The following is a 105,000-nucleotide window of genomic DNA, read 5'->3' on the forward strand; positions in this document are numbered from 1 at the left end:
CAAACATAAACATATATTTATATATAAATATGGATAAATGCTTGTGTATGTGTGTATACAGTATATATACACAACATGCATCTTAAGTGTGTAAATTATTAGTACGGTGAACAAAACATGTAAAGAATGTATACAGTATAAATACAGATTAAATATATATATATAGTATATATATATATATATTATTGCTGTTATGTCAATTAATAGCCATATATATATATATATATATATATATATATATATATATATATATATAATATGTATACGCACATGTATAAACAAAAATATTGTTTGATGTGATTAATCCAGATTCATCTATTTGACTGCACAAATGTATAAATATATATATATATATATGCCTTTACTATCACACTTATATTTATATATATTTATGTTTGCAATATAAAAACAAAGATCTTTGTCATGAAAAATAGCTTGTTAATAGAAATGCTGAGATACTGTCAACTTGCTGAAAAATATAGTTAGTTATGTTGCTGCTGTTAGTCAGTTACTCCCCTCCTCTAAAATCAATAACCAGTAGATGGAAAAGTGTGTGTCCCTAAACAGTCCTACAGAAGAGATTTCAGACTGCGTGTCTGCGCTTTCCATTAGCGTGCACGAACCCATAACAAAGTGCATTTTAAAGTGCATGTGTTTTGCATGGGTGGTTGCACATGAGGGTGATTTATCTCAGTCTATCTCCAGCCTGGAGAGAATGGAAGAGGAGCTCAAAGAAAGAAAGGCTCTTCAAAGAGAGTTCCTGATCAAAGCTGCAGCTTCCCTCCTCCCGGGCCGTATTATTCTTCGGCCCTGACAGTCCACGGATCCGTCGAAGAGACGGGAATAGATCGGCACATAGCAGCAGTGCTGTGATTTTTCTCCTCGGAGGAATGTGTGTGTGTGTATGGTGGAGAGAAAGACGGGGATGTCCCTTGCTTCCGTCTGCCAGGGCGCTATTGAACTTGGTAATGCGAGCTTTGGCCTGACAAGCGGGACAATGTGGCCTGTTGTTTGCTCGAGGTTAATCCTTTTGACTGGGGCAGGACTTGACACAGCTCAGGTGTATATTAAAGAAACTCAAAGAAGAAAGCCTTGGGTGTGGGGCTTTTCCTAATGCACTAAGCTTAAAGGGATAGTTCACCCCCAAAAAATGAAAATTCATCATTAGACGCGTTTCCACTGTCAGAGCAAATGCGGGTGTGTGCCAGTGCCAGTCGCGTTTCTACTGTCACTTCCATCAAATATTGATGCTGGAGTCTGTTAAGTGTGTCATGTTCATTTTGCGATCTTGCTAGTATTTTTTTAGTCACCTAGTTTCCCAATGCTGGTGAAATGGTGAGGTTGTGTGACGTTTATTCCAGAGAGGCGTGTTTTAGGATAGCGCTCCGGGGATAATGGGCCGACAGTGGAAACGTAGCTTGATTTTGGCCTTGAACGCACGCTTTTTTTCACGTTTTTTCCGGCACGCTGTTAGCCCTGGCTCACACTGGCCCGATAGTGGAAAAGCAACTGTCCCAAAGAAAATCTGAGATGTTTTTTTTTTTTCATGCAATGAAAGCATATTTTGACCAGTACACAAAAAAACACAAAGTGCCTAAATTTAAATAATTTTTCACTTCTGCTTTGCTGTACCTCTCAAATCTCACTTGCACTACTGCATATTCAGAGATATCGTATGCCATTCTTCTTCACTGAAAATATTTCTCTTCGCCATAGTTGTCAAATCTCAAACATGCATGAGTTACGAGAAACAATGGCGTTTGCTTTTTCACTGACGACAGAATGATGGAAATGAGATTTGAGAGCTGCAGCTGAGGGGAGTAATGACTTCGTTTTCAGTCATTTTCCCACACAAAAGTGTAATTTGGCTTCAGAAGTATGGGATTATAGCACACAAGTCAAATGCTTCACATTTACAGTACATTTATGTTGTTTTTATGTAATTTTTGGAGCTCCCATTCACTGTCATTGAATCGGCTAAGCATGATAATTTTTCAGAATTTCTCCTTTTTATTGTTTTTAAGCCATATGGGTTGTAGTACGACATTTAGGGTGAATAAATGATGACAGAATTTTAATTTTTGGGTGACCTATTCTAAATATTATCATGCAGGTTGCAGTACGATTAATCAACATTGGAGAAACGTGAACATGTGTTAAAAGCACATTGAATATTTAGGTCAAAAAGTTTCCCTGATATCATTTTCATAAATTGTCATTGTTTAAAAATGTTTTCTCATGCAATGTTAAAAATGCATATGTAGAAATTAATATTAACCTATATTAATAAATGCCAGGGTTTTTTTTTTCATGCAATTCAATGCATTAACTAATGTTAACGAATTGAACCGTATTGTGAATTGTTACCTAACCACTATTAATATTAAAGGAACCCGTTGAGTGAATGATAAAAAGCGAGGAAAATGAGAGTGCAAAACCAGTTCCGCAGCTTTTTTTTCACCTTCAGTCATGTTTTTGAAGGTTGTGTGATGGGATGGCTTCTCTTGATGCTATCTGTAGGTTGGCGGAGGTGTGGAGTTACACCCCGGCACAAAGACTGATTTCTCTCAGGCTGGTAATCGAAACCACACGGAATGTGTGCGGGAGACTTTTCTTCTACCCTCTTCCCTCTGCAACTGATAAGACAGAAATCTAATTAAAAGCGAGGCAGGCTGGCACACTTTGAAGGGCACGGGAACGCTCCGCTGGCACGCATGCTCCTATCCTCTTGCTGTGCTAAATGCCTCCTCTCTTTTTTCAGGGGTGCTTATAAAAATAAATAAAAAACAGGGAAGAAAAGGGGGAAAAAATTATGCATGCCTTTTCCAGTCCTGGAAGTTTATGGTGGGACTTGAGCAAGTTTGAATTTGCACTTCGAATTAATGCTGTAAATGCTGTCTATGGTGTTATAAACTCCCATTTTCATTAGAAATTGTAAAAACAATTGTTAAAACTAAGATGCAAAGGGATATGTTTTGAAATAGTAATTTGTGATGTCACTATCATATGACCGCCCACATTTACATATTCAACGTTTCACCCTGATGATGAACAACATGAATTGCACCAGTTAACTGAGAATCTTAAAGGTACAGTATCAAAAACAGCCTGTTTATGTCTATCAGAAAAAACAGGAAATGGCCAAAAAATGCTACATTTACGTTTTTGCAGCAATAAACCTTGATTAACATTAGAAATCAATTCCAAGAAAAAAATAAAATGCAAAAATATGTCCCTTTTAAAGCTTTTTATAAACTTGAATTGCACCATTTACCTGAGAATCTTAAAGGTACTGTAGAAAAAAAGCCAATATACAGATAAGAAAGGGTGGAAAATGGCTATAAAAAGCTACATTCGGGGATATAAACCTTGACTAACATTATAAATCAACAAAAAAAAAGTCCCGTTTAATACTTTTTAGGATAAGATCTGTATTATAATATATATGCATTTTCAAAACTAAACCTGTCAGCCATCTGGATTTATACTGTGCTTTTTCTATTGTTTAAACCCCTGTATTTCATACAACCTGTTTGATCTGCTAGGTATTGAACATGTGAAAGGATTCAGAGTGTATCTGGAGGACAAGAATCCAGAGGGAAAACAGTGCCAGCACATGATCCTAAAGGATCCACGCCAGCTTAATTTCTCTTACAAAACCATTGTAAGTATATGGGGTTGTGTTCAATGAAACTGAATATATAGTAATATGGTTTATATCAGATGAATAATTTTCTGGAAAATGAAATTTTATGCTCATATTCATCTGTTTGGCACCCTTTTGCATTTTTCCAACAGAGGATGAGCTCACAGCCCTTCGCCGGTCTGGCTTTCGAGGCCGACTACATGGTCAGAATCGTGCCGTTTCCCACGTTCCTGAACGACAGCTTCTTTCCACCGGCTTTTCTGCGCACTAACAGTGAGTGTTAGGCCTAAAACATAACATGCATACTCACCTTATTCTGTCCTACTTTTGAAACCATATTTAATTTGATCAATTTAAAATATTCTGGTACACAAAATGGCATTTACTATCAGTTATAGTGTCATATTCTAACTTAATGGATGTTTAAAATGACTTAACTGGTATGGAAAAGTTTAGTAAATTCAAAACATGAAGTAATTTCTCTTCCTTGTTCCTTGCGTTCTCACAGCTTGTGAAGTGCTTCTTGGCCCGGATAACCTCGTCTGCAAACCATGTGAGTTCTTTAGAGAGAGAGAGAGAGAGAGAAAAAAAAGATATCAAATCCAATTCATCTGTTTTTGTTAACCAAGCTGTGAAACGGCCTAAACAGAGATCTTAAATAAAACCGAAACACTTCTTTCTCTTTCCCTGACAGTTTGGAAGCCCAAGATGCTGAATGTTTCTCAACTGGGATCTAATTTGCATGTTGTGTTTGACCACGCCCCTTCCACATTCGGCTTCTCCATCTACTACCTGTATTACAAGCTCAGACAGGAGGGGCCCTTCAGACTGAAGCGCTGCAAACCTGTGAGCATTTTCACTTTGCATTTTTGTCTTATAGTTGCATTGAAGAGTTCTGGCACAAATACATAGCATTTGCCTTCAGGTGATTTTTGAGATGCAAATGTTGTTGAAGGAATAGTTCACCAGCCCAAAATGCGTAATCTCATGTCGTTCAGACCAGTTTATGACGGGAGATAATCTGTTAGGCTTGCTGTAAAACAGGACTTTACAGCTGTCTGTGGTGTTTCACGATGCTGTATCACACTTTTAAAACTCACATTTTCATTGGAAAATGTAATCAATCTTATTAAAAATAATATGCAAAGGAGGATGTTTTGAAATAGCCATAATTTTATTTTCACAACTTTGAGGTCATTATTAAATGACTGCCCATATTTACATATTCAACGCTTCACCCTGATGAGGAACAACATGAATTGCACCAGTTAACTGAGAATCTTAAAGGTACAGTAGCAAAAAAAAAAAAGTTTATTCAGATTAGAAAAGGTGGAAAATTGCCATAAAAACTACATTTACATTTTTAGGGCAATAAACATTGACTAAAATTAGAAATCAAATCCTTAATTTGTCCCTTTAAATGCCTTTTAGGATGTGATCTATTTTGTAAACTTGAATTGCACCAGTTAACTGACCATCTTAAATGTACAATAGCAAAAACAGCCATAAAAAGCTTCTTTTTACATTATTGTGGCAATGAACCTTGACAAACATTATAGATAAAATCCAAGATGAAACAATATACAGCAATTTGTTCCTTTTAATGCTTTTTAAAATGTGATATAAGCTTGAATTTCACCAGTTAACTGAGTCTTAAAGGTACAGTAGCAAAAAAAAGCCTGTTTATTCGGATCAGAAAGAATCGAAAATATCCATAAAAAGTTGTGTGTTGTTATTTTTTCAGTAAAGAGGAGTGTTTCCTAATGGTTTGCATGTTATCATCATTGGATAACTGTAATTGTTTGCATACTCTATTAGCGCTGAAGCTTTGCACACACACACACACACACACACACACACACACACACACACACACACACACACACACATGGAGTTCCTCTGGCTGGAAGTGAGATGTTCAGGGTTAACGCTCCCAGCAGCGTGTAATGTTCTTCCCAGACTGCTGGAATAATATATAGTCTTGTCTGTTGAATCGTGCAGACCTGAACCTCACGCCACACGAGAGACGTACGTGTTCTGCTGCTTTCCACGCTTTGGTTGTGATTGAAACGGAAATGCTTTCACCGCAGCACTTTGTCGCATTGAAACTGTGCTGGGAGTTAGAAGACGCTATCTGTCTTTCTTTTTGGCTGAAGACGCGTGTTTTTATGTATTCAGGAATAAATCTCTTAAAGGGAGAGTTCAGCCAATAAGGGCTCATCCTCATGTAATTTCAAACGCGTTTGACTTTCTTCTGTGAAACACAACAGGAGAAGTATGTTCATGCGGCTCTTCTCCATGCAGAGAAATTGAATCGAATGTATGAATTATGCAGTTAGAAAAAAACGTAAAGACTATCCGTTTGACTATGACAGGAATTTAAAATGGTGATAATAATAATAGTAATAATAATAATAATAATAATTTTTATTATTAAATACATAATATGCAATAAGTACTACTACTACTACTAATATAATATAATATTGATAATTAATAATAATTATTAATATGATTAAATAATAAGCAATAAATGTCACTACTAATATTAATGATAATAATTATTATTATATCTATTATTAGTAGTAGTATTTATTAATTATTTCAAATTTTATTATTAATAACAACAACAATAATTGTTATTATTATTAATTATGATATATATTATTAGTAATAGTATTTATTTATTTATTAATTATTTAGTATTTTTTATTAATAATAACAACAGCAATAAATTTTATTATTAATTATTATATATATTATTATTAGTAGTAATAGTGGTGGTAGTAGTAGTATTTATTACTTATTATTTAATAATATTCATTTTAGTAGTCATTTATTACTTATTATGTATTATTAAAAATAATAATCATCATTATTAAATATTTATTAAATAGTATTTATTATCATTCATTATTATTTATTAATTATTTAGTGTTTTATTATTAATAATAACAATACTTGTTATTATTCATAATTATATCTAGTATTACTAGTGGTAGAAGTGGTATTTATTTTATTACTATGCTGCATTTTATTTGTAACGAGCTTTGCTCAAACTCAAAGTGATATAAGCACATTAAACACAATGAAAGTTCACGTAAAAAACAACAAATGCAAGTTAATTAACCACAGAAAGAAAAATGAAGCGAACGAGTCCCAGGACACGCTGTCCCCCCCTGTACACCTGTAACTGATGCACTCCTGAAATCACAATGCTGGGCTTTTATTATTTCAGCATTAACATGAGGTGTTTCATGTCTGTCATTCTGGAACATGACCTGGTTCTTTTTGAAACATATTTTTCTCACATTCTTCCTATTAAAGGGTGTAAAAGCATTGTCCTGGCTCTTTTCAGAAGAGCACAGCGCTCGTATCTGTAGCCGGGCCGGCCGGCATTGTTTGTAGCGATAATAGATGGATGTGAAATTCGAGGTGTGCGACGCCACCAACGGGGGATTCCAGGCTTCAGACTCTCAGATCACTGTTAGATTCTCAGCTTCCCACCATTGCTGTCGAACTAACAGCTCCTCTTTATGAATGCATTGAGGTTACGAGGTATATCGAGGTATAAGGTTATATCCATTTGAGTGCATTAGAAACCTTACGCTAACGGATAGCATCAGTAAACGTGCAAGTTTGCAGTCTTGCTTTTGCAAGTAATCATGAAGTTTAATGTTAACCTTAGTGAAAAGTGACGGTCAACAGTTTATCTAGGGTTTTCTAGCGTTCTTCTCAAAGTAACGCATGCTATTAGAAAGAGAATTCAGTGCTGATGTGTCTGCGAATATACGTTTTTCAAAAATACTGTATATAAAATCATGATAATAGGATTGATTTTTTTTTAAGATCGCATCTTTTTGCAAAGCTGAATATCAAGTATAAAAATAGTAGGCAAGTGCATTTAAGATATATTTTAAAAGTTGGTGCCAGTTATTCACTTACACATTTGTTAATAAAGGGCAAAAAAGTCTCAGATACTGTATAAATGTGATTCAATGCATCATATTTTCATTGCACTGAACATTGCATGTCATTTTAAATAAAATGCATTAGATATTGATGTTAAAAATGTGTTTTTGCAGGAGCAAAATGGCTTCAAAACAACATGTGTTTTACAAGACGTCACTCCAGGAACATATGCAATAGAGGTGAGAGCGTTAATTATATCATATAAAAAGAGTTTCATTTAAACGCTTTTTTAAAGTCGAACTCAGTAGAACAAATCTCACTTTACAATAAGGTTCATTAGTTAACATGAACTAATAATGAACTCCACTTATTAATCTTTGTTAATGTTAATTTCAACATTTACTAATGCTTTATTCAAATATTGTTAACAACATTAGTTAATGCACTGTGAACTTCCATGAACAAATAAATGAACAGCTGAGTTTTTAACAAAGATGAACAAATACAGTAACAAATGTATTGCTCATGGTTAGTTCATGTTAGTTAATACATTATTGTAAAGTGTTACCCACTTTCTTATTCCCGCAGCTTCGTGATGACAACAACACAACCAGAAGACAGACGCAGTATCATGTGAGCCAAGGTAAAGGACTCGTGTGAAGAGAAGCGAAGGTCCTGGACTTGTTGAACATTTATCTGATGTTGTGTGTGTGTGTGTGTGTGTGTGTGTGTGTTGCAGTGCATTCCCCATGGGCCGGCCCGATCCGAGCCATGGCCATCACCGTCCCGCTGGTCATCATGTCGGCCTTCGCCACCCTCTTCACCGTCATGTGTCGCAAGAAACAGCAAGGTGTGTGTCCGTCATTAGCCGTCTCCGGTTCCCTCGCAGATTTGCTTTTGTCCAGTGTCTGTAAAGCGATCTCTGTAATCTCACGGCATTCACGAGGATTAATGGATGATGGAATCTAAGCGCTTTCTGTTGCAGCTCAGCTTGTTCCTGACAAAAGAAACTCCTGTTGAATGTAATGCATGTGTTTGTTTGTAATTATATGCGTGTCCTTCAGAATCGCTGACATAACTCTTCTGATTCTTATACTTTTAGTTATAGGATGTTTTCTAATAACTATGGCATTTTAAAGGTGCATTGTGTAATATTTCTGAGGATCTATTGACAGAAATGCAATATAAGATCCATAACTATGTTTTCAGTGGTGTATAAAGACCTTGCATAATGAACCGTTATGTTTTTATTACCTTAGAATGAGACTTTATATCTCCATAACCGCGGGCTCCTTCTGTGGAGGTCGACATATTGTGTGGTCATGTTTCTAGCGTAGCCGACAGCGAACACACAGCGCTACAGAGCGCGTTTCCTCACTACCTTGAAAAAGAAGTTTTCAGTGGTGTATAAAGACCTTACTTAATGAACCGTTATATTTGTATTACCTTAGAAAGAGCAGTTTCTTGAACCAAGAATACACAAAAAACATTTATTGGATTCGAGGAGTTTTGTGGTTGAAATTTAAAACGCGGGTCAATTTGACCCCCATAGGAATGAATGGAATGCTTCAGTACACATAGAAAACCTAAAAATGCAAACTACAAATGCTAAACCTTTAGCAAAAAAATGATTTAATAATGTCTACATGTGTATCTGAATGCATACTGAAAAAAAATAACTTTAGGACCCAGCGGAAAAGCTCATTTAATCCAATTAAAGCTATAAAGCCATCTATTGGCTAGAATCATGAAATATCGTGTTATATTAGAGGTCGGCAAAGACATTTTGAGCTGAATTAAAAAGGTTATGCATGAAATTGTGAGTTATTTTAAATTTAAGTTGAAAGAATGCGAGGAATGTGCTTAAATTACTATTTATTGATCAAATCTAGTAATTAAAGGTAAATAAAATAAAAAACGACAAAAGAAATTTCATTAAAAAATAGAAAAAATATTATCAAAATGAAATAAAATAAACGTTCTGGACAAAAAAACAAAATTAAGTATAATTTTAGGGCTTCGGGTCATTTTGACATGCGAGGGAAAGATGTGTTACAGAACGCGAGGGAAAGTTGTAAGAGTAAATCGAGTTGCATTGGTGCATTTTTGCAAAGGTGGATGAGGAGGGATGTAAGACAAAAGCACACGTTTCTCTTACATGGACAAATTAGGCTTTACTTTTAGTGCTCTAAAAGTTCTCATATGGAAACAATGAATGCACTGTTTTCCCCAAATCGCTTCAATCCTCATTTGATCCTGGTTAGATTCACGTCTCTGATCTGGAATTCCTCCGCAGAAAACATCTACTCCCACCTGGACGAGGAGAGTTCAGAGTCGTCGTCTCTGACCACAGCGCTGAACGCAGACCGGCCCTGGCCCAGACCCAAGATCTTCATCTGTTACTCCAGCAAAGACTGTCCCAAACATCTTGCTGTCATCCAGAGCTTTGCCTTCTTCCTGCAGGACTTCTGTGGGTGTGAGGTGAGGCTTTGCCTTGATGTGCGTTCAAATCTATGAACAAAAAAACACTAGCGGTCAAAAGTTTGGGGTCAGTAAAACCACGGGTTTGTAATGTGTGCGGATGACGCCACCTAGTGGCAGTAAGTTTGGTAACCTACATTATTCCACAAATAATAATAAATGTATCCTATTAAACTTTATTAATGCATGTTTCTGGTTATATGCATGATTCATTAGTGTTTGTTTTTCCAAAGATACTTTAGGTCTCATTAGCTGGTGAGATTTACAGTTAGGTCTACATTAGTTAACATGAACAATCATAATACTTCTACAGAAGGTGAAATAAAATTAATATCTGTAATGAAAATCACTTATAAATCTGTTATCGGTTAACAAAAGAGCAGCTTTAAGGTTATTTTCTGCCAAAATAAAAGCTCTATAGTTTAATGTTTGACAGCAAAGAAATTAAGATAGACATAAATGTGTTGTAATTTTGCTGTTTATTATTTATTATAATTATTACTTTTATCATTAAATGCTCATTACAATTTACAAAGGTATTATTACAATAGCTCTTTATTGATTTGTCTAATTTCTCTCATTTAAATAATGCTAAAATAATTTGAATATATTTTACTATAGTAAATCTTTTTATTTGACAGCAAAATAGTTAAGCATTTCATAATAAAAATAATAAATTAATCAATAAAGAAATGTTTGTTACAATGTTACTTTATTGAATATTTTTTTTCTTGTCAAATAATCAAAAATGATGCTAAAATATTATTTTGAATAACTAGTAGTAGTATTTATTTAATTTTACAGTGAAATAGTAATACATTTCTTTATTGATTTAATTTTTATAAATTAATAATAATTTAAATAATAATAAAAAATATTTTTTACCAGTAGAAACAGTAGTGTGGATGTTATTACTGTTATTATTAGTCATATTGGATGAGGAAAACTTTTCTTTTTTGTCCAGCTGATGACATTACTCATTGCCTGAATTTGTGGGAAACTTTGATGCGTTTATCAAGACACTTGATTGTATAAGAGTGTATAAGAGTGCTTCAGGTGTAGTGCTGTCTGATGTGCAGGTGTCTCTGGATCTGTGGGAGCACCTGGAGATCTGTAAGGAGGGTCAGATGGCCTGGCTGAGCCGGCGTATCGACGAGGCTCACTTCATCATCACCGTCTGCTCCAAAGGCCTGAAGTATTTCGTGGAGAAAAGACACCGTAAGGGCAAGGCCACATCGAAGGAGAACAACCGAGAACCGAGCGCAACCGGAGACGCCGGGAACAGCAGGGATCTGTTCCTCGTAGCCACAGCCATGATCTCCGAGAAAATCAAAGATGTGCACCAGAAGTCTTCCGATCTCTCGCGCTTCATGGCGGTTTACTTCGACTACTCTCACGAGAGCGACGTGCCGACTTCCCTCAGCCTGGCGCCGAAGTTAAAACTAATGGATCAGCTTCCTCAACTCTTCTCCCGACTTCATTCCCGGCAGCTTAGCCTGACGGACCGCGAGCCACAGCCACCGAACATCAGCAAACGCAACTACTTCCGGAGCAAATCGGGCCGCTCGCTATACGTGGCCATCTGTAACATGCACCAGCACATCGATCAGGAGCCCGACTGGTTCGAGAAGCAGCTCATGCCGGCGCCGGCGCCCAATAAACGTGCCGTTCCGCTTCCCGAATCCGGGCTCGTCCTGAATGAGGTGAAAGTGAAACATCCCTCGGAGAGCGACTGCCCGGCGAGGATCCTCTCGCTGAGTTTGTCTCGGGATGAGCTCGGGGAAGGGTCATCGGGTCAGGACGTGGGTTTGTCCGTGCCGGTTCCGGTTCTTCACATGGATGGATCCGCCAGTCCACCGGAGATGCCCAGAGACTCCGGGATCTACGATTCATCCGTGCCCTCGTCCGAACTCTCCATCCCACTGATGGAGGGACTGTCTCCGGATCAGGCCGACACCTCGTCTCTGGCTGATAGCGTGTCCTCCTCCTCGGGACTTGGTAGGGATTTCGCTTATTTAGCATGTATAATTGTATCATTTATTTGTAGAATAATATTCCCCTTTTTTTTAATGACACCTTTATACAGACTTCTGTATTTTCAAATGCAACATCATTCCAAACATCTTCCCAGTTTGTTTATAAAAGAGGAGCTTTACGGTTTCCACCAAAATAAAAGAAATCATTATATTATTATCATAATTTTACTGCTGTTTTGTCAAATAAAACGACTATTATTTTTTTACAGTGCAGTAGTATTATTGCAATAGTAATATATTTCTTTATTAATTACTTTAGTTTTTCTAATTTAAATAATGATCAAATAAAAAAGTTTTCAATAATAATACTAATATTTATTATTATGATTTAATTATTACTTTACAGTACTATTATTGCCATAGTATAATTTCTTTGATTAATTTTGTAATTGAAATGCTATAATAAAATATTTTGAATATTATTGTTTTTAATAATAATAGTTATAATAATGATTAATAAAAGCTAATTTTTATTTTTAAACTACAATAGTATTATTGCAATAGTAATATATGTCTTTATTGATTAGTTAAATCATTTAAATAATGATCAAATTAAAATACTATTTTTAATAATAATTATTATTATAATGATTTAATCATTTTTATTTTTACATTACAGTAGTATTATTGCAATGGTAATATTTCTTTATTGATTGGTTACATTTTTAGAATTTTACTTTTAAAAAAATGATTTTGAATATTTTGGATATTATTGTTATTATTAAATATAGTGAATCTGATAAGCCTGTTCACAGATTCGTTCTGAATTCAAACATTTTAATGCATTCTGCATCATTTATTGCATCATTTTAATGCATCATTTTAATGCATTCTTTTAATGCATTCTGGATATTTAATATTAATATTTGGTAACGGTTTCAGCAACTAGTTAGATTGTAGTATGCACTGTTTACTACATATCACCACATTTAAAGGTGCTGTATATATAATTGAAACAGTTTTACTTCAGCATTGATGCTAACTTAAAAGAATGGGGACATTTTTTGTGACGTACAGCACTTTTAAATCCATTCTGCAGATTTTTATCTTGAAAAGTAGATGTAGATGCACGTTCAGATAGAGGTTTGCTGCAGTTTCAGCCTGTTGATGATCGTGTGTGTGTGTGTGTGTGTGTGTGTGTGTGACAGGAGACGAGGAGCCCCCTGCTGTCAGCTCTCTGCACTGTTCAGGACACACCATCTGCAAGGCAGAGCTCCATCACAACATCCATCATCACAGTGAAGGACTCATAACCGCGGTCTCCACCTAGTGGCCTTTCACTGAACTTGCATCGCCACTTTAATTTCTATTCATGCCAAGCTGCCAACTTCACATTACAACCCCTTCATCAGGGAATACCTTTGACGGACTAGATCTCAAGGGATTGGACATTGCAGTGTCTGAAAACCCCAGGCACGTTGTTTGTCGAGGCGCTTTTTAACCAAAGTTGTTGTGTACTAGGTATGCGATTGAGTTTGTGTTTGCATTACAGCTGTGTATGTTACTACAAAGGAACCGATGTCATTCAGATCTTCTTGCCTTAACTGGGTTTCCGTGAACCTGTGACCGTTATACTGAATGCGTGAGTCGTTTAACATGTCATTTCACTTTTATTTATTGCATTAACAGGCTCCAGTTGTGTGGGATAACGTGTGGTGCTCACTGCAGACGTGTGTAGATCAGCACTTTGTGTACGTCACATTAGCCTTGGTATCGTTTCACTGAAGAACAAGCATTTTAAGAGCTTTTTAATGATTTTAGGCCTTTTAATGGATCTTAAAAAAAAGTTTCAAAAATGCATAAACAGATTAGCGTAGGTTATGGCAAAGGGAAGTACAAGCTAAAAAATTGACATGTGCCATTTCTGAAACAGTTTTATTGTGTGTACTCTGTTTTATCCAGGTTGTGTACAGTTTTTATTAGAATATTAGAAGTCATTTCTACATTATATAAACTTTGTACTGTTTTATAGTACTCTAATGTAGGAGAAACGACTTAATAAAACTAAGATTTATACGCATTGTGACTGAGTTATTACTGAAGTGTTTTAGGAAAAATGCTTGAATAATCTCAGAATGATAAAAGAATATTTAAAAGGTTTTGTTCAAAATAACACATTACCATACTATTCTTACACAGTATATACTGCTTTAAACAGTTTGCAGATGTTTGAATGCTAGAAATATGCATACAAAATAAAATGACATATAATGGAGAGATGTTTAAAGCATTAACATTTTAAGTGATTTATATGTATGTATGCAGATTCATTTTAAGCTAAAAATAGGCATATAAAAAAACATCCATAGTGACATTTTGAAGTTTGCACATTTGCATAATTGTATGTACTATAAATATGATATATATATATATATACAGTATATATATATATATATATTGCATAAATGCAGATTTATTTTCTATGCTACAAATAAGCATTCAAAATTAAAATGATATGATACAAATAATGAAGAGGTGATTAAAACTGTGACATTAAGTGATTTATATTTGCATATATATTTTTTTGTATGCTAGAAATATTACAAATAATGAAGTGATTAAAAACTTCTGAGTGACATTTCAAGTGAATTTGTACTTGCATGCAGATTTGTTGAATGCTATAAATATGCATTTAATGTATTATCTTTTTTAAAGTGTGTGTGTGTGTGTATACACTCACCGAAAGAATTATTAGGAACACCATACCAAGGTTATTATAGTTTTGCATTTTTAAATTAGTTTTTATTTTAATATCGTTTTCAATTTTGCTTTAAATTTCAGTTTAGTTTTAGTTAGTTTCATTAATGGTTTTGTTAGTTTTAGTTTAGTTTTTATTTCGCAAGCATTTCTATTCAGAATCTTAATAATAAATCTTAATAATATCTTAATAATAAAAATAAAATCATGGTTTGAGATTGAACAAAGCACCAAATAAATGGGACTTAAAAGTATACAAGAAAAACCTGAAAAAATCAGACAAAACTAATTCATATTAAAGATGAAATCTTGTTAAACATGCCTAGTTTACTTTTTTCAGCTGTAAATGTAGCAGAGTGACCACTGGTACATAACACACATCCCAAAAAAAACAGCTCAATTCATCTGACTTCAGCCAACACAACCTGCTGTAAAGCCAGTGTGATTAAATAATAAAGTATCTATGCAGTGTGTGTGTGTGTGTGTGTGTGTGTGTGTGTGTGTGTGTGTGTGTGTGTGTGTGTGTGTGTGTACATGTTTTTAAAACCTGGTGGGGACTTAAACCTGAATGCACACAGACTCATGGGGACTCGTGTTATTGTGAGGACCTAAATTGAGGTACACAAGCTTATAAATCATACAAAATAGTTTTTTTTTTTAAATGTAAAAATGCAGAAAGTTGTGTGATGGGTAGGTTTAGGGGTTGGGTTAGTGTACTGTAAGGAGACAGAATACAGTTTGTTTGTAGGCTACAGTATAAAAACATTACGTCTATGGAGAGTCCCCCCAAAGATTGTGTGTGTGTGTGTGTTGTGTCCTGTTATTCCATACATTGCGGGGAAATGTCTCCACGTGGATAATAATATTAAATGCACCTTTAACCCTGTCAACTTTCATGAAAACATGACATCTGAAACATACAGTACTTAGCCTGGTAGCCTACATTAAAGGTTTTTTGTGCTTGACGGACTTGTTTTGCTGTTGCACCCGCGTCTCGCAAATGAAACGGCATTCAAAAAATGCTGCGCTCAAGTTAAAAGAAGTCCAACTTGCGTCTTATTACCTTGTGTTATTTCCCATTCCACTGCAACAGACGCATCCTTAATGAACAGCGCTCAGCACTAGCCATGTGAACACTACGTTAGGTCCTTCATTGAACGCATCACAGAAGGACAGCGGTTAATCGCCTCGGCAACTTCTTCACGCGTATGAAGCCAAGCGCCATATCAGGCATTTCCTTAAACAGCCACAGGTAAGATTTCCCGCCAAAGTAAAGAGCTTATTAATTACGAAAACGATTATTTATTTTTGCTAATTATTATTTTATTTCTGTTAGTTTTTCAGTAACTGTTGTTAGTTTCGTTTAATTTTAGTCTTTTATTTATTAGAATTTTTAATTTTATTTAAGTTTACGAAAATGTTTTTTGACCAATAGTTTTAGTTTCAGTTTTTGTTTACGAAAAAAAACTTGCACCATACTAATACTGTGTTTGACCCCCTTTCGCCTTCAGAACTGTATTAATTTTACGTGGCATGGACTCAACAAGGTGCTGAAAGCATTCTTTAGAAATGTTGGCCCATATTGATAGGATAGCATCTTGCAGTTGATGGAGATTTGTGGGATGCACATCCAGGGCACGAAGCTCCCGTTCCACCACATCCCAAAGATGCTCTATTGGGTTGAGATCTGGTGACTGTGGGGGCCATTTTAGTACAGTGAACTCATTGTCATGTTCAAGAAACCAATTTGAAACGATTCGAGCTTTGTGACATGGTGCATTATCCTGCTGGAAGTAGCCATCAGAGAATGGGTACATGGTGGCCATAACGGGATGGACCTGGTCAGAAACAATGCTCAGGTAGGCCGTGGCATTTAAACGATGCCCAATTGGCACTAAGGGGCCTAAAGTGTGCCAAGAAAACATCCCCCACACCATTACACCACCACCACCAGGCCTGCACAGTGGTAACAAGGCATGATGGATCCATGTTCTCATTCTGTTAACGCCAAATTCTGACTCTACCATCTGAATGTCTCAACAGAAATCGAGACTCATCAGACCAGGCAACATTTTTCCAGTCTTCAACTGTCCAATTTTGGTGAGCTCCTGCAAATTGTAGCCTCTTTTTCCTATTTGTAGTGGAGATGAGTGGTACCCGTTGGGGTCTTCTGCTGTTGAAGACCATCCGCCTCAAGGTTGTGCGTGTTGTGGCTTCACAAATGCTTTGCTGCATACCTCGGTTGTTCAAAGTTGCTCTTCTATCAGCTTGAATCAGTCGGCCCATTCTCCTCTGACCTCTAGCATCAACAAGGCATTTTCGCCCACAGGACTGCCGCATACTGGATGTTTTTCCCTTTTCACACCATTCTTTGTAAACCCTAGAAATGGCTGTGCGTGAAAATCCCAGTAACTGAGCAGATTATAAAATACTCAGACCGGCCCGTCTGGGACCAACAACCATGCCACGCTCAAAATTGCTTAAATCACCTTTCTTTCCCATTCTGACATTCAGTTTGGAGTTCAGAGATTGTCTTGACCAGGACCACACCCCTAAATGCATTGAAGCAACTGCCATGTGATTGGTTGATTAGACAATTGGATTAATGAGAAATTGAACAGGTGTTCCTAATAATCCTTTAGGTGAGTGTGTATATATATATATTGTAAGGGGTTACAATATAGACCCAGAACCAGATAATAAATGAAAGAAAAGTTTTACTGAAGATAGTTTGCAGTTTCATCAGCAGAAGTTCAGCTTCAAGACTCTCACAGGAGTACATAGGCCGCCCCGCTTACAGTTACACAGATCACAGCAGTTATACTATTTCCAAGGTCTAATACGCCATTGCAGTTAACATATCTCCCAAGGCATATGCCTGTAAGTGCAACACTCCCACTGTTTAGTGCAATATCTTAAAAATTCAGTTGATATTTATATTTATTCATACTATACAAAATACTGTAAATATGTTCATTATCTGTAAATGTTTATTCTGACAAAACCCAACTGTGACCATATATTTTTATAGTATTTTCATATTTTTTATAATTTTATTTGTAGAATTTGTATTACTATTTGTATTACTATTACTTGTTGTATCTGTATTTGTATATGTGCACTGGAAGCCTCAGTACCAAGGAAAATTCCTTGTGTGTGCAAGCACACTTGGCAATAAAGCTCTTCCTGATCTGATTCTGTTTACAGGTTAAATGATTCTGATTGGCTAAGGAATAGATAAACAGTAATTTTCCCCACATATACAGATAGACGGAAGCATATCTCCATGGATTATGCGTCTGACACTCGGATCCTGAAGTTAGGCACGTCGTGACCTTCCAGGTCTCAGATTTGGGTCGCTGGGTGCCAGCCTGTCCCGAACAACAACTCAGTCAATCTCCATTAATGCCAGTGGTTCCTTAACCTGTAACCAAGAAGACTAACACATACACACACACACACGACACACAGCCAATGTTGGATTTGGCCTCTAACTATAAACAGGAGAGTCTTCTCAAAACATCAAGATAATGCGTTCTTTCTCTCAAGGAGAACTATTCTTTAGTCTAAATGGAAAATATAGTCTTTAACTGAGAAATGGTCTCTTAAACTATAGACCCCTATATGTTTTAACACGTTGAAGACCTTTCTCAAACACAAAAGTATCTATTTTATTTCTAGAATCCGGGCTGAATAAGCAAGCACTGTTACTGCATTAAGATATCGAATATAGACATTAAAGAATACATGAAAAGAACATTTCAGTAATCACACTGGTAAACCATATAAAGTAAAATCTCCAGAGAAGTCATTCAACTCATCTGATATTTAGAAGGAAAAATATTCCAGTGACATTTTAAGTGATTTAAATGTGCATATATACAGATTTATTTTATTTTTTTGTATGCTAGAAATATAGAAAATATTACAAATAATGAAGTGGATATTAAAAACTTTAAGAATGACATTTTAAGTGATTTAGATTTCTATTTCTTGACCTGTCGATTATTGAGCTCAAACCACACAGCCCTGTAATGCGCTGAACGCTGGAACCCCAGTGATGTGAAAAGCTTGGAGGAAGTGTCGTTCTCCTCTTCCACAAAGCAATACACAGGGTGTCCTCGCTCCAGGAGTGTTCTGGCCATCATACACACCAGTATCTTGCCGTAGCCTTTACCTCTGTGTTGTGGTAATGTATAAAGTAAACCAAGAGCAGCGTGTTGGTACACCAGCAGCCAAGACACGGGCTCAGTGCCGCCCTCCTCCATCACACAGAGTGAAGGATTATGGGCGATGTAGTTCAGCACTGAGTTATAGCTGTTACGGTCTCCGCCATACTTCCATGTGCTGTTCACCAGATCCGCGTGAGCTGCGCTGAGCGGAGGAAAGCTGACACCAGCAGGACTCACATCACTGAAGAGAAATAAGAAAATGCCAAATATTAAAACAAGGGAGATTTAAGACAACTCTATGCAAGAACAAGATTTTGAAAATGTTCCCATTTCCCATGTTGTCATCTCCAATTTCCAATGTTCCCATTTCTAACGTCCCCTTTTCTCATTTCTAATGTTCCCATTTCCAACGTTCCCATTTCCAGTTTCCAAATGTTTCCCTTTTCAATGTTCCCACTTCCAGTTTCCAAATGTTCCCATTTCCATTTATTGTTCCTATTTTACTGGAAACAACAAAATGTGCCAACTTCATTTAGAGAAACCCTGAAAAAATAGCAAAACTATGAAATTAAGTAATATTTGCGATAAAAAGTCATTATTTATATTTTACAAAAAAACAATCATAACATAAAAAGTCAAAATGATATGAATGATGATATTATGACATTAAGTCTTAGCATATGAGAAGAAAATCAAAATGAACATATGTCTTAATTATGAGATGAAAAGTTGAAATTGACATAAATCGTAATTATGATATATCACTTTTCATCTCATAATTATGATTTAGTATATGCCATAATTTTGACTTCACATGTGTCAGAAATGAGCTTCCATAGGAAACAACCTTCCATACAAAATATAAAATAAATGGAAATTATAACAGCTGATATATAATATTTCTTCAGTGGGTTTATGAACATGTTTTGTAATATTAAGCAGCAGGCTGTGTTGATCAAGAGGATGATTTGATGGTGATATACCTGTCTTTAAACTGCAGCTGTTCTGCGTCCTGCAACAGGAACACATTCATCACTACTTGAACTTTCCAAGGAAGTCCACGTTGATCCGCAAACTCCTGAGCCGCTTCTGAATGCCTGATGTCTAGGCCTTAATCAACCAACAGGTTAGTGCATGTTTCATTTAACCACAGTCAACTACAAGAGTTAACACAGCGAATAGAGTGTGTGTAACGTTACCTGCCAGTAATGTGAATGAGTCTGTATTGATCACACCAGGTGTGTCCAAAAAGTTCCTCAGGCTGGCTTTGCTCTTTGAGTAGATGCTGTATATGTTGAAATCTCCTTCCCGGTCCTTTGTGCCCTGCAACAAGAATGTTTTTACATATGCTTTGGTTTTCTTAAAGTGGAAACTCATAAATGTCTAGATTTGTAAAATGATATTACCTGAACTTTCGGTTTGCAAATAATGAAAGTGAAATTTGGCCACTGGTCTGCAATAACCTGCAGATTGTGAGGTTTCCCTCTGTTTATGTTGAATATACAGCCATAAACCTGGAAAAAAAAGTGAAACTAAAAGCATTGTGGGAATCTGATTTCAGTATAAAGCAAAATACTTTCTTGAGAATCTCCTCACCTTGATGGACTCTGGAAAAAACTGTTTTAAAACGCTTTCAGCTTGTGTGAGTTCCTCTGTCCTGAGAACGATCATCTTGTGCCGTTCAGACCATCACAGAAATCACGATCTAAAGCTGAATCTGCTAAATAATAATACGGAAGTGTTTTAAAAGTCTCAGCAGCTGTGGGTTTCACTCACAGATTATAGCAGTTAATAATGGAAGTGGATCATTTCTATCACATAAACTAAAACTTTCATGCTGTTTAAACTAAAGTTTGCATGTGTTTATGTGTGCTTATCGGATAAATACGAGCAACTGACCGGATTATACTGGTTTGGTTTGACAGTTTTGGGCACTCTGAAACCAGTTTACACTATGTAAAACCAGCAAACCGCTTTGTTAAAGCGTTCTTTTCCAAGCAATAATCGTTCATTGAGAGTTTTTCAGCAGGAGATCTACTAGACTCCTGCTCTGCATCGGGTCCTGGGCTGGTCATGTGACCTGCAGATGATGACGTAAACGTGAAGAACATACAGTACGAATATGAAATGGATTTTCTGTGATCATCTGCGATGGAAAAGCTATGCATCTCTTCTAGAGTTTGAGTCAGCGAGTTGAAGTCAAGCATGAGCGTCTCTCATCAGCAGGATGCAGAAACACGAGAAGCTTTTCACTGACGTATAAATCGAGGTGTGTTAAACCGTCAGGGCTGAATAAGAGCTATATTTATGACTATTAATGTTTCCACCCTCATACTGATACACCTAGATGATTTTGACTGCTTTTGTTCCCCAAGATTCGGAACCTGCCAGGATGGTTTGCATTCGGATCCTCTTTGCATCCATTTTCGCAGCTCTTATTGTTTCAGGGGAAGACATGATACAAAATTACAACAGTAATGTCATGAACGTGGCAAACTTTGCCATGAACTTCCACAATCTCATGAGTAACTACCCGTATGCGTTTAAAGTGGTGGATATCATATCAGACACGACTCAGGTAAGTGTCATTTCATCTTGTGACATACACATCTGCTTTACTCTGATCGATTTGCTAATAATGTGTGTGTTTGTTGCAGCTGTATCCTCCTGCACGGGTTAAATACATGTTACAGATCCGAGCTGAACAGACTGTGTGTAAGAATCAGGCGAGTGTGAATCTGACACACTGTGCTTTACAGTCTAACGCTGAGGTGAGGAAGAACATCTATTGATGATTAGAGAGTTCAGAGTTTGTATTTTCTTGTGTTTTGTGATGCATTTTAATAAATATAGAATCTTTATAGAATCTTTTGAGACAAGTGAAGAGCATTACTACATAAATGTAACATTTTCTGGTTATGTACATATATTTGAGGCATATACAGTTTGAACCCCAGTGTAAATGTTAATGTGTTCTATTTGCGTTTTTGGCAAAGCAATAATGTAATGCAATGCAAAGCAAGAATTCAATGCAATGCAATAATTTTGCATGTAATTGAATGTGTTATTGAATTTTTGTGAAGAAATGTGTAATCATTTTTGCATGCATAGTGTTTGAAATGTGAATATATAAATATACCATATATATATTTCTTATTTTTCTCAGAACATGACCTGCTCCTTCACTGTTCTTGCAGTGCCGGGAAACGACTACATCCCTAAACGATTGCTGTCAGATCAATGTGCCTGAGAATTATGATGGAGATGTTTCCTATGGTGGAATGTTGTCAGCAGTGCATGCTTTGATAATGTATGCCTCATATACTTGTGGTATGTTAATAATACGCATCACTATCATTATTGTAAAATATTTTTGAAGCATTTCATAAGCTGTCATTTTCAACTTTACTTAAAAGCCTGTATTTCTCTTCGTGTAACATCGATTCAGCCTTGTCAAAAAAATAAAATAAAATGCAAATTAATTTTCTCATAGCATTGAATCTTTTGTTTATTGATTTAACATATTTGTGTTTTATCAGGTTAATAATACAGAAATTGTTGAGATTTCAGAAAGACTGTTGTTTCTGTTTAATATTTACATAAACTTCCAGCATATGTTTGAGACGACATGAGGTTAAGAAATTACATCATATTCATTTTTTGATTAAATTTCTTTTCAAATGACGCAGAAAGTCAAAACTGCTCTTCTGTGACTTTTATTTTGGAATAACTGAGGTTCAGTTTGACTCTGAAATCAGACATTTATGTATGACTACATGACTGCACAACACACTTCTGAACCCAAAAAAGATATACTGGTTTTTGGACCAAATGAGAATCCACATCCCAGGAATTTGGCCTCCACCCCACTCGTACTAATAGATACTCCTGTATCGACTCCAAGTCCCACTTTCACAGCAACTGGACCGGCTTTAGCCGATGCGCTGGCTATTTCTGCCCGAGCCATTGCTCCGACTTCAACCACACTGGCTCCAGCTCCAGCCGAGGCGTTGGGACCTTTGGTTTCGGCCTCGAACACACTGAATTCAGCTCGAGCTCGTCCAACTCCTGCTTCTGCAGAGACTCCAGCCTTGGGAATCCTCTTTCCTGGTTTGTTTTCAAAAGCAGCTGCATATGTTCCAGCTCGAGCAAAGGTGACTTCTGTATAGGCATCTCCTGGTCTGTCAAATGTGTCAATCATGTCTATGACGCTGCCTACATCAGCATGAACTGATGCAAGATTTACATTTGGCTTTTTTGTTGTTAACTTTTTTAATTTCCAGGTTTCCTTTTTTAATAATTTCTTATTTATGTCACTTGAAATAGTCAAATTCTTTTTTCTGTAAAGAATACCACATTCTTCATCTGCAAATAAAACAAATGAGCGTTAGTGCAGTGCAAATACAGAAATTTAGGGGGAAAACAGGTTTATATGAATCTATGCTATTTCACATTGAATAACATTTTGAATGTGACAAGTTAGTTTTGCTCCTGCAAGCTGTAAGTTCTGTATTTGGTGTGAATTAGTCTGAGATTTGGTTTGCCTACAATCCTTCAGACAACAGCACTAACTGTTCAAAATAACTCTTAAAAAATGGAAGTGATTTTCTGCATCTTCGTAATATGTTTGTAATACTATATTTTACATAATATATTTATTTATTTATTTATGTTAAATATGACAACAATGAACTTCCATAATTGTCATAGTGTTTAGGAATATTCAGACACACATAATATGTACACATATACCACAGTTAGAAAATGAAACATTTTAGAAGTAGTGGGAGAGCGGGCACAACCTGACACTTTTTGACTTTCTCAGAGTGGGTAAATTCACTTGGTGTTCAGAGCATTAATTTTTAGTATAATTTTTTTCACACATTAATTTCACTAATGTCTAGTACAATTATGGGGGGGGGGGGGGGGGGGGTTCATTAATACAGTGTATATTTTTTTCTTGATTTACCTCGAAAGAATGAAAGTGACATGTGACAACATGCCCATGACAAATTATAATGTTATCTGATCTAATAAAAAAATATGTTCTATTCAATTATTAACTTTTTCATATAAAATAATGGCATGTTTTAATTATTAAAAATAAAGTAATTTTTTTGTTTGACAAGAAACACACCCCAAAACAAGCTATATGGGGAGACCCGGGACAATTGAAATGCGGGACGGATGAAACATTAAGATTTCCTCGAAAACCACTCACGTTATGTACGTCAAATTTCGTCGGCACGTACAGCACGCAATGCCTACCAGACCCGCGAAAACATTTCTTCTTCACGTCTTGCCGTTTTAAAGTTAGAGCCGGAAAGCTGTTTTTGAGTGTCGTTAGTGAAATCTTTCGTGCGGTACTTTTTTTGACTGACAAGTTGTATTTATTGTTTCATGTGCCATTGTAATAATAATACGGCAGGTGTGTTAGTACTGCATCACAACCTTAAGTGTATAATATCAGAGTTTATTAGTTTACAGACAAAACAGGTTTAAATGGCTGGAGGCGCTGTCGGGACGGTTGAAACAACGACTCGTGCCAGTTAAACCTGGTCATAGGAAAACACTCAATATGACTAAATCACTCAATATGACTCAAGGAATAAATGTAAGAATTAATTGTAAACGGATTTGTCTGTCTTCAAAATAGCCTATTAGAAAGATTACGCAAAATGCGCAAAGGCTTATCGCCGATTGTTTATTGGGCGACAGAACAAAAATGATAGCCTAATATGAACCTTAAAATGAAAATAAATGACAAAATATGTTTGTAACAATATGTACATAAGTTACCTGTCAGGTATTGTTCATAAAAACAAGAATTAGATGAATAGTTACCGTTTAAACTGTTATGTTTCATCCGTCCCACCCCTGTGTTTCAATTGTTCCGCTCTGAGTTGTTACCCAACTTCCGTTCAAAGTACATTTTTACTTGAATCATTCTATGTTTCTACCGAATAACACATGATACTAAGAGAACACATATGTGAGTTGTTGATCACACACACACAAAAAATCTATCTGTAACCTTATCTTAGAAAACGAGTTTATCTGAAAAGTGTTTCAACCATCCCGGCTCTCCCCTCAGTTCAAAACATGAACATTGACTCTAATTCTTTATTCACCTTTTTCAGTGAAATGTTCAGTGATATCTTCCAAAGATTTTTTTAATTTTGACAAAAAAAATTCTATGTATAGTGTTGATATGGCAACAAGTGAATACATTAAAGTTAGTTTCGTCATGCCAGCATGTGTGGATTGTTTTAAACCACGTGTGTTACAACTAGCCCCGCGTTATTGTGCCCTCACCCTAAATATAAAACATATCTACATTAACAAATATCACTTAGGATAAATGTAGTTTTCAATTTTAGTAAATTAAGACTGTGGTGAGCAAGTAGGGTGGCCATTTCCATAACACCAAAAAGGAGGATACAGACATCCCAACCTGCAAGAAGTCATTTCACGGCTATATATTTTGGTGATCGGTTTTGTTGACGGGGGGGGGTATTTATCTCTTCTCGCAAGGTCTCTCGCTCTCTCGCGCGCTACACGCTTTGGAGCACATACAGTAGGCTAGGCTATGTTCTGTCTCGCATGCGCAGCTCTAGATTCCAGGAGATTTGAACTAATTTACGGGCATCAGGGAGCCGCTATCAATATGCGGGATTTTAATAGGTTATTTGTTTTTAAACAATTCAGCCCAACTCCAAAAAGGAGGACAAATGAGTGTCCGGCTTGAAGCTGCGCCGGACGCAGGACAGGGGGCTTAAAATCCGGACGTGTGGCCACCCTATTAGCAAGACGAGGCCGAGGGCCGTGAGAGAGCGCCACGAGGCCGGTGGCGTGATTACTGATGAGCGACACCTGTGCACGCACCGGTCTCGTATCTCTCACGGAGGAGCGGAAGCATAAAAGGAGGAGCGACGACTGTATCCACAGAGGACAGGCCTGGAGTTGTGTTTGTTTTGTGTGACAGCAGTCGTCAGTAAGGGGCTGCTGTCTTTTACTTTCATTTTGTATTTTTGGTATTAAAGTCTTTAAATGTTCGCCGGTTCCCGCCTCCGGTTTCCCACTGCGGTCAAGCCAGCAGCCAGCCCAAAATGCACGGTCAATCTAGCGCCACCATATTTCGTGATTCGCGCATACACATAGCTATTACGGTAAAACCGGAAGACCGTCATCTGAATTGAAAACTACTCGGTTACTCACGTAACCTCAGTTCCCTGAGTTAGGGAACGAGTATTGCGTAGCTATACGCAGTGGGGGGAAACTCCTTTTCCTCGATTTACTGAAGCCTTTATGTAAAGCGCATTTGCAGCTGCACAGCTAGAACATGAGCGTCTGGCTCGCTCATAGGCTGCGCTGCGGCAACTGCACATCCAATGGCGCAGGCGCCTCTGACGTGCAACCAATGAGATCACTCTGCGTCATACACGTCAGAGCCCGCCAAGGGGGCGTGACCTCAGTCTATAATAGCCCCCGAATTCGCCATTATAGCAGGTTAAACGACTGAAGCGACAACTTGCCATGTTACCATAGTGCGGCTGGCTACGCAATACTCGTTCCCTAACTCAGGGAACTGAGGTTACGTGAGTAACCGAGTAGTTCCCTTTCGAACGGTCACTTCGTATTGCGTAGCTATACGCAGTGGGGACGCCATGCAAAACGCCGCACTGAGTAACTGGCTGTCACTGCAACTCAGGACCCCTGAGCGTACAGAACAAGCCATAACCGCATAATTTATGTAAAAATAGACCAGACACCGTCAGATCTCCGTAGTATACATCAGTAGAAATACCCAACATACTACACCAATGAACCCAGACTCTGTCGGGGTTATTAGTATACGAACATACCCAGTCAAGTGGGTTTATATATGAAATCTTAACCAGCTAAAGCGGGTTGATATCTGTTATGGAATATAACCGGCCGAAGCGGGTTTTATATATGTATGGAATTTATATATGTCATATAACCGGCCAAAGCGGGTTTTGTATATGTCATATAACCGGCCCAAAGCGGGTTTATATATATATAAATATAACCAGCCACAGCGGGTTTATGTATGAACTACAACCGGCCAGCAGCGGGTTTCATGTATATATGTGAATGTGATTGTGCACAGTAATATATGACAAGACCGGCCACCAACGGGTCTTAATCATACCGAAAGCACCTTCGCCTGCAGGGAAGGCACTTCCATATTATAAAAACTCATAAATGTGGAAGGCGAGGACCAGCCGGCCGCATCACAAATATCACTAATGGGAATGCCAGATGACCAAGCCCATGACGAGGCCATACCTCTGGTTGAATGGGCCTTGACGCCTATAGGGCAAACTTGACCCGCTGCGGTATAAGCCATAGAAATAGCATCCACTATCCATCTAGACAGTCTTTGCTTAGTGACTGGATCCCCCTTGGATCTACCACCAAAGCAGACAAAAAGCTGTTCTGATTGTCTAAAAGACGCAGAACGCTCCAGATAGATTCTCAGCGCTCTGACAGGGCAGAGAAGATTAACCTCTCCATCCTCTGCAGAAGGAGGGAGGGCTGATAACGTCACCACCTGTGCTCTGAACGGTGTTGAGAGCACTTTAGGAACGTAACCATGTCTGGGCTTGAGGATGACTCTGGAGTCATCTGGACCCCACTCCAAACATGCAGGGCTCACAGAGAGTGCCTGCAGATCTCCCACTCGCTTGATAGATGCCAAAGCCATAAGGAGAGTGGTCTTCAGCGAGAGGGGTTTTAGATCAACCGATTGGAGCGGTTCGAAAGGTGGACCTTTCAGAGCCCCCAGGACCGTGGAGAGGTCCCAAGATGGCACAGATGGAGGTCTGGAGGGGTTCATTCTCCTAGCACCTTTAAGGAATCTGACGACCAGGTCGTTTCTTCCTAGTGACTGGCCAGCCACCAGAACATGATGTGCTGCTATGGCTGCCACATACACTTTGAGCGTGGACGGGGAGCGACCCGCATCCAGCAGCTCCTGTAAGAATGAGAGAACTACAGATATCTCACATGACTCTGGGTCAGCCTGATTTTTCGAGCACCAGCTGGAAAAACCCGACCATTTCGAAGCGTAAAGGCGCCGAGTCGATGGGGCCCTGGCTTCAGATATAGTGCTTAAGACCTTCTCAGGAAGGTCTTTGGGTACCCGTTGAGGGGCCACACATGGAGGGCCCATAAATCGGGTCTCGGATGCCACAATGTCCCGTTCGCCTGTGTGAGGAGGTCTTTCCTCAGTGGGACAGGCCATGGGATTGTGTCCGATAACTGAACCAGTTCCGGGAACCACGGTCTGGTTTTCCAGAGAGGGGCCACCAGAAGGACTGGGCACCCGCTCTCTCTGACCCGTTTGATGACTTGTGGAATCATCGAGACGGGGGGAAAGGCATAAAGGGGACGGTTGGGCCAGACATGGGCCAGCGCGTCCCTGTCCTTCGAGAAGAACAATTTGCAGTGGGTGTTGATTCTCGAGGCGAACAGGTCGACTTCGGCCTCGCCAAACACCTTCCATATCAGACTGACCGTCTGTGGGTTCAGGGACCACTCGCCGAGGGGAGTGTTGCCCCGGGAAAGCATATCCGCGCCCACATTCTGGATGCCCGGTATATGCGCTGCTCTCAGAGAGCTCAGGTTGGTTTGTGCCCATAAGAGGAGGTCTCTCGCCATCGCATGCAGGTTTCCTGACCTGATGCCCCCCTGGCGATTTATGTAGGCCACCACTGATATATTGTCTGTGCGGACTAAAACGTGGTGACCCCTGAGGTTCGACAGAAATGCTTTCAGGGCCAATCCAACTGCTTTCATCTCCAGACAGTTGATATGTAAGCTCTGCTCCGTGCTCGACCAGAGGCCGGATGCAGGCATGCCCTCGTGCAGCGCTCCCCAACCCAGGTTGGACGCATCTGTAAGAACCATTTTCCTTCTGGAAATTGTTCCCATTGTCACCCCCTCGTGGTACCAGTTCTGCGCTCGCCAGGGAATCAGGGTTCTTAAACAACCGTGATTTACCATAACGCGCAAGTTGCCTGACTGCCATGCGTGAGTTGGCACACGCCGTTTCAGCCAATGCTGCAGCGGGCGCATGCGCAGTAATCCCAAGCGGAGTACTGGCGATGCTGCTGCCATGAAACCAAGCAGTTTCTGAAATTTCTTCAGTGGCGCGTGCTCGCGCGCTCTGAAAGTGCCTGTAAGCGCTCGCACTGAGAGCGTGCGCTCTGGTGTGAGTCGCGCTGTCATCGCTCTCGAGTCTAAAACTGTACCCAGAAAGATCACACTCTGGCTGGGGGTTAGTTTGCTTTTTGACACATTGATTGTGAAACCCAGGCATTTTAGATGGCTGAGAATCAAATCCCTGTGAGCTAATAGCTCGGTTCTCGACTGTGCCAGCACCAGCCAGTCGTCGAGATAATTTAACACACGCACTCCCTGATGTCTCAGGGGAGAAAGCGCTGCATCCACACACTTCGTGAATGTACGGGGTGCTAACGATAGACCGAACGGCAGAACGGTGTATTGATAAGCTTGGCCCTCGAAGGCGAATCTCAAGAATGGCCTGTGACGAGGGTTTATCTGAATGTGAAAGTAAGCGTCTTTCAGATCCATTGTGACAAACCAATCCCCCGTGCGCACTTGCGCGAGGATATGTTTGATAGTTAACATTTTGAACGGCCGTCTCATGAGAGCTTTGTTCAAATGTCTCAAATCTAGAATGGGTCTGAGACCGCCGTCTTTTTTCGGAATCAGAAAATAGCGGCTGTAAAAACCCATGTGTTTTAGCGCGGGGGGGACTAATTCTATCGCCCCTTTTGCTAATAGATTCTGTACTTCGGTGCGAAGCACGTGACCCACGTTGCTTCTCACCGAAGTCTCGAGAACCGCCTGAAATTTCGGGGGTCTGCGAGCGAATTGGAGCGAGTAACCTCGCTTTATAGTGTTTATGACCCAACTCGACACACCGGGGATAACTTGCCAGGCTAGAACACGTGTGGCTAGGGCTTGACACACTGACTGGGGCTGGTCGCCTAATGTAGGGGGACCGGATACCCTTATCATGTGATTTGTGCATACATTGAGTATTGGACTGACTGTACAGGCATTCGCGTGTGGGGAAGTCAGTGTTACAACAGGGGAGGGGCCGCCTAGTGAAGGGGGACCTGATACCCTTATATTGTGATTTGTGCACACATTGAGTATTGGACTGACTGTACAAGCATTTGCGTGTAGGGAAGGCAGTATTATAACGGGGGAGGGGCCGCCTGATGAAGGGGGACCGTGAACCCACGTGTTGTGTTTGTGAAACATACTCTTTTTGTGCTTTATATGGGTCGCCGTGAAAACGGCGTTTGTTTGCAAGAACGCGCTTACTGTTGCGGGCCTGTTTGCAGTAATAAAATCCCCAGCCACCTGAACTGAACAAGGGGCTGTGGGAAGTTTTGTTGACTTCTTCGAGGGTGGTCCGGCGAGTGCGGGACCCGTGCCCTCTCTCTTTCCCCTGCATGCTAGGACGACTTTGGCGGCGCTGTGTGAGGCGCGGCGCTTGGTCTGGGGCCTTGGCGTCGGGGAAGCGGGAAGCGCTTGGTTGCTCTCGGCTGGCGCTGGGCATCAGCCGCAGGGCGGGGCTGAGAGGCCTGCTTCGTGGGCTTTGTTGGCCGAGGCGTCGGCGGGGCTAGCTTGTGAGCACTCGACGCCGAGCTAGAGCGCTTAGGCAGGAAGTGACGCATGGCCTGGGACGCTTTCTGTGCCTCGGTGTATCTTTCTGAGAACCCCTTCACTGCCGGGCCGAAGAGGCCGGTGCTGGATACTGGGGCGTCGAGGAACTTTGTTCTCTCCGCGTCCTTAATGTCAGTGAGGGTAAGCCAGAGGTGGCGCTCGAGCACGACCAAACTCGCCATATTCCTCCCGATAGCCTGCGCTGTGGCCTTAGTAGCTCTCAGGGCCAGGTCTGTGGCGCTCCGAAGGTCCCGAAAAGCCTCAGGGTCCGGGCCAGCCTCGTCCATAGACCGGAGGAGTTTGGCCTGGTAAACCTGCAGCACGGCCATCGTGTGCAGGGCCGATGCAGCCTGACCGGAGGCGGAATACGCGCGTCCGGCGAGGGCTGAAGTGCTACGGCACGGCTTGTTGGGATGCACAGCTCTAGTTCGCCAGCTAGCAGCTGTGTTCGGGCAGAGATGAGCGGCCAACGCCTCTTCGAGGGGCGGCAATGACTCATAGCCTTTTTCCGCTGCTCCGTCCACGGAGGAGAGCGTCGCGAAAACTGCGGGGCCTCGTGTAGAATAAGGAGTGCGCCAGGCCTTGGTAAGCTCCTCGTGTACCTCAGGAAAAAATGGCGCTGGCTTGTGACGAGGGGCCTGTTGGTGCCCTGGCAGAAACCAGCCATCCAGCCGACTTCGAGGGGGTTCAGCGGGCGCGGCCCACTCGAGCTCGAGGTCCGCTACGGCCTGCGTCAGGATCCGAAGCATTTCCGCGTCGGAGTTAGTCCTGGTAGCTGAGGCGTTGGGCGTTGGCTGGGAAGCCATGACGGGGTCGAAAGAGCCCGGCCATTCTTCCTCAGACGCAGCGATAGACATTCTGTCGTCGTGCTCGCTAGGCCCGCCGAAGGAGACAAGGCCCGCCACGTGGGGGGGGCGCTGATCTCCCTCGAACAGGACCGGAGATGAACGGGTTGGAGAGAGTGAGGCACGCGGGGACGAGGCCGGCGTGCGTTCACTAACATCCATGTTCTCCGGCTGCCGTTGGCTGCGGCGTTTCTTCTTCCTTGGCTGAAGTAGGGCCGGAAAAGGAAGCGCGGGAGAGGCGGCGTCGCCGTCACGGGAGAGGGCTAGCCGAGTTCGCAGCACGGAGATAGGCATGCTCTCGCAGGCCGCACATCCGCCGGCAGACAGTGCATTCTCCGCGTGGTGAAGTCCCAGGCATGGAATGCAGCTAGCGTGTTCGTCCGCCTCTTGCAGCTTGCATCCGCACGTGGCGCAGGTCTTAACACGATGCATTTGAACAACGCTCGTACAAATAATACAATATACAAAGAGCAATGAAAAGGATATCGCCGGATAGCCACAGGAGAGACGGCGTCAGGAGAAACACGGTGAAATGTGTCGTCTGCTGAACTGTAGCTGGCTCAGGCTGAAGGCTTGTTCGACGGCGAAGGCTCAATAAATGGTCAGAGACGTGAAGTTTGTCGCTGAAGGAGTAAAATCTGCTATAATGGCGAATTCGGGGGCTATTATAGACTGAGGTCACGCCCCCTTGGCGGGCTCTGACGTGTATGACGCAGAGTGATCTCATTGGTTGCACGTCAGAGGCGCCTGCGCCATTGGATGTGCAGTTGCCGCAGCGCAGCCTATGAGCGAGCCAGACGCTCATGTTCTAGCTGTGCAGCTGCAAATGCGCTTTACATAAAGGCTTCAGTAAATCGAGGAAAAGGAGTTTCCCCCCACTGCGTATAGCTACGCAATACGAAGTGACCGTTCGAAAGGGAACAATTGATCTTCTGGAGAAGGGGATTTCACATTCAGTTATTCAGTCGGCTTTCTTTCTTTCTTTCTTTCTTTCTTTCTTTCTTCAATAAGAGCCCTCCAAAATTCATTAATAGATTACGCTGTTTTTGCCATACATTCAGAAAATCATTTTTTTTTAAATCCTAGTTTCCACAGCCCCGCAGTGCTGAACTCAAATTGGGCTGTGATAGATAGATAGATCAAAATGATAGATAGATAGCTAGATTGATAGACAGATAGCTAGATAGATAGACAGACAGATATATAGATATAGCCTAGATAATAAGTGATAGATCGATCAAAAATGATAGATAGATAACGAGATAAAAAACGATAGATAGATAGATAGATAGATAGATAGATAGATAGATAGATAGATAGAACCGATTTCTCCATAAGATCAATTGTTTTCAATTCAGGGATAGATATATATGGACGGCTAGATTGACAGTGCATTTCAGGGTGGCGGCTGGCTTCACCGCAAATTTTAACTGCAGCTTCTAACCTCGTTACAAAGACCAACTATTAAAAAACACTTACAATATTCTTCTTCATCTCCATGGTAGGTTAAACGTCGGTTTCCGGACATTTTTTAGTGTCAGATGTTCTCAGCAGGGATTTGAGGGTCGCGGATGGAGCGGTGTCTCGATCAGCTGAAAGTGAAAGTGCGATGGGTTTTGCCCTGAATCTCTTTGAAATCCCTATGGAGTTATTGGCACTTGAAACTTAAAAAATGCCATAGATATATACACAGCGAACGCAAAAACGGAAGTTCAAAGACAATATTCTAAAGATGGCTGTGCCCTCGTTTCTCTGGCGCATAAGGTCTAGGCCTATATAAATTGTCTCTGACTCAAATGACCATCCCTCTTGATCTTTGATCACATCACATGACTGATCTTCTGGTTTCACGTTGTAAAATACAGGTTTAAGATGCACGTACTCACTATTCTCTATTCTGAGCTGAGCACCTGAATGTCAAGCGCATATGTAGGCTACTTGTACATTTTATTTAATTTTCTAGTTCGTAGTTTGAATTTTGCTCTATTTTTTTACTTGTATGATTTCCACCTATAGTTATGCTAGTTTTATGCAGATTTTTGTTTGGATAAAAAAAGGAGGCAGAGCAGATGGAAGAAGGTAAGAAGTTTAACATGTCAAATTGTCATTTGCTTTTGATTGTTAACCCATATTATACATTCTGTAGGCTACTCTAAACAAAACTGTTTAGTTCTTTATCTGTAAACTTACCTAAAAGTGTCATGTATAGAATTAACTACGTGCCAGTAGTTTAACAGGCTTTTATTTCATGAAAACTTTGCTTGGCATGTTTTAATAAAACCTCATGAGCTTAAACTGAAACCAGACATGTTTAGACTGGCACTTAAAAAAAGAAAGAAAAACAACTGGAAATTTGATTTTACTGTTTAGATTTCCAAAAATCCGTTGTAATCCGGATAGTTTGATGTTTACATATTTTTGAGTGTACTAGATGATTTTTAAAACAAGAATCAAAACTTAAAATCAAAAAGTTAAGTGTTTTATTTTATTAAAATTAACTTTCAGAATTTTGAGTGTGAATCATCATTTTTATCCTATTTTTCAAAGCAAAGATCACAATAATAAAATTAAAAAATGATGTCATATTTTTTTCCTGACAGAAGTAAGAGCCGTTGTTCTGGGGTGGCAGAAATCTGACAAAGCCTCAGTGATAAACAGCATTTTAGGTGGTAAAGTTGAGTCTTACAAACACTTTGTGAAGTCTGTGAGGAAAGACGGTGAAGCGAATGGAAGGAAGATAACTCTGATTAACACTCCTTGCTGGTGGGAGAATTTTGGTTTGCAAGATTCCCCAGATGTTGTCAAACAGGAACTGGTTTGCAGTGTCTTCCTGTGTCCACCGGGACCTCATGTCTTTCTGCTGGTCATTAATCTCAGTTTGCCTTTCACTGAAGAAAACAGACTCAGCATTGAGAAGCACTTTAGTCTGTTTGGTGAGAGAATCTGGAGACACACTATAGTCCTCTTCACACGAGCCGATTCCCTGAAGGACAAATACAGTGATCAGCGCATGAAGAATGAAGATCTGCAGCAGATCATACAGAGATGTGGAGAAAAATATCACTTCTTTGATTTCGAAAACAAAAGTGCTGGAGTTCATGAACTGCTTATCAAGATTAATGATGTTGTGGCTGAAAACAATGGCAAGCATTTTGAAACACATGATGATATGCTCCTAGATATAAAGAGAAAGAGAAATGGAAATAAAGAAAGAGCAGAAGCAAGACAAAAAATGTTGCAGGATAAAAGACATATGCTGAAAGAAATGGGTAAGTATAAACCACATATATGCACACAAGTCAAAAGTTTGTCTATCTTAAAGGGACAATGTGTAGTTTTTTAGGTATTTTATTATCTAAAATCAATATATTTATTCATGAATATGTCCTCAATGGTGTACAATTATCCTCGTAAACGAAGAATTTGTTATCTTTATATACATGTGACGGGTAGGTCCACAGAGGCTTCCATACATAGACAGTAAAAGAAATGGACACAGCGACCCCCTTGATTTCAACTGAGAAAACTGAAGCCTGATTAAAGCACTCACTTCCTGATGGCTGAGCGACTGCGCAGGCTCAAACTGAGCATGACGACAGTCTGACAGTTGTACATCTTCTAGTAGCTGTGCCAAGACAAATCTGAATCACCTAATTCCTCAAAAACGTTGTTGAAATATTTTGTCCTGTTGCTTTCATGGACTCTCTATCTATGGGCTTCTCCCTTGACTTTATGCCTCTATGTCCCCCCGATTGCCTCATAGACAGTAAAAGATTGCCTGCGAGCTTCTCCTCCTGTCTATACGGTAATTTCTCTACTGTGCGACAGAGAGTCATGTGGTTATGACGCAATCGTTAGCCTATTTTTACAAAAACGGCTTCTACGGGGCCATAACGTTAGATACAAAGTAATGGAGCCTTTTATACATTGTCGTGTTTCTTTAGAATAAATAATGGACAAATTAAGTCTTTGGACGCCTCAGATGTAAAGTTAATTTAAGTTAATTTCAGACTTCTAATTTAGCACTACTTTTGTGCTGTTAACTCGGCCGTTGGGTGCCAAACGTGTAGCTACCGTGTGAAATGATGTGTTATAATGTTACGGCCCTTTAAAGGTACAGTTCACCCTAAAAAGAAAATGACGTCTCATTTGGTGTTGTTCTAATGTCGTTTTCCCTTCTTTCTTTTTTGGACCAGATTCTGAGAATTTTGTCCTGCTCGCGCTCGGTCATACAATAAAAAACATGGCGTGAATTAACTTTTCTCCCATTCATAAGCTGCGTCCAATAAACTTAAAAATGCCGCTTTCGGAGAATGCAATCCAAGGTCGGAAAGCATCAAGGCACGTCCTGATCCAATAAAGCTTCCCCTCGCTGCCTTTCATAGCCCAAAATACTGTGCTTTCCATTCTGTGACAATGGAGCTAAAAATCACCATGCACACTTTTTGTGTGCAAATATACGTTTTTCACCAACATTTTCCACTTCTGTCATTTGTAGTGAGAAATTATATTGTAGTAATTATGAATTAACTTATAAGTATAAGTAATAAGTAATTACAGTTAACGACCACTAAAAAAAAAGTACGTTCTATCTAGTATGAGTGTGTGTATGAATGAAATTCGGACGTATTGCATCCACGATGTTATCATAATCATGTGATCTACCAGCACCAGTTGCGTCGCTTCATTGTAATCCCACAACAAATCCTCTCCCGTGGCCTCAAATCGCATCCAATCAATGACATTGACACTGTAAATATGCAAATAAGGATGTTGACCCAGGGTTTAGGAATGTAGTGTGAAACAGAATACCCGAGATTAATTGTTAACCCTGGGTAAATTATGAGCAAACATGAAGCAAGACAATCCAGGATTCCGTTTACTGGAGTCTTCGAATGATCCGGGGTTAATTTTTTCAAGCGTAAAAAAACCCCGCCCCAAATATGTTTTACATAAATATTTTGAAATAAAAGCTCCTGCTAATGTGATGCAAATTAGTTTTTTTATACAATACATAGTGAATTGTGATTTCTTTTTTTTTCTTTTCTTTTTTTTGCAAAATATATTTCTTTGCATAACTTTTAATTTAAAATGTGTTATTTTAATTAATAAATAAAAATAAATAAATGGATGACATTACAAAGTGCTCATCATCATCATACATTCAAAATGAATACTAACATTTTTCTTAAACATCTAATAAAATTAAAACTTTTTTTAAAGTTCTAAAATAAAACTTAAACATGTAATAAAATTCTGAAAATCTAATTCAATTTTTTTTTTTTTTTTTTTTTTTTTATAGAAGAAGCTGTGGCTCCGCTCTCTAAACTGAGAATCGTGCTGCTGGGCTGGATTCTGTCTGGGAAGAGTGCAACCGCAAACACCATCTTCAATAACGAAATATTTCAGATAGAAGAAGCACAAACGGGCACAAATTATACAGGTGATGTAAATGGCAGGAAAATAACTGTGTTGGACACCCCAAGCTGGTGGAAGTATTTCTCCTCTAAATTCAACCCGAAGTTTCCTCAGGCTGCAATCCTGCAGAGCATCGGCCAATCACAACACATGCAATTCCCTCACGCCATGATCTTGGTGATTCCTATTGATACTTCATTCAAGAATGAACAGAGAAGAATCATTGCAGAGCATATGGCCAGTCTTGGAGAAGACGTCTGGAGACACACTCTAATACTGTTCACGTGGGGCGACAGGTTTCCAGACATATCAATCGAGCAGCACATCGAGAGTGAAGGTGAAGCGCTTCAGTGGCTGATTGAGAAATGCAGGAACAGATATCATGTGTTTGACAACACAGACACGAATCGAGCTCAAGTCACAGAGCTGCTCCAGAAGATCGATGCGATGGTGGCAGAAAACGGTCTGTTCAGTCTCAAGACTCAATGTGCTGCAGAAGAAAGCGTTCATGTGTCTGACACACAACACGACGAGGAAATAAGTCTGAACCCTGACCAGTTACTGAAATTAATGTACCAGGAGTTGAAAAACAGGCGTAAAGAGATGAAAACGAAGCTAGAAGAATTAGGGATGGATTTCAGTGGATGTATAGCCGACGACCATAGCATAGAACATCCTCCAAATGGTAAATTGGCAATTCTGTCTAATTTCCATAGACATATTATAGCAGCAAACAGCAAAAAACTATATAAATGTTATCTTAATGTTGCATTTGAGCACTTTTCTGTGTCATCTTCCTCTTCTAGTGTCGTATAATGATCAACTCAAGGAGAAGATAAGGAGAGAAGTAAGAAGATGGGAAGCAATTATAATGGATGGGATGTTGAACGTTCTGAATCCTGAAGCATCACATGGTGAGTTATTATAGATTTACATGATGAATCACATTGCTTAAAGGGGTCATATAATGCCATTTTTGTACAAGTTAATATGAATCTTTAGGGTCTAAATGAAAACTTTGTAATATACTTTTATTAAAAATTCTCATTAGTATTGTAAGAAAACACACATTTTACATGGTCAAAAACAGCTCTGTTTTCAGCATGCCGTTTCAGTGCATATGCCTTTAAATGATAATGAGCTTGCTGACTCCGCCCCTCTGTTCTTTGGGGCGTTTTGCACGCGGAGTGTTGCCTTGACAACAGTTGAGGGTATATTTTGCAACAAGAATGTTAGCGAGAGTCTCTGAGGACAGATCTATGCAACCGTATCAATCTGAACCGGAGTTGGACCCGGAACAAGATGACGCCCTGAAGAAGTTCGACAATTAAGGCTCGAACGGGACGTTTCTGAATGGTTGGTTAACGTAATGTCACTTTGATCTATTTTTGTAATTTATGTAAACGTGGGATTAAGGCCGTGTGTCCACCAAAGCGTTTTTAGCCAGCTGAAAACGCTAGACGCTCTGCTGAAAACGCCTAGCTGTCGGCGCTTGAGAGCGCTTTGGCAGCGTTGCGTTTTTTCAGTTGATACGATTCGTTGCTATGATACAGAATATCCGCAGAACAGTTTACTTGTAAATTAAAGCTTTAGGGTAAGTTCTGTCAGGAAGACTCAATCAGCGCGTCACGCCTTACCTATCTTCTAACCAATCAGGTGCTTACACTCACATTATATAAAATTGGTACTTACATTTGTCTGAGTTCGCAGATACTGTCGCTACCAGCTACCTCCATCCTCCCCAACCACCTTCAAGATGGTCCCTTCCCCTTCATCCTCCCCACCACCACCAGGATGGTCTCTTCCTTACCTCCGGGGGGGTCGGCTGCGCCCCTGCCTTCATCTTCAGGCAGGACATGCAGATTCGGCTACCCTCGCTTAAGGACGGGGCCTACGCCAAAGAACTTTATAAATTTACGCTTGCCGAGCTGTCAATAAATATACGCTTATTATTTAATCTATCTCCCGAGTCTTTCTGGTAGAACTGATTTCGTAGATTCTCATCTAGTAAATTTGTTTCATACTAAAAATTTATTTTTCATCCATTTTCGGTAGCTCTGCTGGTTTTCAACTCTCGGCGACCAGTAAAAAACGCCGAACGCTCAGCGCCTCGTTACGCTCATGGCGTTCTAAAAACGCGGCGCTCCCATTGAAAACAACTGGAAAAATACGCCAGCTGCGTGAAAAAACGCTTTGGTGGACACACGGCCTAAAGAATTATATTGAGAACGTTGTAACGTTACAGAGAAAACATGCCGCAATATACCCTGAGTGTAAGCATTAGCCGCATTCATCGTGAAGCGTGCAAGCGATTTGCAAAGATTAATAGTTAAAGGTTAATAAAACGTAACACTCACTTCTTCTGGAGGTGCAGCAGGAACACGAATAGTTGATACCGATTCTGTTTTCAGGACCAACTTCTTAGCAAAACCAGATTTACACTGACCCTTGTTTAGAAAGCAGTCTGGTGAGAAATGATTAGCGCTTACGTAGATCGTTGGGAATATTCCCGTCAAAAATAAAACTCAGCCACTGCGTCTTCAGCGGTTCGAATTTAGGAAGATCAAAATGACTGCTGTGTTTATTAATACAGCCAAGAACAGAACACCACAATCGCTTAGACGCCATTCTGCTGCAGTGTATCAACAATGGCAGACTACGATGACAGCTCGCTCAGGGCGGGTCTGTGTTGAAACGCTGCTGTCAATAGGTTGGTTTCACGTGACGTCACGCTGCTGCATCACGAGAGCGCGAAAATTCAGATGGAGGGCAGGAAGTGAAATAGCTGATGATCTACCATCAATGTTTTGTGTAGTTTACAGCTGCTCCAATCGTTCTAATCGAGAAAAGGGAAAGGGTTTTTATAGAGTACCAAAGATTGTCATTCATAAAGGTGAGAAATGAAAAAAGCTCACAGAACAACGCCGTAAAAAGTGGATTTTTAACGTAACGTTACGTCTGCGGTTTGGGAGGAGCAGAGTCTGTTAATGCCGTGTCTGCAGCGACGGTATGTTAGCCAGCCAACGTGGTTTTTTTGTGTCTGTGTTTATATAGCATTAGGTTGTCGTTCAGGGGATCAGTGGGAATAGGACATTAAATGATCAAGGTAAATTAGACTCAATACGGACTCTCCGTAACGGTTTCCTCCATAGACGTATTCTCCATGTTTACTTCCTGCCCTCCATCTGAAATCGCCCCGCCTTCCCGCGTCATCATAATCGTCATCATGATCACGTGACTGAAACCCAGCTGATAGGCTTGTTCGACTTGAACCGGCGCTGCAAAGTCCGATCGGTTTATGACATCAAAGTACCGCGAGAGCGATTAGAGAGCAGACGGCTCCTTATGCTTTTGAATCGCTCTCGCGGTACTTTGATGTCATCAACCGATCGGTCTTTGCAGCGCCGGTTCAAGTCGAACAAGCCTATTAGGCTTGTTCGACTTGAACCGGCGCTGCACAGACCGATCGGTTGATGACATCAAAGTACCGCGAGAGCGATTAGAGAGCAGACGGCTCCTTATGCTTTTGAATCGCTCTCGCGGTACTTTGATGTCATCAACCGATCGGTCTGCGCAGCGCCGGTTCAAGTCGAACAAGCCTTATTAACAATCGTGGGAGGGGCGTCCGTTTTATTGACGTCACAAAAACGAAAGGCTCAATTTGAGGCAGGGGAAAACATATACGGCTTGGATTAGTTTAATGCGGCTTGGACTTTGATATTACGTTCAATTCTAAGAAGAGTAATATAATGATTGCTAGAAACAGGGAGGAGAGTAAACTCTCATTTCCCTCTTTTTATCTGTCTGGTACTTTACTTAAAGTGTGTGATGAGGTCAAGTACTTAGGACACTATATAACTGATGACCTGTCTGATGATAGGGACATTCATAGACAGTATTGTATGCTCAAACTAATATGCTGAATCGCAAATTTAGTATGTGTTCACTTTTTGTGAAGACTACAATTTTAAAGGTTTTTTGTACGATGTACACTGCCCACTTGTGGCGGCGTTATAAAAAAAGCAGTATGCAGAAACTCAAGGTGGCATATAATGATGGTTTGAGGCTGCTGCTTAAATTGCCACTAGGGGGCAGTACGAGTCAAATGGACTCGGGAGTCTCATGTACAGATGTATGTGTAGACTAGCAGAGTCTCATAACAGCATCATCGCAACACTAGTGAACCCTGCATTGAGTGCAGTTAGGTTCACTTCGGGTTTGTGGAATCACTGGCGCTTTAGTCTATATGCCAATATTTTTTTATTTTATTTTTGTATTGTAGAATTTTGACTGTGTGGTCATTGTTTACAATTTTTTTGTTGTTTATTTTTTTGTTTTTTTTAATTATTTTTTTGTGTACTTTATTTTGTATGTATGTCCTGAATAAAGAATGATGATGATGATATAAGGAGATTAAAACAAAAACACTGGATGGATTTTTTATCATTATATGATGGTTGTGTACAGGCACTGCCAACACACATATCAGTACAATCAACTACAATAAAAGTGCATGTACCATTATATGACCCCTTTAAAGGAAAATATTTTCTTTATTTTTTTTGTTTAATCTGCCAAAATTCCTTCTCTGCCACTTATTTTTTTCATATTCATGACACTTACAGGTGAAATGATTCAAAGTAGAAATGTAATGGTGATGAGCTGGCTTCAGAAATGTGAGGAATACAGCACATCTAAAACATCAGGATATGAATCAAACTGAATCAAGCCCATAGATTAGAAGATCCACAGAATCCAGAGATGTCAGATAATGCATCCAAACTTCAAACAATGCAGTTTGCATTGGTTTAAAAATCGGATCTATTGGAGACGTCAAATATATTCCTTAGGCGTGCTAAAAGAGCACCGACACAGAACAATCAACTTGGTAAAATCTCACAATAAATCAAGTAGATGTGAAAAATATGATACACCAGTGTTTTGCCAAATGAGAAGTTTATCTATGTATCATCTTTTTACTCTTTTAATTCCTTTAAAACTGTATCATCTGTATATCTCTTTTAATTCCTTTTATAACTGTTGTACTTTTCCTTGCTTTTATTTTGTGATTATTGTAATTCCTTTCTGTGTAAAGCACTTTGAATTACCATAGTGTATGAAATGTGATATATTATGAATAAATTTGCCTTACCTAGGCTATTTTTAATATAATCTGATATTGTTGTATAATATCGAAATATGTAGGCTATATACTGTATATATATATATATATATATATATATATATATATATATATATATATATATATATATATATTACTTTATGTTATACATTTCATCATAATATAAAGTAATTACTGCTTATGTAAGCAAAGTATGGTTTTGATGTCTGTATAATAATGTATCATGCTAATGTAATTTTTTACATGATTGCATTTTATCAGAAAAATATATTTTTGATTTCACAATGACTGTTGTGTTTAGCCTAATGTACATCACATAAGGTTGGTTGTCAGTGACATCCTAAAACATTTTTGGACAAACAAAGCTATTGAATGGCCAAAGCACAGGATTCCTAGGACTAATACTGAATGTAACTAACAGTAGCCCAAGTAATCTGTTCTCCTGTGACATTTATTTTGAAAGTCGGTTAATTCCAAATTAACTCTGTTAGTTTGACAGGAAAATGCAACAAAGAAAATTACAAAGATGCAACAAAAATAATCGTTTACATGTAACGCATCGAATTCTGCGTGGCATGTAAGACTCTCTCTCTCTCTCTCTCTCTCTCTCTCTCTCTCTCTCTATATATATATATATATATATATATATAATCGTGGTGTGTGAGAAACACAGCGCTCTCAGTAAAGCGATCGCGAATCGTGCGCTTTCACACTAGAGTTTACAGTACGTCAAATACTTTTTGAAGAAACAAAAAGAAAACAGAATTGCACATATAACAGTGTTTATAGTCATAAAACCGCCTCTTAAAGTGCACATGATGAAGTTGGCTCACGCACTACACATGGATGAGAGTTTGGATGCTGGCTGTCTCGTGAAAGTCTTCTGGCCCAAGACGAACTGTGCCCTGCTCCGAGATGACCTGGTTCTGGTGGACAGGTACACTTCCATGAGCCTAAAATGCTGTTAATATGTCCCATTGTAACATAGTATGAAGAGTAAAGTTTGTATGTTTCGCATTTTTTTCTTTCAGCCCTGGAACTGACGTCACCACACAGATGGACAGCTGGATCGACAAGTTTACAACACTAATTCTGCTTTTTTATAAAGGTTTTTATTTGTTCAGGTTTCTGTTTTTGTGGTTCCGTATAAAATTGTACATGTAAATGTTCACATTTAATTAAGATCTGTATGACTACATGACTGCACAAGACACTTCTGAACCCACAACAGATACACTGGTTTTTGGACCAATTGAGACTCCAGTTCCCAGGAATTTGGCCTCCACCCCACTCACACCAATAAATGCTCCCGTATCGACTTCAAGTCCCACTTTCACATCAACTGGACCGGCTTTAGCCGATGCGCTGGCTATTTCTGCCCGAGCCATTGCTCCGACTTCAACCACACTGTATTGAACTCCAGCCGAGGCGTTGGGACCTTTGGTTTCGGCCTCGAACACACTGAATTCAGCTCGAGCTCGTCCAACTCCTGCTTCTGCATAGACTCCAGCCTTGGGAATCCTCTTTCCTGGTTTGTTTTCAAAAGCAGCTGCATATGTTCCAGCTCGAGCAAAGGTGACTTCTGTATAGGCATCTCCTGGTCTGTCAAATGTGTCAATCATGTCTATGACGCTGCCTACATCAGCATGAACTGATGCAAGATTTACATTTGGCTTTTTTGTAATAACCTTTTTGACTTTCCAGGTTTCCTTTTTTTAATAATTTCTTATTTATGTCACTTGAAATAGTCAAATTCTTTTTTCTATAAAGAATACCACATTCTTCATCTGCAAATAAAACAAATAAGCGTTAGTGCAGTGCAAATATATACAGAAATTTAGGGAAAAAACAGGTTTATATGAATCTATGCTATTTTATATTTAAATAATAGAACATTTTGAATGTGACAGGTTAGTTTTACTCCTGCAAGCTGTAAATTCTGTATTTGGTGTGAATTAGTCTGAGATTTGGTTTGCCTACAATCCTTCACACAACAGCACTAACTGTTCAAAATAACTCTTAAAAGAAACGAAGTGATCTTCTACATCTTCATAATATTTTAGTAATACTACATTTTACATAATATATTTTATATTTATTTGAAATATGACAACAATGAACCTCCATAATTGTCATAGTGTTTGGGAATATTCAGAAACACATAATATGTACAGCCTTAGTCAAACGGGCTGGCACGTATGGTCGGGTTGTGGAGAGGTTGTGAGAGATTGTGGTTAGGTCACATGTGAACTACGAGGAAGGAGCAACCTCAGCAGCAGGAGGGATGTAAAGGTCAGTAAGTTGGGCTGAGTTGAGTGGGGGACGGAGGGGGGGACTCTGGGACACCAGAGTCACTGTCGAGTCCTCTTGAGGTGTCGTGGGCTAGTCGATGAAACACTGAGGACGGTAGGTGCCCACTTGAAGACCCTAGAGATGTCCCCTACTCTGCTCAATCCAGAGGGTTGTCATGTTGATACACTGGGGAGACCGCACTGTGGTTGCAATGGCTGTGTGTGCAAATACACTGCAGCTATTAACACCAAACAGAAGGAGATTCACATCACCATTTGGAAAGAAGCGTAAATGGATGGAGAAGCATAGGTTACTGTAAAGCTACGTCTTAGTTGGTGCTTATCTTGGCGAAAGCCGAGTACAAATCAACATGAAGTTTTAACATCTACTCTCATGTAATGGAAATCATTACACTTATAGGCTACCACAGTTAGAAAATGAAACATTTTAGAAGTAGTGGGTGAGCGGGCACAACCTGACACTTTGACTTTCTCAGTTTGGGTAAATTCACTTGGTGTTCAGAGTATAATTTTTTTCCATTAATTTCACACATGTCTAGTACAATTATGTGGGTTTTGTTTCATTAATACAGTGTATAATTTTTTCTTGATTTACCCCAAAAGAATGAAAGCGGTATGTGACAACATGCCCCATAGGTGGTGGACACTGTAACAGGACCATATTACAGATTATAATGTTATCTGATCATCTAATAAAAAAAAATACAAGCAAACTAAATTATTTGGTCAATTATTAACAATTATTAACTTTTTCATTTTAAAATAATGGTATTTTTTTAATAATTAAAAATAAAGTATTTTTTAGTTTGACCACAAACACACCGCAAAATACATTTATACAGGATAGTCAAAACATGAACATTGACTTTATTCACCTTTTTCAGTGAAATGTTCAGTGATATCTTCCAAAGATTGTTTAATTTTGGCACAATTTTTTCTTTATATAGTGTTGATATGGCAAGTAAACCCGTTCTAACCCGAGTAACGCCACCTAACGTTTTGGAGCGTAATTTGCTTAGACACGAAACGGCCCACACGAAATGTCAAACTTTATACGTATGTTATAATGATACATTAAGGAACAGTACAATAAGCATTTTAAAACATTGATTTTGTGTAATATAATTGTCCGTTTCATTGTATTTTGAGAGTTACTTCCTGATCATGATGGTGAAAAATAACGCTTGAAACTTATGGGCATTTTAATGTATAACAGTTTAATTATTTTAGCTAAGCAGTTTATACATAAGTGTAGATTTATGAAGGTAAGACCTTTGTTTTTGGTTTTTATGAAGGAGTTAACTCTGTATAAGAAAGCTTTGAAAGATATAAAAACAAGACAAGCCTTGGAGGTTTGATACACAATTTGATAACTGATTAGACCTCTGTGATATTTTATGCTCTATTTATTTATTGTGTTTACAAAAAAATTTAATTTTTTGATTTTGGTAGGCCTATGTATTGTTAATATGAATTTGTAATGCCTGGTTTTGATTGTTTAATTAAAATGTTTTATATAAAATATACTTTATTTCACAAGAACATGTGCAGCATGCATTTTTCTTTATGTAAAACAATAATGTCAAAAATCTATAAAAGAGAGAGAAAATTCGGCATTGTTTAAAAGAAATAATAAAAATGTATACAACAAATGACAAATTCACCACTAGGCCCATTTTATCACAACAATCCTGTATAAATTTAACTTACTATGTATCAAATGAGGAACTCACTCTCTGGCCCATTTTGTCCTTACATTCTTGCAAAAATAACTACAATGCAATAATAATAATTCCGCCCCTCCCTCACTTCCGGTTCTGGCGCTGGGGTTCTGAAACTGGTGGTGCTGCGGGTCTGCAGCTGGATATCTCCGTCGTTCGGGAAACACACCCCTGCGCAGCTTCTCAAGAGCTGGCTGCACGAGCTTTGAAGACAACACAGCTGTTCCACGATTGGCGGATTCACCGCATGACAATGATCACGTTTGTTTCATTTTATTCTCACACCTTTAGTTCCACTTAAGCTCACAAATCAGTTTTTTATAACACTAAACACTCTTTTCATGTAGTCGCGATGTTATATTGTGTCATGTTTATAAAAATAAAACTGATTACAAAAACGTTGATTCTACTTCATTGATAGTAGCTGTAAGCTTATGTTGAACTTTATTATTGTTCAAACAGAAGCTGTATGAAGCAGTAGTCCTACATAAAGTATTGAATGAAAATGTCTCTGAAACATCTGTGTATTTTGCAAATATTGCATTATTTCACATCAGCTGTGGTAAAGTATGCAAACACCACGTGAGCGGTCACTGTCCGAATTCACGTCTCCGTTTGCAGCTCCTCCCGCCTGCACGCGGCAACTCTCACCGATCAGTTACATCCAGCCGCAGCCGATGTCGAACACACCTGAGCCCCTTTCACACAGCGCGTTGATCCCGGGAAATTGCCAGAACGTCTTCTGTGTGAACTCGAGCCGGGATTGATGCCGGGTTGGGGACCTATAACATTGCCGTGTTCAGTCCCGGATCGCGTGCTGTGTGAACAAATGCCGTAATTAATGAAGGTGGCGTAATGATGACGCTGAAGCCGGGATCGCTCGCCAGCATTTATGATCGAATCAGAGAAAAAAAATGCACAAGCCTGGTTTCTTGAGAGAGAAATCGCAGCTCACAAGCAAACTTAAGACGCAAGATTAAGGCCTACATGTCACATCGATGCCACCTGTCTTTACGGGATTTTTAGATGTGAACGCACTCTCTGATTCCAGAGAATCACTGGCAGTGTGAATGAACCAAAATCAAACAAACCCGGGTCACTTTATCCGTGTAGGCCTATTTCCCGGAATCTCTGTCTTCCCTTTTCCACCAAAGCATTTTGAGAGCCGGTTCGGAGCCGGTGCCTACTCGCGAACCAGTTCTTTGTGTTTCGAAAGCCAAGGTTGTACTAACTTTGAACCAAGTTTGAACCAGCACCAGTTCCGAACCAGTTCTTTTTTGGTGGAAAAGGGGTAGAAAGGGGCTTTTTTTACATTTACATTTAGTCATTTAGCAGACGCTTTTATCCAAAGTGACTTACATTTGAGGATTAAACCAAGCGAGTCATCGTGGAGGGGCAAAAACAACGCAAGAAGTGCTCAGAATACAAAGTTCAAACATTGCTCAGAGTAGCATAAACCAGACAAGCGAAGATTTCAAGAAAAACTTATTTTTATTTTTATTTTTTTTATGTTAAGTGCTCACGGAAGAGATGAGTTTTCAGTTGTCTTTTGAATGCTGTCAGGGATTCTGCATTACGGACGATGGTGGGTAGGTCATTCCACCAGCATGGAACCGTGAATGAGAATGTTCTGGAGAGTGATTTTGTGCCTCGCTGAGATGTTACCACGAGCCGTCGCTCATTGATCGATCGTAGGCTTCTGGTAGGGATGTAGACCCGTAGGAGCGAGTGAAAGTAGGAGGGAGCTGAGCCAGTGGTCAATCTGTAAGCAAGTGTCAACGCCTTGAACTTGATGCGAGCAGCGAGTGGTAGCCAATGCAGGGAGATGAACAGCGGAGTGACGTGGGCCTTTTTGGGCTCGTTGAAAACAATACGAGCAGCAGCATTCTGGATCATTTGTAAGGGTTTAGTTGCACATGATGGAAGTCCAGCCAGAAGAGCATTGCCATAATCAAGCCTAGAAATAACCAGGGCCTGGACAAGAAGTTGTGTTGCATGCTCAGTTAGGAAAGGCCTGATCTTCCTGATGTTGTGCATTGCAAACCTGCATGATCGAGCTGTCTTTGTAATGTGGTCTGTGAAGGTCAGCTGGTCATCAAAGATTACTCCAAGATTTCTGACCGACCTTGATGAGCTAGGGGTTCTGGAGGCTAGCTAGACCCTCCCTCCTCCTCATCCGCGCACTAAAATTGGATGATGTTTAAAAAAAGGGAAAAAAAAGAAATGCTGTTATTGTAAATTAGTAAGAAAAAATTGTATTCGACAACACCACCAGAAGAGAGAGACAGAGAGAGAGAGAGTTGTGTTCATGTCTTGATAAAGATTATATATTGTATTTGCATTTGGTTGTAGAGAAATACATGTGCTGAAGATCATTTTAGAAGATTTAAAAAGAAAAAAAGAAGATATTACAATTATGAAGACATTAGGGTCCGTGTACTTTTTTATCATTTCATTTCCTGTTTGGAATGGAATAATGAGAAATGAAAACCAGCTCTGATTGTGTCGTGCGCTGAAATACAGATTAACAGCATTCATAACCTATGACGTGATTCTGTGTTGTGATATCCAGGCAGTGGCGGTTCTAGACCATTTCAACTGGGGGGGGCCAAACTGGGGCCAGTTGTACTGTTAGAGGGGCCAGTTACATTTAGACCTTATTGTTGTCATATCATTTTCTGCACTGCAGGCATTAACAGGCAAAATACCATGTTTATAATCATTCAACAATGCATTTGCATTTCCATTATATTTTTACATTTGCATTACATATTCAGTATTAGTCACAGTAACTGTAATTGACATGATGTCCTTCTTTCTCTTCATTTTGGTGAGAACTATAGAGCAAAAGCAATGGGGACCAAGAAGCTTATTAATTAATTTACTGAAAATAACTGACTTGCTAGGTAACTATGTCTAACCGTTTACAGGGTTCCTGTACACTTTTTAAAGTCGAATTTAAGGCTTTTTAAGACCTGAAGAAATCAAAATTCATACCGTAGATTAGGGGTGTGCAATATTGACAAAAATATATCTCAATATTTTCAATGTTTTGTTGATAATTAGATGATATTTTACTGATTGTGTTTTTGTGCTGGTGACATGGCTGGTTTAGGCCTGTTGTTGACTCACAAAGATATTCATATTTTTTAATATTCTATGCAGTGGTCAGTTAAAAATTAATTTTTTATTAATTTAATTTGCCACCTCAAATTGATTTCCAGGGGCATTTTCACCTATATATGGACATTCTTTCTAAACTTATTTAGAGTTATGAATCACCTTTTATGTCAAATACTAACATTCAAATTATACAGTTATTATACTTATTTATACAATAATACTTAATTATACAATAATTATACAGTACCACTTACCAGTCAAATGAAATCATTCAATCAAAATCCATGTTTGCAGTGCAGTCTAGAGGTGACACAGAAGCGGCATTAATATATTTACACTCCATTTATAATTGCATAAATAAAGCTATGAGATTTTTTTAAAATCAATATTCAAATATGAAATGATTTCTAATTTTAATGTTCTAATTAAAGGGTACTTTAAATATGAAACTAAAACCGCCAGTAGGCGGCGGCAAGTCACGGTCTTAAAGGCACACTATGTAACAATTGCAACTTAATATAAAAGCTTCAAAGTAATTTTGGTGGTAAATAAACTCATAGTAGGACGAATCATCCTGGTAGTAAAGCTTGGGGGGGTCGTCGCTGGAAAAACCGGCTATGTAAGTTTGAGAGGAGCGCCCCCGACAAATCTCGCGAGAATCACGACTTGCTTTACGGCAACTACGTCACACACAACAACAACATATGAAGCACGCAGACACTTGCGCGCATTTCAGACGATGGAACGAGCAAAGAAAAAGCGGTCGGAAGAAAGTTTGAAAAGGAAAAGAGAATCGGACCGCGTGAGGAACCGGACAAGAGTCCCACTCGGTCGGGCATTTACTCGTTGGCGCGAGCTAAAAAGCAGCACTGGATGCAACAGCAATGCTGAACTGGCGATCTTGTTGATGGACTAGTAAGTAAATATCTTATTTGTAAACTTGTTTGCGTTCTATATTGTATGTTGTTGCGCTTGCTTGTAGTATGTCATTTTTTTACGATGCTGTTCATTCATCCATTGTTGATAATTAGACCAGTCCAATCATTTATCATGAGATTATCATGAGAACAGTTGTCAATATCTCACAAAGTTATCAGGACACAAATAAAGTTAAGCCTAGAAGGTTGTAAAAAGTGTAAACGAGCACAATTTGCAAACTATTATGATAAATTGCAATAATCATGTCTAATGACATCACAACGGCGAATGTTATGAAATAATGCGACGTACATTTAACTTTATTGATGTCATCTGGCATTTTGTAATGTTTACATTACAATCAACAAACACAAATGAAATTATACAGTAGTCCTAGACTATAGGCTATTTACTTGTGATTTAGCAGCAATCATGTAAAAACGTTATAAGCCAGCAAACGCGGTAGGCTACTTTATTATTATAAAGTAGTCTAACACTTGACATATAGTTATTATTATCCTTTTACCATCATCAGTAGTTCAGTAGACTATGCAGTCGCCTAATATTTTTATGAAATCGTGAAACATTACCTGGTCAATATCTTCCGAGTCTATCTGTGCCTGTTGCATGCCCGACGCTTCTATTTCCTACCGAACAGGTACCAGTTTGGGGGTGGGGTGGGGGGCATTTACGACAGTGCAAGTATTCCACAGCGACTCTAGGGGTCGCTGTTTGACAAAAACAGAATTCCTGCATAGTGTGCCTTTAATAACTGAGTTAAGGGATTGATTCATACAACGGATTTGTTCAAACGGCTGATTCATTCGGGAAAGGAGCAAGGGATTCCTTCAAAACGCGGATTTCAGTCAATAAATCATCGCTGTCTGTTGCATTGAGACTCTGCTACGGTTTCATTTTGAAAATCTAGTCGGCGAAATAAAGGGAAAACAAACAATATTGACAATATTGTGTCTAAAAAGTAACTCCCAATGTTCACTTATTGTTAATTTAACTGTTGTATAACATCAATATCACAGTTGCAATTGTGCACGGGAAAACGGCACTCTTGCTGATCTGATATTCTAATATAAGAACATAATATGATTAGCCTGGGAAAACCCAGACAACTTCCGGCAAATTTAGATTTGCTCTGAAAGTTAGGCCGTTTCTCAAAACCAAGAATGCAAAGAACGGACTTGTGTTCTTGGGGAGAACGCTCTTGCTAGTTGTTCTTGGAAGAATGAACTTACAAGGTAACAGCACACAGAAGGCTGCTGACAGTTTGAGGAGATGTGTTCTTGCTGGTATTGCGCTATACCCCCGCACAGCACCGTCTTCAGTACCCAAACATAACAAGAATTTTTGAGGATAACAGCCAGGTTTTTAGCATGACTGGCCGGTTGGCTCGCTAGCTACACCCGCGTGCACTTATGGAGATTCTTCACTACCGAAAATGTTTGAGCATATTTTGATTCGCCATACATTTTCGTAAAAATGGCAATATATGAAATCTACACAGTAGATTTCTTGCATCAAATGTTATCAGAAGTTAATTTAGTGATGAAATAGCATACGAAATTGTAGAAAAACGACTTACTGTTGTTCTGCCTTTCTGCTCCCTGCTCCTTCCTTGAATGCCGAAATGAATGCTGGGATATTTCTGCCGTCAAGTTCACACAAGTTACCAACCGATGCATCCTCGGTAAAATGGGCGTGTCAAGAACACTTCCGGGATTTTTAACCGTTCTTGCCAAAATGCAAACTTGTGTATTGAGACCATAGACATCATATAGATAGACGCCCTATCGGCCGCCATCTTAAACCGGTCACCCTTCCGCTCAGTGTAATCTGTTTGGCAGGTGCAATGAGCTGTCAGGGCATTTAATTAATCATATCTCACTGAATACCGAACTGATTTTCACGCGGGTACTTTTGCTGCAAAGGTCATACACGTAGCTACGATACAGGACACATTGAATATTTTACTCACAAAATACAAACAATAGTACGGTAATGTTAAATGTTAAATCTTACTTTGAAAAGTAATCCCCGAGTGATGGTCCGCCGATTTGAGCAGGAATATGCTGCACAGTGCTCTGGCATCTACTGCTGCTATGCAACGCAAATAGGAGTATGACCGGTTTAAGATGGCGGCCGCATTTCTTGCGCCACAGCGGCCAATGGGGCATCTAGTCTCTATATGATGTGTATGATTGAGACAGTACTTGGGCAGCGACTGATGACGTTTCACAAGTCGACAAGAACACAAGTACAGACAAGAACGCATATTGAGAAACGGCCTTAGTCTGTCAAAGAGCTCATTCAAGCCCATTTCCAATCCGCCGAAATCGAGGCACCAATCAGAAACGTCGGGGCGGGCTTTACACGATGACGACAGCGCTGGGATTTTGAAGCAGATTTTGTAGCCTAGATTACAAAGATGGATGCCGCCGTCGAACATCACTCGTTCGAATCAGCTATCACGTCTGTTTTACGCGATTTGAACGTTTCCTTTTAGTTAAAACCCGAGCAAAGAACAACACTCGCCGCTCTGCATACGTCATCTCCTTCATCGCTCTGATTGGGTTTAGGTCTATCCGCGACGTCCGTTGGTGACGCCCCTCTGGAAATGATTTGTCTATGACGCTTTGCCAGACCATAACTCAGTTACAACTGAGAATGGTCTGGTTTTAACCAGGCTATAATATGATATAAATATAAGACATAAACTAATTTGGGGAAATAGCCTACCTATGAACCGCACACAGCAGTGAAAGGACGATAGACAAATGCGATGTCAGCTCACAGTGCCTCGTATACAGTTAAAACATTGATTACAATATCATAATAGACAATACACATCGCACACCCGATACGCACATAAAGAATGAACTTGCAACTGAACTGACATGTACCAGCTTTCTCCTTCTCTCCTCTCTCGCGTGCAGGAGACAGACGTTATCCTGCCGCGATTCCCACGAATGTGACGCGAATTGTCACGTGAACAAGCAAATCCACAAAGATAGAATAATAAAAAAAATTATACGCATACAACGATAACAACGATAGCAAAAAAACAGTTTTGTAAAAATTATTTCACACTCCACATTTAGGGGGGCCAAGCTTGTTGTCACAGGGGCACGGCCCCCCTAGAACCGCCACTGTGGCTTCATAACTGTAAATGACCCAGTCATGTAAACATGTCAAATATCCAAGGGTTAACTCACTTTAAACTTTAAATAAAAGGAAAGCTTTAATGTTAACAGATTAAACTAAAAATGATTTAGCTGTCAGTTAAATCAAAGAAAATGTTCCGTCAGAACTTGTTGATGAGAAAAATAAGGTCTTTATCAGTATTGTACATGTTCTGTGAACCTGCTCTCATTTATTGCTATTAGGGAGAATGTAGGCTATTATTATTATTATTCTGCCTGTTATATAGATACAGCATCTGCTGGTTTTATGTTCATTTATTAGATTTATTTGGGGAATATATGAAAACGCAGTTCGGGTTTCAGGGAGTTCCTGTTTTCTTCCAATCAAATGATCCTTCCTCTTGTATCACCACATGACTGATCATACCTGATATTCTGGTTTCACGTTGTAAGATACAGGTTTAAGACGCACTGACTCATTAGACTCTTTTCTGAGCACCTGAATGTCAAGTGCATATTACGTGTTTTATTTTTATTTTTCTATTTCGTAGTTTAAATTTTTGCTCTAGTTTTTTACTTGTATGATTTCCACCCATAGTTCCTGCTAGTTTTATACAGATTTTTGTTCGGATAAAAAAGGAGGCAGAGCAGATGGAAGAAGGTAAGAAGTTTAACATGTCAAATTGTCATTTGCTTTTGATTTTTAACCCATATGCATTCTGTACTCTAAACAAAACTGTTTAGTTATTTATCTGTAAACTTACCTAAATGTGTCATGTATAGAATTAACTTCATGTCTCCGGAGCATTTATTTTCTAGTTTAACAGGTTTTTTTTTCATGAAAACTTTGCTTGGCATGTTTTAATGAAACCACATGAGCTTAAACTGAAACCAGACATGTTTAGACACGACTGGCAGTTTAAAAAAGAAAGAAAAACAACTGGAAATTTGATTTTACTGTTTAGAAGCATTTCCAAAAAATGTATTCGGATAGTTTAATGTTTTGTAACATATTTTTGAGAGTACTATTAATTTAAAACAAGAATCAAAACTCAAAATCAAAAAGTTAAGTTGTTTATTTTACTTCTAAAATTAAATTTTTGAATTTTGAGTGTGAATCATCATTTTGAAACTATTTTTCGAGACTATTTTCAGATTTTTCTATATTAAAATATCACAATAAAATAAAATAAAAATGATGTCATATTTTTTTTCTGACAGAAGTAAGAGCTGTTGTTCTGGGGTGGCAGAAATCTGACAAAGCCTCAGTGATAAACAGCATTTTAGGTGGTGAAGTTGCGTCTGACAAACACTTTGTGAAGTCTGTGAGGAAAGACGGTGAAGCGAATGGAAGGAAGATAACTCTGATTAACACTCCTTGCTGGTGGGAGAATTTTGGTTTGCAAGATTCCCCAGATGTTGTCAAACAGGAACTGGTTTGCAGTGTCTTCCTGTGTCCACCGGGACCTCATGTCTTTCTGCTGGTCATTAATCTCAGTTTGCCTTTCACTGAAGAAAACAGACTCAGCATTGAGAAGCACTTTAGTCTGTTTGGTGAGAGAATCTGGAAACACACTATAGTCCTCTTCACACGAGCCGATTCCCTGAAGGACAAATACAGTGATCAGCGCATGAAGAATGAAGATCTGCAGCAGATCATACAGAGATGTGGAGACAAATATCACTTCTTTGATTTCGAAAACAAAAGTGCTGGAGTTCATGAACTGCTTATCAAGATTAATGATGTTGTGGCAGAAAACAATGGCAAGCATTTTGAAACATATGATGACATGCTCCTAGAAAGAAAGAGAAAGAGAAATGAAAATAAAGAAAGAGCAGAAGCAAGACAAAAAATGTTGCAGGATAAAAGACATATGCTGAAAGAAATGGGTAAGTATAAACCACATATATGCACACAAGTCAAAAGTTTGGCTATATATGGGCTTTTAACTCTGCTTAAACCTGTGTTATTGTCGTTCTAAACCCCGGTTTTAACCCTGGGTAAACAAACTTCTAATTTAGCACCGCTTTTGTAATGTTAACCCGGCATTGTGGTGCCAAACGTGTACAGTGTGAAATGATGTGGTGTTATGATGTTACGGCCCTTTAAAGGTACAGTTCACCCTAAAAAGAAAATTACGTCTCATTTGGTGTTGTTCTAATGTCGTATTCCCTTTTTTTTTGGGACCAGATTCTGAGAATTTTGTCCTGCTGCTCGGTCATAGGCTACAATAAAAAACATGCCGTGAATCCACTTTTTCTCCCATTCATAAGCTGCTTTCAAAAAACTTAAAAATGCTGCTTTCGGAGGATGCAATCCAAGGTCGGAAAGTATCAAGGCACGTCCCAATCCAATGAAGCTTCACTTCACGTCTCCTGAGATTCCTTCCTCTGAACAATTTTTGAAGGCAGAATAGACGTTTCCCCTCACTGCCTTTCATATCCCAAAATCCTGTGCTTTCCATTCTGTGACAGTTAAGCTGTCTGAAAAAACATGGCATCTGAAAGATGCGGTTGGTAGTCAGTTTGTGTGCAAATATAAGTTTTTCACCAACGTTTTCCACTTCTGTCATTTCTAGTGAGAAATTACTATTGTAGTAGCTAATTATGAATTAACGTCAATAATTAATTACTTCACGACCATTAAACTAGATAGTACGTTCTGTCTAGTATGAGTGTGTGTATGAATGAAATTCGGACGTATTGCATCCGCGATCTTATCATTATCATGTGATCTACCAGCGCCAGTTGCGCCGCTTCATTGCAATTCCACAACAAATCCTCTCCCGTGGCCTCATGGTTAAGTGTCCATATGCTCACTTAAGAAGGTTATCCCGGTACTTTTACCAACTCTTTTTTGAGTAGGCTACTGTAGACATGCTTCTTTTGTCACATACTGTTTTTTGCTTACTATGTAGTACTAGTAGGGAAGTATGTGATTTCAGATGCAGCCATAGTAATATGAGTGTGTAGCATATAAACAATGGTCAAAGCAAAAGACAGTGTCATTCCTTTATAGTCCGAAGTCTGTTCAGTATAAACTTACAGACAGCAATAATATGAGGATGTGCAACGCTTCAGCCTTTATGTTAACAAATCGCATGCACTGTTCGAATTCGCCCAATCAATGACATTGACACGGTAAATATGCAATAAGGATGTTTACCCAGGGTTTAGGAATGCAGTGTGAAACAGAATACCCGGGATTAATTGTTAACCTTGGGTAAATTATGAGCAAACATGAAGCAAGATAATCCAGGATTTCGTTTACTGGAGTCTTTGTGTTAGGAAAACGGCAGTCTCAAGGGAATCCATTTGCAGCTTTATTTAGAGTAGTCAAACAGGCAGGGTTTAACGCGTGATTTTTTTCCCCAAACCACTTCAGCGGAAATCCCGCCCTGCAGCCGATTCTAAAGTTTTCATTGGTCATGTCAATCACTGTACTGATTGCCTACACCAAACACTGATCCCTAAACCTACCCGTCACTGTAACCTAAACCAATGAAATCGGCTGCAGGGCGGGATTTCCGCTGAAGTGGTTTGGGAAAAAAAATCACGCGGGTTTAACACCAGCAAACAGGGCAATGGAGAAAAGGCAGAGACAAACCAGATAACAAGCAATGGTCGGGGCAGGCGGCGAGAAGCAAGGTCCAGTAACAATCCAAGTCGAGGTAGGCAGAGAACGATCAGAAACGGGGTACACAGTCCAAGGTCAAGGCAATAAATAATGCACAGGGAGAAACGCTCAGAATTGACAGCCAGAAAAGTCAAGACTTCGCACCGGTGTGGTGCGTGGAAGTGGTTTATATGTGTGTGTGTGTGTGAATGAGATGCAGGTGTGTGTGTAATCAGTGCAGGTGTATGGTGTATGGTGTAATCAGTCCAGGGAGATGCATGCAGGGAAATGCGGAGGTGGTCTTGGGGGAGGGATGGAGGGCCAGGTCCGTGCAGGGGAACGGGACCAGGGCATTGCTATGGCGGACCTGGGTCGTGGAGCGTGGGCGGAGCAGGCTTTGCAGGCAACCAGGGCGGAGCAGGCAGTTCAGGGGACTGAGGTGGTTTAGACAGTTCAGGTGGCCAGGGTAGATCAGACAGTTCAGGGGACCAAGATGGACCAGACAGTTCAGGGGACCAAGGTGGACCAGAGAGTTCAGGTGGCCAGGGTGGACCAGATAGTTCAGGTGGCCAAGGTTGGTCAGACAGTTCAGGTGGCCAAGGTGACGCGGCCTCCATGGTCCCATCAGGGGACCTACTGCCTCGGTGGCGTCCATCTTGTCCGGAGACACTGGCTCGGTGGCGGCCATCTTGTCCGAAGACACTTGTTCGATGGACGTGACGTGAACAGTCTCTGGCTCGGCATACGTGACGTGGACAGTTTCTGACTCAGCTGGACTGACGTGAAGTGCAGGCTCGGCTGGACTGACGTGAAGTGAGGGCTCGGCTAGACTGACGTGAAGTGCAGGCTCGCCTGGACTGACGTGAAGTGCAGGCTCGGCTGGACTGACGTGAAGTGCAGGCTCGGCTGGACTGACGTGAAGTGAGGGCTCGGCTGGACTGACGTGAAGTGCCGGCTCGGCTGGACTGATGTGAAGTGCCGGCTCGGCTGGACTGACGTGAAGTGCAGGCTCGACTGGACTGACGTGAAGTGAGGGCTCGGCTGGACTGACGTGAAGTGCAGGCTCGGCTGGACTGACGTGAAGTGAGGGCTCGGCTGGACTGACGTGAAGTGAGGGCTCGGCTGGACTGACGTGAAGTGAGGGCTCGGCTGGACTGACGTGAAGTGCAGGCTCGGCTGGACTGACGTGAAGTGAGGGCTCGGCTGGACTGACGTGAAGTGCAGGCTCGGCTGGACTGACGTGAAGTGAGGGCTCGGCTGGACTGACGTGAAGTGAGGGCTCGGCTGGACTGACGTAAAGTGCCGGCTCGGCTGGACTGACGTGAAGTGCAGGCTCGGCTGGACTGACGTGAAGTGAGGGCTCGGCTGGACTGACGTGAAGTGCAAGCTCGGCTGGACTGACGTGAAGTGAGGGCTCGGCTGGACTGACGTAAAGTGCAGGCTCGGCTGGACTGACGTGAAGTGCAGGCTCGGCTGGACTGACGTGAAGTGAGGGCTCGGCTGGACTGACGTGAAGTGAGGGCTCGGCTGGACTGACGTGAAGTGCAGGCTAGGCTGGACTGACGTGAAGTGCAGGCTCGGCTGGACTGACGTGAAGTGCAGGCTCGGCTGGACTGACGTGAAGTGCCGGCTCAGCTGGACTGACGTGAAGTGCCGGCTCGGCTGGACTGATGTGAAGTGCAGGCTCGGCAGGACCGACGTGAAGAAACTCAGGCTTGGCAGGCACTGTGGGGTTGTGGGGCTCCTCATCCACCAAACCCACAGTAAGAGTTGAGCCGCTCAGTTGCAGGGCCAACTCAATATACAATTCTAAAGTAGAGGCAGTTAGTAGAGTTAGTAGAGGCATAGTTGAACCGAGCGGCTCAGATAGCCCCCCTCTAAAAAAACATCATGAGGCATACAGAGTCCATTAAAGTCAAATTTGCCAGTTCAATAAAGTCTCTCACACAGGGGCGGAGCCAGACGATGTAAACGAATGAGCCAGGGGTTAATTTTTTCAATCGTGAAAAGCCCTAAATATGTTTAACATAAATATTTTGAAATAAAAGCTTCTGCTAATGTGATTCAAATTAGTTTTGCATAACTTTTTATTAATAAATAAAAAAAATAATTTGATCAGTTGAAGCAAAGTGGTCATCATCATATATTCAAAATGAATACTAACATTTTGTTATTAAATCTAATAAAATTAAAACTTTTTTCTTTAACATCTTAAAAAAGTTCCAAAAAATGTAAAACATCTAATAAAATTGTAACTTTTTTTAAAGTTCTAAAATAAAACTTAAACATCTAATAAAATTCTGAAATTCTAATTCTATTTTTTTTTTTTTTTTTGAGAAGAAGCTGTGGCTCCGCTCTCTAAACTGAGAATCGTGCTGCTGGGCTGGATTCTGTCTGGGAAGAGTGCAACCGCAAACACCATCTTCAATAACGAAATATTTCAAATAAAAAAAACACAAATGGGCACAAATTATACAGGTGATGTAAATGGCAGGAAAATAACTGTGTTGGACACCCCAAGCTGGTGGAAGTATTTCTCCTCTAAATTCACCCCGGAGTTTGCTCAGGCTGCAATCCTGCAGAGCATCGGCCAATCACAACACATGCAATTCCCTCACGCCATGATCTTGGTGATTCCTATTGATACTTCATTCAAGAATGAACAGAGAAGAATCATTGCAGAGCATATGGCCAGTCTTGGAGAAGACGTCTGGAGACACACTCTAATACTGTTCACGTGGGGCGACAGGTTTCCAGACATATCAATCGAGCAGCACATCGAGAGTGAAGGTGAAGCGCTTCAGTGGCTGATTGAGAAATGCAGGAACAGATATCATGTGTTTAACAACAAAGACACGAATCGAGCTCAAGTCACAGAGCTGCTCCAGAAGATCGATGAGATGGTGGCAGAAAATGGTCTGTTCAGTCTCAAGACTCAATGTGCTGCAGAAGAAAGCGTTCATGTGTCTGACACACAACACGACGAGGAAATAAGTCTGAACCCTGACCAGTTACTGAAATTAATGTACCAGGAGTTGAAAAACAGGCGTAAAGAGATGAAAACGAAGCTAGAAGAATTAGGGATGGATTTCAGTGGATGTATAGCAGACGACCATAGCATAGAACAACCTCCACATGGTAAATTGGCAATTCTGTCTAATTTCCATAGACATATTATAGCAGCAAACAGCAAAAAACTATATAAATGTTATCTTAATGTTGCATTTGAGCACTTTTCTGTGTCATCTTCCTCTTCTAGTGTCGTATAATGATCAACTCAAGGAGAAGATAAGGAGAGAAGTAAGAAGATGGGAAGCAATTATAATGGATGGGATGTTGAACGTTCTGAATCCTGAAGCATCACATGGTGAGTTATTATAGATTTACATGATGAATCACATTGCTTAAAGGAAAATCTTTTCTTAAATTTTTTGTTTTGTTTAATAACCTGCCAAAATTCATTCTCTGCCACTTATTTTTTCATTTTCACGAATCATTACTCATACAGGTGAAATGATTCAAAGTACAAATGCATTGGTGATGAGCTGGCTTCAGAAATGTGAGGAATACAGTTCCTCTAAAGTTTCATCTAAAACATCAGGATATGAAACAAACTCAGAACCCAGAGATTAGAAGATCCACAGAATCCAGAGATGTCAGATAATCCAAAATTCAAACAATGCATGTGTTTTTCTAGTTATTAATATATTTGAGTTCCTAGAGCTCTTCCTTTCCGATTTTAGGGAAAAATAGGATCTATTGGAGACGTCAAATATATTCCTTAGGCGTGCTAAAAGAGCACCGACACAGAACAATCAACTTGGTAAAATCTCACAATAAATCAAGCAGATGTGAAAAATATGATACACCAGTGTTTTTCCAAATGATAAGTTTAACTATGTATCATCTTTTTACTCTTTTAATTCCTTTTATAACTGTTGTAATTTTCCTTGCTTTTATTTTGTGATTATTGTAATTTATTTTTGTGTAAAGCACTTTGAATTACCATAGTGTATGAAATGTGCTATATTATGAATAAACTTGCCTTGCCTAGGCTATTTTTAATTAATATCTGATATTGTTGTATAATATCGAAATATGTAGGCTATATATATATATATATTACTTTGTTATAAATTTCATCATAATATAAAGTAATTACTATTTATGTAAGCAAAGTATGGTTTTGATGTCTGTATAATGTTTCATATGTAACTTTTTACATGATTGCATTTTATCAAGTTAAAAATAAAGAAATTGTTGATATTTCACAATGACTGCTGTCTATGTTTAATGTAGGCTACATCAAATAAGGTTGGTTGTCAGTGACATCCTAATATTTTTTTTGTTTTGTTTTGACAAACAAAGCTATTGATACGGAAGGGGATTAGGGCCAAGCATATAAAAAAATAAAACCATCTCGATATTAAAGTCATTATAATGCAAAATTAAACTCGTTAAATTTCGAGAAATTAACTCGAAATACAATCTTGAGAATAAACTCATTAAATATCGAGAATAAAGTCGTTGTGATTCGAGAAAAAACTCGTTAAATTTCGAGAAAGAAAGTCGAAATACAATCTTGAGAATAAACTCATTACATTTCGAGAATAAAGACATTTTGTTTCGAGAAAAAACTTGTTAAATTTCGAGCAAAAAAACTCGAAATACAATCTTAAGAATGAACTCATTAAATTTTGAGAATAAAGTCGTTGTGTTTCAAGAAAAAAACTCGTTAAATTTCGAGAAAAAAAGTCGAAATAATTGTGAGAATAAACTCATTAAATTTCGAGAATAAAGTCGTTGTGTTTCGAGAAAAAAAGTCCAAATGAAATGTAGGGAATAACGCATTCGATCAGTGTTCATTGCATAGCCTATACTGATAGAGGAGATGGCAGAGTTGGATCACTTAGTCAAGCTATATTTTAGACTTTCTTTCAGTATCAAAGAAATACTTTAGCTAATTATGACAGAATAATAATTAGCAAACGAACTTTAAAGAGAATTTGCAAGCGGCTAGCTCTTTTTAGAAGAAAAAATCAGTCCAAATTGCGCGATGTACTCGCTTTTGTCCAACATGAAATGAGAACCAGTGGACAAATGCAAGTTTATCGCTGGCTTCACCTACGCGCGATTCATCAGGGGTTCATGGTTTCCCAGGATACCATAAGACGCATTATTAAACTGGAATTTCGACGAAGCCATTTATGGCTGTATAGATGGTTACAGTCGTTACATTCTGTGGATGGAGGCGTACACAACCAACAACGATCCTAAAGTAATAGCCAGTTACTTCATAAAAACAGTTACTGGCATAGGAGGGTGTCCAGTTATTACTGGTGTCCAGTGTGACAGTTATTATTCTGTCATAATTAGCTAAAGGTGGTAGTATTTCTTTGTTACTGAAAGAAAGTCTAAAATATAGCTTGACTAAGTGATCCAACTCTGCCATGTCCTCTATCAGTATAGGCTATGCAATGAACACTGATCAAACGCGTTATTCTCTACATTTCATTACGACTTTATTTTTGAAATTTAATGAGTTTATTCTCAAGATTGTATTTCAATGTTTTTCTCGAAATTGAACGAGTTTTTTCTCAAAACACGACTTTATTCTCGATATTTAATGAGTTTATTCTCACGATTATTTCGAGTTTTTTTCTCGAAATTTAACGAGTTTTTTCTCGAAACACAACACCTTTATTCTCGATATTTAATGAGTTTATTCTCACGATTATTTCAACATTTTTCTTCGAAATTTAACGAGTTTTTTCTCGAAAAACAACGACTTTATTCTCGAAATGTAATGAGTTTATTCTCAAGATTGTATTTCGTCTTTTTTCTCGAAATTTAACGAGTTTTTTCTCGAATCACAACGACTTTATTCTCGATATTTAATGAGTTTATTCTCAAGATTGTATTTCGAGTTAATTTCTCGAAATTTAATGAGTTTAATTTCGAATTATAATGATTTTAATCTCGAGATGGTTTTATTTTTTTATTATTGCTTGGCCCTAATCCTCTTACGTATATTGAAGCACAGGATTCCTAGGACTGATACTGAATGCAACTAACAGGAAGTAATCTGTTCTCCTCTGACATTTATTTTGAAAGTCAGTTTCTCTTCTGGGACTTTTATTTTGAAAGTAGTATGTTCTTCTGGGACTTTTATTTTGAAATCTTAGAGGTTCAGTGTCGGTCTGTCAGGCTGTGTGTTTGTCATGACAGGAGCAGATTTAACATCCCTGAGATTGGGTGAGATGTGTGATTCATGTGTTTTATAACATTTTTACTGATATGCGAGGATATCGATACATAAAGAAGGAGAGTAAAGTATTTTAGTCAGGTATTTTTCCTGATCAGCAAATCATGTGTCTCGTGCGCTAACGCTAAAAGCTCATGTCACCTCTACAAACATTTGACAATTCAACTACTGACAGGCGATTAAATATTTAGTTTTTATATAACCAGAGAGCAAATTAATCGTTTTACAGGATTCAGATCAGTAAATATTCAAGTTAACTGCATAGAGTTTATAAAATTTGAACTTTTACGACTATCTTTTAAAATACATTTCTCCTGCATTTTATATGATTATGGTCATAGGAATATAAACATTTAATCGTATATTTGAATTTTACTCTATAAGCCAGCAGGCTGTTAATAATTTTGTCTTTGTCTAATATTACATCATGAGTTACTTTCACTTTTGACTTCGTGACATAACGTAATTGTAAACTATAAGTTACGTTATCATGATTTTTTTTACATGATACTCCAGGTTACCTGGTAATAAAAACATGTTATTATCATAGCACAAAACAAACACTGTAACATGGAAATGCTATATTACATTTTAGTTAATGAGCAGAGTTTCTTTATTAATTAACCTCAAAATCAAATTTATTTGTTTTATTTCCCAGTTTCGACAGCTCTGATGTGAAAGTCTTGAAGGTAAGAGTGAGTAAATATCATTTATAAATGATAAAGCGATAATCCAAAGTAGCCTCTCCTGAATTTGCTGATGTTTCTGAAATATTCCCAGTACAGGTGTGGAAATGGAGCAGTCAGATCGTTCTCCGCTGAAGCGTTTTGTGCTGGCCAAAAAGAAGATCGGCGAGGTTTTCGAGCAGCTCTTAGGTTACGTTCAGGAGGGCTCAGAGTTTGTGAAAGGTAATCTTTGATTTCATTTCTGTTAGACTGAAAATATCCAATCACACAGATTCTCCACTGACTTGATTAGATCAGAAGAAATGTGCAGAAGTTGCTCTAATCCAGCAGACGGTTGCCAAAGTAGGATTGGTTTGTTCGTTGCGAAGGGTTAACTATTGTAGTATTTGCATGTGTTTTGTTTATTCTTTTGTATTTGTCAACAGAAACCTCTAATAATGAGTCGCTGGAGAATATTGCAAACAGGAGCCAGTTGAATGAGATAGAGACGTACACAAGCAAACTGTCTGACATTAAAGGGGTGTTATCTCGTAATCATATGAAGGTGGCCTTTTTCGGCAGGTGAGTTTTGTGTTTGACCAGAAGTTCCACATGTCATTCACTTTTAGTTTCACTTCAGCAAATGTTAGAAACATCCTCTGTTCGTTAATTTATCAGAACAAGCAATGGTAAGAGCACAGTCGTAAACGCCATGCTGCATGACCGCGTGCTTCCCAGCGGCATCGGTCACACCACTAACTGCTTTCTGAGCGTGGAGGGAACGGATGAGGACAAGGCCTTTCTGAAGACCGAAGGATCTGAGGAGGAGAAAAGCATCAAGGTAAAGACAAGTGCATGTTTTCTCCTATACACTAAACACACAATAGATATAGGCCACATAGAATCGCCATTGGCTAGTACATTTTTTTTGTTTACTCGTCAGACTGATATTCTTTTTTATATACAGTAGTCAACATTTGAAGTGGATCAAAAAAGTTAATCAAAGTTGTCCTATGACAAGAATGGGCATTGTTCAAAATTCATGTATAACTTTGATGAAAGGGTTTGATCCACTTCAAATGTTGACTACTGTATATGCGTATGTATATATATATATATATATATATATATATATATATATATATATATATTATACACTGCTGTTCAAAAGTTTGGGGTCGGTAAGATTTTTAATGTTTTTAAAAGAAGTCTCTTCTGCTCACCAAGGCTGCATTTATTTGATTAAAAATACAAAACAAACCCAGTAATATTGTGAAATATTATTTCAATGTAAAACAGCAGTTTTCTATGAATAAATAGTAAAGTGTAATTTATTCCTGTGATCAAAGCTGAATTTTCAGCATCATTACTCCAGTCTTCAGTGTCACATGATCCTGCAGAAATCATTCTAATATGATGATTTGATGCTCAAGAAACATTTATTATTATTATCACAGTGCTGCTTCATATTTTTGTGCAAACCGTGATTCACTTTTTCCAGGATTCTTTGACAGTTCAAGAGAAAATCATTTCACTAAAAACGAAATATTTTGCATTATTATAAATGTTTTTACTGCCACTTTTGATCAATTTAATGTGTCCTTTCTGAAGAAAAGTATTAATTTATTTTAAAAAATAATAAATCGCACTGACCCCAAACTTTTGAACAGTAGTGTATATATATGTGCCATCCAGAAACTTGCGCTCTGCAAGTGAACGTAGTCTTGTGGTGCCATCTCAAAGAGGCACAAAATCTCTTTCTCGGCCTTTTATCTGGACTGTTCCCTGCTGGAGGAATGACCTGTCTAACTCAACCAGAGCGACTTAGTCCGTAGCCATTTTCAAGAAACGGCTGAAGACGCATCCTTTTCGGCAACACTTGATCCATTAATACTAACACTTTCTCTTCTATTCTATATCTATTTATATAAAAAAGTACTTTTACTGCGTTAGAATAAACTGTTGTCCTATTGTTCTAATTTGTAAGTTGCTTTGGATAAAAGCGTCTGCTAAATGAATAAATGTAAATGTGTGTGTGTGTGTGTATATATATATATATATATATATGTGTATATGATTCCACCAAATTAGCTTGTTTGAAAAATGACACTGCTTTTTAAATATCTGAACGTATACTCTTACATCAGTCAATCAAGCATTATATTACGATATTATGATAATCAAGCACTATTTAATGATAGAACTTTATAACTAAATTATAACTAAAACTTGGTAACCATGCATATTTGTAATTTTAACTGAACTTAGGACTGGTGGTGGTGCTTAAGATATTGTTGGTCATTCAGTGTTTCTGTAAAAAAATAAAAAATAATAGTTATTATTAGTGAAAGATAATAATACTACTACTAAATCTATTACTAATAACAATATACAACGCACTAAGGATTGATGAGTTCATCAGTTCATGAATAATCAGCGTTCGCTCGAACTGATTTGCTGAAATCAAAACAGGGATGAGCGTCAGCCAATGAGATTTAGCCGTTTGAGCATTAGTTCCGCCCACTACAGGAGAAACCGGCATATCTTCTGCTTGTTCTTAAAAGCTGAATAATTCCAAGTTAACTCTGTTAGTTTGACAGGAAAATGCAACAAAGAATATCGTTTACATGTAACGCATCGATTCTGCGTGTCTCTCTCTCTCTCTCTCTCTCTCTCTGTCTCTCTCTCTCTCTCTCTCTGTCTCTCTCTCTCTCTCTCTCTCTCTCTCTCTCTATCTCTCTCTCTCTCTCTGTGGTGTGTGAGAAACACAGCGCTCTCAGCAAAGCGACCGCGAATCGTGCGCTTTCACACTAGAGTTTACAGTACGTCAAATACTTTTTGAAAAAACAAAAAGAAAACAGAATTGCACATATAACAGTGTTTATAGTCATAAAACCGCCTCTTAAAGTGCACATGATGAAGGCCAAATACACCTTTCCTCTTCAGACAGTAAATCAGTTGGCTCACGCACTACACATGGATGAGAGTTTGGATGCTGGCTGTCTCGTGAAAGTCTTCTGGCCCAAGACGAAGTGTGCCCTGCTCCGAGATGACCTGGTTCTGGTGGACAGGTACACTTCCATGAGCCTAAAGTGCTGTTAATATGTCCCATTGTAGCATAGTATGAAGAGTAAAGTTTGTATGTTTCACTTTTTTGCTTTCAGCCCTGGAACTGACGTCACCACACAGCTGGACAGCTGGATCGACAAGTTCTGTCTGGATGCTGATGTGTTTGTGTTGGTGGCCAACTCTGAATCTACACTTATGAACACGGTGAGTTGCGCACTGTTTTCAAAATAAAGCAAGGAGGGAAAAACGCTGGATTATTAAACTGTCGAACATTAATCTGACTGGCATGTGATGTCACATGGTGTGAAGTGTTTGTAGTGTGCTAATATGGGAAAGTATGCAGAGGAGGAGGAGGGGTTGCTCAGTGTTTGGTTGCGTTCAGTTCACAAGAATGCAGTGCTGCCTTTAGATCACGCACAGACTGAGGCCCGTCTGCTATCCCAGGATGCTTTAGTTGATTTCAGGGCCTCTCGGGGGATTTTCATAAAGGGCAGATAAACAATCCATTATAAATGACATTCCCTAATGTTCAGGGGGCATTACTCATGGAAAAACATGCTGAAAACTAAATTTATATTATTTGTACCAGTGTTTTTATAAAACTAAAACCATTAAAATAATTATAGGTACTTCAAATCAAATAAACATGAACTGAAATAAACTATAAAAAAGTTATTTAATATTATGTATTTAAACCAAGGCAGCATTTCTCAGTTTCCTTTTATTTATCTTGATGTACTAAATAATTAAAACTGAAATAAAGATTAATAAAAACTATATAGACATATTTAAAAAAAAAATAAATATGGCAAAAACATACAACTACATTACTAAAACTTTAAGTTTAAAATGAAAACAATGTAACAGTGCATGACCTGAAACATTTATTGTGTATACATATGGAAGTATTTAACTAAATTATATAATGAAGTTATTAGATAATTCATGGAAGGTTGCACAAAATAAATCAAATTAAAATGTAAGCATAGATAAGATATTTTTTCAGATGTGAAATCTGAATCAGAATGTGAAACATATAATGTTGCGAATAACATAAAAAGAAATGGATAGAATAATATTTCATTTTGTATTTCACATCATTTTTCATTTTACATGATAAAATAAATGTATTTCATGTCTTATTTATTTCTTCTTATATTTAATTTGTACTTTATTGTTTTTTTTCAACGTTTCATTAATTTTTAGAATATAATTTCTTTATATATTCATTCATTTAATTTAGTCTGTTAAAGTCCTCCATATATTTAGTTCTATGTTTAAGTGCACATTCTTCATCCTCCCGACTGATTTAATGCAGTAGTTTATTGCTGCTCAACAGCTGATTTAATAAGAGTGAACACATGTTGTCTTTACACTGCCAGTGTGTGTGTTTGTGTCCTCTACAGTGTTTCCATCACACGACCCCTAGTAAACCCAACCTCATCAACCTCTTTGTTATTTCTTTTTAAAGGAGAAGCATTTCTTCCACAAGGTCAACGAACGCCTCTCAAAGCCCAACATCTTCATCCTGAACAATCGCTGGGATGCTTCTGCTGCCGAACCGGAATACATGGAGGACGTGAGTTTGTGTGGATCACTACGGATCAGAGGGCCGGTCTTATATTAGTTATACATTTCAAGTCAAACTGTGCAGCCTCTCTTAACCCGTAAATAAATGCATCGATCCGCAAATTACGTTTGCGTTGTTAAATGGTCTAGTGGTCGATCTTTTGCCAAGCGTGTCAGAGGTTACAGGTTCTAATCCGCACTTGTATAGTTTTTTTTTCTCTCATCAAAACTGAATATGTTCATCAGTGGTTAGAGCAGTGTTGTGGCTGAACACGTTTTTTGAACGATAGTTCATGAACTCTGTCATATTTTGGGCGAACGTGAACTGAACTTTTTACTGCCTGATGAACGTTACTGTGAACTCGTTCATTCTGGTGTCTGTGAACGCCACGCTCTCTGTTTAACTTCGTTCAATAGGGCGCCAGATTTCTATAGAGCCTTACTGTGCGTTCACACCGGACGCGAATAGCGCGTCAAATTCGCGTCTACCGCGTCTAGTTTGCCGCTTGACCACTTTGTGTTAATTCGCGTGTCAAGAGAGAAACTGACGCGCGTAAAAACAAAAGTTTGAAGCGAAATTTACGCGCGTCAGACGCGTCAGAATCGAAACCCGTTGGCGGCCATCTTTTTTATGTTGATCGAGCATTCATCGGAGAGTCACCCCTCTGTATTTGCTCTGGAGAGCAGAACGGCGGCGTAGGGGTAATCGTCGCCGTATTTGTGTCCATCAGACCCTTCGAAGGCGAACCCAGTGTGGCGAGTTTCACCATTGGCTCGCTCCAGGAGCTGCGCCTGGATGACGGCGGCTTACAGCGGTACTTCCGCCTGTCCCGCGCCCAGCTTGATGACCTGTTGTCCCGCATCGGGGCGAGGAGCACCCTCGCCCTCATCCACCTAATCTGTCATTTATTTTTGTTTTGATGATAAATGGAGCCAGCCTCCAAAAGTGATTAATCTGTCCTGTGATTTTTCTCTCTCTCTCGAACAACACTGTCCAGACACGAACTTATGCAGTATGTTGGTTGTCCATACATTAATAATATTTAATATATCTAGATATGGAATAAATAGCATTCAATACAAAATGAATATGTCTCAAATATTGAAATCAAGTTTTATGTGATAAAATATTTGCTTTGTTGTGCATTAGAACCAGTCATATTACAAAATAATTTATTGAAGCCTCCAGATACTTCACCACATGACAGCAGCATGCAGCTAGGCTCCGGATTGGTTAACGCAGCGCGAATTGACGCAGAAGTTCAGATTTTTCAACTCGGGCGGCAGACGCAAATTCGCGTCAAACGCGTGAATGCACAAATAGCACTAACTAAATCATTCGCGCATAACGCGCTTAACGCGCCAGCCGCTTAATTCGCGCCATTCGCGCGAACTTGACGCGCAAATGAGGCGAATTCGCGTCTACCGCGCTGCGCTCTACGCCTCATTCGCGCCGCAGGAATTTTTTACGCGCGTAACGCGTCTTTGCATTGACTTAACATTGAAATCACTCGCGCCTGACGCGCTATTCGCGTCCGGTGTGAACGCACCATTACAGGCGAAAACCAGGCTAAAACACACCGTAAACAGGCCTTAATACGTAGCGCACCGCGGCATGCGTCATCAACACAAAAAGCAGCGAGGAGGATCGTACGATCATTTAAACGAATTTTATGACAAGGTCGTGAGGTTGGGAAAAATCGTACATTTCTGTGCAAACTGTGCCCGCCGATAAAATAATTGCTGTCTGTGGTTCTATATGGGCTGTGCAATTATTTTGAAAAATAAAAGTTCGCAGCAACATATGGAAAAAAAGAACTATGAAGTAGTTCAAAATTTTCAAGTATGAACTATGAACTGAACTAGTTCATTTTAAAATTTGTGAACTGAACTTTGAACTAGTTCATGTAGAAAGTGAACTTTCCCAACTTTTATTTTTGTGATTTCACCGGAATGAGTAGAGAGTCTCCGCAACGGCTATAGATTGAAGCGCGCGTCCGAGTGAAGACTGGAAGACACTGTATCCATGACACTGATTGCCGCGGCAACGAGCGCTCAGCTTGAGTTAAAAAACACCACATTTTAGCGCTAGATCTCTTAATTAATAGCGAACTAAATGAATGCTCTGTTAGTTAACTGGAGATGTTTTATTTATTTGTATTAGGTACATCCGGGCCTCAATGTTTCAAAAAGTGGTGGGGGACAATATCGATCCCGAGAAAAAGTGTGGGGACACAACTTCACTGGATCTAAACAAATCAATCTAACCATAGATGATCATGTGACCAGTAGTGGTGGCTTTCTTAATCTATTTAAAATAATTTTGCAATTTCCCGGTAGATTTTTTGGTCCCACTCCGTCCCTGTTACGGATGTACCTGAAGCAAAATGAAATGTATCTCTGTCTCGGATATGTCATTGATTTTGGGTTGTTTAACTGGTTTCAGGTGCGTAAGCAGCATACGGACAGGTGTGTGAACTTCCTGGTGGAAGAGCTGAAAGTTGTGGATCGCGCACAGGCGCCTAACCGCATTTTCTTTGTGTCGGCGAAGGAGGTGCTGAACTCGCGGATGCAGCGGGCGCAGGGTATGCCAGAGACTGGTAAGAGTGTGATCTTGAGAGGGTTCACGTGGCAGAGCCAGATACTCACTGCCCGCATGACATCTAGTGGATGGGAATCATAGATTTGGGTATTTAAAAAAAAAAATTTGTATCAGACATGGGACAAATGCATCACCTTTGATATGATAGTCTATGTGCCAAAACAGCAGCTGTAGGGCCTTTTATGACAGTCATAGTGCTGGAAATTTCAGTGTTCACACTTTCACCTGCTTCAATCTGAAGTGAATTTCATAACTGATTTTGTGAGTTTGATCAACTGAAGCAATTGTTTTTTTCCTGACCAAAATTTATTTCAAATATATGCAAGGAAATTGATGATCAATTTGAAAATGTATTTATTTCAAACCTCAAATGCAAAAATATGTTACACAATGTATATAAGGGGACAGGAAAATAGATTTCCCATCTTAAAATACATTTTAGGCGAAACATTTTATATATACAGTATATATATATATTAAAAAAAATTTTTTTTTTTTTGGACAATGAATAAATATATTTAGATTGAAAATATTTTTTAAAAAATGTATGAGGAAATGCAAGTAACTAAAACTTAAGTAATTGGCTCCATGTCAACCAATTGACTTATTTAAATGTTCATAATTTTGAAAAAAAAAATATTACATAGTACATTTTAATATATCCGCAAATATATTTTTCTGTTGTATGAGACATCCTCGCACTGCAAGCAAGTTAACTGGCTGAAAATATTTGTGATTTACTAATCACTGAAGATCACAAAAGCCACATTTGCAAATTGGCCATTCAGACAGACTGTGATTGTATTGCTGCACGTGTTTGAATTGTTGGTCATAGTGTCCGTTCCTACTATGGGTTCCCCTAATGTTATTGATAGGTTTCACAACTGGTGTCCCTTAATGTTCTACAAGATCTAAGTGTGTTCCCTATGAGTTACTCTGTTAAACCAGGATGTGTGTGTTTAGAGCTTAATAAAGATGCTTGTGTGTGTTTGCAGGTGGTGCTCTCGCTGAGGGGTTTCAGGAACGACTGAAGGAGTTCCAGAAGTTTGAGAGATTGTTCGAGGCAAGTAGGAGCCGATATTGCATTTGCTAGATAGGAGAACTGTAGCTGTTTTAGGTTACATCATAACAAAAAAAACAAGACTAACGCCTGTTATTATAACCAGATGTGACGCAATGCTGCGACACACGAATAAAGTCATCTTTTCCATGTTAATCAGAGTTTTTTTTCTAACCAGCGATTCACGACAGGCAACAGGAGATTTTGTTTTGGAACACACAACATTATAACCTTAACATCTACGTCTGCAAACAATATATGCATACATTGATCGCTTAGATCCTCACAAAACTTGTTAAAAATAGTTTATAGTAGAATAAAACAAAATTCATGTTTTCAGTTCGCTGTCATCATCCTCCTGTCGCTGTCATGGCTCTCTGGTTTGTGTTAAGAAAAACAAGCGCGTTGTTATTTTTAATGAGCGTTCAAGTACTCGAGTACTTCCGACTAGTGGTTGATGTAGTCGACTACCTAACTAGTCTATGCAAGCCCTAATACAAAGAATGACAATGATTATCTCAGGTACTTATACACATTATTTAATGTTAAAGTAATTCAATGTGCGTTTGAATATGATTTTGTGTTACCTGTTAATACTCATTTTGTTGTGAGAGCAGTGTGTTTGCAGAAAGACTCCGCCCACACGCTCTTCTGATTGGCTGTGATTCTTGATTTATTTGGTTGCGAGTGCACTGCGTTTGCAGAGAGACTCCGCCCACACACTCTTCTGATTGGCTGTGATTCTTGATTGATTTGGTTGCGAGTACACTGCGTTTGCAGAAAGACTCCGCCCACACGCTCTTCTGATTGGCTGTGATTCTTGATTGATTTGGTTGAGAGTGCACTGCGTTTGCAGAGAGACTCCGCCCACACACTCTTCTGATTGGCTGTGATTTTTTTATTTATTGATTTTGTCATGTATCGTAGTTGCGGACAGACAAATTGCTTGTCACTGAAATCTCATCTAGTTATGATACTGTGGTAAATTAAATTTGTATTTAATAGCTGCCTTTGCAATGCAATCTACGATGGAAATTCTATCTCTACTGATTATTTAGTTGCTTTAGAACATGTGAACAGATTTGGATGATTATCTCGTGTGTACAGTAAGCAGTGGGTGAAATAGTTTACAGATAAACTCAGTCCAGGTCGGCTGATATCTGTTTGAAGACTTCGGTGTGTGTCAGATAAAGAAGCAACGCAATTGTGCACTTCATCAAATGTGCGATAGAAGTGCTAAAATATGCAATCCCTATATGCCTTATTTTAGCAAGAACCATTGGATCACTAGAGATTTGTTTACCAGCACTAGTTATTTAAGAGAGTCCAGCTCTTCACACAGTAATGCAGGTTCTACAAGATAATGAATATCACAAACACACTTCAAAATTAAAGTTATATTGTTCATAATGGAAATTATGCCTATTATTAGGAATTTTGGGATATAAAACATCTTAACAGTCCTAAAATTGGCTTAATTTTCTTTATGAAAAATATATAATTTCTTATTTTTTCAATCAATTTTGGGATGATGTTCTTGAATGACATTGTTAGTCACAATCTACATTTACATATTAATTATTCATATTACATATCAAGACTACTAGAGAAGCTCACTTCTTCTTTTGATATGAATGCGTGCAGCAAGTGTTTATCCCGGTGAAGTTTAGCACTGTGAGCGTCTCTGTGCACATGTAATCTTCAATCTGTGTCGTCATTGCTGAAGTCTAGATTTACTAAGGCGAGGACATTTTTCTTTAGTTCAGTTTGAATTTCTGTTTCACCCTCTTCTTTCTGTTCGTTCGGTGTGGATGTATTTATTTTACAGTATATTTCAGTTTTTTTGTGTTGACAAAAATGCACTTTTGTTGATATACTTTTTAGACGGATCCCAGAAATACAGTGATCTAAAAAAGAATCTGACGCCACATTGAAATCTAGGACTATTTTATTTAAACTTGTTTAAAATTTTAACCAAAAAGTTGCTGAAATGAAGGTCGATTTCAGTTCACTATTTTTTTAGGGGACTATTCAAATGGTAAATAAAAAAATGTGGCTCTGAGACCTTTTGACCTTACTGTAATTCCTTTGGGAAAACGGTTGTTTTTATGTTTTGTTTTACGTTCATTGCATTGTTTTATTGATGGTTAACTTTTATGTTCATGCTGCTGTGAGATGAATGGGAGAGTCGTTGACGTATAGGGTTTAGATTTGCTGTAGTTTTTTAATTTAATTTCTGATGATTTAGTTTACGGCTGCAGCAGATTTGAACCTTTAACCCTTTAAAGTCGTAAAGCCGGCTCCTTTCACAGTAGCGTGTGTGTGTGTGCATGACCTCGTAGGAGTGTATCTCGCATTCAGCAGTGAAAACAAAGTTTGAGCAGCACACAATCAGAGCAAAGCAGATCACTGAAACGGTCAAAGACATCATGGATCAAATCAACATCGCCGCCGCGGACAAGAGGTGCGTCCTGTTCTTTTCTCTTCATTTTGTCACAGGAATAATGTACCAGAAGGTCCAGTAATCTACAAACCAAGAGAGCAGATTATTTTGGAGTGATTCGTCCAAAAAATCTTAAACATTATGAGTCCAGTATTGATGAAGTATCTCTAGTAGTAGGCATGTGACGGTATACAATTTTCTATCACGATAACTAATTAAGCTTTTATCACGGTATTGAATTAAGTTGCAAAACTTAAGCGTTGTCCTCCTAACAGGTCTAATAACTTTTTGTTCATATAACAAAAATAACTTTGAACCAGGGTTATCATCGTTAACTAAAACTATTAAAACATTTTTGTTTGAAATAGAGCTAAAATAAAAGATAAATATTAGTTGAAAAACTTAAACTAAATGAAATTCAGAAATGTTGCCTTGGCAATAAACTGAAATAAGTTTAGGTTAAAGCACTAAAATTATTAACTGGAAATAAAATGCATACATTTAACCTAAATAGCAATCACCATGGTATAAGTAGCATTATACCATGGTCCGTCTGAATACTCGATTCTGATTGGCTGGAAGGTGTGCAATAAAACTGTTTAATGCACAGGTAGTTCCAAGTCAGTTTAATATATTAAATTAAATTTATTTAAATAAATGTAATCTTAAGCACTACTTTACCTATTGTCTGATTCAATGCTAGATCAAGAATGCTAGATCAAACTGACACAAATAAAACAAATAATTTTTACCCTTCCAGACAAATATTGCTGGCAAATGACCAAGGTATAAGCGGGATAACGATTTCAATGCACTTCACGGCGGCAAACACTCTCCGGCTGTATCTTTGCCTCCAAGTTGTGCATTAAAATCATTTAATGCACAGCTAGCCGTGGATTATCCCTTACATGTCTAATCTCAGAGCTTCATTGTCATCGCTTGTGTAGTCACACGTGTTGTCTGATCGCAGGGTCGTCTCTCTGGAGGAGAGAGATTATCTAATTGACCGACTGGATTTTGTCCGCAATCAACTAAACCTGCTCATCCAGGACATCAAGAAAAAAATCGAGGCCATCACAAAGGAGGTAGAAAACAAGGTAAACCAGAGGAATCCACTAACTGTTCACCTTGATGATAAAACATGCATTTAATATCTGCTTGTCATGATTTAAAAATCTGAATTTCATTTGATTAATGCCAATTGTGTCGTAATAATAACTAACAACAATCTTAAATTTCAAGTTGTTTTTATACTTCCTTGTTAGTAAGTCTTGCTATCATGTGACCCACTGCTGTTTATGTGTAATCTGACCAGTCTTTCAACTTAGAATCCACAGCAGATTTAATGTTGTGTGAACATCTTCCTGTGTTTGTGTGTCTCAGGTGTCGAATGCCATGGCAGAAGAGATCTGCCGTCTTTCTGTGCTCATAGACGAGTTTCATTCGGACTTTCACCCGTCACAAAATGTGCTTAAAATCTACAAATCTGTGAGTTTGCCCTCGCCCCTTAAAAGTCAAAATCTGAATTAGGGCTGGGTAGTTTGTTAGACAAGTAGTTTGTTTAGGCATGGTCTGTAAGGAATTACAAACCTGCGCACATATATTCAAACGCACATAACTATAGAATCAATTCTTAATGCGCATGTGAACGCCATCAGCGTCTATCACAGGTTCACGTTTAAAGTCTGTTTAGAGAGAACGGTGTCGTCTTAGCGCCCCCTAATTTAATAACAAATGATCATTTAGACGGAAGTGAATCAATCAAAACTAACTTTAGCTGGAAAAAACATTTTTCAAGAACCACTATACAACCAAACCAATCTCTGTCACCTTAAATTATATGTTTATCTCTGTAAAGCTGCTTTGGAACAATCTACATTGTTAAAAGCGCTATATAAATGAGGATGACTATCGATTCAGATGTTCCAATTCGATTAGATTTCGATTCGCAAGCTCTCAATTCGATTTCGATTCCCGATTCGACTCAATGAATATAGATTTAATACAAATTCTATATTTATAAAAAAGAACAGTGAACATAAGTTTACAAGTGGTTAATTAATAAAAAGAAATAAAGAGCCACAAACCTGTATTTTAAACTCTTTTTATTTTAGGTACATTAAAACAGAACCCAACTCTATATTTCAAATGCATACAATGAATAGACAGGATTTTGATGCAAGATGAAAAATTGATGCTGAAAATCGGACAAGTCAGAACAGATGCCTTTATCAAACAGGATCAGGTTATTTTATGTTTAAAGATAAAACAAACATAAAATCACACAGCATTAGCTGTAGCATTCACATACAAGCCTATGAACAGTGCAGGAAAACTAATACTGGCTTTTGGGTGATAGGAAAATAAATATGGGGGGGGTGAAAAACGATTTGTGGTTTTTGTCAATCGATTTTTTGAAGCGACCACATTTTTAAAAACGATTAATCGAAAAATCGATTTTTTTGCCCAGCCCTAATCAGAAGAGACATTTATCAACGGTTTCATGTTTTATAAATGGATGAGCGGAGTTAATTTTCACTCGTATTTTCAGGATCTTCTCAGCCATATCGAGCAAGGCATGGGCAAGAATCTGGCCTTCCGCTGTTCTGATGCTGTAAACGACTCTGTACAGTCCTCTCAGAAAGACATGATCGGTATGTGAGAACACCAGGTCCTGGACAGACACAGTGACCTGTGTTTGATATTTAAACAGCAGTAGGTGACAGTCCTATTAATAGATAATATCAGATAACCGGTTAAGTGTTGCTTATGTAGTTCTTTACAAACATTAGTGTGTTATCTTGCTCTCTGGAATACTTAATTATGGTTGCTCAGTGGTGCCAATCTACTGTAACGACGCTAAACAGTAGTGGGTGAAATCTATATGTTGAATAATGTTAAATAATATTCTTAGTCTTTTCTTCCTGTGACGGGGCAGTCGAGACAAGCTACAAGAGTTTACTTTGAATGAGATGCCAGATACAGTAACCAAAACACCAATAATAACCAGGAAAAAAAATTATGAATTTTTAATTATGAATATACCAAAATACACCAGGACTCTTATTTTGAAATGTATATGCATTACTATTCCTAGCTGCTCATTCTAAAGAATGAGGGAGATAAAATTTGCTCTCAGCATGTAATATAAATCCCATAAAGTAAACATTGTCATAATTCATCAAAAGTTGATCATAAGCAATCTAGTGGCATTAAATGCCCTGTATTCATTGATTGCAAACTGCTCTGAATGCAGAAGGTGAAACAGTGGCATGACTTAACTTTGAAATGTGCATCCCTCATATTTATTTAATGAAATACAGCCTTTTTTTATTTGCACACATGCTTTTTAATGCATCTTACAGTTCGCACACATCTATTTTGTCATAAATGAAATGCTCACACACTGTCGAGCCCTGCGTTGTCCCTTATGTATGTAGAAAGTTCCAAGTTTGTATTTATTAATATATAGCACATTTAAAAACGGCAAACATGGCTGAATAAAGTGCTGAACATAACACAAGACAAAAAGACAACAACCACACATTCAAGACAAACTCACAATGAATTAAAAGCTAAAGAAAAAAAGTAGGTTTTAAAGGTGCAGTGTGTAATATTTCTGAGGATCTATTAACAGAAATACAATATAAGATCCATAACTATGTTTTCAGTGGTGTATAAAGACCTTGCATAATGAACCGTTATATTTGTATTACCTTAGAATGAGCAGTTTCTGTCTACACACACCGCGGGTTCCCTTACATTGAAATGCGCCGACATGTTTCTACAGTGGCCCTAAATGGACAAACGCGTTTTGTTACTATGTTGCTCTTCGTGAAGGGAAGCAAGCTTAGTTCAGCGAATAAAACACTGACACAATGATGAACAAGAAACTATTATATTCGCAATAACATATAGTTTTACTAAATAATTAAGTAAACATGATTTCTTAATTTATCCTTGTAAAGAAACCTAATTGCTGAACTGCTACTCTCTGCTGTCTCGGACGATGACATATTTTCCTGTCGGCCACCGTAACTTTTGTTGGTTGCAATTCTTAACCTCACCACTAGATGCCGCTAAAAATCACACACTGCACCTTTAAGAGAATATTTAAAAACAGTTAGACTGTGGGTTTCTTATGTAAACCGGAAGGCTGTTTCGAATCTCCTCTATGTTTTAACCGTGATCTAGGGAAAGACAAAAGTCTCTTATCACCAGACCTCAGGTTTCGTGTGGGGTTGTGTGGACAGAGTAGCAGTAGCAGTTCCCTGAAGATGCTCACTGTATGGGCAGTTTTAGCAAGAGTATGATAAATGAGTGTGTTTAGTAATCAACCTGCCTATATCTTTTCAGACTGTTTGAAGCCTCTGCTGCCCTCAGCTGCGCAGAACCAGCTCCACATGCTCATTCCCTGCAGGAAGTTTGAGCTCAGCTACGACCTGAACTGCGCCACTCTCTGCTCAGACTTCCAGGAAAACATTGAGTTTCAGTTCTCTTTGGGCTGGACCGCCCTGGTCCACCGTTTCCTAGGTCCTGTCAACGGCAGACGTGCCTTGATGCTGGTGGATCAAAAATTGCAGGTACGGTCAAACCAAAAATTATCCATATCACTAGATATTGTTTTGCTAGTGGGTGCAGGACTCAAAGTGAGGATATCAAAATAAAGTAAACTGTGACATATTATACCCAAACATTCTTCATACAGTGGACTACCAGTAAAATGTATACAAATTTGGGACCAAAATTTATTCAGTCACTTTGAGCTGACCATGTTTTGCTTAAGAGTTTTTTCTTTAATTGCTAATGCACCTTTTTACACCACAGACTGAAAAACATGAAGCATTGCTTGGTCATTGGTTGACCTAAATTGTTAATATCTAATAGTGTAGTTAAATTTAACAGCTGACAGATATTCAACCATATTCATTTGTGAGACAGAAGGATGAACAAAACCAGTGAAACATCAACTGATTTGATAACTCTGAGTTCTTGTCATATTTTATTACCATTTGCTAAACTATAGCGAATAAACTGTAATAATGTGAGAAATGTTGAAGTTGTCTGAATACATTTTAGTTTACAGTGAAATCTGCATTACCATTGGTATACAATGAGGTTTTTTTTTAGTCTGAAATGCAAGCGAAACACTTCAAGCAAGGGTGTATTATATTGTTTTTTTAAGATGACAGCTCCGCTCACCCCTTCAGCACCAGCGGTGGTTCAGTCTCAGATCCCCAGAGCTTCTGGAGGTCAAGGTCAGATTCAGGCTTCAATGGCGCAGGAAGAACTCATGATGTCAATGGTGAACAACCTGGCCTCTCTCACCTCACGCACATCTATGAGCGTCGTCATCGTTGGAGGAGTGGTGAGAATTATCTCAGTGCTTGCTTATTAATGCTTTACAGAATTCCCTATATTTTATATATGCGAGTGGTCAGTTTATGTGACTGTCAGATGTCGCATAAAAGAGTTTTTTGTCCAGAATAAGCTGTAATGTGGCCCAGCTTTTTAAAATTCAAAAGATGTGATCATATTAGTAAAAATTCGCCATAAAAAAACTGTAGTGAAGCGATGTACACAGATGTCACTTTCGAACCAAGCAGCTTTCTTTTGGTCAACGTGGCGAATCTGTGATCAACTGAACTGATGTGAAAATCTGCATGATTAATTCCCAATCACTTCGATTCCTATTTAAATTAATTAATTTTACCCATGAAAATGCAAATGTGACACACCCTAAGACACCCACATCTAAATTGTAATGTGTTTGAAACATAAATTGAGATACTTGTCATTATCAGTAGATGTAGTGTAAAAGTGTGGTCACATTAGTAAAACTTCGACAACATTTTGCTGGCAAAAAAGGTCAATTGTGTAGCAACGTATGCAGATCTTTCAAATCAAGCATCTGTGAATTCGCAAGACCAACTTGATATGTTGCGAAACCTGCGTAGGGAAATTTTTTTGGCCTCTTGTGATATTCCCAATCGTGTGAATTCCTATTGAAATGACTGGATTTCGCCGAACAACTTTAAAGGGGTGGTAAAACACGATTTCACTTTTCTAACTTTAGCTAGTGTGAAATGTTGCTGTTTGAGCAAAAACAACATCTGCAAAGTTACAATGCTCAAAGTTCAAAGCAAAGGGAGATATTTGTTTTAAAAAAAAAGGACTACAACAAATGGCTGGTAGGGACTACACGACATTCCTCCCGGGTTAGTGACATCAGCAACCCTAAAATGTACATAAGCCCCGCCCCCGGGACACGCAGTCCATGTTGAGAAGAGGAAAAGTTGTTGTGTAAGAGTACATTTGTGAGTCAGCTCAGACTTTAGCATCCTTCTTTTCACATGCAATAAAAAGTCACTCTGTGTGCATCTCACAACAGTTCCTATCCGAGCGATTTATAGATTATCATGACAGAATATGCTAATTGAAGATAGTTAACTCCACATCAGCAACATAAATTCATCAACTAACCATTCAGAGACGTCCTGTTGCATTCTACATGTTGTCACTTCTTCTTGAGTCTCTCCATCTTCGTCTGACTCTGTTTTAACATTAAAGGCAGAACAGTTTCTGTCATTTTAGTGCGTCTGCGTGAGGTAATCGCAGCTGCTAACACACAAGAGCTCTTGAAACCCCGGCCTCTGAGGCAGCTCATTTGCATTTAAAGGGCCAGGCACAAAACGGTGCGTTTTTGCTAACCCTCAAAAAGTGACAACTTTAACATGCTATATAAAAATATCTGTGTGGTATTTTGTGCTAAAACTTCACACACACACTTTGGGGACAGCAGAGATTTATTTTACATCTTGTGAAAAGGGCATTTTACCACCCCTTTAAATGTTAACTTAACTTTCCTGGGTGGAAATTATGCATTGAAGCTCATCTCTATACCTTTTGTTAGGTGTGGCGAACAGTTGGCTGGCGTCTGATCGCTCTCTCCATGAGTCTGTATGGCATGCTGTACCTGTTTGAAAAACTCACCTGGACAACCAAAGCCAAGGAAAGAGCCCTGAAGAGACAGTTTGTGGAATACGCCACCGAGAAACTTCAAATGATCATCAGTTTCACCAGCTCAAACTGCAGCCACCAAGTGCAACAGTAGGAGTTCATCTGGATTTTCACATCCGAGTCCGTTTGAAATTAGAGTTTTGTCCGTGAGGAAGCTGTTTGATTTCACTTCGGGTGAAATTAATGTCTGGGTTATGGTGTTGTGGTCCATGTTGACAATGAAGTTAACAAGTTGTTGAGATTAATATGGCTTCATGTTAGGGGTGTAACGGTTCACAAAATTCACGGTTTGGTTCGATACGTTTTCGATACAGCAAAAAGAAAGAAATGCCAGAGAAATTTCCTATTTATTAAAAGGATTTTTTTTTTTTTTTAAATAAGTGCGAGATCTTGAAACTTTTCGTTTTATAAATGGGGGAATCTTTGAAGGATGAACAAATAATGTTTTAGTCATAACATTAAAAATAACATTTAAATATGATCATATTGAGTTTAAGTGCTGGAAAAAGATGTGTGATGTACTTGAAAGCATTTTACTATTTCTGCCAAACTTCCATGGTTACAGTGAGTGTTACTACAGTAAACCCATGGTGAATGTTGCTTATGTGTGGACTTAAAGCCTATAACTAGTTCATTCATGGAACAATGTTTCTCCTGGTTTCCACATCCGTTAATAACGGAGAAATTTGAATGCTTCTCACTAGATCTCGTTATTACTTTACTGGGGAATTCAAATGTTTTGACTGGATCTCTCAGCGCTGTGTATAACACAAGCGTGCCGCACAAGCCCTGAAAAGTGAAGCCAAAGCGTCTCGATCGCCCCCCGGTGACTGGTCCTAGTATAGCTCATAAACCCCGCCTCCCCGTGTTATTCAATGGGACGTGAGACCAACTAAACAATTAAATTACACTTCACGTATCTTTTTTCCAAAGATAGTTTCTGTCATTTACTGTAGTTTTCATCACGCTGATGTAATTTCAAGTGTTTTTTTTTTAAATAAGTTTGTTTTTAGTTAGTTATTTGATGCTATAAAAACAGTGCTGTGGCGTACATGATTGACAGCTGTGATTGACAGGTTCTCTGAGCAAAGTAGTCATTGAAGCAACAACGGACTATTTTCGGGATCTTTGGAGGACTGAGGAGATTGGAGCTTTAAATTTAATATCTAAATTTCTATATTTAATTATTTCACACCGACATAATGGTTTGTTCTGCAGCAGAGGTGCTTGCGCTAGATTCAGCGAGAGTGAGGGCGGGACGAGAGCGGGACGTTGATTTCGCGGCTTTACTTCCTGCTTCACTACTGCGCATGTCTGGTCCCGAAATCGCAACTGCGCAGACTCAAGTCCCAAGATGTTAGCGCCATATCGGGACAATGGCGGCTTCACTTCTCGCAAATGGAAGAGAACGAAGGGGCGTTGTCCATCCTTTTTTTACAGTCTATGGTATAACAGTGTCGCTTGATCACGATTGTCTCGCGCTGCACTGACATTAATGCTCCAAACTGATAAACGGTCCGTGAAGCACAAAATAATGAGTAGCGCAGTTTCATTACGTTTGCCATTTGGTGTTGCCCAACGTTGTGGTGGTCGCGCTGGCGTGGATTTTGGTCGGCAGGAAAAATGGTCCAACGAATCGTTTGGTTTGTAACGCGTACCGACCCGAAAGCCTCGTACCGAACGGTTCAATACGAATAACATGTATCGTTACACCCCTACTTCGTGCATAAGTGAACTACTATTGATGACATATCATTTGCTGGTAATACTATATAGGGCTGTCACTTTTTATTCGATATTCGAATATGCATTCGAACATGACGTGAAATATCCGTATTCGAACTATGAATAAACTATCCGGTTTTTAAAGTGCCATGTTTAGCGCATTTTTTACAGTCTATGATTAGACCGTTTTTTGTTTTTTATTATTGTTTGCCATCTCATCCAGGAGCGGGCGCTCTAAACGTATAGTAGCGTAAGCCCATGACAAAATCAAGCGAATAATAGCCTCCCTGTTTTGAAAATGGAAGATAACGCACAGAACGACAGCCCGAGCGGAGAATTACGACCTCAACTCATCTAAAAAGTCGAGTCTGGAAATATTTTGGGTTCTACAGCTACACCGTATACCACTTTTCTCAACATTGACGCGCAAATCTGTGTGTGCCAGGCACGTGTGCGCGCACTGAGCGCGTGTTCTCCACCGCGGGGAACATCGCCAATAAAAAGAGAGCCGATTTCTACGGGTCTCGTAGAAATTCGAATATATTCGAATACATTACTTGATATTCGATAACCGTTCGAATTTGATTTTTCTCAAAAGTGACAGCCCTAATACTATAGCAGTATGATCAATCAGAAATTGAGTTATGGCAGCACAAGTTTTTTAATTCTGCTGTAAAGGAGAACTCCGGTCCATTCTAACATTGAGCTCATTTTTTTGTAAATTTGGAGTGCTGTTTGTAGTCGACAGTAATCGATTGTCAAGTGCGTGCGCGCGATCATTGGTGTTCAACATCTGATTCGGATGAACTATCCATTTGAGGTGATATTCTCAGAACACCACACAGCACCAAGTCTCCACTGTTGCTTAGTTACCAATGATAGTGCGCGCGCACTCGACAGTCGACTACTGTGACTTCGACCGAAAACAGGAAGTAAGTACAGGTATGTGAGCTTGCTGGATTAAAATCACTTTTATTCATGTCTTTCACATCTACTGCAGTCAGATTCACCGTGTTCACTCTAAATAAAATCACTCACGTGGCTGTGCACTTGTAAGGATGTTAAGAGGCTAAAAGCAGGTTCAAAACTTGCCCATTTAAGTCAACGGGGTGCAAATTTTAAAAAGAGGATAACACGGTGTAGGCAACACTGATTTTTGTCGTTGTTCTCTGTATTGACAGCACTCCAAATTTACAAAAAAATTAGCTCAATGATAAAATTGACCGGAGTTCTGCTTTAAGTGCTGTTTTGTGCATGCAAATAGAAAGTAATTGAGTTCCTGTATGTTAAAGTGCTCTTGTTTGCCTGATACAGGGAAATTGCCAGCACATTCGCCCGACTCTGCCAGCAAGTTGACATCACCCAGAAGGACCTGGAGAATGAAATCCAACGCCTCACTGACAAGATCCAGAAGCTGGAAACTGTACAGAACCGATCTAAAGTGCTCAGGTCAGCCCACAGATCTTGAAACAGTATTTGAGCTATCATTGAGCATGTTTACATAAACGCCAGTACACTGATAACTCCCAAAATATGCTTATTGAATTAACCCGTTGTCCCAGTTTACTTGTAATACAGTAATTTGTGATGTCAAAACCTAATAATTTGTGTATTCCATTTGTTTTATGTGAGATGTGATGTTGAAGAGGTCCTATTATCAGTCTTGATGTTTTTGGGCTCTAATAAAATTGTTTTTCATGCTTAAATGGTAAAAAAAAAACATTATTTTTCTCTATTTTCACACTCTTTTGATGGACGAAATAAATATGATTTCACACAAAAAGTGCCCAAAATCCACAGAATAAACATATCTAGTGAGTTTTAACAAGAACTGGAGTAGCCAAACAAAAGAAAATGAAGACTCACAAATATTTATAGAAGATTTACCTGTAGGTTTTTCAAATATATAAAATATATATATAATTTTCTCCTTAAAATCTTTTTTTCTTAACAAAATAGTTCTCTTTAAAAATGCATCTTGAGACTTTTGTATTCTGTGCTTTAAGTTTCATCTTAGAAAAGTTTTCCACATCTGTAATACTGATTATTTGTTTGCTTTTTTACAGACATAAAGCCACAGCTTTGGAAAAGCAGTTGGAGGATTTCAGCTCCCAGTATCTGCGTCCTCAGCCCTGAATCTGAGTTCACACACACGGACGCTCCGAGAGTGACGTGGCTCGTGAAGACTGTACGCCCTCCCGTTACGCCCTGCTGTTTAGGGTATTCTCAGCTCAACAGATGTTGCAAGGAATGTGGAGGGGAAACGTGTTACTTTTAGTTAAACTGTAAAATTAAAGCTGGCTTAGTGTGGTATTTTGGTTGAAGTTTTTTCTGTACAGAGATTATCTCACTGAAACTAAAAAGACACTATTTTGTAAACTGTGAAACTGCCCTATGAAGCAAAACATGAGGGAATTTTTTTTTGCAATATAGGTTCTGTAAAACTTTTTCCTAGAACAAACTTACTTATACCAAGCCTTTTTCACCGAGCCTTTTTCTTCCGAAACCGAGATCATGCAATCAGACAAGGAAATCCGATTTTGTAGATTTGCCTTTTGATCACAAAGCCTATTTTCTATACGTTCCTTGGTAGTAGTTTGATGAATCTAACTCCGTAATAAAATTCTCTTCATGAATTTCATGTTGTTTCTAAATATATGTAAAATAATGCAATCCAATGTAAAAGCTCCTCATATGTAATAAATATAAAATATTACTAAATTGTTCTATGCATTCCATTAATGTGGGAAACAAACTCTGACGTTTTGATGTTTAGATTTAACGCTATCAATCCCAAACAAAAACAAAATTCTACAGATTGATTTGTAAGGTTTTATTAATAGATAAAATATTTGTATAATCAATGGTCGGGCCTACACCTGTTAAATCCGCCCACAGTGTTGAATAAAACCACCCATTTATTATACAACATGATTTATTAATGTATTGTTTCATTGATTTTAATATAATTACAAAAAATATTACAACATAGTACTTAAAATAAAAAACTTTTTGGATAATGCTTGATGAATGTTTGATTGACATCTGTTTTAGGCAATTAGCGTGTTATCAGCCATTTTGCACATGTGAGTTCGTGTGTTCAGCCATTCAGTTATAATTTGCAGTTGTAAAATGTTAGAGAAACACCAGGGATATTTAAGCAAAATTCTATTAAAAAACGTAAGAAAAAAAGCTCATTAACGCGGAAGGAAACTCGTCCATCCATACGCCATGCAACTGCAACACTTTTCAATCTCATGCCCAGGAGTCTCCGGCTCATTCTGTAACTAACAGGTAAGTCGTTTTGTTTCGCAAATATCTTTTTTATGTGTTATTTTGTATGGGTGGGAGGAACGTGTGTCGGTATAATACAACGGTATAATACTTGGCCCTATTGTGAATGAATTTCGATGATGTTGACACTGGACATGACATGCTTTTTTCGACACTATTCGTGACGGGGACGTGGTAGGTTTGCTGTAATGTGCGTGTGTTTTACTACGAATTCTTTTAAAGGCGAGTAATGGCAATAATGTATCGTTTACATATAAACCTTGTGTCAAGTCAAAAGTCTTTTTGTCGACTTTCGCGTACGGGTTTTCGAATTCCTGAGAGGAAGTGGCGTGAATTTCTGAGGTGAGTTTTCACGACAAATAATCGTGGTTTCTGACTTAACAAACATTATAATAGAAACACGATTTTAATTTGTTGGATACTTGCAAGTAAGACCAAAGAAATCGTTGGATCATATGAATCTGTCCCTAATTTTCTCCGTCGCTTACAATATCTTTAATTACGTAAGGAGAAAACTTTGAAAATGTTTTGATTATTTTTTTAGTTTGTTTTCAGTCGAAAGAGGTCATATCTTTACCAAGAAATAGGCTATAGTATAGCCCAAATATCCACATTTAAATCTGCAGATTGAGACAATCAAAAAGAAACATCTTAACATATGGTTAAAAGTCTGTTTATTGGTTACAATATCAGTGTATGGCAGCTTTATCACCATGTTACTTTACAAATAACAAAAAAATTGAGGAACAAAATGTTATTAAAATTGATTATTTGAAAATATGGCACTGTGAAAGTCTATACCAGGCACCACAGTCCTGGCTTTATTGGCTAAAAGAAAAAGGTAATGTAGGATACAAATGAGCCAAAAGTATATTATGAATACTTAAAGCATTGGGGTTCTAACATGTAAAATACTCTTTTGTTGCGGAGTTTGAGTGGTTTGGCATGTTTGGAAATAATGCGAAATGAAATCTAAACTCATTTGAAAAAGTCAATGTTTTTCATTAAAGCCCAAAAGACTAGGCTACATGACTACATTAGCCAAGAATAAAGACAGTTAGATGTTAAAACTGTCCATTTCAGCTGATCTGGATCCAACCAGTCAAATCTTCAATATGATCATAATAAAACAACCACAAAAAGAATCAATGATTGGCAATCTTTCAACCTCTACATTACCAACAATAGAAATCTGACTTAAATTCTAACCAATACAAATAATACCAGCAGAGAAATTTGCTGTTTAAATTGTAGAATTCAAAGTGACTTCTAAATGAGACATTGCTACTAAAGACATCCCTTTTCACAGTTAATCATCTTAAAACTCAGCAAAAAAAAACATTTAAACCCTAAATTCATTATTTTACGGTGTGTTGAACGGTGAAATGGTTTTATTTATGCAAAAAAAGCATTTTCATACTGTAAAAGGACAGAGTACACTTTAATACCTCAACATAATTTCAAGCCACTTTCCAATTCCCTTTTTTATATAAAAAAGGCAAAGAGAAAGATTTTAAATTCTATTCACAGTTATTAATGAGGTGTTAAGAGCATTAACAATGGCACAAATATCATTTTTAATCAGGCTTGTTAAGGTGAAAGAATATCAAGCTGGTTACTGACACACATCTCAAACAGCCTCGATCTGGCAACCACAACAAACACAGAGACATACTGTCAGAACCGATGGCACTTATAAATATGGCGAAAGTGAGTAAACAGCTTCATTGCTCTGATCTACAATTTTTTTTATCCACTGAAAAAAATAAGCCAAATATAGTGACTGAGTGAGCAGTCAAATCATCCTGACCAGGTAGTGTTCTTCATTTCCACCTGTTTGCACACATTTACATGCTAAAACTGAGAGATTGCAAAAAACTTGAAGGTCTCAGCATTCAAATTACTCCTAATCAACTATGACGCACACAAAAATATTATATATACTACTTTCAATATGCTCCATCTTTGTAACACTGCAACGTTAAAAATTTTAAGAGAAGAGTTTGTGGCCATTTCTAATCCGAAAAAATCAAGTGTTATGAATTAATTCAAAGCACAGATTTCCTTTGTAAGCACCAAAAATAAGAATTGATACACTAGGATTAGTTCTGTTGAGATCACTAGTATTTTAAGGCTAAAGTTCAAGGGCAGAGACATTATAAATTTCATTATCAATCAAAAGCAAGACTCCTAAAAACAAGGTGTCATAATGCTTCGAATTAAACATTCAATCTCAAGGCTGAGAAAATTCAGTGCCTTCGTTCCAAACACCATTAAATTATTGATTTAGTGGCGTAAAAAAAGAAAAGAAAAAAAAAGTTCAGAGATCATCTGCATGTTTTACGCTTTTGTTGTCCAATGCATGAAAACCTCTATAAATTCACAAACTTTTTGTAATACAGACTGCAGTACGCACCGATCCGTCTAGTTTAGCGTTGTTTTCTATGTACACAAAACAAAGTAAAATACAAAAAAAAAAAAGAGAAAGATTAATAAAAATGTCATGGGGCCAATGATCAACTAGAAAAATATATACATGAACACTATGTATGTATATACTATATGGTATATACATATACATAATGCTGTACATATATACCATATCTATATTCATATACATGTATATTTACATATTACACAATGACACTTTAATAATCTCTTATTATGATTCCTGTGGCCGGCGGTGACGATTGGCTTTTCCACGGGATTGAACTACATACTGAAAATCATGTGTAATAACTGGAATACAGAGGACTTGCTGTGGAAAGACGTAGAAATGGGACGGAAGGAAAGTGGACCTGGAGATTTTTTAATCCCGCTCTCAGTTCCAGATCCGAAGGAAACTGTCCCATGATCCCGTGGCCACAGCCATTCCATCATCATTTACTCCTAAACAGCTCACCCTGTTGTCGTGACCGGCCAGGACACCTGACAGAGGGAGCGATGCAGATTATTATAATGCAAATCCATCAAGGGTGTAACGGTTCCAGCTGCTCGCGGTTTGGTTTTTATCATGGTTTTAGGTTCACGGTCTCGGTACGATTTGTTATGTGCTAACTTTAAAGGGATAGTTCACCCAAAAATGAAAATTCCTCATGTTGTTCAAACCCCGTAAGACCTTCGTTCATCTTCGGAACTCAAATTAAGATATTTTTGATGAAATCTGAGAGCTGGATCACTCCTCCATAGGCTTCTAAGGGATTGACACAAGGTTTTACGGGGTTGAACAACATGAGGGAGAGTAATTACTGACAGAATTTACATTTTTGGGTGAACTATCCCTTTAAGGACTAAGGGGGAAAAAAGGACTACTGTCAAATAAACATAAATAATCTAACTACAAGCAACAGCACAAATAAATACAATAGAGCAAAGATAAAAATAAAATAAACATGAAAAGTACTGTTTTTCAGGTAGGTCTGACATAAGTTTTCAGATACAGAAATTGAATAAAGCAATCAAATGTAAAATAACATTGCATATTTGACTATAAATTAAAGATGAATCCTTATTAAAGTTACAAAAGCCATTCAATCAAGAGCAGTGAGTGCTTTCCTTGTCTTTTGTTGTTTGATTAACATAAATAGACAGCAGGAACATTAGGCTGCTGTCACTTTACATATGCATTTTCTTTCTCGACTGTATAAGTTCACTTCCGGCATAATAGACTGTCTGCTGGGATACTCATAAAGAAGGGCATGTTGACACAATATTTGTGTTAATTGATCCGTTCAAGCGCAAGACTTGAAAGAGAACTCAATATTTGCACGCTGTCTGAGACGTGTGTGCGCTTCAGATGTGCACAGACACACACAGCTTCTCACAGCGTCTTTCTCTCGAATGTTTAAATTGTCGAGGCTTAAATGAGTTTTGCTTAAACACCGATTGCAACGTGTGCAGTTCAGATTTCGATTTTTTACCGAGAACCGTTACACCCCTAAAATTCATCCAATAAGATAAGATGAAATGTATATAAAACTCTGAAGGGCATTTGCTCTTACCTGCACGTTCGCCTTTTAAAGTGTCCCAAACGTTGCAGTTGAAGTCATCGTAACCGGCCAGCAGGAGGCGTCCGCTCTTGGAAAAGGCCACGGAGGTGATGCCGCAGATGATGTTGTCGTGAGAGTACATCATCAGCTCCTGATCCGCGCGCAGGTCGAACAGCCTGCAGGTGGCGTCGTCTGAACCTGTTGTGAAGGCATTTCCGTTCGGAAAGAACTGCAGGAGTGAACAAAAACAACTCAAATTCATCTACTCATACAGTGTTACACAAGAGAAGCTTCTAGATCATAATATAAACCACCCAGAAGTATTGGTTAGTAGTATAAAAGTTCGGTATAATTACGATTTATGAATGCTTTTGTCTCTAATGCTCACTAAGACTGCAAATATTAGATCAAAAATACAGTAATATTGTGAAATATTACTGATCCTGAATGATCCTTCAGAAATCATTCTAATATGCTGATTTGCAGTTACGTTACTGATTATCAATGTAGAAACCATCAATGGTTTTGGAAACCATGATACACTACCATTCAAAAGTTAGGGGTAAGAAAAAAATAATACTCTTATTCAACGATGACGCATTAAATTGATCAGAAGTGACAGTAAAGACATTTAATGCGTTATAACAAAAATGTTTTTCATTGATTTTTTCTATTCAAAGAATGCTGAAAAACAGAACGTAACATGTTTTCCTCAAAATATGAAGCAGCACAACTGTTTCAACATTGATAATAATCAGAAGTGTTTCTTGAGCATCAAATCATCATATTATAGTGATTTCTGAAGGATCATGTGACACTGAAGACTGGAGTAATGATGCTGAAAATTCAGCTTTGATCACAGGAATACTTTACATTTTACTACAGTAGTCAACATTTAAAGTGGATCAAAAATGTTCAAAGTTGTCCTAAGACAAGAACGGGTATTCAAAATTCATGTATAACTTTGATGATAGGTTTTTATCCACTTCAAATGCTGACTAATATATATATATATATATAAACACAGAAAATTGCTTTTTTAAAGAGTAACATTTCACAATTCTTTTACTGTATTTTTGATCAAATAAATGCTGCCTTGGTTCTTTCAAAAGCATAAATAAAAGTAATTATTCCAAACGTTTGACTAGTAGTTTATATTTTAATAGTTGAAGCAAACAGCAGGCATGATTTTAAAGGTAGGTCTAAACACTTACGCAGACGGCGTTTATATCCGAGACGTGGCCAGTAAAAGACTGTCTGCACATCCCATCTCTGATGTCCCATAGTTTGGCAGAGGCGTCGCAGGCCCCCGACACGAACGTCTTTGAGTCGGGACTGACCGACAGACTCATGACATCACCTGTGTGTCCTGTGAAACTGGTGGTTTGTTGGCCCGTCTCAATGTCCCACAATGCACTGCAACAAAAGACACAGAAGCAAAGTTGAAAATTTCCTTTTAATTAAAACCAAACACTTAATTCAAAGCAACATGGAACAAAACTTTTTTTGTTGCGTTTAGCATTGCAATGAAAACAAGTCCTGTAGCTAAACAGTATGGCGCTAGCAATGACTAGTAATAGGTTTGATTTTCAGGGAATGCATGAGCTAATAAAATGCACATCTTTAATGCAATGCAAGTTGCTTTGAAAAAAAAAAGTGCCTAATTACAAAATGAAATAGGAACAATAATTCTTACTTATTGCCATTATGGCACTTATTGCATTTTGCATGTAACATGAACTCACCATGTGGTGTCGCCAGAGCTGGTGATGATCTGATTGTCATCAAGAAAACGACAGCAAGACAGATAACCTACCGGGTTGTTCATAAAAAAAGAAAGAATTATGTATTGCATTGATTAATTATGCATTGTATAAAAGGGCATACAGAAAGAGTTGAATTAGAGCAGTGTTTCCCAAACAGTTTTGTGAGTTAGCTAAGCTAATAATTATTAATGAGTTAATTAAACTATAAAAAAAAAAAAATTGTCAAATTTGCATATAATACACTACAGATTTCCTATTTTAATATATTTAAAAATGTAAGTCATTCCTGTGATGGACAAGCTGAATTTTCAGCGGATCAAATAAATTCAGTCTTGGTGAGCAAAAGAGACTCATTCAAAACAAACAAAAACAACTTAAAGGGTTAGTTCACCCAAAAATGAAGATTATGTCATTAATGACTCACCCTCATGTCGTTCCAAGCCCGTAAGACCTCCGTTCATCTTCAGAACACAGTTTAAGATATTTTAGATTTAGTCCGAGAGCTTTCTGTCCCTCCATTGAAAATCTATGTACGGTATACTGTCCTTGTCCAGAAAGGAAATAAAGACATCATCAAAGTAGTCCATGTGACATCAGGGGGTTAGTTAGGATTTTTTGAAGCATCGAAAATACATTTTGTTCCAAAAATAACAGAAACGACGACTTTATTCAGCATTGTTTTCTCTTCCGGTTCTGTTGTCAATCCACGTTCACGAGTCCAGTGACGTTAGACGCTGCTGACGTGTATCTGGTGCGTCCGTGTATTCGGGTTCAAATAATTATGTCTGGTTAAAAAAAAATGCAAGTCTTCCCCTGTGTGGAAATCCTTAGACATGTTTGCAAAGATTGTTTTGTTTACAGCGTGCGTCTCCCTCAGACTGTAAACGAAGCTCGGGCGCACCAGATAACACGTCAGCAGCGTCACTGAACGCGGATCCCCAACAGAACCGGAAGACAATACAATGCTGAATAAAGTCGTAGTTTTTGTTATTTTTGGAACAAAATGTATTTTCGATGCTTTAAAAAATTCTAACTAACCCACTGAGGTCACATGGACTACTTTGATGATGTCTTTATTTCCTTTCTGGACAAGGACAGTATACCGTACATAGATTTTCAATGGAGGGACAGAAAGCTCTCGGACTAAATCTAAAATATCTTAAACTGTGTTCTGAAGATGAACGGAGGTCTTACGGGCTTGGAGCGACATGAGGGTGAGTCATTAATGACATAATCTTCATTTTTGGGTGAACTAACCCTTTAATTATATAAAATAATATGTGAATATAAAAATAAAAACAAATCAAAATAAAACACTTTTATTTAAATATTTAATTTGTGTACCTGCATGTCATGTTAACATTAACTGGCATCACAGAACCGCAAACATGCAAATATGTTGTTCAAATATTGAAATATTAACTTAAAATCTAAGGTAAATATTAGAGCTGCTAATAGATTAAAACATTTTTTAAATCGCACCCTTTTTGTGCGATTAATCGTGATTAATTGCATATTTACCTTGAAATTAATCATACATGACAAAATAAATGTATTAAACAAGATAAATCACCATTTGCTATATCCAGTCAAGTAAACCATCAGATTGAAGGATGATTCTCACAAAACTGTATTTTCTGCAGGCTTTATTCAAGGTAAATTTAGATCTTTCCAAAAAACACTGGGAGACTCAAAAAGGACACCAAATAACCAAATGATAAAAAGAGCCCATATAATTCATAAACTTACGCACACATGAAAAAATAATAATTACTGAACAAACTTTTCAGAATCCACAGTGTTTCAGAGCTTGTTTAAATATCAGACATGCCAAGTTGCGATACTGAGCAGGACCATTGCCTTGACCTGACTGTATAATTAATACAGTACACGGATCTATTCAGAATTACTAAACAGCAACATACACAGGAAAGATTAAAACATGATCCTGATTGTGTGTGGAAACAACGCTGAAATGTGTCTGTGCATAAATACAACACGGTTTGGTTTAGGGCTGCAACTAACGATTATTTTGATCATCGATTAATCGGACGATTATTTTTTCGATTAATCGATTAATCGGATAGAAATTAAATTAGTTTTTTTTTTATTATAACTAAATAAAACCGTAAATCAGGGTATTTATGTGTAAAAGTGTACTTTAAAAAGTGCAAAAGCCACACATTGAGTTTTACTAATATCAATATTTGCATTGTTTTTAATGATAATTGCTGATGGCAAGTTGACAAACATGATTATTGTTAAAAAAATGATATCCAACATATTATGTTTTAACACAATTTTTGTTAAAACAAATTTACACAGACATGTTGTTCAGATGTGAATATCTGAACTAAAAACAAACTAAAATTTAAATTTTTATTTAAAATTAATTATATATATGGAATATAAGGATAAAGAATATAATATATATTATATATATAATATATAAAAGAATAATATAAGGATAAATTGATTAAATAAATATAGAAAGACTGAAAACAATTGTGTGAACGGAGAGCCGCAGTAGATCGCGTTTGAAAAACAATTAAAACTTAGTAGACAAATGCTATAAAAAGAGAACGGAATGGAGGTAACGTTACCCAGCAAGCTAACAGGCTTGAGTAAAGGACAGGAGAAATTATGCATTAGTGCACAAGCATTCGCTGAAAACCACTGAGTACAGTGACTAAAAAACAATATTTTACTGCTGCTGTTATTAACTGCCTTTGTATTTAATGCTTCACTTTGTAAACACCGTTTTAATTTAACCTATTTCTGCGGTAGCGCTATTTTAATCCATCACTTACGTTGCGAGCGAACTGATTGCACAACCTGATGCTCGAGACAAAATACAGACATCCCAAGATCCCGGAAGTCCCGGGAGTCTCCCGCATATTGATTGCGGCTCCCTGATGCCCGCGAATTAGTTCAAACTCCCGAAATCTTGAGCGCGCAAGCAAGAGCGCGCATGCGAGACTGCTCCAAACCGTGTAGCGCGCGCGCTCGGCAGAGCGCCTGAGGGAGAGAGACCTTGCGTGTGTGTGCGTACCAGTAAACGCTCCCCGTGACGTAAGCAGACCAACTAATCGATAATGACATTCGTTGACAACGATTTTCATAATCGATTATAATCGATTTTATCGATTAGTTGTTGCAGCCCTAGTTTGGTTGCGCACTAATAACAACACACTCACGCGTGGTTACTGTACGACACCACAATCGTCTTTACCTTGATTACAATCCGCATCCATCAAAACTTTACTAGCGAGATGCTGGTTTGCTTTATCCAGCCGAGAAACGTAGTTTGCAGATTGAAGAATTTTGAGTAATCGCATACGTTAATGTGTACAGGTGAAATTCGAAAAATGTGAATAATCTTGCAAAAGTTATAATATTGAAAATTATGGCTTACAGTTTATAAAAACCCCAAATTCAAAATCTCAGAAAATTAGAATATTACATGAAATCGATAAAAAAAAAAGGATTTTAAATACAGAAATGTCGGCCCTCTGAAAAGTATAATCATGCATATGTATATAGTTATATATACTAAATATATTAGTTTCACCTTTTAATTTGAATTACTGAAATACATGTTGCATGATATTCTAATTTTTCGAGTTTGACCTGTAAATGTTGACAGCCCTAGTAAATATTTTAGGTCAAAAGGGTTCGGCTGACTGTACCTGTGTGTCCGGCCAGTTCTCGGTTGACCCTGACGTTGCCCTCGCGGGTCTTAAGGCTGTAGGTGGAGCAGATGTTGTCCAGGCCTCCACAGGCCACGTAGTTTCCGGACGGGGCGTACGCACAGGTCATGACCCAGGAAGAGCGCAGGGGAATGGCGTGCATCTGAGTTAAAAACATACAACATCCTTCAGTAATACAAGAAGCAAAAACTGAAGATGAACAGAAAACACTCCCCAGCAATTAGCAATGTTTCCATTAAAGGTTGCGAATTTAATTTGAGCGCAAAATAGGAATATTGGATAAAGTCATTTAGTCAAAGAGAACAAAATCATCACTTCCTGATAAACTGGTGCAAAAAAACTTTTAAAAAAGCAGTGGAAACTACTGTATATAATAATGTTCTTATATAATGAATTACCTGTGTCTCAGAGAGCACAGATGAAACGCAATAAATGCACGTGTTAGTCGTGTATGACTACTGAACCACTTTGATGACAGATTTTGCTCAGGCATTTCAGATGCTGTGCAAAAAGATCTGGTTAAGTCAAGTTATGCCATCCCAACGCATAAAGTCACATGATTTTTTTTTTTGCTGTGCATCGAGGAATTTATACGGTAAATGTGTTTTCATTGTAGTTTATGCAAGTCTTTTTGAATAAGACAATAATAATAAGATAATAATCTTAAATTCGATAAGCAGATAAATACTGTGATCAAGTCGTGTTTTTACCATCTTCGTCTCCTGTCAAAGGTGAAGCCATTTCTTTCTCTAAAGAAATTTGAAGCAGTTATGCATGCTTTTGTAACATCTCGACTGGACTACTGTAATTCTGTGTATATCGGTGCCCCCCAGGCTTGTGTTTCACGTCTACAATTAGTTCAGAATGCAGCGGCTCGGCTTCTCTATGGAAAACGGAAATATGATTCTGTCACGCCAATATTGATCTCACTACATTGGCTGCCGATCAAATATGGAATTGATTTCAAAATTCTATTGTTTGTTTTTAAATCCATTCGTAATGAGACACCACAGTATTTAACAGATTTGCTACACCCCTACGTTCAGTCAAGGTCACTTAGATCTGCTAACTCCAGACTATTGCAAGTTCCCAGGACAAGATTAAAAAATAGAGGTGATCGTGCCTTTTCTGTCATCGGCCCTAAACTATGGAATACTGTCCCGGTTCATATCAGAACTGCCCCAACTTTATCTACCTTTAAGTCCTCCCTCAAGACGCATTTATTTTCTTTGGCGTTTAATATACCCTTGACTTGCTGTTTCAGGATTTTACTTTTATGTTTTACACTTATTTTACAGCTTGTGTTTGTTTTATCTTCTTTTGTACAGCACTTTGGTCAACCTCGGTTGTTTTTAAATTGTGCTTTATAAATAAACTTTGTATTGTATTGAAATAAAGCTATGCACATTTTTTTTAATTTAGGTGGATCTTGGCATTTCCCTCCCAACAGTTTTTATGCGATATCTCAAAATGCTAAAGATAGCTATTGTTAACTTAAAACAGATTTAACCTATAAAAAGTTGTTTTGTTGGTATAAATCAATGTATTTAGGTTGATTTGGTGATGCTTAATAACATCTTTTGATTTGAATAAAAACAGTTAATTTAGATGTTACCCTTTTTTTTCCAGTGTACATGGCTTTAATATCTCATTACCTTGTTTGTCGTATAACCATCCCATATGATCAGTTTGCCATCTTGGGAGGCACTGACAAGTAACCTAAAAAAAGCCAAATAAATTATATTCATCCACACTGCAGCATATCCATAGTGAAATGTAATTAATATGGGACACAGATGGGATTTGAGTAACATGGTGGGAAAGGCCTTATTACAGCTCCACGGAAAACGAACACCAGGGTCCCAAGCGTTTCTTCATGTAATATTAATCACACAGTTGAAAGGAGGCCCAGAGTGTTTAAAGCAGCATTTTCTGTATATAAAACCAATCGTGATGGTTAGGGACCCTCTGAGAACGTGTCCGTCAATCAAACACACACCTGGAGTCGCTGCCCCAGTGCATGGCGTAGATTTTGGCGAGATGACCTCTGAGTGTGCGTCTCGTTCTCATCTGGATCCGCCCCACTGAGTCCAGGCTCGCTGTCATCTGCCATATGAGCCCAAAACAGCAGGAGATTAAAGATCACACAACATAATCAGCTCCCATGAAGCAATGGCACATCACAGATCTCACAGCGCAAGTTCAGCATCATCTACTATAGCATTTCAGTGTTCATTTACAGAGTGTTTACACAAGCCACTAAAAATGCAAACACTGCTGTGGAAGTTTCTTCTGCTCAACAATGCTGCATTTATTTGATCAAAATATAGTAATAATTAAATTAAAGTAATATTGTGAAATATTATTACATTTAAAATAACTGTTGATAATATAATATATTCCTGTGATCAAAGCTGAATTTATCATCACAGTCTTCAGTGTCACATGATCCTTCAGAAATCATTCTTATATGCTAATCAAGAAACATTTCTTATTATTATCAATGTCGATAACAGATGTATTGCGTCATATTTTTGTAAAATATGATACGCTACCGTTCAAATGTTTTGGACAAGTAAAAGAAATGTATACTTTTATTTTAGTAAGGAAGGACCCATTAAATTGATCAAAAGTTACAGTAAAGACATTTATGATGTTACAAAAGTTTTCTATTGAATGCTGTTCTTTCTATTCAATCGAAGAATCCTGAAAAAAATATAGAGAATGATTTCTTAAGGCACTGAAGACTGGAGTAATGATGCTGAAAATTCAGCTTCGATCACAGGAATAAATTACACTTTAAAATATATATTCACATAGAAAACAGTTTTTTTAACTGTTTTTACTATAATCAAATAAATGCAGCATTGATGAGCGTAAGAGGCTTATTTCAAAAGCATTAAAGAAATCTTAATTATTTGAAACGTTTTTTATTGCATTAACTATTCGAAACTTTTGACAGATAGTGTACAGGGGAAACTCAAAAAATTAGAATATCGTGCAAAAGTTATAATTTTGATGATTATGGCTTATGAAAACCCCAAATTCTAAATCTGAGAAAATTATAATATTACAAGAAATCAATTTTAATAAAAGGATTTTAAATACAGAAATCTCGGCTCTCTGAAAAGTATAATCATGCATATATAGTTATATATACTAAATATATTAGTTTCATCTTTTCATTTGAATTACTAAAACACATGAACTGTTGCACGATATTCGAATTTTTCGAGTTTCACCTGTACATCGCCACAGCAGTTTGTAGATGCCCTGGTTGATATCTATGAATAATCAATGATTCGTTTCGTACCTGCGAAAGTGTGGAGTCACTGCAGGCTTTTCTAGCATCCTGAAAAACATCAATAACTCATGACACAAATCTTCCCAATCAAAACACTCAGCAAAGGAAATATATTGTTTACATGCGAGTCCTCTCATATGAACGTTTCCTTTAGTTGCATCAGTCCAAACACATGCACTGATGAACAATTCCTCTTACCCGGATCTGGTTGCGAAGCTGTTCCGCTTCCTGACGCAACTGTTCCAACTCACTCATTGTTCCTGTTTGACCTACACCCGATGCGACAACGTGCTGGACCTGCAAGAAATGTGCATATCTTACAATTACACAATATAATGACATCATTCTTACATCGCATGTGCTCATCTGTCAATCAAACATTGCACTAGTGATGCATGCGGTCATGAAATCCCTTAAAATGCAATTACAAATGGTCAAAGGACCAGCTTTCTTTGAGCAAATCCATTTCAGCAACTTTAATTAAACGGGCAAACTGATCTGAGAGCTGTGGGAAATGACGGTGAGCTCAGAGGGTCTTCAAAACCCCAACAACTGCTGCCAAATGCCACACATATGTTCACTGACCTTTCCGTCAAATCAAGCGGCCGAGTCTCAATGTGTCCCTCACCTTTAATTCCATACAAATGTGTTAAGAGTTAGAAGATCTACTACAAACTCAAACAGCATCTGTGCTTTGGTTACTAGTCCAGCATCTCTCAAACTGTCATCTGGCACAAGTTAGTTTTTTATGATTATAAACAAATAATGTGACTGCGTCCATCAAGTTCAAAACAAAATCAAATGAGATAAAGCACCTAATTTCAAAGCGTTGTCTTTTTTCACTGCAGTTTTGAGGAGAAAATACTGTTTACTGATGAATTTACACATAGTTAGTCTTAAAGCATATTAAAAACACCACATACTAGACATATAAACAACATTAAAAGCTTGATTTGCACCACAGGGGGTCTTTAAGACTAACAACTGCTGTAAAAGTATTTTCATTGTTACTACTGATATAGTTAACAAATGAACCCTTATTATAAAGTGTTACCAGTTCATTAGATTGTACAAAGATAGGCATTTATTAAAAACTAGGACTTTTTTTATTCCATTGAATTTCCAATACAAAATAACTAATTATGATATATACTGTTAGCATGAGTATATTACTCATACTATTAGGTCATACTGCCCAACCACTTCCAGACAGCAACACCCAACTTATTTATAATACCAAGGACTGCAACGATAGAGACATTTTTGAAATACAATGTTTTCAAACAATGTTTATAATTTGGTTTTGACCTTTATGTAATGCTGCATGCATGATTTTAAAAGTGATCAGACACAGATAATGTTGGGCGTTAGTTTATCTTTGGTCGTCTGTAAGACACAGCTGGGATTGTCCGCCTTTGGTTGGCGTGATTTAAAACCCTATGGATTCAGACTCACATCAGTGCAAAGATGACGTCATGCTGAAACTACAGCTTCAACCTTCACATAATCCATGCGCTCTCCTTCAGACTAGCGCAATTAATCGAAATAAAACTAAATCTCGATATGGCTTAGTGAGATTATCAAGCTGCAAAGTCTGTGATATGATTAAAGGGGTTCTTCATCCCTGGCAAAATGGGCTTTCAATTAAACTTGGCTTATGCATTAGAAACAAGGTTTTGAAAAATAAATCTGAGAAAACACAGAGAAAAAAAGGCAGTTGTCTTTCCTTTTGCAAAATAGGAAGGAAAACTTTAACACCCATAATGCACTGTGCATTTCCAAGGCCACTCCCACCAGTCTGCTATGAATACACTTAATACCGCCTTGCTTTAGTAGGAAATACTTCTTAGCAAACTTTTAGCCATAATGGTATCTATTGACTTGTCTTGTTCCCGGGTGCAAGAATTCAAAGAGTAAATGTTTAGTGTTGGGAGTGAGTTACTTTCGTGTCGTAGGCAGTGGCTAAAAGGCTGCAAAAAATTGTAAATATGGACAGAATGCTGTGACAGGAAATCTGAAAAACCTCAGTTTGTTGTCAACATTTCAAACTGGATGAGCACGTACAGTCTGGTCGCATACAGGGAAAGCTGCTGCCATAGTGTACCATAATGCTGTTTAATGCTGTTTTAGAGTGAAGTACGGCATTGTGTTCTTTTATATGATTTAACGTTTGAAATATAAAGATTTTAAGACAGCCATATATATTAGTATAATATTTTCCCTAAATACACTTTTTTTATTATACGATAAAACATTACATCAGTAAAATTTCTTATTTTGTTTAATATCTTTAAATAATAAATGATAAAATTTATAAAAATTAAAGAAAATGTCAAATTGTGCTGGCAATTTTTATCAGAAAATTTGCAATATTCGGAATCGTGCAGCCACATTTCAGACATAATGATGATGATAACCAAACTATACCGTGTTGTCTTTTATGGATTCAATTCAAATGCAAGTTTCATTCAAGTGTGCACCATAATACTAAAACACTTTGACTCCATGTGATGCCCGTCAGGATTCGGGAAGGTGCCAGGATGTGTCAGATCAGCCTGGCACGCTCTCAGTGGGCACAGATATGCCATGCTGGTTTTTCTCTCCATTAATGATGACAAAATACACTGCTGAGCCCCATACCTGACATTATATGACAGAGGACATGGGACATCACCCTCCTTTTACAGTAATACAAATATGAAAAGCTCTGTGTGCTTTTATCTAATAACCCCATAAAGAGAAAAGCTGCAACTGAAAATCAATATCACGAAGCAAATAATGGAAATGAGGGCGGGGGGTGTTACTATATTCCACACATTCACAAAATTACAAATATATATATATATATTTCGAGGATTTAGAAATGGCCAACAAGACATTATTTTCAAACAAAATCGTTTCAGATTTCAGTATTTATTATGTACATGAAGAAATGTAAAATAAATTTTACAAATTTTAGAATTATGTAAAATAAAATATATATTTTTATTTATTTTTTTTATTTTAATTTACATAATTCTAAAATTTGTAGAATTATGTAAAATAAAATAATAATAAAATTAAAAAATTATATATATATATTATTTTACATAATTCTAAAATTTGTAAAATTTATTTTACATTTCTTCATGTACATAATAAATACTGAAATCTGAAACGATTTCGTTTGAAAATAATGTCTTCTTGTTCATTTCTAAATCCTTGAAATAATAAAATTGCACAATAACCCACAATATTAAAGAACACACATGACTGTCCCACAACTGCATAGAGTAAAACGGCTAATTAAGCCAGTAAATATCAAAATTATTCAAGTTGGCAGAGTTTAAAGTCTCTGGATTTGACAACAACAACAAAAAAAAACACTTTAAGTGAATCAAAACAGATTTCAACACAGGTAAAGTGAAAGTAAAACTATCAGCTTCTGCTCGAAGAATCTCAGTGATTGCCGTCCTTCAACAAATTATTTAGATTCCATTTTTAATACGAAAAGGGAATTTTATGAACATTTTATTCAATTTAACCAAGCTGGAAGATATAAAGACTAAGAAAAATGACTTCATATAAGGAGTTCATTCATATAACGAAGACTTTTATTCAAAACAACGGGCAGTTCAGGTTTACTAGTAACCTGAAGTGTCTTAATCAAGGACACAATAATGCTGTCATCCCAGCTGAGGGTTGAACCTGCAATCTTTCACTCATCACCACAGATATTTAACCACTACACCACACTGTCCATTAAAATGATTAACTCCTGCCAGGAAACACTTAACAGATTATAACGGTTGGAGTTCAGACTCAACTCTTGTGAGTATCAGGCCTCCTGTTGCTTCTTCTTAAAACAGGACAACCAGCAGATTATAATTTAACTAATTAGCTATACGAAGTCAAGATCCAACCCATCATTCAGCCCTAAAACAGTCCAAACAAATTCAGCAATGCGTTTAAATCACCCAGTAGGACCTTTTACGAGCATTTTACAAGCAGGAAATAGACGAGAGAAGAGAAACACAGCATACGATTGTTTTTTCCCCCTCACCTGATCAGGCTGGTTTGGGCAAATTCAGCTCCTTTCAGATCCCTGGCATGTTGATAAGCGCACTGATAAATTTCAAAGCAGCTCAATTAATTGGAACTCAATTTTAAACACATTTAAAGGGCCACGCAGCCCTCACGCGAGCTGAGAGTCAATTTTCACCAGCAATCTCGTCACCACACCCATAAGGGAGCCGGGAACATGGCAACAGACTCGGCGGAGGGGTGGCCCGACAGACACCGCTTATCTACAAAAGCCTAACATCGCTGTTTAAAAGCATAAATAGGATTTATATTACCTAGGTAAACATAAAACTACAATATACATCCAAACGCTGTTTTTATCGTGTGAAGACACTCGGAACTGTAGTTGTTGATGCTGTTGTGTTCACCTACGGATGAATGGTACAGTCCGTCCGCTGCCTCAACAAAGCGCCTGTAGGAGAAACAGGAAACGTATCCGCTACGTGTTTGAGTCTCGCAGGGAAACTTTTAACATTGTTTCCGTCGTAGTAAAAGTTACATTTACATTTTAGAACGTTCGGAAACATTTACACGTTGGTCTGATTTAAAATTCCATTGTTATAATTCTGCGACTTTTGTGTAATGTACTGTAACAGTATGTTGTGGTAGATAGATGGATGGATGGAGATAGATAGATGGATGGATAGATAGATAGATGGATGGAGATAGATAGATGGATGGATAGATAGATGGATGGATAAATAGATAGATGGATGGATAGATTTATGGATAGATGGATAGATAGATAGATTGATGGATAGATTTATGGATAGATAGATAGATAGATAGATAGATAGATAGATAGATGGATGGATGGATAGATAGATGGATGGATAAATAGATAGATGGATGGATAGATTTATGGATAGATGGATAGATAGATAGATTGATGGATAGATTTATGGATAGATAGATAGATAGATAGATAGATAGATAGATGGATGGATAGATAGATAGATAGATAGATGGATGGATAGATAGATAGATAGATAGATGGATGGATAGATAGATGGATGGATAAATAGATAGATGGATGGATAGATTTATGGATAGATGGATAGATAGATAGATTGATGGATAGATTTATGGATAGATAGATAGATAGATAGATAGATAGATAGATGGATGGATAGATAGATAGATAGATAGATGGATGGATAGATAGATAGATGGATGGAGATAGATAGATGGATGGATAGATAGATAGATGGATGGATAGATTTATGGATAGATGGATAGATAGATAGATTGATGGATAGATTTATGGATAGATAGATAGATAGATAGATAGATAGATAGATGGATGGATAGATAGATAGATAGATAGATGGATGGATAGATAGATAGATGGATGGAGATAGATAGATGGATGGATAGATAGATGGATGGATAAATAGATAGATGGATGGATAGATTTATGGATAGATGGATAGATAGATAGATTGATGGATAGATTTATGGATAGATAGATAGATAGATAGATAGATAGATAGATAGATTGATGGATCGATGGATGGATAGATTTATGGATA

The 105,000-nt window shown here is 38.2% G+C and overlaps 6 protein-coding genes across 8 annotated transcripts in view; 4 read left to right on the plus strand and 2 right to left on the minus strand.

Annotated features, from left to right (window-relative positions):
• The window catches only part of il17rd (interleukin 17 receptor D), a 42,191-nt gene extending 28,096 nt beyond the window's left edge, over nt 1-14,095 (plus strand). Inside the window, exons 4-13 of the mRNA XM_077204213.1 lie at nt 3,546-3,664; nt 3,799-3,919; nt 4,155-4,199; nt 4,341-4,492; nt 7,732-7,797; nt 8,147-8,201; nt 8,298-8,408; nt 9,855-10,039; nt 11,119-12,037; nt 13,224-14,095. Coding sequence (XP_077060328.1) covers nt 3,546-3,664; nt 3,799-3,919; nt 4,155-4,199; nt 4,341-4,492; nt 7,732-7,797; nt 8,147-8,201; nt 8,298-8,408; nt 9,855-10,039; nt 11,119-12,037; nt 13,224-13,345 — 1,895 coding nt within the window. The 3' untranslated portion in view covers nt 13,346-14,095. The remainder of the gene's footprint in view (nt 1-3,545; nt 3,665-3,798; nt 3,920-4,154; nt 4,200-4,340; nt 4,493-7,731; nt 7,798-8,146; nt 8,202-8,297; nt 8,409-9,854; nt 10,040-11,118; nt 12,038-13,223) is intronic.
• Nucleotides 14,096-18,622: 4,527 nt separating this feature from the next.
• On the minus strand, nt 18,623-20,734 carry LOC143712147 (glycine N-acyltransferase-like protein 3). Its single transcript, XM_077204347.1, has 5 exons — nt 20,541-20,734; nt 20,351-20,458; nt 20,144-20,267; nt 19,928-20,054; nt 18,623-19,185 (listed from the first exon to the last, which is right to left on the minus strand). The coding sequence occupies exons 1-5, from the start codon at nt 20,613-20,615 to the stop codon at nt 18,759-18,761; spliced, it is 861 nt and encodes a 286-aa protein (XP_077060462.1). The 5' UTR covers nt 20,616-20,734; the 3' UTR covers nt 18,623-18,758.
• A 274-nt stretch (nt 20,735-21,008) lies between these two features.
• LOC143711980 (uncharacterized) lies at nt 21,009-22,439 on the plus strand. Its single transcript, XM_077204215.1, has 4 exons — nt 21,009-21,213; nt 21,320-21,522; nt 21,602-21,715; nt 22,111-22,439. The coding sequence occupies exons 2-4, from the start codon at nt 21,337-21,339 to the stop codon at nt 22,192-22,194; spliced, it is 384 nt and encodes a 127-aa protein (XP_077060330.1). The 5' UTR covers nt 21,009-21,213; nt 21,320-21,336; the 3' UTR covers nt 22,195-22,439.
• Nucleotides 22,440-33,373: 10,934 nt separating this feature from the next.
• LOC143712071 (GTPase IMAP family member 8-like) lies at nt 33,374-61,190 on the plus strand. The gene is made up of 10 exons (XM_077204289.1): nt 33,374-33,598; nt 34,120-34,788; nt 36,822-37,622; nt 37,744-37,851; nt 41,563-41,652; nt 53,908-53,970; nt 54,531-55,199; nt 59,263-60,063; nt 60,185-60,292; nt 60,434-61,190. Exons 1-10 carry the CDS (start codon nt 33,589-33,591, stop codon nt 60,556-60,558), a joined length of 3,444 nt encoding a protein of 1,147 aa, XP_077060404.1. The 5' UTR covers nt 33,374-33,588; the 3' UTR covers nt 60,559-61,190.
• A 1,864-nt stretch (nt 61,191-63,054) lies between these two features.
• On the plus strand, nt 63,055-86,064 carry mfn1b (mitofusin 1b). Of its 3 annotated transcripts, none has more exons than XM_077204209.1 (19): nt 63,055-63,180; nt 63,849-63,879; nt 63,976-64,098; nt 64,302-64,437; nt 64,534-64,696; nt 66,802-66,926; nt 67,020-67,128; nt 68,396-68,503; nt 70,940-71,093; nt 72,091-72,158; nt 74,498-74,619; nt 75,569-75,695; nt 75,982-76,086; nt 77,150-77,252; nt 78,955-79,181; nt 79,784-79,966; nt 81,512-81,708; nt 84,658-84,792; nt 85,410-86,064. In XM_077204209.1, exons 3-19 carry the CDS (start codon nt 63,984-63,986, stop codon nt 85,477-85,479), a joined length of 2,247 nt encoding a protein of 748 aa, XP_077060324.1. In that variant the 5' UTR covers nt 63,055-63,180; nt 63,849-63,879; nt 63,976-63,983; the 3' UTR covers nt 85,480-86,064. The 3 variants fall into 3 exon arrangements, with proteins under 3 accessions (XP_077060324.1, XP_077060326.1, XP_077060325.1); XM_077204211.1 differs by having other exon boundaries at nt 63,087-63,180; nt 63,971-64,098; XM_077204210.1 differs by having other exon boundaries at nt 63,105-63,180; nt 63,849-63,885.
• A 1,230-nt stretch (nt 86,065-87,294) lies between these two features.
• On the minus strand, nt 87,295-103,654 carry gnb4b (guanine nucleotide binding protein (G protein), beta polypeptide 4b). The gene is made up of 10 exons (XM_077204214.1): nt 103,449-103,654; nt 99,605-99,703; nt 99,416-99,454; nt 98,102-98,208; nt 97,758-97,821; nt 96,082-96,244; nt 92,372-92,438; nt 91,841-92,042; nt 90,639-90,855; nt 87,295-89,565 (listed from the first exon to the last, which is right to left on the minus strand). The coding sequence occupies exons 2-10, from the start codon at nt 99,659-99,661 to the stop codon at nt 89,459-89,461; spliced, it is 1,023 nt and encodes a 340-aa protein (XP_077060329.1). The 5' UTR covers nt 99,662-99,703; nt 103,449-103,654; the 3' UTR covers nt 87,295-89,458.
• Nucleotides 103,655-105,000: the final 1,346 nt, after the last annotated feature.

This window comes from Siphateles boraxobius, unplaced genomic scaffold (assembly GCF_051911475.1).
Source record: "Siphateles boraxobius isolate OS27281-9 unplaced genomic scaffold, OSU_SipBor_1 5, whole genome shotgun sequence".
Lineage (NCBI taxonomy): Eukaryota > Metazoa > Chordata > Actinopteri > Cypriniformes > Leuciscidae > Siphateles > Siphateles boraxobius.

What these genes read in the sequence shown, in the direction of transcription:
- LOC143712147 (XM_077204347.1), bottom strand. Translation starts at nt 20,615, where the DNA reads ATGATCGTTCTCAGGACAGAGGAACTCACACAAGCTGAAAGCGTTTTA. An exon ending in TTTTTCCAGAGTCCATCAAG is followed by an intron (nt 20,459 to 20,540) that starts GTGAGGAGATTC and finishes TTTTTTTTCCAG; the next exon opens with GTTTATGGCTGTATATTCAA. An exon ending in CAGCTGCAGTTTAAAGACAG is followed by an intron (nt 19,186 to 19,927) that starts GTATATCACCAT and finishes ATTTCTCTTCAG; the next exon opens with TGATGTGAGTCCTGCTGGTG.
- LOC143711980 (XM_077204215.1), top strand. Translation starts at nt 21,337, where the DNA reads ATGGTTTGCATTCGGATCCTCTTTGCATCCATTTTCGCAGCTCTTATT. An exon ending in TCATATCAGACACGACTCAG is followed by an intron (nt 21,523 to 21,601) that starts GTAAGTGTCATT and finishes TGTTTGTTGCAG; the next exon opens with CTGTATCCTCCTGCACGGGT. An exon ending in CTTTACAGTCTAACGCTGAG is followed by an intron (nt 21,716 to 22,110) that starts GTGAGGAAGAAC and finishes TATTTTTCTCAG; the next exon opens with AACATGACCTGCTCCTTCAC.
- LOC143712071 (XM_077204289.1), top strand. An exon ending in CATAGAACATCCTCCAAATG is followed by an intron (nt 37,623 to 37,743) that starts GTAAATTGGCAA and finishes TTCCTCTTCTAG; the next exon opens with TGTCGTATAATGATCAACTC. An exon ending in TAAAACATCAGGATATGAAT is followed by an intron (nt 41,653 to 53,907) that starts CAAACTGAATCA and finishes TTCCACCCATAG; the next exon opens with TTCCTGCTAGTTTTATACAG.
- mfn1b (XM_077204209.1), top strand. Translation starts at nt 63,984, where the DNA reads ATGGAGCAGTCAGATCGTTCTCCGCTGAAGCGTTTTGTGCTGGCCAAA. An exon ending in GCAGGGTATGCCAGAGACTG is followed by an intron (nt 71,094 to 72,090) that starts GTAAGAGTGTGA and finishes GTGTGTTTGCAG; the next exon opens with GTGGTGCTCTCGCTGAGGGG. An exon ending in TGCTTAAAATCTACAAATCT is followed by an intron (nt 76,087 to 77,149) that starts GTGAGTTTGCCC and finishes TCGTATTTTCAG; the next exon opens with GATCTTCTCAGCCATATCGA.
- gnb4b (XM_077204214.1), bottom strand. Translation starts at nt 99,661, where the DNA reads ATGAGTGAGTTGGAACAGTTGCGTCAGGAAGCGGAACAGCTTCGCAAC. An exon ending in CACTGGGGCAGCGACTCCAG is followed by an intron (nt 97,822 to 98,101) that starts GTGTGTGTTTGA and finishes GGCTTTTTTTAG; the next exon opens with GTTACTTGTCAGTGCCTCCC. An exon ending in AGAACTGGCCGGACACACAG is followed by an intron (nt 92,439 to 96,081) that starts GTACAGTCAGCC and finishes ACAACCCGGTAG; the next exon opens with GTTATCTGTCTTGCTGTCGT.